The sequence below is a fragment of the Crotalus tigris genome, unplaced genomic scaffold (genome assembly GCF_016545835.1).
Source record: "Crotalus tigris isolate CLP2741 ecotype Arizona unplaced genomic scaffold, ASM1654583v1 scf7180000023592.113899, whole genome shotgun sequence".
Lineage (NCBI taxonomy): Eukaryota > Metazoa > Chordata > Lepidosauria > Squamata > Viperidae > Crotalus > Crotalus tigris.
The window spans coordinates 1-113899 of NW_024100064.1; the positions used below are offsets into that span (position 1 = coordinate 1).

The following is a 113899-nucleotide window of genomic DNA, read 5'->3' on the forward strand; positions in this document are numbered from 1 at the left end:
AGGGGCTGCCACAAAGAAGAGGGAATCAAGCTATTCTCCAAAGCACCTGAAGTCAGGACAAGAAGCAACGGGTGGAAACTAACCAAAGAGAGAAGCAACCTAGAACTAAGGAGAAACTTCCTGACAGTTAGAACAATTAACCAGTGGAACAACCTGCCTTCAGAAACAGTGAATGCTCCAACACTGGTTTCCTGCCTGATCAGGGGGTTGGACTAGATGACCTCCAAGGTCCCTTCCAACTTTATCATCATCATCATTATCATCATCATCATCATTATTCCCAAGAAGTAGGGTCTGTGTTTCCTGTGGAATAGCTATTTGGGTGAATATATTGCTGCTGGTGAGAAACCTTTCCATATTATAGCTATGATAGAGGAAAGTCAAATCAGATATTTTTTATCATTTATTCATTTGGTGGACAAATGAATCAATAAATGGTTGAACAGTATTAATTACATTTAAATGTTATCCTAATATTAATGAGTTATGGGACAAATCAAACTGAGTTTTGGGGAACAGGAATATATCAACCCTGTCAGGTTGGCCAGTTCTAGTCCATTAGAGACCTTACCACATGACAAAGATGGTTGTTCTTCACCCCTTTTTTTTCTCTATAATCCCAGAGATGGAAAAAAACAGGAGAAAAATAGAGGTATTTGTCAAGTTAAATATGTTTCCCTCAAATTCTCTCCCTTTTTAATCTAGCTACATTTTCTCATTTTATCAACTTTGGACACTTACTAATGCAAGCACATCCACATACATATTCATTAATCTAACTCCTATCCTATAAATTCATGGTAGATGTTACATTTGTCTTTTGCAGATGCAAACTACTGCATCAGATGTCCAGAAGATCAATATCAGAATAAGAACCGAGATCAATGTATCACCAAAAATGTCACCTTTTTGTCCCATCAGGAGAATTTGGGAATCATCCTTACTACCTTTGCTTTATTCCTAATCTTAACCACAATCTTTGTCTTTGGAATCTTCATTAAATTCCAGGAAACTCCCATAGTAAAAGCCAATAACCGGGACCTCTCCTATATCCTCCTGATCTCCCTTCTGCTTTCCTTCTTGACTTCCTTTCTCTTCATTGGCCAGCCAAGAAGAGCCACCTGCCTTCTCCAACAAACAATCTTCAACATCATCTTCTCCATTGCTGTATCTTCTGTCTTGGCCAAAACAATCATGGTGGTGCTTGCTTTCTTGGCCACAAAGCCAGGAAACAGAGCGAGGAAGTGGCTAGGCAAGAGTCTGGCCAACTCCCTCATCCTTTCTTGTTCCAGTGTCCAGGTTGTCATTTGTTTCACTTGGTTAGGAGTCTTTCCTTCATTCCCTGATTCTGACATGTATTCACAGCCAAGAGAGATTGTTTTGCAGTGCAATGTAGGCTCTGCTGCTATGTTTTATATCACCCTCAGCTACATGGGCTTCCTGGCTGTTATCTGTTTAACAGTGGCTTTCCTGGCCAGAAATCTCCCTGGGGCCTTCAACGAAGCCAAGTTGATCACCTTCAGCATGTTGGTCTTCTGCAGTGTCTGGCTGTCTTTTGTGCCTACCTATCTGAGCACTAAAGGGAAATACATGGTGGCTGTGCAGGTCTTCTCCATCTTGGCTTCCAGTGCTGGGCTGCTGGGTTGCATCTTCATCCCTAAGTGTTACATCATTGTGCTAAGACCAGACTTGAATACAAAGCAGCAACTGATGTAGAAAAGTGATTCTGATGGATGTTCTGGAGATATATTATATCTGGGGATATAATATTTTATTTGATCATTAGGTTCTTCTCATGGGAAAAGCCACTTTTTCTGACTGCTTTTTAAAGTGATCTCCTACTTAAGTCCACTTTCCATCTTCTTATCTTTCTATATCTGGCAGTATTACTTGGCATTTTGGGTTTCATTATCAGCTTATAATAAGGAAATATTAGTATTTTAGCATGACAATGTAGACCTTTTTTATACTTTAGGAAAGCACATTTTTCTTCTGAATCAAGGACACTTTTTTAATTTGTGAGAACTAACTTTTTCAGCCACTAAAATATAGAGAAAATATTCTGAAAGTTCTTGAATACAGTTGCAAGTTTTAAGTAAGATACCTACCCACCTGGTAGGTATGTTATCTGTAATCCATGTTTTCTATTGTTCAATTCTTACATGTAATCATCCTTTATTTTTGATTAGTTGCTTTCTGATATATCACATAAACTAAATGTATGTATCATTTCTTTTTGTACACTATCAAAAGACTTGACACCTCTCTCATCTTAATAAATACCTGTCAGAATCCAATTATATTTCATCTTTAATTATCAAACATAGAAACTCCCAATTCTGCCTTCTCTGGATTCTGCCATAAGAGGGAGAAAAGGGGGAGAGCAAAGGGGCTTTATGGCCCTCACTTCCTTCAGCACACTTCAAAGGACTGAATGTGTGTTTATTGTGGCCTCTAAGCGTTAACATATCAAAGAAGAGTAATTGCCTTTCATGTAGTTATCTGAAGTCTCCATCCAGACGGAAGAAGAAAGGGGATGGAATTGTGATACTTGAAACTATCACTGGAAGGGGGGTTGATTGGGTGGGACTACTGGGGAACCCCTTAAAACCTTGAATGGGAGAGCTTGAACCCCAAGTCCTGTCTAGCATGCCTGCAACCATTTTCTCTTAATAAAGGATTCCTGTTGGAAGAATTATTCCAAGAGTTCTGTCTTCTTAAGATGCAAAGTGGGGTGGGTCCTTACATTAGACAGGACTTGCAAAATTAATCCACCTGGAAGGAAGACCCTTGCCGGGGGATTTTGCAAAAATTTACCATGTCAGACAATGGAGCAAGAGAGGGGGAAAACTCCCTGGAAAGAGAGCCGCTGACCCAGTTGGAACCTTGCCAGATGTTGGGATCCGAGAGGCCAGATTCCTCAGGAGAAGAAGTGGTGGAGACACAGGACCACAAGCCTCGCTGGTCGATGGGCGTTGGAAAGAAAAGTGAGTGGGAAAGGAATCAAGAAAGGTGACCCTGAGACGGGGGACCAAGCAACCAGAATGGAAGCAGGAGATGGAGAAATCCCTGCACGCAAGTGAAGAGGGAGGAAGCTGGGCACCGTACTCAGACTGGATCCTAGAGAAAGCTATTGACCTGATGAAAAGAACTCTCAGCTCCCTAGGAGAGGAGAATACTGAACCCTACGGCCGCCCCAGTTCCTGGAGCCGCAAAGGGAGAGACACCGAGGGGGACGTGGAACCTGCAACCCCAGGGACATCTACTGATCCAGGAGCTCCCACCCCCTACCGGACCACAGATGGCAATCTGGACGGAAGGCACTACCACCCACAACAGAGGCACCGATCCATTCCAAGACGTCCACCGTTGGAAGTGAAATTCAAAGGGGAGCCAACACGCTTGGGGTTTTTCCTAACCCAAGTCCTCAGCTACATGGAGGAATATGGGCAGGATATTCCCAGCGACAAAGCCCGCATCCGGATCGTGCAATCTGCCCTGGATGGACCAGCTGCGGATTGGGTAGTGAACTTGCATGACTCCAATGCCCCAGAACTCAGTAACTTCAACCGTTTCATGTCCTCTTTGAGAAGACGATTTGAAGACCCCCTGGCTGATCGCAAAGCCCGTGAAAGAATAACAACGATGAGGCAGGGCAAACGCCCAGTGGCTGAGTATACACAAGAATTCCGAGCCATTGCCAGCAAACTGAATTGGCCAGAAGACATCCTCCTTGGCCGTTTCAAAGACGGACTAAACTATGATCTATATGATGCTTGCCTGCCCCGAGGGGACCCACATCGACTTGAGGAATGGTACGTCTTGGCAGAGGAAGCAGAGATCGACATATTGAAGAGGCACCGCCGAGGAAAACAATGGAGCCGCCCCCCGCCTGAGCTGACACACCAACCGGTGAAATCATCGGATACAGCCAAGAAGCAAATGAGATGTTTCAAGTGCGGAAGAGAAGGGCATCGAGCTGTAGAATGCCGCTCAAAGGGCCCCCAGCACAACCCAGACAGATCCCCAATCAACAAACCCGGAAAGTATTCAGCTAAGCCAAAAGAAACGGCCATGAGAATGATGGAAATTGCAGAAACCCCCACCACTGCTCACCAAGGGGAAAGAACTCCAGCCTACACCACAGGGCCGGTGGATGCCTCAGATGACAGCTCGGAGGGCGAACCCCTGGTAAGTGGATGCATCACACCCATCTTCAAAACAGTGACTATATTAATCCCCCCCATGCCCGAAGCTGTGAAGGTGAAAGCCTTAATAGACTCTGGCTGTACCCGCTGCCTCATTAGCCCAACACTAGTGGGGAATCTGGGCATCCCATCCAGGAGACTGGAACAACCAATCTCATTTGGCCAGCTAGATGGATCCATAGCAGGGGGGGTGCCAGCTACCCTAGCCACTTTGCCAATACACCTCTCCCTGGGCAACCATGAAGAGGACTTAACGTTTGTGGTGACCCCAGGTATGGAATGCCCAATGATTCTAGGGATGGAATGGTTGAAAAAATGGAACCCCTGGGTAAATTGGAGGACGACAGAAATCAAATTCCGAAGGGGGACCCTATGGACTTAAAACCCCAAGGGAGGCTACCAGAATCAAGAATAGAAAAAGCATCCATAGGAGAGGAAAAAAGATTAACAGAAATACCAGAGGAATATAGGGACCTTGCTGAAGTCTTCAGTGAGGAGAGGGCGAATGAGCTTCCCCCCCACCGACCCACAGACTGTACCATTGAATTCAAGCCTGGGGCAAAACTCCCGAAGCCCAGATTATACTCCATGAGCCCAAAGGAGAAGGAGGAAATGGAAAGATTTATAAAAAAAAACCTGGAGAGAGGTTTCATTGAGCCAGCCAAGCCTAAAGTGGCTGCCCCGGTCCTTTTTAGAGAGAAGAAGGATGGCTCTTTACGTTTATGCGTGGATTATAGGGCCCTGAATACAATCAGTGAAAGCAACCTATACCCGCTGCCCCTCATGAAAGACATGCTGTCACACCTATCGAAAGGGAAAATTTTTTCTAAACTAGACTTAAGGGAAGCTTACTATCGAGTAGAATCAAGGAAGGGGACGAATGGAAGACTGCATTTAACTGCCCCATGGGGTGCTATCAATTCAAAGTCTTGCCATTTGGATTACAAGGGGGCCCTGCAGTCTTTATGCAATTAATCAATGACGTTCTAAGGGAGCACCTGTTTAAGGGGGTCCTTGTTTACTTGGACGACATTCTTATCTTTACCGAAACAAAAGAAGAACACGTCAAACTTGTCAGAGCGGTTTTAAAGAAGCTGCGAGCCGCTCACCTATATGCCAAACTCTCAAAATGCGAATTCCACCAGGAAAGGATAGACTACCTAGGCTATCGCATATCCCCACAGGGCATTGAAATGGACCCAGAGAAGGTCAGAGCAGTATTAGAATGGGCACCACCCCGCACAAGAAAGCAACTACAAAGTTTCCTGGGCTTTGCAAATTTTTACCGCCAATTCATCCCCTCATTTGCACAGATAGCCTTGCCCCTCACTAACTTACTAAAAACGAAGGGAACACCCTCAGTAAAACCTAGCCAGCCACTAAAATGGACAATGGAGTGCCAAGCAGCGTTTGAGAGACTAAAGAGACTTTTTTCTGCCGAACCAGTACTAAGGCACCCAGACATGGACAAACCCTTCATAATACAGGCAGATGCAAGTGATGTGGCAGTGGGGGCTGTGCTATTACAAGAAAATGATGATGCAGTATTGCAACCCTGTGCATATACATCTAAGAAACTCACGGAAACAGAACAGCGCTGGCCCGTATGGGAGAAGGAGGCTTATGGGATACGTTGGGCATTACTCACGTGGCGACAGTTCCTGGAAGGCAACAAAATCCCCTTCCAGGTATGGACTGATCACAAAAATTTAGAAGCCCTGAAAACTTCCAGGAAACTCAATCCCAAACAAGCCCGCTGGTCCCAGCATTTTCACCAATTCCAATTTAAGCTCAAACATTTACCAGGAAGAAAGAACTTCCTGGCAGATGCACTATCTCGCATGCCCCAATATAACAGCGCACGAACCACAGACTCTAGACCAATAATGGCAGAGTCACAACTGGCAGCGCCAGTAACCACAAGAACCCAAGCCAAAATAAAACCACAACTGGACAGCCAAACTGGGATTGAATTCAGAAAAAGTTTGGAAACAGATGATTGGTTCCAGAAAAACAAACATGTGTGCACAATGAGAGACGGATTGCCTTGGGTAGGGGAAAAGTTATATATACCAACAACTCAAAGACTAACTTTCATGCAACTTTGCCATGACACAAAATCAGCAGGGCATTTTGGATTTGTAAAAACTTTACACTTAATTAAACGGCAATTTTGGTGGCCATCAATAAAAAAGGACATAGAAAGTTATGTTGCCAGCTGCCCAACCTGTGCATCAGCAAAGAGGTTGCAAGGGAAATCGCCAGGGCTGTTACAACCAGTGGCAAGTCCCTCAGCCCCCTGGAGGGAAATAGCCATGGATTTTATAGTGGAATTGCCTGAAAGCAATGGGAATACTGTTATCTGGACAGTCACGGACCTATTTTCCAAACAGGTGCACTTTATCCCTTGCCAAAAAATTCCCACTGCAAAGGCCTTAGCAAAACTTTTCATCCAGCACATTTACAGATTGCACGGGGCACCCCAACGCATCATCTCTGATAGGGGAGTGCAATTTACGTCTGCATTTTGGAAGGAATTTTTATCCCTCTTAGGGACCACTCAGGGATTGACATCTAGCCACCACCCTCAAGGAGATGGACAAGCGGAACGCTGCCAGTCGGTACTTGAGCAATATTTGAGATGTTTTTTTAAATTTCCAACAGAGTGATTGGACGGACTTACTTCCTTTTGCAGAAGTTGCCTACAATAATGCAGTCCACTCCAGCACAGGCTACACTCCTTTTCAAATAGCCAACGGCCAAAGTTTCAACCCTATGCCAGAGTTAACCCCAAAAGAACCAACGATCCCTTCACTGAAAGAATGGATGGAAAACCTACAAAACACCTGGCCAATAGTCAGAAAATCACTAGATGAAGCTAGGCGGGCATACAAAGCACAAGCCGATAAAAAAAGGGTTGAGCCTACACCATTCATTATAGGAGAAATGGTGTACTTATCTACAAAATACCTAAAGTCCCTACAGCCCTGTAAAAAACTTGGACCAAAATATATAGGACCTTTTCCAATTAAAAGGATCATAAATCCAGTAACAGTAGAATTAGAATTACCCAAAAACCTCAGGCAAATACACCCAATTTTTCATTGCAGCTTGCTGAAAAGAGAGCATCAGTCACCTCTACGGCCAAAAATCCCCCCCCCACCACCTCCAATCATGGTGGAGGGGGAACAACACTTCGAAATAAAAGAGATCCTTGACTCTAGGAGATATCGTGGAACAACTCAGTACCTAGTTGCCTGGAAACACCTCCCTGCCTCACAAAATGAGTGGGTCCATAAACGTCACGTCAGAGCCCCGAAGCTATTGAAGAAGTTTCACACAGAGTATCCTAACAAGCCTAACTAAATTTTTTACTTGTGTTTTCTTTCAGGTGGATCTCTCTTATTGTTAAGAGGGGCCGGATGTCAGAATCCAATTATATTTCATCTTTAATTATCAAACATAGAAACTCCCAATTCTGCCTTCTCTGGATTCTGCCATAAGAGGGAGAAAAGGGGGAGAGCAAAGGGGCTTTATGGCCCTCACTTCCTTCAGCACACTTCAAAGGACTGAATGTGTGTTTATTGTGGCCTCTAAGCGTTAACATATCAAAGAAGAGTAATTGCCTTTCATGTAGTTATCTGAAGTCTCCATCCAGACGGAAGAAGAAAGGGGATGGAATTGTGATACTTGAAACTATCACTGGAAGGGGGGTTGATTGGGTGGGACTACTGGGGAACCCCTTAAAACCTTGAATGGAGAGCTTGAACCCCAAGTCCTGTCTAGCATGCCTGCAACCATTTTCTCTTAATAAAGGATTCCTGTTGGAAGAATTATTCCAAGAGTTCTGTCTTCTTAAGATGCAAAGTGGGGTGGGTCCTTACAATACCTTTTTTTACTTTGTTGTGATTTGTATTGTTGATTGGGGTAAAAAGTGACTTTTGCAAAAACTAATAGTGTTTTTCTCTGTCAAATTCATTGTAATAGCTCTATGCCAAATTCTGGATGCCTGAATTTCAGGTAACAATAGGAGAAAAATGGCTACAATGCAAAAGAGGCAATTTTTTAAAAAATTCAAGGGTCATTTATTCACCAATAAATACTTTCTTGTTTAAAAGTTTGAATACACACATAATGTTGAGACATGTTAGTGGTGAGATTGGTGAGACACATGGAGAGACTGGATGAAAATTGTCCAGGATGCTGGGTCCAGTGATGGATTTTTGATGAGTGCTTCTTTAAAACAGGCTGGGAATATCCCTTTCATCAATAATGAATTTATCATCACTTGAACACATCACTTGCCACCTCCTTTATCATACAGGAGGGACATGGATCTCATTCACAGGTGGTGGCATTTATATTCCAGAGTATTTGTTCATTTGCAATGAACACACTGCAAAGACTCTATATTGTCCTGATTTAGGGTGTCATGTGAATACTACCCAAGAGTGAAGAAAAAAAACATACTCCTCATTGATTGATTGATCAATTTATATGATCCCTTATAGACCACACACTTCCATGGACCCATGGTGATTTCTCATAAAAAAATAGCAACCAAACAAATGCAATCAAGACCCCACTGGATATAATGTAGTTAACATAAGGTCATGTGTCATCAACCTCTTTAAGCCCTGCAGGAGAGTTGAGTTTTCAATGCTTGTCTTGAAATCTGGGAAGATGGGTGTATTCCTTGTCTCAGGAATAAAATTGTTCCAAAGTATAAGAGCAGCCACTAAGATGGTGCAATGCAAGAGGTCCTATGTGGCCGGGGGGGGGGGGCTTTGCATCCCATCTCTACATTGGGGGAGGTGGCAAATCTGTCAGAAAAAGATTCCTGAACTCCAGGCTATATATCATATTAAACAGTGGTTTGTTAAACCATGTTTGTTGAATAGGCCACAAACAGCCAAACTGAGATCTCCCATTTAGTCACAAGCTAAGGCTGAATTCAAATAATGCTTTCAACTGAAATCAATTTGCCCTTATTCAAATCATAGTGATTTACTTGTTATCTTGCTGCAAAAATCTCCAGAGGATTTTTCTGTACACTTTCAGAAGATTTGATAGGGAGATGTCAATAATATGTTTTCATCTCCATACCACGCACTAAAGCTTTGTTGATTGAGTTGATGGCATTGGAAAGACATGGTGCATAAATGGGTCTGGAGAAAGAGCTGGGGAAGGTCTTTTTGAGCACTCTGGAGCCGCATTTAATCCCCTCTCCTTGAGATGTGAAACACGGCAGGACTATGTTTGTGTAAAGAATGCTCCTAAAGGTTTCTGTCTCAGAAAAGGGTTGTTTTCTTCCATTTCTTCCTCTAGATTGTTGTTAAAGGCAAGCACAATGCAGGAAGCTCAATCAGGAACACTAATCATTGCTGCTTTTTCTCCTTGTGCTGCTCTTTTGGCCCCAGGGTGTCTGTGGGACACACAAAGTCAAATGCCTCCTAACTCAATATAGGGATGGGATGAACCCACCCAACCATTATAGGCCAGGAGAGCTTTTGATTGGTGGCATAATCTCTGCAACCAGGACTAAGTTTCAACCATTACGTTTCAACACAACTCCTTCAACTCAGCCATGCCAGTGAGTGTACCACTGCATTTCAGCTGCCTACTTTTCCTACGTTTTGTTCACATATCAATTTCCTTAACATCCTACAAACAGAACTAGATTATGGATGGAAAAAAAAGAAGGAGGTTGCTCCTTTCTGTACTGAAAATAGTTCTTTTTTCAGGACCCCAATTCACTGATAATATGAAGGAATTGCCCACAGGAATTTGTATACTTACTGAATTTCTATGTCTCTGAATCCCATTTTGAATTGATGGCAGGTATCATAATCTTGACAACCAGTTTTGGGTGGTGGTTAAGGCATCAACGAGAAACCAGGAGACAGTAATTCTAGTCCCAGCTTAGGCACAAAGCTAACTGAGAGACCTTGGGCAAGTCAGTTCCACTTAGCCTAATGAAAAAGATAAGGGGAAACCACTTCTGAAAAACTGGACACAATTGAACAGAAGAAAAATTATTATTATTATTATTATTATTAATAATAATAATAATAAAGTTGGAAGGGATCTTGGAGGTCATCTAGTCCAACCCCCTGCTCAGGCAGGAAACCCATTTCAGGCAAATGGCTATCCAGTCTCTTCTTAAAAACTTCCAGTGTTGGAGCATTCACCGCTTCTGGAGGCAGGTTGTTCCACTGGTTAATTGTTCTCACTGTCAGGAAGTTTCTCCTTAGTTCTAGGTTGCTTCTCTCCTTGATTAGTTTCCACCCGTTGTCCTGCCCTCAGGTGCTTTGGAAAATAGCTTGACTCCCTCTTCTTTGTGGCAGCCCCTGAGATACTGGAACACTGCTATCATGTCCCCTCTCATCCTTCTCTTTACTAAACTAGACATATCCAATTCCAGCAGCCGTTCCTTATATGCTTTAGCCTCCAGTCCCCTAATCATCTTTGTTGCTCTTCTTTGTACTCTTTCCAGAGTCTCAACATCTTTTTTACATCGTGGTGACCCTTATAATGATTTTAATGTAGGCTAAATCTGTATTCAGGAGACTTCAAAATCTAAACACAACAGACAGGGATAACGTAAAGGCTTTGTTAACAGCCCCAGATGTTTATTATACATTATATTTGTATATACAACATGTTAGTGAACTTGGTGATGTGAGTGGCCCTTTCCAACTTTATGATTTAATCATTTTGTCTTTAACATAGAAGAATAGGTCAAATCTCTAAATATTAAGAACTGCAGAAAGTAATTTTTGCTACAAACTGGAGCTGTCTATACCTTTGAAATTGATCTAAAATATTTACTGGTATAGATTATTGTTTTTGTTTTGTTTCATTTTAATATTTTTATGAATGTGACAATTCATTCAGAGGATCACTTGGGTTTACCTGGATTAGAAGTATTTTTATAAATAGAGGTTAAATAAAATATTATGTAAATTGATTGAATTCCAATATAATACATTTCTAGGAAAGCAAAGCCAGAATACTGGAAAGTGCTGTCATATCTTTTTGCCATCCAGGAGATCAACCAGGATTCCCGTCTCTTACCCAACATCACCCCAGGTTACAATGTCTATGAAAATTATTTCAATCCATGAATGACCTCAGAGGCTTTGCTGGATCTGCTTTCGGAGGGGGAGGCCAATGTTCCCAACTACAGCTGTGGAAGGCAAAGAAACACAGTGGCTGTTCTTGAAGGGGCTGAGACTGGCATCTCCATCCAGATATCTACCATGTTGGGCACCTACAAAATTCCACAGGTCTGACTTTGCCAGGGGAAAAAGTTGTAGTTATGCAATATTTCAAAGGTTCTTTCTTGTAAATGAAGACAAAGTTTTATCATGGACATGATAGCATTAAAAATGAAGGTTCAGGTTCTCTCCATTGGGAGAGAAGGATTAGACCACACATCCCAACATGGGTCCATCCCACCAAAGTCCTAGCCCACACTGGGGGAACTTCTAATTTTTGGAGTTTAGAAAATTCTCCACTAAAGAAGCAAATGGGGAGACAAACAGTGTGTGAAATGAGTCTTCATTTTAGACAATAGACAAAGCTACTATTATTATTTTTTTATACAAAATTTTATTTTTGATTTTTCATTACATTCATAAAAAATACTTCAGATAAAGAATAAAATAAATTTATACACACAACTTTCGGTATTGCTCGCCCATTTCCCCCAAAACCGCATCCACCCTCTAACCTCTTCTCTCACTTCCCTCTTCCTCCCTCTTCTTCCTTACTATTATTGCCACTATTATTATCTAAATTTTGAATGTTAGGGAAGTTAAATAAAGTGCCATTTTCTTTTTTTTTCCCTTTTTAGATCAGTTACAGTTTTGTTTCCCAGGTTCTGAAGGATAAAAGCCAGTTTCCTTTCTTCTATCCAATACTCCCTGTGGAAGGAGTCCAGTACCCAGGGATGGTCAAGCTGCTTCTCCATTTCAGGTGGACCTTGGTAGGTCTGATTGCTCCAGATACTGACCAGGGGCAGAAATTCATGAAGACGATGACCTCCATGCTGATAAGGAATGGCATCTGTCCAGTTTTATCAGAAACATTTTCCTGAGCTGGCAAGAAACTTTTCAGTCTTTCTGATGCATACAGCAATTGGAGACAAGTTAATGTCTTTCTTTATAGTGCAGACACGGATACAATAGGTTTTGGGATATTATCTATACACAAAGCTGTTGAATATTTTAAAAAACCTGTTACAGGCAAGGTCCTGATTATAACTATCCTGTGGGACTTACATATATATTTGATGGAGATTGCTACTCTCACTGAACTAAGTCAGGACAAGCCTGACAACATCCATAGCATTTTTTCATTTCTTGTGAAAACAAAGCAAACAGTAAACTATGCTGTATTGCGACATTTTTGCTCTGCAATGCAACACTTTTCAGAAAGATCCTTCACGTGTTCCTACACCAAGGATGCCTTTTCGGTGAAATTCTGGAGACGGTCCAGAGAAAGAAAAGAATTGGAGACTCTTCCCCAGGAGCTGGCTGTGGCACGGACTTTACATACAATCATTTTATTCAGATCTAAGAGGACAAAGAATAAAGATGGTAAGAACACAGAAACTCCAAGGCTGAAGGCTTGGCAGGGTTTTTTTTTTGTTGTTGTTATTTCTTTAGTGCATGTTTGCCTTGCAGATAAGAATCCATTTTATAATTTTTAGAGCTGAAAAGCTATTCTGAGAAGTTGGTTGATTCTTGATACAAAAGGTAAATTGAATTTAAACATTCTGTTCTTTTCCCCTTCGCATAACCATCACTCCTTCCCTTTAGCTGACAACTTGTTCTCTGTTTAAATTGCTTTATAAATAAAATATTTTAATATCTTTACTCTTGATTTTCTTTTAGTATAAGTTAGAGGGGAACAAAACTTGAAGAGGGTTGCAAGATTGCAGCTAGCCCCTTGAGGGAAGACAGACAAGAGTTGGCAGCGATTCCAGCAATGCTACTTTATAAGAACAGAATCTTTTTTTATATAACAATTTTTATTGGTTTTTTAACTTTTACAACAGAACACCATGGTGGTTAGGTGATCAATCATCCAAAAACAAAATCATATAATAGCTCAAGTAAATACATTAAATGTTCCCTCTCTATTTCCCTCAAATAATATAACCTATTTAACATAATCCATTTCTACATTACATATCTATAAATCCTAATCCTGTTTTGAACTTTATTAATTTACAGTTACCATAGTCCAATTTAATCTTAGATAAATGTATTATCACTTCGGGTATTCCTTCTAAAATACTAATCTAGATATATTCTAATTCATAATCTCATAAATCATTGATTTTATCACAAATCTCTCTTATTTCTTCAGATAGCATTTAAATCTCATTCAAATAATTATCATGTCTAAAAAAAAGAACACACCTGTTATTACACAAAACATCGTCTTACTAACTTAACACACTCAATTAGTTGAAGAACAGAATCTTGAAAACTTGACCAAGTGAGTCTCCCTATCTCAGTGTTTGTTCAGTTCATATACAATTACACTGGACATTACTAAATATTAGAATTTAAATGTTTATAGATTGTCTACAAATGACTTGATGAGAAATAGAATTTAGACTTACATATCACCCCATAGTGCAGTTTTCAATGTCAACATATCAGTCCCAACAATTTGGGTCCTCATTTTACCAATCTTGGCAAGATGGAATAACAGAACAGAATTCAGAATAACAAAGTTCAAAGCAGGAAACCCTATAACATTTCAGACACATGGTTGTCCAATCTCTTCTTAAAAGGAAGGCTGAGTCAACACTGAACCCCATCAGGATCAAACTCCAGGCTGTGAGCAGAGTTTGTGTACAATACTGCCTTCTAACCACTGTGCCACCATAACTCCTTCACAAATAAATCTAAAACTTTCACTTTGTATGTCAGTTCACCCAAAGCACAAACTAAGGCAGCGGTTCTCAACTTGTGGGTCGCATCCCCTTTTCGGGTTGAACGACCATTTCACAGGGGTCGCCTAAGGCCATTGGAAAACACATATTTCCGATGGTCTTAGGAACCGAGACACCGCTCCGCATCTGTCTCCGCATGGCCTCCTCTGCTATTTGCAGAGAGAGAGAGAGACAGAGAGGCACTTTTGCTTCCACTGGGAGAAGCGTAGCCAGAGCCTCGTGGCTTGGAGCCGCCTGGGGAAGCCCCGGGATCCCTGCTGGGAGCGGCCCACTGGAAGCTCCACTGAGTGGGCCAGCCCTCCCGCAAGCTGCGGCCCAAGGAAGACCAGCCCCTGCAATCCCCAGCCAGCCCAACCATTGGACCTGCTGACCAGGAAGGCGCACCGGAATCCAGGCTGCTGGGAAGGAAGAAGGAGATGCAGCAAAGGTAGGAGAGGAAATCCACCTCCTGGGGCCCAGTGCTGGCAGTGGCTTCCTTGCCCTCCCCTTCCTCCTCCCCTTCTTCCTCCTGCTGCCCCCAAAGTGGCTCGGGCGGATGCCGGGACAAGAGGGGTGCCTGCAGCTGGGCTGGACAAGGGGCTGGCAGGGGCCGCGCAGCACCAGCCCCCACTGTGGCTCCATTGGATGGGCGAAGGGTGAGGCCGGGCAGCGCGGAGTCCTGGCTAGGGCAACTGCTTCCTCGCTCTCCTCCTCTCCTTCCTCCTGCTGCTCGGGCAGCTGCTGCCTCCACCACGGCTCCATAGATGGGTGGAGGGCGAGGCCGGGCAGCGCAGAGTCCCAGCGGGGGTGGAGGCTGGGCCGGGGGCAGCAGGGACTCCAACGATGCTGACCTGTTGCTGCCGCTGCCATCGGAGCCACTGCCTCCCATCCTGCTCCCCCTCCCCACCCATTCGGCTTAGGACATGCAGAGGCCAAGGGCGGTGGGGACCCCCGACGATACTGCCATAAGAGAGAGAAAGAGAGAGAGGAAAGAGAGAGAAACAGAGGAAAAGAAAGAGAAAGAGAAAGAGAAAGAGAAAGAGAAAGAGAAAGAGGGAGGAAACAGAGGAAGAGGAAGAGGAAAGAGAGAAAGAGAGAGGAAAGAGACTGCCTTCCCAGTTGCTGAGAAAGGGGAAAAAAAGAGCTGTGAGCGAGATCAACTTCCAAATATCAAACAAGTTCGCTGTATTCCCAAGACTAATAGCTGCCTTTCTTATAAAGAAACTCTGGGCATCATCCTGGTTTCTATTGCCTTATTTATGTTTTTAATCACAGGCTTTGTTTTGGGAATCTTCATTAAATTCCTGGAAACTCTAATCATCAAAGCCAACAATCGGGACCTCTCCTACATACTCATCTCCCTCCTGCTTTCCTTTTTGACCTCCTTCCTCTTCATTGGTGGGCCAAACAAACAAACCTGCCTTCTCTGACAAACAGCCTTCAGTATCATCTTCTCAGTTGCCATTTCTTCAATCTTAGCTAAAACAATCACAGTAGTTTTAGCCTTCTTGGCCATTAAACCAGGGAATAATATTCAGAAATGGCTGGGGAAAAGCTTGGTCAATTCCATCATCTTTTCTTGCTCTGCTGTCCAAGTTGCCATCTGTAGCATCTGGTTGGGTACTTCTCCCCCATTCCCTGAGTCTGACATTCATTCCCAATATGGAGAGATTATTTTGCAGTGCAATGAAGGATCTGTCACCATGTTTTACTCTGCCCTTGGTTACATGGCTTTCTGGCTGCCATCTGCTTCACAGTGGCTTTCCTGGCTAGGAATCTCCCTGGGGCCTTCAACGAAGCCAACCTGATCACCTTCAGCATGCTGGTCTTTTGCAATGTCTGGGTGTCCTTCATGCCCACCTACCTGAGCACCAGGGGGAAGTACATGATGGCTGTGCAGGTCTTCTCCATCTTGGCCTCCATTACTGGGCTGTTGGGCTTCATCTTCATTCCCAAGTGCTACATTATTTTTTTAAGACCTGATCTGAATACCAAAGAACATATGATGTCAAAATAAAATAGAAATTAACTTTTGGTGTGTCTGTCCTCAAAGGTCAGGATTATTATTTGCTATTTGATGTTCCTTAAAAAGCACACATAAAAAAGTGTTACATCATTGTATGAGACCAGACCTCAGTACAAAGGAGTAACTGATGTTGAAAAGGGAAGTAGGAAAGTGATTGTGATAGATGCTTTGGGGTTATCCCAGGTTATCTGAGATGTTCACACCCAATATTTTAATTCATCATTAGGTACTTTTCAGGGTAAAACACTATTTATGCAGCAGCTTTTTGAAGTGGTCTCCTGCTTACGCCCAATTTCCATCTTTTTATGTTTCTATATCTGGTAGTATTTCTTGGCTTTTTAGACTTCATTCTTGGCTTGTAAATAAGGATATTTTAGCATGGCAGTGTAAGCCTCTTTTCCACCAATGGAAAAACCCTTCTGAGTTTTTCTTCTGAATCAAGGACATTTCTTTTTATATGTGAGAACTAACTTTTTCAGCAACTAAACCATAGAAAGAGTATTCTGAAACTTCTTGAATACACTTGCAAGTTTTAAGTAAGATTTCAGTAAGGCATTTGATAAAGTAGACTACAACCTACAACACAAGTTAAGATAGGCAAGAAAATGGTAAGAGACCACCTGTCCAGCCTAGACGAGTTCAAATTGCCAGGACCAGATGGATTACACCCCAAGGTTCTCAAGGAACTGGCAGATGTGATCTCAGAACCACTGAACTATATTTTTCAAAGATCCTGGAGCACTGGGGAACTACCAGAGGACTGAAAAAGAGCTGATGTAGTTCCCATCCTCAAAAAAGGAAAAAAAATGGATCCAGGAAATTACAGACCTATCAGCCTGACCTCAATACCTGGGAAGATCTTGGAAAAGATAATCAAACAACGAATCACCAAACACCTAGAGGCAAACAAAGTCATTACTAAAAGCCAACATGGGTTTGTCAAAAACAAATCATGCCAGACAAATATTATTGCATTCTTTGACCCAGTGACAAAATTGGTGGATCAAAGGAATGCTGTGGATATAATTTACTTGGACTTCAGTAAGGCATTTGATAAAGTAGATACTTTATTAAAGTACAAATATATTTTAGCCTTTCTCTGTAAAGTTACATCATATTACTCTTCTTTCTGTAATCCATCCTATCTAATTATCAAAACCATAAATCACAAGTTAATTTATTGTTATGCAAGTAATGAATAAGACGGTTCTAATCATCAGTACATGTAGATAATGTCCTTTCTCTAATCAAAGTTAATTTATCAGCTATATCTGTCAAATTCACCAGTTATTCCTTCTTAGTGGATAGTATAGAATCTTTCCATCTTTGTATGTACAGTAATCTCACTACTGAGATCTTGTACTGAACTAGTCTTCCATAGCTTTTTTTTCCCCAATGGTTTATCCATTAATACTAAAAGGAAAAGTTTTGAATGCAACCAAATATAGATCTTTTAGCTTTTCTGTTAACTATACCCTCTATATCAAAGTATATATATATAAGGGGCATCTTCTTCTATGCTGACAGATTCTTTTCTCTCCATTGGCATTATATACAATATTGGCTACTGAGGAGGCCAAATCAATAGCAGATAGCTTGCACATGTTTGCATCTCAACCACAACGTCTAGGTTTGAGAAGTGATCAGCTACCTTTTTAAATGCCTTACACTTTGCAATGCTATGGTGGCCCATCAACATCTGACATTTTGTCCCCTGACAAGAATTGCATTGAAAGAATGACACATTCCTCCTAGGGTTACTCCAAAGCTGAGATCATTCGGATATCATGCTGAGGCAAAGCCAATCCTTTAACTCGCCTCTGACTTAGAAAAATATAGAATAGCAATCAGGGGTCCCGGGGAAACACTTTCCGTACCAGAGTTGTCCATCCTGAACAACCCACTAATCCACCTTGTAATCAGGGGGCATTCACGTGGAGTTTTGAAAAGTTGATGATTGCAACCATGCTATTGATGGTCCACCCCTTTCATATGTCATTAGACAGACATACCAAGGTCTGAAAGTGTAAAACAATAACAAATGAATAAAACTTTTTTAACCAAAAAATGGGTCCAAGACAATCCCAAAGCAGAGGGAGGGACTAACAGAGGAGGAGTGAGACTGTTTAATAGACTGCACAGATCATTGGAATGAAGAGGACAGGATTGTATGGGAGATGGTGGTGTGGTGCTCCTGTTGTAAGGAGAAAAGTCAGAGGAAAGACATATAAGCAAAGCAATAGATTGACCATGAAACCCTGATTGGCAGGATATGAAATGATATTTGACTGAATGAAGAAAAAGTCGGTTAAGCAGTGAACACTCACACATTCTCTTTAAAATGAAATTGGAAAAGAGAATCCGTTGCACAAGGAAGGAAACTTTTAGAAATGTCCCAAATCTCTGGTATGCAAGACTCAATAAACACCCCAAGATAGATGGAGATAATAATAAAATATGTATTTATGACCATAAAGAGGTGCCCAGGAATATTTTCTACCTCAAGCACAACAGCTCATGTGAACAGTGTTTTGATACATTCTTGAAACAAGATACAAATAAAAACTCTGTAAGCTGCTAGAGTCATTGACTGAGATGGATGGCTATAGAAATTGAACAATAAATAAGATTTAGGATCGCAAGAAAAAAGTAAGTCAAAAGCAATCAAACTTCACTGAATTATTCCCTTAAACTGGAACTGTGCCTCTGAGTTAGGCTAAACTTTTTCCTCCATGCCATACCTATGTAGCAATACACATTCCCAATTCCCCTTCTAATTATTAAAATCATGGTGATTTATTTTATTTTGAACAAACTCTAAGGGTATGTCCATCACCAGCACCATCAGTTTTAAAGCAATCTGACAACAAAATGGGATCTACAATAACTGTATAACTGTAAACTACCTCCAGCACTAATCAGAAAAGAGGTAGAATCATGCAAGGGCTGTACTAGTCTGCCATTGCAGGTTTGTCTTCCAGATCTGGAGCCAGACTGGACTATCTTCACTGCAGTTATGTTTTGGGAGCTCTGAGCTCTTTCCCAGAGGGAGAACTACAGGAAGGATCTCCGTCAATATATGACAAAGGATGCTGCTGCAAAAGCAGCTCTTTCTGCTTGTTCTTCTGCCCCAATTTCCCTATGCCACAATGCAAACAAAATGTCCATTGAAGGTGACAATAGAAAAAGAGAAGGAGTTTAATTACTACAAACCAGGAGATTACTTGATTACTGGAATAACATCTAAAATATTTTCTCGAAGTTATCCTTATGTTCTTTCCAAGCCTCCAGCTCACAGGTTGAGAAGGTAATTTTTTCCCAATTTCTCACCTTGGAAAAAGCAGCTTCATATTGCTTCTCCCAATCTGCTTTTATGAAAGCCGAACTTGCAAAGTTCCTTTTAAGTTTTTTCATCAAGGGTCAGCCTCAACACTGGGCAGATTTAACAACACCCTTCCAAAGTGATTCTTGCCTGGTGGGATTCTGTTGTTCTTAAAATTATTACTTCGGTTCGGTGGAAAGTCAGCAAATATTTATTTTTATTTATTTACTTATAAGTTATAGTTACAGGTATTCCTCAACTTGCTACAATTCATTTGCTGACTATTCTAAGTTACACAAGAACTGACTTTTAACTGGTTTTCACATTTATGACCATTGCAGCATCCCCATGATCCTGTGATCAAAATTCAGATGCTTGGCAGCTGACTCATATTTATGACGGTTGCAGTGTCCTGGGCTTGGGTGATCACCTTTTGCCACCTTCTGACAATGGGGAAGCCAGACTCACTTAACAACTGTGTAACTAATTTATCATCTGCAATGATTCACTTAACAGTGTTGGCAAGAAAGGTCATAAAATGAGGCAAAATTCACTTAACATCTGTCTCAGTTAGCAACAGAAATTTTGGGCTCAGTTGTGGTGATACATCTAGGACTATGTGCATATAAAGATCAATCTGACAATCAGGTGATTCAATACTTTGGAGCAGAAGCTGATCTCTTGAGCTGGCTCCCCAAATCTCCTTTCATCCCCTATGCTGCACTCCTTCCTTCCTTCCTTCCTTCCTCCCTTCCTTCCTTCCTTCCTTCCTTCCTTCCTTCCTTCCTTCCTTCCTTCCTTCCTTCTTTCCTTCCTTCTTCCCTCCCTTCCCTTTCTTTCCAACCACTGCATTTTACTTTTTTGTATGTTTTTTTAGGCTTCCATGTTACTTTTCATTTAAATAAAAGAAATACCTTTTAAAAACCAAATTCAAAGAGAATAGCGACTTTCTGTGTCAAATTAATTGTTTAGCTGCAGAAGATCACATTAAAGATTTTTGAATATAGGGTAATCACTCCAAAGTCATCAACAGTTAGCAGCAAAATAATCTCTGGATCTATTGATGAATTTTGGAGGAGTGGACCATCTCCACCTGCTCAAGAGTGAATCTTGCACTGGAGTACAGCCATTTGTCACTACCTGGGTGGTCTAATAGAAAGAAATAATAAGATATAATTATAATGCATACTACATGTACATCTGTTAACACTCCATCTTTAGCACTATGATGAGCTGTGAATACGTGACTCTTCTCTCATGCATTGGGCTAGGATGGTGGGTTGAACTGTGAGGGTGATTGGTCTTGCACGTGGGGGAAAGAATATATTTTAATTATGTTTTTTGAATATTATTAAATTGTTGAATAGATATGCTGCTATTTTGCAGTTCTTTGACAATGTTCTGCCATATCCTGCCCTTCTTCTTTGCTGTTCATGAGATCAACCAGAGCCCAAGGCTCTTACCCAACATCTCCCTGGGCTACAACATCTATGAGAACTTCTTCAATGCAAAAATAACCTATGAGGCCATGATGGACTTCCTCTCTACAGGGCAGGAGAACGTCCCAAACTACAGATGTGGAAGGCAAAAGAAACTGCTGGCAGTTCTTGAAGAGACAGAATCTCAGCTCTTTGATCATGTTTCTACTTTCTTGGGCATCTACAAAATCCCACAGGTATAATGTCATATATTAATTATTGTTATTGAATATTTATATCCGTACAATAGTCTGCTTGCTAAAGCATGGAATTGTTACTGGGGGCAACCCCACTGTTGTACCTTCCCTTATCCCAATCCCATTCCCGAACCTTACCCTGAACCCCAATACCCATATTGACCCTATCCCTCCCCTACCCTTTTAAAACCTAATAAAATATTGTTTAAAAAAATCCCAGGTATAAAGCTAGAATGAATTTAATTCCATGCTGTAGTTACTTCCAAATAAATCTTCGCACAGAGATTAGATATTAACATATCTCAAATACTTTTCTTTTTATAAAGTATATTTATATTTCTTTTGTCTCCCTGCTAGAATATGCATTAGAAACCATGTCTTAGCTTTGGGATCTCTCCTTTTCTGTTGCTAAGGAGTGTTTCTTCAAAGAATCAAAACAACATATATAAGAACCTGGGTCTCTTATTATAAAGTTTATTAAAGTCGGGGACAGATGAAGTGTTAAGGCACAGAAATGTTTGGAGAAAGAGAACAGGTAGAATGTAGCCAATTGCAAGAATGAGTGTTTGTTGAAAAAAACCATGACGACTGTATATAATAATGTACTTCTGCCATTGGGAAATGAAAATGTGAGTTGAGTTTTTCTCAAATAATATTAAAAATATATTAACAGAGTTAATATAAAAATATATTTAATTTAGTTATAAAAATATAAAAGGGACTGTAGAAATCTTCTAATCCAACCCCCTGCTCAGAACAGGAATTCTCAAACCACTCCAGACAAATGGCTATCAACCTTTCCTTGAAAACCTGGAGTGATGGAACTCCAGAAAACAGAGCAGCTCAACAATCCTCATACTTATGAAATTCGGTGTTTTTTTTAAAAAGGTTTGGATCTGAAGCTCAAATTGCAAAAGAAAGATATGAAGGAAAAGTGAATGGGTCAAGGAAAGTCAGAGAAGAGCATGAAGAGCTTAAAGGTACTTCCAGACAACAGTTTTAATATGCTTCCTCTAGTCTGTATGACAGCACAAAGAATGTCATGATGAGTTTATTCTCTTCCATGATGAACTGATGCTTGCCACAATGCCAATTATCTTGTGTTCTTGGATTAAAGGTTATTAAATAGGTTTCTGAATTTCAGAGGTCTGAGTTTAATCATTGACAACCAATAAAACAGTTTATTAGCAAATATTTGAAATCAGTGACATAAGGACAATAATATAATCATCATGGTTTCGACAGATGAAACTCTTCAAAAGAACTTCAAGGCATTGTTTACCTTAAAGAATCTTTTATTTCAGAAACAAAGTATCGGCACCACATATGTAGTTGAAACCAAAAACTAAATTTTCCTCCCCTGGATACAAAGTAACAAAGTATAATTCCATACTTCAAAAAAAATCATAAATTACATTCCCCAATTAGCTTGAAGCACGGGCTTTCTCCCCAACTCTCCAATCCACCAAAACACTATCAGCTCTGGGCCCAATATCCTTGGGTTCCCACAGCTAAGTTATTATTGTTATGACTAGCTGGACTCTCATCCCTATTCCCCCTCTATAAAGCAGATAAGAGCAACAAACAGGATTAGGGGATTGCAGGGTAAAACATATGAAGAACTGTTGCAGGAACTGGGTATATCTGGTCTAATGAAGAAAAGGACTAGGGTGACATGATAGCAGTGTTGCAATATATATGGGGCTGTCATATTCAATGTATTCTACGAAGCACCAGAAGGAGGACAAGAAGTAATGGATGGAAATTTATCAAGGAGAGAGTCAACCTAAAACTAAGGAGAAACTTCCTGTCAGTGAGAACAATTAATCAGTGGAACAATTTGCCTTCAGAAGTTATAAGTGCTCCATCACTGGAGGTTTTTAAGAAGAGATTGGAGAACCATTTATTAATTAATTTATTTATTTATTTATTTATTTATTTATTTATTTATGAGACTTATATACCGCTTTAAGTGCAAGCACTCTCTAAGCGGTGTACACCAGTAAGCAATGTATATATATATTTACATTGCCCCCAACAATCTGGGTCCTCATTTTACCTACCCCGGAAGGATGGAAGGCTGAGTCAACCTTGAGCCGGTGAGATTTGAACCGCTGACCTGCTGAACACAGTCAGCTAAAGTGGCCTGCAGTACTGCACTCTAACTGCTGCGCCACCTCGGCTCTTCAGAATAGTATACGGTATCTTGCTTAAACAGGGAGTTGGACTAGAAGAACTCCAAGTACCTTCCTACTCTGTTTTGCTGTATTCTGCATTCTGCTCAAATGCCTGTTGCAAAAGCATCAACAGTGGGGAAAGATCCTTACGGTTAAACATGTGACTTTATCATAAAAAAACAAGCTACCACAATTTTGTCTTTCTTCTTAGATCAACTACGGTGTTATCAGCCACATTCCTGAGCAAAATAATTATTTTCCTTTTTTCTACCGGATGACCCCGAAACAAGATCCTCCTTACTCAGGAATTGTCAAGCTACTCCTGCATTTCCCATGGACCTGGATTGGGCTCCTTTCTCAGCACAATGAAAGAGGAGAAACCTTTAAAAGAAGCTTGGAAACTCTAGCTGTAAAAAGTGGGATTTGCATTGTCCTCTCAGAGACCATCTCAGCATCGAATATAGATACAAGGTTTGGACAAATGTCCAAGCAAGACGAAAAGAAAATAGTCCTTTTTTTAATCAATAATCAAGTGAAAATTATAGTTTGTCAACTGGATTTTCATGCCATCGCCATACTATTTGCATTAATACATATTCATGAAAAGAATAAAACCTTCATTGGGGGAAAAGTGTGGATTGCAACAACTTGGTCTGATTTCAGTATCAGACTCTTTTACCGTGTGCTTGATCTCCAAAGTAAACATGCTTTGTTTTCCTTCCTCACCAAGACAAAGAGAAAGACAGAGTCTTATTACTTTAATTTATATTCCTCTACTGACAAACAGTTTGTAAAGAAAGCATTCCAGTGTTCCTTTTCAAGGCCTGTGTTGTGTAAGAAAGTTTGGGAAAGGTGCACAGAAAAAGAGATCCAGGAGAACCCACCCCGTGCTATGGTTAAAAGATACCTGCTGAATGACGGCGCCAGTATTTCCGATGCAATCCAAGCTGTGGCCTGGATCCTCAGTGCTGCCTCTTCCTCCCAACTGAGTAAGGGGAGGGTGCAGGTTAGAGGCCATCAGTCACCTCATATTGTACAACCATGGCAGGTGAGATTTCTCCACAGATGCTCCCCTTTCAATTCCTCAATATTAAGTTAGACATAAGGAGAAGTGAGCTATTCCAAACAGCCCAGTTTGTAGCATGTAAGAGTGAGTATGAGAGAGATTATGAGGATAAATCTTCCATGTTACACTATCAGAACTGGTTTGGGATGCTACTAATGACAGAAACAGCTATATAGTAACAATTTCCAAATTAAATAAGCATCAGGATTCTCCAACAGTCCTCTCAATCCTCTCCTGTGAGTCCTATACTGGTTTTGCTTTGTTTTCAAGCCAAGGAGTTAGTCTTGGCCAATAAAGGTGAATATTTGTAGCTCAGGGTTGAAATGAGAGCTCTGTTGAGCTTGGTTGTTTTCCCACAGATGTTTCATTACCCGAACTAGGCAATATAATCTGTGCTCAGTATCAATGATTTTACCTAGTTTATGTATTGAAACATCGGCAAGAAAACAACCAAATTTAGTTAGTTTATGTTCTGGATTAAAAGTGGTTTTAGCTTCTTAGAAGATCCTGTGCACAGCAACAAGGTAAATTAATGTCTGTTCAAAGCATCTTCTGTGGTAATAAAAAGATCATCCACACATCTCCTGGAATAGTGGAGATACCTCAGTAGCTAATTTTTGAATTTCACTACACAACCTTTCTCCCATTCATAGCCCGAAGCAAAGCCTTTCTAACTTGATCTTCACCTGGCCTTGTTAAAAACTTCTTCTCCATTTTGGGGTTTTCCCAAAACTTGTGTTATAAAAGCAGTGAATCCTAATCACTTCTCTGCTCTTATTACATCTGCTGGTAGCTGATTATTGGCCCCGTTTTGAGTAACCAGGTCTTCCCTGAAAAAGAAGGAACAGGTAGAACCCTTGTAGGGTTGCTGTGAGAGATATTCTCAGCATCTGTCAGATAAAGTCACAACTTCACTCGGAGTTGGACTCTGGCTGGTTAGACCATCTGAAGATGATGGAGACATGTCTGAACTCAACCACTAGCAACTCAATCCCTTCTCTTGAGTATCATGTCAGCCTTCCTATTTTCTTCCAATGTCTATATTCTACAGCATGGGTGTCCAACTCAGCACATCACATGACATGTTGTGACATATCACAATGTTTTTTTTTTCATTGCCAGAGCTGTGGTGGGTGCAATCTCCATAGGGCCCGTAGGCCAGCAGTTTGACACCCCTGTTCTACAGCTTTCATATAATTGTTCTTTCTTCACATCCAGCTGCTGGTGTTATACTAGCAGCTGTGCTATCTGAAGGCCTGGGGAGAGCTGCAATGGGGTCCTTGCTGGATTAGATTCTCCAGACAGGAACTTTTTTACACAGCAGGAAACAGCGCTCATGTTGTCTGAGTAATAAACATACAAACACTCGGGATTTTTCTTTAAAAAAAAAAGACATAAGAAATTAAGAAAGTCTCATTCAGTATCACAAGGAAAAAATATATTTGAAATTTCAGCTTTATGTATTTTTATTTTTCAAAATTATGATGAAGAACATGGATTGATAGGGCAATATAATGATTCCTTCAAGAAAGTGGAAGATGTTCTTTAAATATTTGTCCTTATAGCCCCATTATTTCTTATTTACATTTTTCTTCCTTCATGTTCTACTTCTTACTAAGAATAATTCATATTATTATTATTATACATTATTATACATATACTTTTGACCTTTCCATATTTATTCTCCTCTATTATTTCTAGTCTCCAACCAGACATACACCTTGTTCCATACTATATAATACTCTGTGTCTTCCTTTTCTTTTATCTCTTTTGTTAATTTGTCCATCTCAGCACAGTCCAGGATTTTTCTTATCACTTCTTCCTCTGGTGGTATATTTCATTTTTCCAGCACTGTGCATATGCTATTCTTGCCGCCGTTATTATAAGTAAAATTAAGTACCATATTTCTTTACTATATTTTCTATTTAAAATACCCAACAAAAGATCTCTGGTTTCTAGTCTACAGGTTGGTCTATTATTTCTTGGATCCAATATGTTCCATGTACTTTTTTACATTTCCAGCATGTTGGCGAATTATTCTGGAACATCTTGGCAAGCTTTGCTGGTGGAAGATGCCATCTGTAAAACATTTTCAACTTTATTCAAGAAATATAAGAGGGAAATGTAAATATTAGATTACCATTACGTAATTACTGTAAAAAAAAAGGAGGAGTATATATTGTGTGTGTATGTGTGTTATGTTTTGCTTTGTTCTGTTTTGTCTTGTTGGTTAAAAATAAAAATTAAAAAAAGAAAAAAGAAAAAGAAAGTGGAAGATGTATCTGAAAAATATCTGCTGTTTCCTAGAGAAGGAGGGAGAGAAATTTCCCATAAAGTACTGAATCATCATCTGTCAGACAGAAGTACTGAGCTGAAGAGGATGAATTATTTAGAGCACTTCCACTCCAAAATAATAACCATAAAAAATAAAATAAAGGCTCAAATTGTAATGTCTAAGCTGCATGTATACTTTCCTGTATGTTTGCAGCTTCACTGGTTCATGAGAAACTTTCAGCTTCAAAATCTTTCCAGTGATGGAGTTTATTTGGATGAAAATGGGATTCCCTTTGCTGACTTTGATATCATGCACTGGAGAATGTTTCCCAACAAGTCTTCTGCTGGGTTGAAAGTTGGGAGTGCAGAAAGAGAAGCCATTTCCAAAGTCAAGGTCTTCATCAATCAGAGTGCCATCGTCTGGCCAAGATCATTTAACAAGGTAGCTGATATTTTTTTGGTTTTGCTCCTCCATTTACCTGCACTGTATAAGAATGTCCTGGTTGAGCTTCACAAAAGCCAGGAAACAGGAACGTTGAAACATCCAACAAGTTGAATTCACTGTGTTGAAACAAAGTTAGCACTGGAAGGAACCTCCTTCCAGTGCCTTAAATACAATAAACTACCATGCCCAGAGCACACACACCAATTACCACCCGTGATTATACTCCACCCGTGCCTCGCCCAATCCCAGCTAACACCCACGCCCTAGCAATACACTGATTACAAGTGCTGTGCTGTCCCAGTCCACACCCCAAACGTAGCGGCAACCTTAACAGAATTAGCAGCATTCCGCTCTACTGCCCAGTCCCCTGCCCCAGCGTCCATGCTTGTCAGACCCAGCAACCCTGTACAGTTAACTAGCCATAGCAGCAATGGAACAGCGTCTATTTCATTCGGCCCCTTTCGCTCCGTATTGTGACGGGGCAACCATCCGGGTGTTTCCTGATGACGTCGGATGGTCACGTGGGCTGCTCGGCTGCCGCTCCGGAATCCCAGCGTCCAACTCAGTAGCTGTAATGGTGGCGCAGCACACGGAGCCACCAGATCTATGGCTGGGAGTGCTTGGGTCATCTGCTGGTTCCCGGACTGGTAACAAGGCTATCGGAGGGTGGGCAGCACGCTGGGTCTGACACACTGATGCAAACTTTTCAGCTCAGAAATAATTCTCATTTTGACTTTGGATTTTGCTGATTAGATAAGATTGTTGTTATAGAAATGGCGGTACCTATTTATCTACTCATATTTGCATCCTTTCAAAATACTACGTTGGTAGGAGCTGAGGCGAGGACAGAGGAAAGAGAGCAATTGAAAAAAAGTCAGTCATAGGAGAGAAACATAGCGACCCTAGCAGCAACAAACAAAGCCAGGTTTTGGGCTTCCGGTTTTGCGCAGTAGTTCAAGTAGCTGAGGGATCACAGGGCTCCGCACCCTACGGCCTATTTATTTCTGTTTGGGGACCTTAAATGGGCCTAAAGTCACCCCAGAGAGGCGACAAAGAAGGAGGGAAGCCCTGCCAACTGTGAAGAGATGGCAGTCAATCTGGTCATTCAGGGAAAGCCCTCCAGAAACTAGCAGGAGAAAGGCTAGCTTAACTCCAGAGTCTAGCCCAAGCTACAAGCAGCCGAAACCCAAAAGCACTATTTTAAGCTGACTGTAAACAGTGTGATTGGAACTGGGCAAGAACGTTGATTTTCTCTCTTCTACTTGATAATTGATTTCCTGGAGGAAAAAAACCCCAAGAAGCAAAAGTGAAAGTGAGAAGGAGGAGGATTTTTGCCCCACCCTCCTACAGATGGAAGCGATGAATTAAACTTTTTATGGGGGATAGAAATATATTGAAATGAAATGAATATAAGATCTAAACCTAGATAAGTTTGAAATTGGTGGAATTTGTTAAGATTTTCTTTTTAAATCATGAAAACAGAAAAAAGCAATTATTTATTTTGAAAACTGAAAAACAAACTGGTGCTGACATCCAGTGGTGGATGAAAATATACAACAGTAGTTGGTCCAATATAGGAACTGGCAAAGCCCAGAAAAACATAACTTGGTTTGGTGACCTTCAATGTCTTAATAACAGAACAGCTGTGAAAAAAAGAAAGCATTTTGGGCTATCTACAAAGTGAGAATTATAAAGTTTAGGGGGAAAAAATGACCTTTCTGGATTATAAATACCTACTCAATTGTGACTCTAAAGCTGTTTGCAGAGAAAGGAAAATCCTGATTTTTGGCTATCATGGAAAATCAGAGATCTGCAGAAAGAATATACCAAGAAAAAACAAATACTTTCCAGGAGGAGATGTATTCTATGTTGCAAATAATTCAAACAATATTGATCTGAAACCACGAGGAAATTAAAAATAACTTTGAAAATATAATGAATACATCTCCAATTTAACTTTACAACAACAAAAAACTCTCAAAAAATAAAAATTGAGAATGAGCAGATAAAGCAGACAACTGAATATAAACTAGAGGAAAGAGATTTAAAGATGGAATCGAACAATAGAAGGAAGAATGACTTAACTCAGGTGGAAAAAACTTGCAGGAAATATTGGATATGGAAAAGATAACTCATACTATAGGATCACAAAATAAGTCTGAGGACAAGAAAAAAGATTAGACAAAATGCATTACAGAGCTGTCAGAAGAACCACAAGAACTTGACAGACAAAAAATGATAAGAGAAATTAAGAGAGAAAGAAAGGAAAAGATTTTCAATGAATATGGATAGGCAAAACCTTCCCATAAAAACATCTTATTTGATTTGCCTTTTGTACTTACAACATCTATAAGATTATGGGAAGAATCTTTGATTCAGTAGAGCATATTGATCAGGAAAGATGTTTGGCAGAAAAAAAAGGCTAAAGTGAGAATTAAGAAATTAGACAATGGGACCTATCAGAGGGAATATTTAAAAATTAAACATCTGTTGGAATATGGCTAAAAAAATAGAAAGATTTTGGATATAAATGAATTTTAGTTTAAGAAGGATGAGGCCCTCAAGTAACATAGTATTTTTTCTTTCTTTTTTCTTTTGTTTTTTGACGTGAGAAATATAAAAATGTTGGGATGGTTTATATAAAGGGAATGTCTTAGATACTTAATTGTAATTGATCTTGAGAAAACTTAAATAAATAAAAATGTTTTGAATAAATCTAAAAGGTTAGATAATTAGATATATTAAATGGAACATTTCAAGATTAAACATATGTTTGAATATGGTTAAAAAGAAAATATAATGTACATATAAATGTACATTAGCCTAAGAGGGACATGTATTTTAAGTAGTATATTATTTTCTTATTTCTTTTTCTTTTTTTCTTTTTTTTTTAAGATATGAGAAATGTAAAAGTGTTGGGATGGCCTATATGAGGAAAAAGACTTAAATACTTAAGTGTAATTATCTTTGAGAAAATCTCTACCAATAAGAATGCTTTGTATATTGTGAGGAAAACAAACTTAAACAAGATTTTTGTAAACAGGATCTATGACGAAGGATGATCAGTTAGAAAAGAAGCTTTATATTGATGTGGTTATTATTTGCAGAAATATTAGAAAAATGTGGAATATAAAATTATAGAAACTAATTGTTATTGATTTTTTAAAAATATAAACCCAGACAACATGCTGTTTACCAAATATTAATGTGATTGTGTTAAAAAATCAATAAAATATTGAAAGAAAGAAAGAAAGAAAGAAAGAAAGAAAGAAAGAAAGAAAGAAAGAAAGAAAGAAAGAAAGAAAGAAAGAAAGAGAAAGCAATAATATAAGATATAGCATTCCCATACATGCCCTAGGAAGAAACATCTATTGCAATGGAACCACTTTTCTTTTGAATGGGGAATAAAATCAAGAGAATGTTTCAGGATTGACATTAGAGTTTGATAAAGAGAATCATCTTTCATTTGCCACTCATGTGCAGAGTCCTTTTAGGTGGTATTTCCAGCAGTTAGAAAGGAAGGAAGATGGGGGGTCCCCATTAATAACTGCTTATAAAGACATTTTAGATAAAGAGGGAAAACTTAAGGACATGCAAACTTTACAACTACAAGGTATTGACTTGACATGCTGGTCCTACTTGTAAATTCAAACAAGATACAAAAAAGATATAAAATCGACAGGTTTTTACAAAGAACAGACCCCATTGGATAAAATTTTGTTAAAAACAGATGAGAATTTGATTAGAAAACTATAAATTTCTTTTAAACTGGAAGATGGAAGAAGAACAAGTGAAAGAAACAATGATAGTATGGGCAAAGATCTTTGGATATTCTATAGATTTGGAAGACTGGCAAAAACTTTGGGATAAAAATATTAAGCTTACAAAAGTGGTAGCATAGAAAGAAAACTTATATAAGATGTTTTATAGATGGCATATGACACCAGTTTGCTTAGCAAAAATGTTTAAAAATGTTTCGGATATTTGCTGGAAATGTAAGCAACAGCCAGGCACTTATTACCATGCCTGGTGGACATGCCCTATCGCTAAGAAATATTGGTCTAAGATCCATAGATGGTTGGAAAAGATGATGAAACTACAAATAGAATTTAAACCAGAATTGTTTTTGTTAGGAATATTAAGACCTAATTATGGCAACGAGAATGACTACTTGATACTGCATGTTTTAACTGCTGCAAGGATAGTATTTGCCCAATTTTGGAAAAATGAGAATTTACCATCTGACCAGATTATTATTATCAAAATTTTAGAGTGTGCAGAAATGGATAGACTAACATTAGAAATGAAAAAAAAAAGATGATTCAATTTATTTTAGAACTTGGGAAAAATTTTATCAATGGTTAGAGACACGTTAGAACTTGAAGGATTCAATATTTTAGAATAGATGACTGATTTTTAATCGAGTTCTAACTAACATTTTGATGATATGATTACTTTTCCTGATTTTCTGATTTTCATTTGTTACTTTTGATTGTTAGGATTATTTTTTTTAGATTTTATTAGTAGTGTTTACTTAATAGATCAACGTATTTGTTTACTAATTGTTTTTAATATGTTACAGTTTAAGCTTTGTTAAAAATGGTTGAATATGATATTTACTCATTATTATGATCCGGACGGTTGCTTGTTTGTTGAAATATGTGATTGTACCTATCCTTACTTTACCCTAATTCCTTATTTCCTTTCCCTCCCCCTTTCCTTTTACCCCTCCCTTTACCATACCTGTATTGTTCCTATTTTTCCTTACCTATATAAATTTAATAAAATTTTGTTAAAAAAAATAACTGCTATACCATTACTCCTTGGTTGTATTTACAATATTTAGTTCATTGAAATAAACTTTTCTAATTCATATATCACTCTAACTGATCTTTACGTTTATGCTTAGACAGTACCTTCATCTAGATGTACAGAAAGTTGTTCCCCAGGACATGTCAAGCTCATGAGAGAAGGAGCACCAGTTTGCTGTTACGACTGTTCTCTGTGTACGGAAGGAACATTCTCTGTGCAAAAAGGTAGGTGGCTCTGGATGCAATCAAAATTCACTCTTGTTTTTCTGTCAAACATTACTTACAGGTGTTTTCTTTCACACTATTAGACCTAATTCTAGCAGTTCTCTGCTAGTGCCATAACACAAATAAAACTGAAATTTTTGAAACTTTTCAAGGGTTGGGAACAATCACCAAATGATTGTTGGTGATTGTGTGGCCATTAAAATGAATAAAGTTGCTGACGTCTCTTGAATCTTGATATTCATGACTGGTTTCAGGAAAGGAAGCAAGTCCTGTGAGAGTTCATGACGGTATTGGTCATCAGCCTTTAAAAAAGTGGTTCTCCATCTCTCCCAATATCTTCTCTCACCCCATTACTTTCAAAAACATTTTATGTATTGTAGTATTAATAGATCTGAGCTGCATCTGTCATGATCCCACAGCTGTAGAAACAGATACATTATTTATTTATTTATGAGACTTATATACCGCTTTAAGTGCAAGCACTCTCTAAGCGGTGTACACCAGTAAGCAATGTATATATATATTTACATTGCCCCCAACAATCTGGGTCCTCATTTTACCTACCCCAGAAGGATGGAAGGCTGAGTCAACCTTGAGCCGGTGAGATTTGAACCTCTGACCTGCTGAACACAGTCAGCTAAAGTGGCCTGCAATACTGCATTCTAACTGCTGCGCCACCTCGGCTCATGCTAGCAAATGTTTTTCAGATGCAGCACATTGCAGCAGGTGTCCAGATGACCAGCATTCAAATAAACAGCGAGATCAGTGTGTCCCCAAAACTATAAGCTTCTTGTCTTACAAAGAAATTTTGGGACTCCTCCTGGCTTCCTTTGCTCTTGCATTGTCCCTAACCACTTCCTTTGTTCTGGGAATCTTCATTAAATACCAAGAGACTCCCATAGTCAAAGCCAACAACCGGGACCTCACCTACGTTCTCCTGGTTTCCCTCCTCCTTTCCTTCTTGACCTCTCTTCTATTCATTGGCCAGCCCAACAAATTGACCTGTTTTCTTCGACAAGTCACTTTCAGCATTGTTTTTTCTGTTGCTGTCTCTTCCTTGCTGGCCAAGACTGTCATGGTGGTGGTGGCTTTCCTGGCTAAAAAGCCAGGGAGTCGAATGAGGAAATGGCTTGGGAAGAATCTGGCCAATTCAATTGTTTTTTCTTGTTCTGGTGTTCAAGTGGGCATTTGCATCACGTGGCTGGGAAGCTCTCCCCCATTTCCTGACTCTGACCTGCATTCCCAACCAGGACAGATTCTTATGCAATGTAATGAAGGCTCCGTCATCATGTTCTACATCGCCCTTGGCTACATGGGCTTTCTGGCTGCCATCTGCTTCATGGTGGCTTTCTTGGCCCGAAAGCTGCCAGGGACCTTCAATGAAGCCAAGTGGATCACCTTCAGCATGCTGGTCTTCTGCAGTGTTTGGATCTCCTTTGTCCCCACCTACCTGAGCACTAAAGGGAAATACATGGTGGCTGTGCAAATTTTCTCCATCCTGGCTTCCAGCTTGGGCTTGCTGGGCTGCATCTTTATCCCCAAATGCTACATTATTATGCTGAGACCTGACATGAACACAAAGGAGCAACTAATGATGAAAATTAAGGAGGGCTACTAGTTTTATTCTTTACTTTCATAACTAGTTTATTTTAAATATGACAAAATAGCATGGAACTAAACTCTTATTTTGTGTTCTATGGAATTTTCCTTCCTTCCTTTTGAATTATGAATTATGCATGCCAATGAAGGATAAGCTCCAATGTAAGTCAATCCTTGCCCTCTGGGAAACCTGATTGACCCTATCTTTAGGTGGTTTTCCTGTCGAGGACAGGCTTCAGGGCCTTTGGCCAAGAAATGAAAGCATGGGGTTCTGCACTCTATCCTTCCTCCCTCCCTCTCTTCCCTTTCTTTCCAACCTATGCCTTTTACCTATTTTGTATGCTTTTTTAGGCTTCCATGTTACTTGTGGTTTAAATAAAAGGAATACCTTTTAAAAACCAAATTCAACGGGAATAGAGACCTTACATGGTAAATTAATGATTTACCTAAGAGGATCACATTAAAGATTTTTGAATATAGGGCAATCACTCCAGAGCATCAACAGTCTGCAGCAAAGCAATCTCTGGATATACGGATGGCTTTTTGAAAAGTGGACCATCTCCACCTGCTCAAGAATGAATCCTGCACTTGAGTACAGCCATTTGTCACTATCTGGGTGGTCTAATAAAAAGAAATAATATAATTATAATGCATACTTTAGGCACACCTGGTAATGCTCTATTTTTTACCATTCTTGACAACTGTGAATACGTGCATCTTCCCATATGCATTGATCTAGGGTGGGAGCATTGATCTGTTAGATGTTTGGTCTTGAACCTGGATGGGGGAAGAATATGTTTTTGACTATGTTTTTCTGGATGATTGTGGGCCACCTAGAATCACTGTAGAGATAGGCTGCTATTTTGCAGTGAGTTGACAATGTTCTGCCATATCCTGCCATTCTTCTCGGCTGTTCATGAGATCAAGATTCTTATCCAATAGCCTTGGTAAGGCCACACTTGGAATACTGCATCCAGTTTTGGTCACCACGATGTAAAAAAGATGTTGAGATTCTAGAAAGAGTACAGAGAAGAGCAACAACGATGATTAGGGGACTGGAGGCTAAAACATATAAGGAACGGTTGCTAGAATTGGGTATGTCTAGTTTAACGAAGAGAAGGACAAGGGGGGACATGATAGCAGTATTCCAATATCTCAGGGGCTGCCATAAAGAAGAGGGAATTAAGCTATTTTCCAAAGCAACTGAAGGCAGGACAAGAAGCAACGGGTGGAAACTAATCAAGGAGAGAAGCAACTAGAACTAAGGAGAAACTTCCTGACAGTGAGAACAATTAATCAGTGGAACAGCTTGCCTCCAGAAGCAGTAAGTGCTCCAACACTGGAAGTTTTTAAGAAGAGACTGGACAGCCATTTGTCCGAAATGGTGTAGGGTTTCCTGCCCGAGCAGGGGGTTGGACTAGATGACCTCCAAGGTCCCTTCCAACTTTACTACTATTATTATTATATTATAATGCAAGAATAACCTATGAGGCCATGATGGACTTCCTGTCTATAGGGCAGAAGAACATCCCAAACTACAGATGTGGAAGGCAAAAGAACTTGTTGGCAGGAAGAGACAGAATCTGAACTCTTTGATCATATTTCTACTTTTGGGGGCATCTACAAAATTCCACAGGTATGAAGTTAAAATGAACTTAATTCCATGCTGTAAATACCTCCAAAGAAATCTGGACAAAGAAATTATATATTAAAAGATCTCAAACACTTTTCTTCCCATAAAGTACAGTAAGGGAAAAACTTTCTGATCCCCTGCTGATTTTGTATGTCTGCTCACTGATAAAGAAATGATCAGTCTATAATTTTAATAATAGGTTTATTTTAACCGTGAGAGACAGTAAAACGCATTTCAAAAAAGTTATAAATTGATTTGCATTCTAATGAGTGAAATAAGTATTTGACCCCTTTGCAAAACACGACATAGTACTTGGTGGCAAAACCCTTGTTGCAGTCATAGAGGTCAGACATTTCTTATAGTTGACCACCAGGTTTGCATACATCTCAAGAGGGATTTTGTCCCACTTCTCTTTGCAGATCCTCTCCAAGTCATTAAGGTTTCAAGACTGATGTTTGGCAGCTCGAACCTTCAGCTCCCTCCATAGATTTTCTATGGGATTAAGGTCTGGAGACTGGCTAGGGCTAGGCCAATCCAGGACCTTAATGTGCTTCTTCTTGAGCCACTCCTTTGTTGCCTTGACCATGTGTTTTGGGTCATTGTCATGCTGACTATCCATCCACGACCCAGTTTCAATGCCCTGGCTGAGGGAAGAAGGTTCTCACCCAAGATTTGATGGTATATGGCCCCATCCATCGTACCTTCGACGTGCTGAAGTTGTCCTGTCTCCTTAGCAGAAAAACACCAAAAAGCATAATATTTCCACCTCCATGTTTGATGGTGGAGATGGTGTTTTTGGGGTCATAAGCAGTAGTCTTCCTCCTTCAAACATGGCAAGTTGAGTTGATGCCAAAGAGCTTCATTTTGGTCTCATCTGACTTTTAGTTCACTGAAAAATTAAAATTTTCTAAAAATTAAATATTTTCCCTGTTGTGAAGTGTCAGTTTACAAGAGCTTACAAAAGTTCTTGGCCCTTTATTAAGGTGACCAACCATCCTCCTTTCGGGAGGACAGTCCCCCTTTTGTGAGTTCTGTCCTCCTCAGAAAGTGTCCTCCTTCATGTCCTCCTTTTCGATATTTGAAATCTAATCTGCAAGGCTTTTTTTTCCTCATAGAACACTCAGAACGGCGTTCCGGCACCTTTTTTTGATGGGTTTTGTTTTCAACTTTTGCATGAACTGTGCTACCCCACTACTGGCTTTCGAAAGCCAATAGGAATTGCTGCTCAACACACCAAAACACCCAGCTGGCAAACTTTGCACATGCAAGTTGTCTGTATTATTGTTGCGATGAATAAAATGTTTTCTTTTATTTACAATATTTTTTTCTTCTTTATTTGTGTCCTCCTTTTCATTGTAAAAAAGTTGGTCACCTTACCTTTATTCTGTGCCTTGAAAATTCATCATTATCTTCCCTGTTTTGAAGTGTCAGTCTTTTTTTCTGTGATTTTTCCCTCTTAGATCGTTAAGAATTTAAAAATGTCTAAAGAATTAAAATAAATATTTTTTCAAATTTTTTAAACTGAAAAAAGAAATTGAAAAATTGAAAAAAACATTTAAAATTGAAAAAAATTGAAAACTTGAAAAAAGAAATTGAAAACATTGAAAAAAGAATTTTAAAACATTGAAAAAAGAATATAAAAATTAGAAAAAGAAATTGAAAATTTTAAAAATAAAAAGTAAAAATTTGAAAATATTTTTTTTAAAATTCAGAGATTTTAAAAATGAAAAAAAAAATACAAAATTTATTGGCCCTTTATGAAGTGACATGCACTTCTTTTTGCTGGAAATCTCTGACTGTTTTTTAGGAGATTCTTTGCTCTTAATCCTCCACTCCCTGCCTTGAAAGTTTATCTCTTTCCTCCTTGCCCAGAAGTGTTTTGTACTCAGGGCTTTTTTTTTTTTTTGTCATAGAACGCCCAGAACGGAGTTCCGGCACCTTTTTTGGATGGAACCTTGTAGGGTAGGCAAGGCGGGTTGTATGACATGTGTGAGTTCCAGCACTTTTTTTTTTTTTTACAAAAAAAGCACTGTTTGTACTTATCCTTTTCCTCCCTGCCTTCTTGACCTTTAATTACCTGCAGAGGTTTTCAGGTATGATGTGCTGATATGTCAGTGTCAGTTTTCTGCTTCTTCATCAGCTCTCATCTACAAATTTATATTTCTAGAACAGATGGAAAATAACAAACTTCACCTCAGGTAGAAAGAATTTTAAAATCACTTCTAATTTATGACTAATATATAATATACAGTGGGGCAAAAAAGTATTTAGTCAGCCACCAATTGTGCAAGTTCTCCCACTTAAAAAGATGAGAGAGGCCTGTAATTGTCATCATAGGTAGACCTCAACTATGAGAGACAAAATGAGAAAACAAATCCAGACAATCACATTGTCTGATTTGGAAAGAATTTATTTGCGAATTATGGCGGAAAATAAGTATGAGGTCACCTACAAACAAGCAAGATTTCTGGCTCTCACAGACCTGTAACTTCTTCTTTAAGAGACTCCTCTGTCCTCCACTCATTACCTGTATTAATGGCACCTGTTTGAACTTGTTATCAGTATAAAAGACACCTGTCCACAACCTCAAACAGTCACACTCCAAACTCCACTATGGTGAAGACCAAAGAGCTGTTGAAGGACACCAGAAACAAAATTGTAGACCTGCACCAGCCTGGGAAGACTGAATCTGCAATAGGCAAGCAGCTTGGTGTGAAGAAATCAAGTGTGGGAGCAATAATTTGAAAATGGAAGACATACAAGACCACTGATAATCTCCCTCGATCTGGGGCTCCACGCAAGATCTCACCTCATGGGGTCAACATGATCACAATAATGGTGAGCAAAAATCCCAGAACCATATGGGGGGACCTAGTGAATGACCTGCAGAGAGCTGAGACCAATGTAACAAAGACAACCATCAGTAACACACTACGCCACCAGGGACTCAGATCCTGCAGTGCCAGACGTGTCCCCCTGCTTAAGCCAGTACATGTCCGGGCCCGTCTGAAGTTTGCTAGAGAGCATTTGGATGATCCAGAAGAGGATTGGGAGAATGTCATATGGTCAGATGAAACCATGGTAGAACTGTTTGGTAGAAACACAACTCGTCGTGTTTTGAGGAGAGAGAATGCTGAGTTGCATCCAAAGAACACCATACCTACTGTGAAGCATGGGGGTGGCAACATCATGCTTTGGGGCTATTTCTCTGCAAAGGGACCAGGACGACTGATCCATGTACAGGAAAGAATGAATGGGGCCATGTATCATGAGATTTTGAGTGCAAACCTCCTTCCATCAGTAAGAGCATTGAAGATGAAACATGGCTGGGTCTTTCAACATGACAATGATCCCAAGCACACTGCCAGAGCAATGAAGGAGTGGCTTCGTAAGAAGCATTTCAAGGTCCTGGAATGGTCTAGCCAGTCTCCAGATCTCAACCCCATAGAAAACCTTTGGAGGGAGTTGAAAGTCCGTGTTGCCCAGCGACAGCCCCAAAACATCACTGCTCTAGAGGAGATCTGCATGGAGGAATGGGCCAACATACCAGCAACAGTGTGTGCCAACCTTGTGAAGACTTACAGAAAACGTTTGACCTCTGTCATTGCCAACAAAGGATATATAACAAAGTCCAAAGAAAAAGAAATGAAAGAAAGCAAAATGGCTGTCTGAGGAAGCTTTGCAAATAGCTAAGGAAAGAAGGGAAGTGAAAGGCAAAGGAGAAAGAGAAAGATACACCCAATTGAATGCAGAATTCCAGAGAATAGCTAGAAGAGATAAGAATGCCATCTTAAATGAACAGTGCAAAGACATAGAAGAAAACAACAGAATAGGGAGGACCAGAGATCTCTTCAAGAAAATTGGAGATATGAAGGGAATGTTTCATGCAAAGATGGGCATGATAAAGGACCAAAATGGCAGGGACCTAACAGAGGCAGAAGAGATTAAGATGAGATGGCAAAACTACACAGAAGAACTATACAAGAATGTGTTTAATGTCCCAGATAACCACAATGAGATGGTCACTGACCTTGAACCAGACATCCTAGAATGTGAAGTGAAATGGGCCTTAGAAAATCTGAGCAACAACAAAGCTAGTGGAGGTGACAGTATTCCAGCTGAGCTATTCAAAATCTTAAAAGACAATGCAGTAAAAGTGCTACACTCAATTTGCCAGCAAATTTGGAAAACTCAACAGTGGCCAAAGGATTGGAAAAGGTCAGTTTACATTCCAATTCCAAAGAAAGGCAATGCCAAAGAATGTTCAAATGTGCACCATTGCACTCATTTCACATGCTAGTAAAGTTATGCTTAAAATCCTACAAGCTAGACTCCAGCAGTATGTGGATCGAGAACTACCAGAAGTACAGGCAGGATTTCGAAGAGGCAGAGGAACTAGAGATCAAATTGCCAACATACGCTGGACCATGGAGAAAGCTAGAGAGTTCCAGAAAAACATCTACTTCTGCTTCATTGACTATGCTAAAGCATTTGATTGTGTGGATCACAACAAATTGTGGCAAGTTCTTAAAGAGATGGGAATACCAGACCATCTTATTTGTCTCTTGATAAACCTATATGTGGGTCAAGAAGCAACAGTGAGAAATGGACAAGGAACCACTGATTGGTTCAAAATTGGAAAAGCCAAGAAATTAAAACACACTTGCTCCTGGGGAGGAAAGCTATGGCAAATCTAGACAGCATACTAAAAAGCAGAGACATCACCCTGCCAACAAAAGTGCGTATAGTCCGGGCCATGGTTTTCCCAGTTGCAATGTATGGCTGTGAAAGTTGGACCATAAGAAAGGCTGAGCGCAAAAGAATTGAGGCCTTTGAACTATGGTGCTGGAGACGACTCCTGCGAGTCCCTTGGACTGCAAGGCGTTCAAACCGGTCAGTCCTAGAAGAGATCAACCCCGACTGCTCTTTAGAAGGCCAGATCCTGAAGTTGAAACTCAAATACTTTGGCCACCTAATGAGAAGGAAGGACTCACTGGAGAAGGGCCTAATGCTGAGAAAGATTGAGGGCAATAGAAGAAGGGGACAACAGAGAATGAGATGGCTGGATGGAGTCACTGAAGCAGTAGGTGTGAACTTAAATGGACTCCAGAAAATGGTAGAGGACAGGAAGACCTGGAGGAACGTTGTCCATGGGGTCGTGATGGGTCGGACACGACTTCGCAATTAACAACAACAACAACAATTGAGATGAACTTTTGATATTGACCAAATACTTATTTTCCACCATAATTTGCAAATAAATTCTTTCCAAATCAGACAATGTGATTGTCTGGATTTGTTTTCTCATTTTGTTTCTCATAGTTCAGGTCTACCTATGATGACAATTACAGGCCTCTCTCATCTTTTTAAGTGGGAGAACTTGCACAATTGGTGGCTGACTAAATACTTTTTTGCCCCACTGTATAGAGATCTCATAGAAAAGAAAATTCGAGGGAGGACCTACTCTTACTATTAGGCAGGGTTCAAGGGTGATTCTTTGGTATTAAGAAGACAAGGAGCACTAGAGCACCACTACACTGGAACAAAACTCCATAGCTCCAGGTGTTCTTCCCCAGCAGTTTCTGGAGACAATGTACCACAATGGAAGATTTCAGAAGTCAGTTCCCTGGATATTGAAGTATCTTCCTCCAGCATCACTTTCTGGACATGTCCTGACATGAATGATGACAACCATTGTAGAAGAGGTTCCCCAGGGATGTATCTGCGACATGCTTTGCTCCAGCTGCCCCCTCTATACATGGAGACCTGGAAGAGATTCAAAAGCCCCAGAGCACAAATTATCACTTACAGTAATTATCACGATCCCAGACTTTGAGATACCTACTGAAACTTCTCCAGTGACTGCCTTTGTTATAGGCAGAAGCAACATGGAATGGATCTTGCATCAAAGAGAAAGATAAAAGCTTCTACTCATGCTGAATGGTTTACACAACATTTAGGACACAGGCAAGGACTGTGCTGCTGAAGGCACAGTCTCTCCTTTCCACATGAAGCTCAGCTTGTCTCTGTTTGGAAGAGGAAAGCCACTGGCTATTCCATTTTGTGAGAGTGCATTGAATTCATCTAACTCATCTTTGAAAACAGGGGATTGATTCAGCCCCATGAATTATGGACCCCCTGTTTCTGCTACTGCTGGTGCTGCTGCTGCTGATGTCCCAGCCAGCCTCTGGAAAGCTTAGAATGAAGTGCCCATTGAATTTGGAGCACCTGGATGAAAAAAGACCATGGAGTTACTATAGGCCAGGAGACCATCTCATTAGTATAGTCACCAGTGCATTTACTATGGGGCATAAAATTTTGAATTTCAACATGGCTCCTTACAGTGAGTCTTACTTGTAAGTCTTTCAGTGTGATAGAGTTGTATTCCCTCCACCTGCATTTCTAACACCCTTTTTATTCTACTTGCTCCTATATTGCAGGAACTGACTAATTTCTTGAATCTGATTTTGATGGGTTCCCTCTTCTGTCATTTTTTGAAATATAACAGAAATATACTGTAACAGAATGGAAGGATGACATTTTGAGTGTGGTTGGTCAGCCAGTTATGAATCCATCTGGTGGTGATGCTGTCTAACCCATATTTTCTGCCTTCTCAAGTAGTAGGTTGTGGTCTTCTTTATCAAATGCTAACTGAAGCCCAAGTAAATTATGTCCACAGCATTTCACAACACTTCAAGGAAGAGACACAAATGCAAAGACAGGACATAAAAAATACCTGGAAGAAATCCACGTTATTTTCCTTTCTCCAACAAATTAAGGAATTCATGATTTAAAGGGGCAATTGTTGTAGTTTCCCTTGACCAGCTCATTTCCATATTTTTATAACCACTCATTGATATTTAATTCAATAGCTGATTTTTATAGGAATAGAGAATGACTTGAATTTAGAATGATTTTTTTGGTCAGTTATGAAATATCCATTTCCTTATGATACTGCTAGAAATGATGGACTATTTGTGATTCTTAGCCTTAGTGGAGGACTATCTCCCTTCCAATTTCTCAATATTCACAAATATTTAATGTTGGTGGGTCATTTGCCTCTGGGTTTGGGTGAGTATTTGCTTCAGACTCAATAGTCATATGTTGGCAAAGGGGATGAAGTTGAAAAAAAAGATATTTGATGATTGACATTGATTATGCTGATACTAACTGGAACACTTTTTTTTTTTTTACAATAGAGTACCTTATGATAACAGGGAAAAAGAATGCTTTATTTTCACCACTCAAGTGGTCAACCAGAAACTCCAGCTCCTGAATAATCTCACATTTGGGTACAACATACATGAGAACTATTTGAACCCACTTGGCACTTCAGATGCCTTGCTGGACATGCTCTCTACTGGAACAGCCAATGTTCCTAACTACAGCTGTGGAAGGAAGGACAACCTTTTGGCTCTTATTGATGCAGCTGACAGGGAGATCTCCATCCAGATGTCTACATTAGTAGGCACCTATAAAGTCCCACAGGTGTGTTGGTTTTTGTACCTGGTAAAGTCAGTTGGGTGGTAATGGGTGCATGATAGATCCAGCCACATCTTTCTCTGGAATTCAAGAGCTGTTTTTTATTATGGCCATTGTAGGTATCATGGCTGGATATTTGAGATAACATTAGGATGGGAGCATGGTTCAAAACAGACATATGTTCTCATGACACCATCCCTATTGCTTTGAGGACTTCTGTTGCACACTTGTAAAGATGAGGAAAGGCTCTCTGTTCAATCAAAAAACCATTCTGTACAATAGGAAGATAAAGCGCTGGTGAAAAGCTCATATTTTGTACATAATCTTAGAGGGAAAAAATGATATTTTTCAATGCTGAACAAGTCCCATACTTATGAAAAGATTCTCAGTCTTACTTATAATTGATAAAACATAAATATGTCTTAAAGACTAAGAGTGATCGCTGTCAGTAATTAACCACTTTATTTAAAAAGTTACAAGGCTATCAGCCAACAACCTTTTATTCTAATGTACTCATAATCAAATGAAAGGCTTGAAGAACAATAAAGCCCCTGGAGATAACTTTCAATGAACTATTCAATGAATAGTTGAACTATTCAATGAATAGCTGAACTATTCAATGAATATTCCAGGTTGTGAGTCCCACTATTGGCAGGTAGATTTACACCCCTATAGTTTTGGGGAATAATATTTTCTATTTTAAAAAGGGTATAACAAGCATCCTAGTGATTATTGTCCCATTGGTCAAATAGATATTGTGCCTAAAATAAATGCTCAGATCCTCTTGAGTAGAGTTGATAGTAGGTAGATGAACAAAGAATTTGTAACTGAAGAACAAGCAGGCTTTATTTATTTATTTATTTATTTATTTATTTATTTATTTATTTATTAAATTTGTTTGCCACCCATCTCACTGTGAGATGACTCTGGGCAACTTACAATATTAAAAGTGATAAACCTATACAAAAACAGATATGTAATAACAACTAAAAATGCAATAAAATTAAAAGATTACCAACTATAACTATAAGATGGGAAAGAGAGGGAGGGGAATGTGGAATCTGCTATTGATCCATTATTGCCCATTATTAACCCATTGGGGCACCAAACCAACTGGCAGAACTAGGTCTTTATGCTCTTGCAGGAATGGTATAAGGCAGTGGTGGTGAACCTATGGCACGCGTGCCAGAGGCAGCACTCAGAGCCCTCTCTGTGGGCACGCACACCATGCCCCAGAGATGGCAACGTCCCTCTTCAACCAGCCGTCGACTAACTCGCCGAGGTCCCACGTGGCCGGATACATCCCGGCATGGCTGGTTTCTCTCACCCTGTCCCATCCCTCCTGGCCTTGCATGCTCTCCTTTTCCTGGGCATGACCCACTTCCTCAGGAGCAACAGAGTCAAACTATTCCCAGATAACAGGGCAAGAACCTCATCATTAAAGGAGCTAATTTAGAGCAAGGACATGAGTGAATCTGCTGTTTAAATTAAAAATTCATAGTTATTCAGCTTTCAATTATTAGAGGTTATAAGGCCCAGGTTACCTCCATGTTCTTACACTGAGCTTGTGTTTGGGGCTTTAAACAAACTCAAAGACAGCATTTGAGAAGTATCTTGGGAATCAGTCCCAAGGACTTCAGCTGTTCCCATAAGAGATGAATTTGGAATTTACACAATTTTTTTAAAATCAAGGCATATAATTATTGTTTTAAAGTTAAATTTATAGAAACCCAAAATTGTGTCTGTTAAAACAGACAGAATTTCAATTAAAGACCTCTTGGATTATACAACTGACAAATTATATGAAGAGCTGTGCTCTCCCTGTCTCTTGTACAACTGGAGAAGAAGGTTTAAAAAAAATGCTGCCCAAAGAATCTTGGATATAAAAGTGAAGAAAGATGTAGCAGATCTTCAGACGTTAAATATAACATTGCCCTTTATTGGAACAATATACTTAAGTTAACATCTCCATATTTGAGTCTATTTGTGGTAAATTGTAGGGGTAATGGAGAAATATGATTTGCATTTTTATTATTATTCTAATACATTTAGTTTATTTCTTGTATTCCATTTTTATATACAGTTTTGTTAATATTCTGTGTTTAATATTTTACGCAATAACTAATCAACAAACTATTCAAATATGTTCGTCAAAACAAACTTCAGCATTTTTCATTACTTTTTCAGATCAGGGATAAAATTGCTTCAGAAATTCTGAGTGATAAAAGAGAATTCCCTTTTTTTCACCGGATGCTCCCCAAAGAAGGGTTTCAGTACCCAGCAATTGTCCAACTGCTCCTCCATTTCAGATGGACCTTGATTGGTCTCCTTGCTCCAGAAACAGAAAAGGGAGAGAATTTCCTAAGGAGTTTTCCTCCTTTGCTTGTCAGGAATGGAATTTGTGTTGTTATATCACAACAAATTCCCATGACTCTTTATCAAGCACCCCTGGGGGGTTCCAGCTCTAAGTGGAAACAAGTCAATGTCTTTGTTCACTTCACAGAATATGTTATCGTTTCAAGCACATTTCGTACTTTTCATTTAACACTTAAAGATTTATCAAAACCCATTGAAGGGAAAGTCTGGATCACCACAACTTTGGGAAAATATTTGATGTATCATCATGACTATCTTGAATACCTCCATAGTATCTGGAGCTTTGATTTTCTGCAAAAATATAGTCCAAAATATGGTGCTTTTGAACCCTATTTCTCTCTAGATCCACAGTTTGTACAGCAATCATTTCACTGTTCTTTTTCAAAACATATATTTTCTGTCAAAGCCAGGAAAAGATGCAGTCAAAAAGCAATAATGGAGACTCAAGAGAAAAGGGGCAGCATCCAGATTGAAAACAATGACTCTGATCACATTATATTTATGACTCTGGCCCATGCTTTGAAGGCTGCATATTTATCCAGATTCTGGAGGAGAAGGAAGAAGGTCCAAGACACATTGGAGGCTCCAAGGCTGCAGCCATGGCAGGTATGGGGTCCCAACAAGGATCCAGCAAACTAAATTCCTATGGAGAAAGAACCCACAGGATAAGGAGGGGAGCCATCTCATCCTCCTTGTGCTACAAAAGGTCAACAGATTTGCCCAATCTATTCCTTGGGTAATAACTTATTAAGGAGTCAGCATCAGATATATTTTGATATTAAAGACTATAAATGTAAAAGGATGTTTGCATTTTCAAAAATATTCCTATATGTATGGTTTGTGAGTAGCACTGTAGAATTTTAATTTGTGAATTTGAAGGATTCTCTGAGAATATCTGATGGTTCTTTTTTTCTGGTGTGGTTTATTTATTTATTCATGAGACTTATATACCGCTTTAAGTGCAAGCACTCTCTAAGCGATGTACACCAGTAAGCAATGTATTCCAAGTGTGGCCTTACCAAGGATTGTAGAGTGGTATTAATACTTCGTGTGATCTTGATTCTATCCCTCTGTTAATGCAGCCTAGCACTGTGTTGGCTTTTTTGGCAGCTGCAGCACATTGCTGGCTCATATTTAAATGATTGTCCACTAGGACTCCAAGATCCCTCTCACAGTTACTACTATTGAGCAAGGTACCCCCTATACTATACTTATACATTTGTTTTTTCTTGCCTAAATGTAGAACCTTACTTTTTTCACCATTGACTTTCATTTTGTTAGATAGCACCCAGTGTTCAGGTCTGTCCAGATCTTCCTGTATCCTAAGCCTGTCTTCTGGAGTGTTGGCTATTGCTGCCAGCTAGGTGTTGTCTGCAAATTTGATGAGTTCCCCATCTATCCCCTCGTCCAAATCATTGATGAAGATGTTGAAGAGCACTGGGCCCATAACAGAGCCCTGGGGCACCCCACTACATACCTCCCTCCATGTAGATGTGGTTCCATTGAGGACCACACCCTGAGTACGGCCAGTCAGCCAGCTACAGATCCATCTGGTGGTGATGCTGTCTAACCCGCATTTTTCTATCTTATCAAGTAATAGGTTGTGATCTACTTTGTCAAATGCTTACTGAAGTCCAAGTAAATTATATCCACAGCATTCCTCTGGTCCACTAATTTTGTCACTTGGTCAAAGAATGAAATAATATTTGTCTGGCATGATCGGTTTTTGACAAACCTGTGTTGGCTTTTAGTAATGACTTTGTTTGCCTGTAGGTGTTCGCTGATTCATTGTTTGATTATCTTTTCCAGAATCTTCCCAGGTATTGAGGTCAGGCTGATAGGTCTGTAATTTCCTGGATCCCTTTTTTTCCCCGCTTTTGAAGATGGGAACTACATCAGCTTTTTTCCAGTCCTCTGGTAGTTCCCCAGTGCTTCAGGATCTTTGAAAAATATAGTTCAGTGGTTCTGAGATCACATCTGCCAGTTCCTTGAGAACCTTGGGATGTAATCCATCTGGTCCAGGTGATTTGAACTCGTCTAGGCTGGACAGGTGCTCACTTACCATTTTCTTGTCTATCTTAACTTGTATTTCTATTCTGTTATTTATGGCACTATTTTTGATAAGTTGGTCTGCTTTTTCCCTTTGTGTAAAGACAGGTGCAAAAAACAAGTTAAATAGTTCTGCTTTCTCCCTGTTGCTTGTCACCTTCTTGCCACTTTCACCTACTTCTTGTTTACATGTTGAAAGAAGCTTTTTTGTTATTTTTGACTTTGGTCGCAAGCCTTAGTTCATTTTGAGCCTTATCTTTCCTCACTTCATCTTTGCAGGCTCGGGCTATTTGCTGATATTCTGGCTTAGTTATGTGTCTCTCTTTCCACTTTCTATACTTGTCCTTTTTATCTTTCAATTTATCAGACAGTTCTTTGTGCAGCCATGCTGGTTTCTTTTGAGAGCTGTTATTTTTCCTCTTTGTTGGTATTGTGCTAGACTGGGCTTTTATTAACTCACTTTTCAAAATTTCCCAAGCATCTTGAATTGTTTTCCCCTGGAGGATTCTCATCCATGGAATCCTTCCCAAACCCTCTATAAGTTTATTGAAATTAGCTCTCTTGAAGTCCAAAACTCTAGTTTGATTGTGTTCTAGTGCTTGTGCTTCCATAATGTTGAATTCCAATATTGCATGATCACTTCCTCCCAAGGTTCCTATGGCTTCAATCTGTGGCTTCTATCATTTCATCTCTGTTACTGAGAATTAGATCCAAAATGGCTAATCTAGTTCCCTTCTCTACTTTTTGGAAGACAAAGGTGTCTGCTAGGTTTGTCAGGAATCTGTTTGATCTTCCACTTGGTGCAGAGTTTGTCTCCCAGTTGATGTCAGGGTAGTTAATGTCCCCCATAACTATTATGATGTGCTTCCTACATACCTTAGTTAGCTGAATAGCAAAAAGTTCACCTATTTCCTCTGTTTGGTTTGGTGGCCTATAGTACACACCTATGGCAATGTCATTTTTCTCCCTTTTATATTGACCCAAATGCATTCAAGACAGTTTTCATCATTGTTGTACTCTATTTATGTAGAGATGTAGTTATTTCTTATATAGAGAGCAACTCCACCTCCTCTTTTATTTGGTCTGTTTCTTTTAAATAATTTAAATCCCTCTAGCTGTATGTTCCATTTGCGGGTTTCATCCCACCATGTTTCCATAATGGCAACACGTGATCTTGATTCTATCCCTCTGTTAATGCAGCCTAGCACTGTGTTGGCCTTTTTGGCAGCTGCTTGTTACTTTGTAGCAGGGGGAAGGGAACTTTAGTCTTGGTTTCAACTATGTAAGTGCTGATACTTTGTTTCCTGAATAAAATGTTCTTTGAGGAATAAATATTTGCCTTGAAGTTCTTTTAAATGGTTTCATCTATCAGAACCATGACACCCAATGCACTGAAGAAGCCTGTAGATGTAATCTCAGAACCACTGGACCATATCTTTGAAAGTTCCTGGAGCAGTGGGGAACTACCAGATGATTGGGAAAGGGGCCAATGTAGTTCCCATCTTTAAAAAAGAGGGGGGGATCTATGGCTTCTGGTGGGCCATAGTGGTTTTGAGGCTTAAAGGAAGCTTCCTTACATTCCCTTCTGATGTGTCTCTCTCTTCCACACTTAAAACAATCTGAACAGTTCTTATTAAAACGTTCCCCCTTCTTTGCTTTGGAAGCACCATAGCTGTCAGTCTGGTAGCCAGGGTGCCTTTGATCGTTCTGTAGGGTAGCAAAACATTTTTAAGTCCTCCCTCCTTCCTGTCCTTCTCTTTATTTCCCTCTCTTTTTCTTTCTCTTCCTCCTTTCTCTATCTTCCTTCTTCAATTTTTCCCTTTGATTTAACATAAAGCTGGCAATTTTGTGCAACTCCGGGATCTCCAAAGTAGACCAGTTAGATACAGTCTGGTGGAAATGGCCCCTTATTGTCACTGCCGGACTGGTCTACAAAGGCAGAGGCCAAGATTCGTTCATCTTTGGGGTTGTTCATATCTCAATGGGCAGAGGCAACCCTTGCTTCCAGGAGGCGAACCCAGAAGGCATCTGGTATTTCTCCTTCCCTTTTTGCATTATTTACTGGAACACAGACCAGTTTAACGGCTTGTGCCCAATTTCTTGAAAAGTCTCCAACAAATTCCCTTATGTTCATCCCAGTGGGTTGCAATTTTATAATCCCAGTCAGGACGAATCAGTGGCCAGGCGACTCTCACTGGGACAACATCCTCAGCGATTATTATGACTGTCCACCTGGCAATTTCCTCCGTCTTTTCAAACAGCTTCAGGATCTCAACCTTTGTGAGGAAGATATGTAGCAATTGCATCATATCAGCCCATGATGGAGCGTGGATTCCATTTAGGGTCCGTTTCTTTCACCAGATGGGAGAAGAGCAACATGCTGCTGTTTGGAAAAGAGGTTCCATTTATTTTCTCAGTAACAACAACAGCGACTGTGGGCAACTAGCAAAAAAAAGGGTGGAGACTTATTGAGTTTTTATATGCTTTGTGTCCTTTGTTCCAAAGTGTTTGGGTATAGGTGTGAAGATGGGCTCTTTCCATGTTTTTGGAACTCTGGGGAAGTATTTCTCATCTTTATTATAAGTTTTCCTTTTAATGGTGTAAAGTGTTGTAGCTGATCCTTGAGAACAAAGGGAAGTGTGCAAATGGGTACCTTTGATTTTCTAATTTAGTCTTAGCCTGGCTGATCAGTTTCTGTCTCTTATTTGGTCACCTCATCCCTTTCGGAGAGCGCTTCACTATTTAGTATTTTGTGAATGGTTTTTCTGAATGGGTAACATTGTATCTTCTGAATAAAACATAATTTCCCTAAGTTTAGACCTGCGACTGTTTTAGTGGAGAAAAGATGAGAAGCTTCCTGCTTACCGTATATGCCACCGTATAAGGCGACTTCCGCAAGCATTAAAATCAGTGCCAAAGATTGGGGTCATCTTATACACCGAGTCATCTTATACGCCGGAAATACTGGTAGTTTCCGGCGTATAAGATGACGTTCTAGGAATGCGACTCGGTGACAAAGATGGGGGTCGTCTTATATGCCGGGTCGCCTTGTACGCCGGCATATACGGTAATTCTTATGGGGATTCTTTGGAATGGTAAGACAGGAGGGAATATTTGGTTTCTGGGGAGGAAAACCTTTTCAAACCTTTTCAATTCAATACCTATTTGCAGCAAGGTTATTAGTAGGCTCGTATTGGAAGAAGGACTCGTTGCCTACTTTAGAAGAATGGATATTTAAAGTTTCTAACTTTGCAGAAATGGCAAAAATTTCTGCTTATTTGAAGGATCATACACAAGAAAGATATATTATTGTATGGAGAAGATGGATAGATTATATTCAGAAAAAATATGGTACTATAAAGTTTCATTTATTTTATGAGTAAATTTTATAGTAATTGTTGTAGAGATTTGTTTATATGTCTTAATTTAAGGGGAGTTAAAGATTAAGTATGATGTTTTTTTTTCTTTTTTCTTTCTTTTTTTCCCTTTTTTATTATTGTTAACCTTCTTATTAATAACCCTGTATTCTGCTCTGGGAAATGAGGGGGGGAGGGTTGAGGGTGGGTGGGTGGGTGAGTGGGTGAGTGGGTAATGATAATATAGTTATGGCAAATGCTTGGGCGTTTCCCCTATGCTGCGTTCATGTGTGTGAGAGGGATGAGAGGGGAGGAAGGAGTAGGGAGGAAGTAGGATGGTTAGAGGAGATGGGGAGGGGAAGAGAGTAGGAGGGGAGGAGAGAAAGAGGAGGGAAGTAGGGAAGGTTTAGAGAGGGTGGACACAGCCTGGGGGGAATGGGCAGGCGGTACCAATGGTTAATTGTATTTTGTATGAATACATGGAAAATAAAAACTTTTTTAATAAAAAAAATACCTATTTTGTCAATGTATGATTGACAAATTTTTTTGAACCATTTTCGTTCACTTGTGAACTTAGTGGTAACTAAGATTCATACATAAAAATATCTGGTGGTGTCAGAAACATAGGTGTCTACTTTAAAAATTCCTGGATGTTTCCATTCTAGTTCCATCCCTTTCTGGAGAAGAATGAATTCTACAATCTTTCTCATTGGAAGCTCCACCTGGACCAAAATGGAGAAGTAACCGCAGATATGGACATCCAGTGCTTGGTGGTTTTGCCCAATAGATTGATGAAAAGGAAACTGGGAAGTATTGAAAGACAGAGAGTTATTATAAACCCAAGGGCTCTTTCATTGCTAAAGTTGCTCAACAGGGTAGGTAAAATATTGTGGTGTTCTCTGTTTCTTCTAAAAATTAGGACCCATTTCAAGTGGGTTAATTCTAGACACATTGGTGGATGATCTTCAATGGGAGTTGAATGTATAAGGAGAAAATATACAGTTTTCTTAGAGTGCTTGAGGTGGGGAAGGGCTTCACTAGTATTCACAAAGGTGTCTCTCAGATGCTATGATATGGAATACTCTTTTAAACTGATTCAGCCATGTTCAACAACAGATGCTTTGTTTGGCCTAATTCTTTAGGTTATAAACCATGGCTCTTTTTCTCTCTTCTGTGAGTCAGAATATCCTTCAGACTGGTGAGAAACCCTCACGTGCTGGCATTGGTGTTGCTAATAGCCTCAAAGTCATTTAACCAGTGTCTGCATTGGTTTAGACTGAATGAGATGTATATAATCATGACTGGTTGGAGGTCCTATTGGTCCATGTGGGAAATAAGATGAAGATCTGAAAGACTAAGTTTACTCTTTGGAAGACAGCAAAATTCGCATTCTGGACAGAGAGGACCACTGGTTTGAAAGAGGGGTCAAAGAGACCATCTATGTTAAAATTGAACAGCCCTCTCTCAACAGAGGGGGAAGGATACAATATCACCTATCTATTCACCACACACTCCTTTCAGCAGTCCCAAGAAGGTTCCACATCCATTTGCACTTTGATTCAGATGACTCTGAGGGTACAGATAACCCATCCCCCCCCAAGCAGTAGTGGGATTCAAATATGTGAACAACCAGTTCTCTGCGTGGATGCCGCTTCCGGAAGTCCATTCTGGGCCTGGGCAACAAAAAATTAGCGACCGGTTCTGCTGAACTGGTGCAAACTGGTTGAATCCCACCACTGCCCCAAGTGGCCTCAAACACTCTCAGAGAGTTAATGACCAGATGACTGCAAAGAATAGAAATATTTCCATTCCCCACCATTCAGTCAGGATTGAAAAAGCTTCTTGGATGAGAAGCAAAACATTTTCAGAGGGAAAAAAATTAAAAAGTCAATTTGCCTTTTGGGAAAGCACCTTTGGGACAAAATATGCCTGACTTACCTTGTTTGAGGGACATGTTCTCATGACCTGACCTCCATCTCATCTCACTCCAGTTCTAGAAACTAGGCAGTCAAATTTAGTCTTAGTTCTCCAGCATGGAAGCCATATCAAATAAAGAAATAAATGTATAAAGAAAGAAAGAAAGAAAGAAAGAAAGAACATCTCCTTTAAGGTTGACAGCTCTAATTGATAAGGATTTTTTCCTTTATACCTTAATTGAAGGATAGTTTTGAACTACTATCAAAGGAGATTGGCTTTGCAGTGTTTTATATACTCCAGAAGAAACCTTTCTAGATTCAACTAGTCAGAAATATCTTTCTTCATCAGAGATTTGTTGTATTTTAACAAAAATCTAATAGGATAGAAATGTGTTATAATATTGTTTTCTAAAATTTAATATAAGTTCATCATACTTTATAATCATGAATATGTGAAGAATGGAAGAATGCATGTTAATGCAGCTATAAAGAGGAACCCACTACTTGTTATTTAATTCTAAACTCTTTTCTCAGTTCCTTACTTCTACACTTTATTAAGTAGAAAAGTCCTTTATTGCCATGAGATATGCCAGAAGTAAAAGGGAAGAACAAAATGAAGAATCTTTCAGTGGTTGTATCTCCTGCAACCATTTGGAGCTAATTAGAGAATTCGTATTTCTTCAAGTGAAGCCCAGAGGGATGACTCAGCTAAATTTCATATCTACCTCCATTTTCCATGGATGCTTAGTCCAGACACCTTTTCTTTGGCATTCCTTATTTTTCTCCTTAGCCTTTGCCTCAGTCCAGATGTGTAGAAAGTTGTCATCCTGGATTTGTTAAGCAGAAGCGAGAAGGAGAGCCAGCTTGCTGCTATGACTGTGTTCCTTGTCCAGAAGGGACCATCTCCATGCAGGAAGGTGGGTGACACAATAGGATAAGATAGGATAGGATAGGATAGGATAGGATAGGATAGGATAGGATAGGATAGGATAGGATAGGATAGGATAGAACTGGAAGGGACCTTGGAGTCTTCTAGTCCAGCTCCCTGCTCAAGCAGGAGAACCTACACCATCTCAGACAGGTGAATGTTTAGTCTCTTCTTAAAAATCTCCAGTGATGGAGTGCCTACGATTCTTAGATCCATCCATTAGAAGGATCTTTGCAATTTATTCTACATAGGTCTCCCCTTGAGCATCACTAGAAGGAATTGCTGGTCCAAAATGAAATGATAAGTACAGTTATGGGTGCACCTCCTTATATGAATGTTATCATTCCAGATTATTTGCAGAACTAGTTTTTGCTATTTTCCTATTTTTTAAAAAATACACATATATTCTTATCTTGTTTCTCTGGAGAACTTCAGAGATGCATTTTAGAAAATCCTCCTGGTATCAATTGTTTTCCAAAGAAGTTATTTCTTGAAAAATGATAGAATATTAAAGAAATGTTTCTTTTGCGGTTTTGTAGATACAGAAAAATGCACCAAATGTCCAGATGATAAATATCCAAATAAGGATCGTATACAATGTATCCCCAAAGTTATATCCTTCCTGTCTTATGAAGAAAATCTGGGCATCATTCTGATCTCTTTTGCTCTGCTCTTGTTCCTAACCACAATGTTTGTGTTAATCATATTCATTAAATACCGAGAAACTCCCATTGTCAAAGCCAACAACCGGGACCTCTCTTATATCCTTCTGATCGCCCTCCTGCTTTGCTTCTTGTCTTCTTTTCTCTTCATTGGTCAACCAAGAAAAGCCACCTGCCTTCTCCGACAAATAATTTTCAGCATCATCTTCTCCGTTGCCATTTCTTCTCTCTTGGCCAAAACAATCACAGTGGTGCTGGCTTTCTTGACCACAAAACCAGGAAACCAAATGAAAAGATGGTTGGGGAAGAGCTTGGCCAATTCCATCATCCTTTCTTGTTCTGCTGTCCAAGTTATCATCTGCTCCATCTGGCTGGGAGTGTCTCTCCCATTTCCTGACTCTGACTTCCACTCTCAGCCTGGAGTGATCATCCTGCAATGCAATGAAGGCTCTGTTATGTTCTACATCACCCTCAGCTACATGGGCTTCTTAGCTGCCATTTGCTTCACGGTGGCCTTCCTAGGCAGGAATCTTCCTGGGGCCTTCAATGAAGCCAAGCTGATCACCTTCAGCATGATGGTCTTCTGCAGTGTCTGGGTGACCTTTGTGCCTACATACCTGAGCACCAAAGGGAAATACATGGTGGCTGTTCAGGTCTTCTCCATTTTGGCCTCCAGTGCTGGTCTTCTGGGCTGCATCTTCATCCCCAAGTGTTACATAATCATTCTGAGGCCAGACCTAAATAAAAAGGAGCAGCTTACAACCAGAAGAAATGTAGAATTATAGAGACAGGGGAATGTCAACTCTCAACATGTTTCAAGAGGCCAAACCTAGAAAATGGTTCAAGCTCTTCTCCATGGAGACTAGGCCAACTTTTTTTTTGCTTCACATCACTAAAGGGCAACTGGCAGATAGGATTGTGAGGAAAGTTAGTTCTTGGAGTAGTGAGAGAGTATTAAGAAGCTGGAAATACAGAAGGATTGCATGTGGCAACTATGAGATCCTTGTTTCTCAGTACATTTTACTACAACTGCTACAGCAATGCAACTGATACATTTCTTTTTATTTAGACAATCACTCTTTCTTGAAGATAGTAACGTTAGATTGGTGGGAAAACAATCTGAGGCTTGCTAATTATGAATATTCATGCTTACATCGTGGATTAAATATGCACATGTAGTATTATCATTTTGTCCTCCTTTCCTGAAATGTATCAATATTGAGTGCATCCTTTTGACTGTAGGATTTCCTGCCACTGTTTTCTGTAGGGAAATTCCCCCAGTGTCGACTGAATAAAGAATAAATGCAGCAAGCCTTGATTATTGGGGTTTTTTTTGGGGGGGGGGGTCTTGTGTTTCTTTCTACATAAACTGGTGTCAGCAATGAGATTCAAAATCTTCCTGCTGCCCCCAGGGACAATAGGTGGTGTGTCCTGTAGGATGGGTACTTTGAGACTGATCCCATGTTTCTTTCCACTTCCAAATATAAGAAACCTTTATGGCCTGTGTAAGGCAACAGTCTGTCTAAAAATCAATTTAGTGAGATTTGTTGAATGTATGAGGTCTCATGCTCACATCCCATCAGAGCAATGACTGGAGGTGTTCAGAAATATTTTCCACACCAACATCTCCTATTTATTCACTTCCCCTCATCCCTGCCCCCCAATTCCCTACCCCTATTGTGTATGGCAGGTTGGCAACTTGCAAGGCAAGTCTGGTGCAGCAGTGGGGCAGTCGTGACAAGGAGGCATCCCCTTCACTAAATAAAAACACCAAAAGAGCAAAAAGTGATTATTTTACACAATTACTTGATGTTTTCACAATCTGTTGTCAAAGAGAATAATGAATGATGTAAATTTTCTGAAACCAGTACAAATGAATTGTCACCAGCGCAACTTTACTTCAACTAATATTTTGGTGAGGTGAAAGACTTGGTAGGGATAAATAATGTTTCTGCTGGAGTTTGGTTATGATTGTGAGCTGAACAGTTTTCCCTTCAGCTGGACGTCTATTTTTCAATTGATGGTGATGTATAGGAGCAAATTTGGGCTTGCTGCCTGTGCCTTGGAAAAGCAGCAGCTACATGGCAGAAACTCTCCCCCTCCCTCCCCCAGTTCCTTAAGAATCTTACATTCATTCAAAACATTACTCACGGAATCTAAGCTGGTGTTGTCTGTACTAAGTGAGTCAGAACCATGGCACTTTCTAGAATGGGAAGGCATCCAGAGGCAGCTTTCCAACCCAGACATTCAGAAAAAAATATTCAGAATTCAGTATTCAGAAGCTACAAAGAGCAGCATACACTGGTTAGAGTTCCTGATGAAGTAATCAGAAAAAAGTTCATACGAAAAACATATTCATGTTAGGATATATCTGTCAAGCTATGAAGATTCTTGTCATTAGGACTGCCATGCTGCTTCTAGCTTGCCTACAGTTGTGAGAGGGGAGGGGAAGGTTTGGGATCCACAGGTGTTTCTTATCAGTGTGAGAGCCGAGGTCACCAAAGAAATGTTTTGGGAAGAGAGACTTTCTTCTCAAAACACATACTTGAAGACTCATTGGACAACATGACCTGAGGTGTCAGAGAAGGGAGGGAAAGTTTTATGTTAATTATCTTTTTCACTCCATATTGCCAGAGCTGGCTTTCTTTTTACTGTACTGGTATGCTATGCCTAATAACAGTTTACATTAGAGATCGCCATGTCTCTGTGTATTTACTTCATTGGGCTTTTCAACCAGAATCTGGACAATATCATTATCTGGAGGTAGCCATTCTGGAGTATCTGACCTTTACTGAGGAAGATGGCCTTGACCACACCAAGAATAGAATAGAATAGAATAGAATAGAATAGAATAGAATAGAATAGAATAGAATAGAATAGAATAGAATAGAATAGAATAATAGGGATGAAATAGGAATAGAATAGAATAGAATAGAATAGAATAGAATAGAATAGAATAGAATAGAATAGAATAGAAATAAGAAGAAATAGAATCGAATAGAAATAAGAAGAAATAGAATAGAATAGAATTAAGAAGAAATGAATAGAATAAAATTAAGAAGAAAGAATAGAATAGAATAGAATAGAATAGAATAGAATAGAATAGAATAGAATAATAGGGATGAAATAGGAATAGAATAGAATAGAATAGAATAGAATAGAATAGAATAGAATAGAATAGAATAGAATAGAATAGAATAGAATAGAATAGAATAGAATAATAGGGATGAAATAGGAATAGAATAGAATAGAATAGAATAGAATAGAATAGAATAGAATAGAATAGAATAGAATAGTTATTATCATTTTAAATGTACACTAATTAGCATACATTAAAATGAGATTTTGTTGCATACAGCTCTCAGTAAGAAGGAATTCTATTGTCCCCACTGGATAGTGAAAACGTGTTGAACTGTTTTACCACATGACAGTCTTTAGGAGCTCAAGAAAAAGTTTCTAGAGTAAAAACCAGTTTTGTTCCCTTCCTGACTCTTAAATTAGGACAATGTCCCTGAGTTATGAAAAACTCTATTCTCCATTTGCATGCCTCTGTGGCAACATTCCTTCCCAATTCCCCTTCTAATTACTACAGTCGTGGTTATTTATTCTGTTTTGAACAAAGTTGATGCTATTTTCACCATCACAATTAGTTTAAAGCAACATGACAGCTCAACATAAAGGGATATACCATAAATGAATATCTGACCTGTAAACTATCTTCAGCACTACTGAGAGAAGAGGTAGAATCATGCAAGGGCTATGCTAGTCTGCTATTGCAGGTTTGTCTTCCAGCTCTGGAGCCAAACTGGACTATCTTCACTGCAGTTGTGTTTGGGAGCTCTGAGCTCTTTCCCAGAGGGAGAACTAGAGGAAGGATCTCCATCAATATACGACAAAGCTCTTTCTGTTTCTGATTCTGTCCCAATTTTCTTGTGCCACAATGCAAACAAAATGCCCGCTGAAGGTGACAATAGAAGAAGAGAAGGAGTTTAATTACTATAAGCCAGGAGAATACCTCATTACTGGTATAACATCTAAAATATTTTCTGGAAGTTACACCTATGTTCTTTCCAAGCCATCAACCCACAGATTAGAAAGGTAATTGTTGTTCTATACAACATTCTGGTGACTGGTTTTACTTGCTCCAATGTCTTTTTCCAGGATTTTTTTCTTTCTTTCCAATTCCTCACCTTGAGAAAAGCAGGTCATAACTTATTTATCAAATTTATATGCTGCTCATCTCATGGTGTGAGGTGACACTGAGAGGCTTACAATATACATTCATCTCATAACTCTCCTGCCTTCTTTCTTGACCTCATTCCTATTCATTTGACCACCATGGAAAGCCACTTGCCTTCTCCAAAAAACAGAAATAACATCTCCTCAGTTGCCATTTCTATTGTCTTGACTAAAACAAATCTTATTGCATTCTTTGACCAAGTGACAAAATTAGTAGATCAGAGGAATGCTGTAGACATAATTTACTTGGACTTCAGTAAGGCATTTGATAAAGTAGATCACAACCGACTACTTGATAAGATAGAAAAATGTGGGGTAGACAGAATCACCACCAGATGGATCCGTAGCCGGCTGACCGGCCGTATTCAGCGTGTGGTTCTCAATGGAACTGCATCTATATGGAGGGAAGTGTGTAGTGGGGTGCCCCAGGGCTCTGTTCTGGGCCCAGTGCTCTTCAACATCTTCATCAGCGATTTGGACGAAGGGATAGATGGGGAACTCATCAAATTTGCAGACGACACCAAGCTGGCAGGAATAGCCAACACTCCAGAAGACAGGCTTAAGATACAGAAGGATCTGGACAGACTTGAACACTGGGCACTAACTAACAAAATGAAATTCAATGGTGAAACAAGCAAGGTTCTACATTTAGGCAAGAAAAACCAAATGCACAAGTACAGCATAGGTGGCACCATGCTCAATAGTAGTAACTGTGAGAGGGACCTCGGAGTCCTAGTGGACAATCACCTAAATATGAGCCAGCAGTGTGCTGCAGGCCAACACAGTGCTAGGCTGCATTAACAGAGGGATAGAATCAAGATCACATGAAGTATTAATACCACTCTACAATGCCTTGGTAAGGACAAACCTGGAATACTGCATCCAGTTTTGGTCACCATGATGTAAAAAAGATGTTGAGACTCTAGAAAGAGTACAGAGAAGAGCAACAAAGATGATTAAGGGACTGGAGGCTAAAACATATAAGGAACGGTTGCTGGAATTGGGTATGTCTAGTTTAACGAAGAGAAGGACAAGGGGGGACATAATAGCAGTATTCCAATATCTCAGGGGCTGCCATAAAGAAGAGGGAATCAAGTTATTTTCCAAAGCACCTGAAGGCAGGACAAGAAGGAAAGGATGGAAGCTAATCAAGGAGAGAAGCAACCTAGAACTAAGGAGAAACTTCCTGATAGTGAGAACAATTAATCAGTGGAACAACTTGCCTCCAGAAGCAGTAAATGCTCCAACACTGGAAGTTTTTAAGAAGAAACTGAACAGCCATCTGTCTGAAATGGTATAGGGTTTCCTGCCTGAGCAGGGGGTTGGACTCGATGACCTCCAAGGTCCCTTCCAACTTTATTATTATTGATCATCGCACAGTCAGCCAGATGTTCAGACTGGATTTGGCATTTTGTCTACCTATCGAGTCCTTACCCAGGACCTGGGATAGGCAGATGTGGATGTTTGATGGTACTACAGGTATCGTCGCAGGATGGAAGCAGTTCTTAGTAAGGCCGCCTTTTGCAATTGACTCATAGCGAATTTGTCAATGCCAATGGTGTTCAAGTGGTGCTCCAGTTGTTTTGGGATTGCACCAAGGAGCCTATGACTATTGGTACTACCCTTGCTTGCTTTTGCCACAGTCTTTCTATTTCTATTTGTAGGTCTTTGTATTTTGTTATTTTCTCCAGTTCTTTCTCTTCTATTCTGCTATCTCCAGGCACTGCCACGTCCACTATCCAGACTTTTTTGTCTTTCTTTTCGACAATTGTTAAGTCTGGGGTGTTATGTTGCAGGTGCTTGTCTGTTTGAATTCTGAAGTCCCAGAGCAGTTTAATTTTATCATTTTCTATGACTTTCTCTATTTTATGATCCCACCAGTTTTTGCTTACAGGCAAATGATATTTTTTGCAGATCTTCCAATGCACCATGGTTGCTACTTTGTCATGCCGATGCATGTAGTCAGTCTGTGCAATCTTCTTGCAGCAGCTTACCAAGTGGTCCACTGTTTCTTCAGCTTCTTTGCATAGGCGGCACTTACTGTCTGTTGCTGTCTTCTCAATTTTGACTTTATATGCATTTGTCCTTAAGGCTTGGTCTGTGCAGCCAGAATTAGTCCCTCGGTCTCTTTCTTCAATTTTCCTGCTCTTAGCCATTGCCAGGTCTTGTTAATATCTGCTTTCCCAGCTATTTTTTTCATGTATTGGCCATGTAGTGCTTTGTCTTCCCATGCCTCTATTCTGTTCTTCATTTGGTCTTTCTTGTAGGCCAGTTTGGTCTCTCCAGTAGTTAGTAAGCCTTCCTGATATACTAATTTCAGTGCATCTTCATCATTGTTCTTCAGATATTCTTCCAAAGCCATTTTTTCTTCTTCAACCATCTGATGTACTTGTAGCATTCCACGCCCACCTATTTGCCTTGGTAGATAAAGTCTATCAATGTCACTGCGTGGATGAAGGGCGTGATTCATTGTCATTATTTTTCTGGTCTGCCTATCCATTGCTTTTAGTTCTGCTTGAGTCCAGTCCACTATTCCAGCTGTGTACCTAATGACTGGGATTGCCCAAGTGTTGATTGCCTTTATGGTATTTCCTCCATTGAGTTTGGATTTTAAGATTTTCTTCACTCTCTTGATGTATTCACTTCTAATCTTTTTCTTGACTTCAGTGTGCTTGATGTTGTCAGCTTGAAGGATACCCAAGTATTTGTAGTATTCTTCCTCATCCAGACTCTTAATGTTATTTTCGTGGGGCATCTTGATTCCTTCAGTTTTCACTACTTTTCCTTGTTTGATAGTTAAGTGTGGCACATTTGTCCAAGCCAAACTCCATTACAATATCTTGGCTATATATACGGACAGTGTTGAGCAGCGATTCTATTTCAGATGATGTTTTTCCATACAGCTTCAGATCATTACTATTATTATTATTATTATTATTATTATTATTATTATTATTATTATTATTATTATTATTATTATTATTATTATTATTATTATTATCCCACTATCATGGCCTTGCTAAAAGTTTTCCTTGATTCTGGATTTTCTAAAAAAATTATCCAGTCTCTCTCACTTCAGAGTTTGGAGTGGCATCTGTAAGTTCCTCCTTTGGGCACCGGCCTCATTCAGTGTTCAGTGAGATGAAGGCTTTCTTCCTTGCCATTATCCAAATCATAGTCATTTATTTACTTATTTTATATTAACTTCCTAAAGATTTCTGAAAACTTTCAGAAAACATGTCAGAAAATGTTTTGATGTCAATATCAGACTAAAAGTCAATGTTGGGCGGAGTCTGATTCAGAAATTCTGGATTCATAAATGGCTCTAGAGACAGAATGTGAATTTGTGGGTTGTTTTAAGACAAACAGAAGTCCTGTTTCTGTCCCACAGGTGGACATGTCTGCACCTGAAACTATTATCTTGGAAGAGGTTTTGGTTTCTTATACCTCTTAATCTAATTCTTTGTTCAAAAGCAGATGCCATAGAGGAAGTTCAATCAGGAGCCCAAGTCATGTTGCTGAGGCTTCTATTTGTGCTGCTTTTGTGGCTATCCTATTCCAGCCCACAGTGGTGAGGACAGCAGGGATGTTTATGGTGGTAGGAGCAGAGGACCATGGCGGGGGAGGAGTAGCATAGCAACATCAGTCCTCAATAACAGTCTCAGTTTCTCATATGGCCCCTTGGGAAAATTAATTGCCCACCCCTGCACTAAGGCATGAGTAAAAGGCTGATGTTGTTTGTTTAACAGATCCATATAGAGATCCAACACTTGACCTCCCTCCCTCCCTCCCTTCCCTTGACCTTCCCTCCCTCCCTCCCTTCCTTCCCTCGACCTTCCCTCCCTCCATTTTTCTTTGAAAAGGAAATTTGAGGAGAAATGACTTTTTTTTTGTTTTTAGGTAGGTAAAACTGACAGGAAAAAGACTAAAACCTTGGCATATTTTTTTCTGTAGCCCTCAAGAGAGATGCCCAAACATACAGAGCATTGGTACTTGTTTTTCTGGCATGGACAGAAGGAAGAAGAAACAGAGGTACCCAGCAGCCAGGGGAATTCCTGCCAAGATAGAAGACCTGGCCATTTCCTTGGTGAAAATGGAAGGAAGCATTGAAATTTGCAAAGGAGAATTTAATAAAAGTTTCCTTAAAAGCCAGTTTTCAAATGAACACCATTAATTGAGCTTATTGGAGAAATATATTCTTTGTTGCTCTTCTCTGTACTCTTTCTAGAGTCTCAGCATCTTTTTTACATCGTGGTGACAAAAACTGGATGCAGTATTCCAAGTGTGGCCTTACCAAGGCATTGTAGAGTGGTATTAATACTTCACATGATCTTAATAATAATAATAATAGTAGTAAAGTTGGAAGGGACCTTGGAGGTCATCTAGTCCAACCCCCTGCTCGGGCAGGAAACCCTACACCATTTCGGACAAATGGCTGTCCAGTCTCTTCTTAAAAACTTCCAGTGTTGGAGCATTTACTGCTTCTGGAGGCAAGCTGTTCCACTGATTAATTGTTCTAACTGTCAGGAAGTTTCTCCTTAGTTCTAGGTTGCTTCTCTCCTTGATTAGTTTCCACCCGTTGCTTCTTGTCCTGCCTTCAGGTGCTTTGGAAAATAGCTTATTCCCTCTTCTTTATGGCAGCCCCTGAGATATTGGAATACTGCTATCATGTCCCCCCTTGTCCTTCTCTTCGTTAAACTAGACATACCCAATTCTAGCAACCGTTCCTTATATGTTTTAGCCTCCAGTCCCCTAATCATCTTTGTTGCTCTTCTCTGTACTCTTTCTAGAGTCTCAACATCTTTTTTACATCGTGGTGACCAAAACTGGATGCAGTATTCCAAGTGTGGGCCTTACCAAGGCATTAAAGAGTGGTATTAATACTTCACGTGATCTTGATTCTATCCCTCTGTTAATGCAGCCTAGCACTGTGTTGGCCTTTTTGGCAGCTGCAGCACACTGCTGGCTCATATTTAAGTGATTGTCTACTAGGACTCCGAGGTCCCTCTTGATTCTATCCCTCTTGCAGATATTTCATTACCCAAACTAGGTAATGTCATCAGTGCTGAGCACCGAACATGAGCACTGATATTACCTACAGTAGTTTGAGTAATGAAATGTCTGCAAGAAAACAACCAAGTTCAAGGAACAGCAAGAACCCCTTATTTTAACCCTGAGTTAAAAATATTCTTCTAGTTTGATTGACACGCTCAGTAAATTTTTACATTTCCCCATACATGTAACATTTCTGAGTTTTTTTAAATTAATAATACAAATAAATAAACAAGGGAAACAAATAGAAAATCAAATATTATAAATACATAGTATAGTACCATAGAGGAATATGCAGCATACTTTGCATGACTCTGTAAAGAGAGACTATTAATTGCCAATATCTCCCAACCCTCTCAAACATATAGGTCTGACTTTGTCTCAACACGGTCTGTAAACCAATTTGCTCTTCAAGGTAATTTGATCTCTGATTCAAGTGTACCTAGGGCAAAATTCTCCTACGCTCACCTAAAGAAATCACCGATGTTGCACAATTTTCTCTATTCTCAAATAGCAAACAAAAAAAGGAAAACAAAAAACAGAATGTATATTTTTCAAATAACTAATTTGAGAGAAAAACCTACCAAAGTCACTTTATATTCTATTTTGGCAGTAAATATTGTTTTGTATTCAGGTCTGATCTTAGGAAAATAATGTAGCATTTGGGAATGAAAAGGAATCCCAAGAGGCTAGCACTGGAAGCCAAAATGGAGAAGACCTGCACTGCCACCATGTACTTCCCCTTCGTGCTCAGGTAGGTGGGCAGGAAAGACACCCAAACGCTGCAGAAAACCAGCATGCTGAAAGTGATCAGTTTGGCTTCATTGAAGGCTGCAGGCAGATTCCTGGCCAGGAAAGCCACTGTGAAGCAAATGGCAGCCAGGAAGCCCATGTAGCCCAAGGCAATGTAAAACATGATGACACTACCTTCATTGCATTGAAGAATAATCTCTCCAGACTGTGTGTGCATATCGGAGTCAGGGAATGGGGGAAAAGTCCCCAACCAGATGCTACAGAGGATAATTTGAACACCAGAGCAAGAAAGGATGATAGAATTGGCCAGGCTTTTCCCTAGCCATCTCTGTACTTTATTCCCTGGTTTTGTGGCCAAGAAGGCTAACACCACCATGAAAGTTTTGGCCAGGACAGTAGAAATGGCAACTGAGAAAATGATGCTGAAGGCTGTTTGTCGGAGAAGGCAAGTGATTCTTAGTGGCTGGCCAATGAATAAGAAGGAAGTCAAGAAGGAGAGCAGGAGGGAGATGAGGAGGATGTAGGAGAGATCCCGATTGTTGGCTTTGACTATGGGAGTTTCTTGGAATTTAATGAAGATTCCTGAGACAAAGCCTGTTACTAAAGACAGGAATAAGGCAAGGGAAGCTAGGATGATCCCCAAATTTTCTTGATAGGATAAGAAAGTTTCAGCCTTCGGTATACAGTCATCACGGTTGATGTTAGGATGCTGGTCTGCTGAACATTTGACGCATTTTTCAGCATCTAAAAAGAGCAAGATTAACATAAGCATAATCCTTGTTGGTCTATAAGATGTCTGATTATAGTCAAACTAGTGATGGTCTGGAACTTTTCTGGAGAAAGGTACCATGAAGCAATGACTAGGAATTTTAATCAAAGGGCGAGTTCTAAAGGAAAATGTGAATTTCTGCAACAAATTCATTGGACAGTTTTATAGGTTGCATTATATGCATCCCTGAATCCAGAAACCATGTTTTAGGGATGAAATCCAAATGACTCTTCAGCTCCCCCATTAATGACCAATGGAGAGATGGTCTTTGTAACTCCCTGTTCTGGATTAATTCAAACAGAGGAAGGAGTAGAAGGTTGGATTGAAGGATTCAGTGGCTCCCTCTACATAGTTCTGAGTCTTGACAGAAGAAAGATGTACACTAGCTGCTGCTCTTCATATGTAAAGTGGCTTTTAGGGAAAGTCATTTGCAATATCTATGCCTCCTCTCAATCTGGACCAAGAAAATGATGAAGTCTCTTTCTGGACAGACATTTCCAAACAGGATCTCCCTGTTTTTAATCTTCCCATCCATGCCATGAAAACAAGCACCAAGCGTTTTCATTTCCTTGGGTATCTCTATTTTATTTATTGTATGGTACATTCACACCATATTTCAGTAAAAAGTATCATAGGAGTAAAAAGCAAAACATAGGATATAAAATCTGTAATCTTAGCAGGAAGATAACAAATGTATATCAAAGTGGCAAATCTATTTTTTTTTAACTTCATTTCTCACAGATCAGCTGTCAAAGATGCTAACATTGGATGTTCTTGCTCTGACAAAATATGCAGAGCTATGTGGTATTTTTAGAGTTAACTCAGAAGATGCTGGGAGGGGAGAAGGAAAAAAGTATGAGTTGCAAACAGAAGAGAACCTTTGCCCTTCAAACTAATTGGAGAACGTAAATCATAACAGCCAAATAAGGAGGGAAAATGCTAGCAAAAAAAAACTGCTTGGAGGGGTGGAGATTTCAGATCTTAGCATCCCTTCTTCATGCCATGCCGACATTTTGTCACATGAATAAAAAGTCAGTTTAAGATAAACAATGCCTGGAAGTTTTTTGAAGTATTTCATTAGTCGGAACCTTGACATCAGCATTATAAAATCTGTAAACTTAGCAGGAAAATAACAAATGTATATCAAAGTGGCAAATCTAATTTTTTTTTACTTCATTTCTCACAGATCAGCATTATAGATTGTTTTGCACCCTGTCATTGTGTGCTAGATAGGTTTTTTTGGCCTCACAATCACAATTCGGTGATATTTTGCCCCACGTACAGAGGGCATCTGCACATCTACCATGACCAGAGCAAATTCAGTTCAATGTTGTCCATATCTCATAGTGCTGGTCAAATAGAGATATTTTTTCCAAAATGCAGGGATAGCTTCAACATGTGGAGGACAATTTTCTGTCCAGAGTTGTTTCCACATGTTGTGAATGTCTAAATAATCTTTAACAATTGCTTTAGCAGTTTATATGTCTGGATGCCTAGATCTCACTGTCAATTTTACAATGAAACTGGCTGCAGCCATTTCCTTCATTCAAAGTTGCCACAGAATTGGGAGGTGGATAGAGGATTTCTACTAGTCTAAACATTTTATTGTCCCATGGGAACCAAGGTCATTTCTGTCAGTTAGATAGAAGCTGGATCATTTAGTTAGAAAACCCGCCAAACTCTTCTATTGGGGAACGTAGCTAATTGCATAGCTTTGGGATGGGAAGTTTAACTTTGTAATATTGTTGCTTTCTGAAGGGAACTTCAGACTTGGTTTCACTTTTGACTGTGCTGATACTATGTAAGCAATAAACATGTTCTTTGAAGAAGTTTCAAGCCTCAGAGTTCTGATTTCTTTGCTCTTGCTTATCAGAACCTTGACACTCAGACTGTCTCACTCCAAATGAATTTGGGCATCTCTTTTGAGGATGTATGAAATAAGCCAGCCTCAGTTTTGCAGTTCTTTTTGTGATTCCAACTAGAAGGAGAAACTCCTCTCAGTTTCACCCTCTTAATTAAAAAAGAAAGAAAATCCCTCATTTTTCATCAGGGAACATGTTAAGAAAGAAGAAAGGAAGGAAGGAATACTACAGTGCTGCTGCATTACCTGTTAAACAAATAACTCCAGACATTTACTCATACTGTAATTATATCAAAGGAAGGAAAAGGAAGTAAAGGGAAGAAATCAAGGAAACAAGAGAGAGTATTCATCAGATAAGAAGAAGAGCAAAATATTCCATCTGTTTTCTAATGCCATTGATTCTGTGTTTGATATCCTGTTTCCCATTTAAACTCCAAAATTATTATCACTCTTTTGAAATAAATTAAACATATTAACAGATATTATTTTTTTTAAGCAAAGCTTAGAAATTTCTATCAAAACACAGTTTTATTAAAAATGTCAGGGTCTGCACTATCCCTTTTCTCTGGTGTCACCCACCTTCCATGGTGGAGATGGTTCCTTCTGCACAAGGAAGACAGTCATAGCAACAGATGAGCTGCTCTTTCTGAACCACCTTCATGAATCCAGGATGGCAGCTTTCCACACACCTGGAAGGAGGCAGGGGCTGAAGAGAGGGAGGACAAATGTCTAGAAAATGAACTTGTTTTTAGAAAAATGGCAAAAGAAGAAGGATTTTGTGAATTCCATTTCAGGATTTAGCTTTGAGTGATAAGAAACCAATAAAAAAATTGAGGTTCATCAAGCAGATTGAACTGCTTATCACTTCTCTCTTTCTGTTTTGGCTTATGTTTAATATACAGGATGAAAGGTTTAGACTTTCATTTTAAATTTAGATATTAAATGTATTGGTAATTTAATTATAATTTTAGCCATTCTCTAACCACTGTAGGATGAAGGCCTCTTCCATGTATTTCCAACCCATACAGGGAGAACTAGAAGCAATAGTACACAAGGGAGAGTATGACATAGTTGGCATTACAGAAACATGGTGGGGTGAAACCAATGAATGGAATGGACTGATGGACGGATACAAATTGTTCAAAAGAAACAGAAGTACAAAAAGAGGAGAGGGAGTTGCACTATATGTAAGACAGCACTAAGAATCTACAGAAATGCACATGATCAAAGATAAAATCTCTCCAGAATGCATATAGGTCAACACAAAAGAAAAAAAAACTGACATTACCATAAGTGTACATTACAGATCATCCAACCAATCAGAAGAAATAGATGAACTCTTTGCCAACCAGTTAACAAATGTATATAGGAAGCATACCACAATGGCAATGGGTGACTTCAACTATCCAGATATCAACTCAGAGGCAAACTCTGCAGTGACTGGGAGATCAAATAAATTCCTAAGAAACCTAGCTGACAACTTTGTCATCCAAAAGGTGGAGAAGGGGATTAGATGTAAAGCCATACTGGACTTAATTCTTACTAATAGAGGAGAAGTGATAGAGTGAGTTGAAGTTACTAGAATCTTGGGCAAAAGGGACCACGTCATACTGGAATTTAATATAATGCAAACACTAGTAACAGAAAACAATCCAACCAGGGTCTTAAACTTCAAAAGAGCTGACTTTAACAAACTCAGACAGAACCTAGGAAAGATCCTATGGATGAAAATCATAAAGGGGAAAACAACCCAGGAAGCATGGGAAATCCTGAAAAATGTGATCATAAAAGCCCAGTCCACCATAATACCACAGAAAAAGAAAAACAACAAATTCAAGAAGAAACCAGCATGGCTGCACAAAGATCTCTCTGACAAACTGAAAGACAAAAGGGACAAGTACAAAAAATGGAAAGAGGGACACATAACTAAGGCTGATTATCAGCAGACAGCCAGAACATGCAAAGATGAAGTCAGGAAAGCAAAGGCTCAAACGAACAAAAACTTGCAACAGAAACCAAGGATAATAAAAGAAAAGTTTCTTTCAATATACTAACAACAAGAAAAAAGTCAAGGAAACTGTAGGCCCACTAAAGAGAAAAGATGGCAAGGAAATAACAGGCAACAGGGAGAAAGCAGAACTACTTAACTCATACTTTGCATCCGTCTCCACACAAAAAAGAAAACATAGACCAATATACCAGAAAAAAAAAACCATTGAAAAAGACAAACTAGAAACAAAAATTAAAATAACCAAGAAAATGGTAAGAGAGCACCTTTCTGACCTCCACGAATATAAATCACCAGAACCCGACAGATTACATTCCAGAGTTCTGAAGGAGCAGGCAAATGTTATCGCAGAACCATTGCATCATATCTTTCAAAAATCCTGGAGCACCAGGGAAGTACCTGAGGATTGGAAAAGGGCCAATGTGGTTCCCATCTTCAAGAAAAAGGGGAAAAAAACAGACCCAGGAAACTACAGACCAATCAGTTTAACATCAATACCTGGGAAGATCCTGGAAAAGATAATCAAAAAACAGATCTGCGAACAAGTAGAAGCAAATAAAGTTATAACTGGTAGCCAGCATACCTTTGTTAAGAACAGATCATGCCAAATCAATCTTATTTCATTCTTTGATAAAGTGACCAAATTAGACATAGTATATTTAGATTTCAGTAAGGCATTCGCCAAAAGTAGACTACAATGTACTGCTTCGTAAGCTAGAAAAAGGTGGAATAGACAACTCAACGAGTAGCCCTCAATGGTACTACATCAACATGGAGAGAAGTAAGCAGTGGGGTACCACAAGGTTCTGTTTTAGGCCCAGTATCTCTTTAATATCTTTATCAATGACTTAGATGAGAGAATAGAAGGGGAACTCATCAAATTTTCAGATTACACCAAATTGGCAGGAATAGCCAACACCCCAGAAGACAAACTCAGGATTCAAAAAGATCTTGACAAACTTGAACAATGGGCCCTATCCAACAAAATGAGTTTTGATGTGGAGAAAAGCAAAGTTTTACATTTAGGCAGGAAAAATCAAAGATATAAGCACAGATTAGGTGAGACTTTGCTCAAAAAAAGCAACTGTGAGAGGGACCTTGGAATCCTAATGGATGATCACTTGACTATGAGCCAGCAATGGGCAGCAGCATCCAAAACAGCTAATACAATCCTGGGCTGTATAAACAGAGGCATAGAATCAAGATCACGTGAAGTATTAGTATCGCATTATAAAACACTAGTGAGACCAACCTGGAATACTGCAACCAATTTTGGTCACCTCACTACAAAAAAAGATGTTGAGACCTTGGAAAAAGTTCAGAGAAGAGCAACTAAAATGATCCAAGGGCTGGAGATTAAACATATGAAGAATGGCTGTAGGACTTGCGTTTGGCTAGTCTAAAGAAAAGAAGAAATAGGGGTGACATGATAGCAGTATTCCAGTATTTGAGAGGCTGCAACAAAGACGAGGGGGTCATGCTATTCTCCAAAGCACCAGAGGGCAGAACAAGAAACAATCATTGGAAACTTAACAAAGAGAGAAGCAAGCTAGAATTAAGGAGAAACTTCCTGACAGTGAGGACAATTAACCAGTGGAACAGCTTGCCTCCAGAAATCAGGGGCGCTGCATCACTGGAGATTTTTAAGAAGAGGCTAGACAATCACTTGTCTGAGATGGTATAGGTTCTCCTGCTTAAGTGGGGGGGGGTGGACTAGAAGACCTCCAAGGTCCCTTCCAGTTCTATTCTCTTCTATTCTGTTCTGTTCTGTCCTGTCCTGTCCTATCCTATCCTATCCTATCCTATCCTATCCTATCCTATCCTATTCTATTCTATTTCATACAGTCCAGAGCTTTCTTTTGCCAATTGGACCCGCAATGCTTGCTGATGTCATCGATCCATCTTGTTTTAGGTCTCTTTCATGGACAAGTGGGATCCACTCTATGATTGCCTTGGTCCACCTACCATCAGTTCTTCTAATTTAATTTAATATTAATTCAATTTAATATAGAATTTATTTAAATATTTAAATTTATCAGGGAAATGTTGGATGGGTTCTTTGCTTTGACTAAGTAAGCCATATTATTTTCATGATTGACTCAGCCTACCACCCTTTACATTGACTCAGTGAATAGTTTCTATGAAAATTGAAGACAATATTTTTCTTATTCACCAGAATAAGAAATGAAGGAGAAGATTATACTCTCAAGAGCCCAGTCTGCTGATATGAAACCTTGAAGGCATTGAAAGCAAACCTCCACCCACCCCCCTCCTTTTGGCACTTTCAGTGGAATAAAATAAATATTACACTACCTTAGTCAGCATTTCCACCTCTCTGATACTCTTCTGGTCAATGGTAACTTTAAAATCTTGGGATGTCAGCTTTTCTAGACTGCCAGATTTCACTCTCTTGAAAGATTTGTTGAGGAAAAGAACCCAGTTGACAATATTCAGGTCAGCTGTCAGATCTCCTTTCCCATCCAAATATACTCCTTCTATGGAGTTATTGTGAAACTGAGAAGTTTGAAGGAAGGAGTGAAGCTGGAAAGGAAAAGAAAAGAGGAGATTAGAAAGAACATCAAACACTATTTGAAAAGACCACATTGATTATGCTGGGAGGGATCTGAACATTTCTCTCTCTGTTTAAAAAAAAACAGATTTTATTTTGCATTTCCAACTTGCTTAGGAAAATATCAGCAAACATAGCAATAGTAACAACTGTAGATCAGAATAATAATTATAAAGAATTTTGAACAGCTGGTCATGTACCTGTATATCACTCTCTGTATATCACAGATGTACAAACAACTAGAAGCAAATAAAGTTATAACTGGTAGCCAGCATACCTTTGTTAAAAACAGATCATGCCAAATCAATATTATTTCATTCTTTGATAATGTGACCAAATTAGTAGACCAGCGAAATGCTGTGGACATAGTAGACTTAGATTTCAGTAAGGCATTTGACAAAGTAGACTACAATCTACTTCTTGGTAAGCTAGAAAAAGGTGGAACAGACAACATCACCACCAGATGGATTTGTAGCTGGCTGACAAACCGTACTCAACGAATAGCCCTCAATGGTACTACACCCACATGGAGAGAAGTAGGCAGTGGGGTACCACAAGGCTCTGTCTTAGGCCCAGTATCTCTTCAATATCTTCATCAATGACTTAGATGAGGGAATAGAAGGGGAACTCATCAAATTTGCAGATGACACCAAACTGGCAGGAATAGCCAACACCACAGAAGACAAGCTCAGGATTTAAAAAGATCTTGACAAAGTTTAACAATGGGCCCTATCCAACAAAATGAGTTTTAATGTGGAGAAAAGCAAGTTGTACATTCAGGTAGAAAAAACCCAAAGGCACAAATACAGAGTGGGTGAAACCTGGCTTAAAAACAGTAACTGAGAGAAGGACCTTGGAGTCCTAGTAGATGATCATTACTGCAACCAATTTTGGTCACCACACTACAGAAAAGATGTTGAGATCTTGGAAAAAGTTCAGAGAAAAGCAACTAAGATGATCCAAGTCCTGGAGACTAAACACATGAAGAACGGGTGTAGGACTTGAGTTTGGCTAGTCTAAAGAAAAGAAGAAATAGGGGTGATATGATAGCAGTAGTCCAGTATTTGGGAGGCTGCCACAAAGAAGAGGGGGTCAAGTTATCCTCCAAAGCACCAGAGGCCAGGACAAGAAACTAATCAAACAAAGAAGCAACCTGGAATTAAGGAGAAAGTTCATCACAGTGAATGGAATGGCTTGACAGCCACTTAAATAATAAATTTAATAAACCACCTAGTAGGGCTGTATTACTATTATCCTTCTCATCTTTCCTATTAACTATTTCCTTAGCTTCTTATGACTATAACTTTGTTGTTTCTATCTTATTTTTTATGTTGATTGCTTTTATTTAGTATCCTATTATGATTTATGTCACACTATCCTGTAACTGTCACTGAGTGTTTTATCTTATGATGTATGATGACTGTATTTTACGATTATGATAATGATTATTTATCACTTGTTGTTTGTATGTAAACTTTGAGCTTACACACCGGAGAAGGTTCCTTGTTTTTCCAGTCACACTTGGCCAATAAAGAATTCTATTCTATTCTGTTCTGTTCTGTTCTGTTCTATTCCATTCTACTCTACTCTACTGTACTCTACTCTACTCTACTCTACTCTACTCTACTCTACTATGTTCTGTTCTGTTCTGTTCCTTCCATTCTATTTTATTCTGGCATACCATGTCAGGCAAATTTACACATTCTAGACACAATGCAGTCCCAATAACCTACATTAATAGTTCATTCTGTTCAGCACTTGTGTGTCTATAGTTAGTGCATAGCAAGGCGTGAACTAGCTTACACCAGCTGACTAGTGACACTTGGGTTCATTGAAATATATGAACCTTATTTCCTTTTAAAAAAATAAAAACAGAAAATGTTGCAAAAACAAGGAACAAAAGAAGGGGAATGAAAAGGAAAGGAATGGAATTAGGTTAGATTTGAGTTCCAGAAATGATTTAATTTTTTCAGAAGAAGTAACCAAGGCATCAGCTTCCAAACTGATTCTAATTGGCAGTGGCAATATGTCACGATATGTCTGATGGAAAAGAAATACCTGCCAAGCCTTCAGTCTTGGAGCTTTCACCTTCACGCCCCTGTTCCTCAATGATCTCTTGGATGTGGACATGTAAGGTGAATTTAAGGCCCTTGCAACAGCTGAGATAGTGCTGTAAATGATATAGCTGTCCAGAGCCAGGCTCCGATCAATCTCCTCTTCCCTCAGAGCCACCAGTTCTTCTCTCTGTCTGCACCGTCTCCAGACTTTCACTGAAATGTCATCCTTGGGGGATGAACAAGTAAAGGTGTTCTTTACAAAAGTATGTAGGGATATATAAAAGAGGTCAAATGCATCATAGTTTGCCCATTTCCTTTTCTGTATCAGAAATGAAAAAATGGCACCAATGTATTTAAACGAAACAATGCTATACAAGAACTCCAGACTGAGATCCCATTGAGCTGTGGTGATCCAGACTTTTTCTACAATAGGTCCCTGAATATGTTGGAGTAGGTCTTGTACAAATTTGATTCCAATCTGGAATGAACTAGTCTCTGACCCATAAACACAGACGTTGATTTTTCTCCACTTGGAATTTACTTTGAATTCTGAAACCATGATATATGAGTTTAGTGGAAAACGTGGATATTCAATTGCACAAATGCCATTCCTTAACATCAAAGAAGACATTGTCCTCATGAACCTCTCCCCCTGGTCAGTTTCTGGAGCAATAAGACCAACCAAGGTCCACCTGAAATGGAGGAGCAGCTTGACCATTCCTGGATACTGGACTCCTTCAGCAGGGAGCATCGGGTAGAAGAAAGGAAACAGAGTTTTATTCCTAAGAATCTTGGAAGCAAAACTGTAACTGATCTGAAAAGAATGGAAGATGGCGGTAGTTTAAATTTAAGAAGCAAAATGCAACTGCTCTCATTTCCACAATCAAACTTTGCTTTTTATTTGCAGAAGACAACTTCTCCTTGAAAGCTACATGACTGAAAATTGTCTCCTCAAGAAAGAGACACACCTGTGGGATTTTGTAGGTGCCCAGCATAGTTGAAATCTGGATGGAGATGCCAGTCTCAGCCTCTTCCAGAACAGCCACTGTGTTTCTCTGCCTTCCACAACTGTAATTGGGGACATTGGCTTCTCCGTCTGAAAGGAGATCCAACAAAGCCTGTGAAGTCATTTCTATCTTGAAGAAGTTTTCATAGATATTATAACCCAAGGTGATATTAGGTAAGAGATGGCCCTTTTTGTTGAAGTCATCAATGGTAAAAACGAAGGGCAAAAATTTCCAGTAAAGTTTAGATGTTTTTCTGTAGATACAAACATATCAACAAGTATGTTTATTTATTTTCCACAATAATTCTTTTAACCAACTCAATGACAGTTCTTCAAAAAAAATTGCAATATGCCCAAATATTACCATAAAAAGAGAAATAAAACAATAGAAAAGTTTGGCTTGTTCACATTTTAAAAGGCATTCTCCCAGTTGGTTACACTAAGACAGCTTCTGTTTCATGCCTTAGACTTGAAACATTTTATCTTAGCTCTGCTGGACTCTTTCCTTTGTCTTAATTATGGTGGGCGACTTATCCAGACAGCTAAATATTAAACTATTTATTATTAGAGCTTGTTTATTCTAGATGTGCAAAGTAGAATCAGAAAGTAAGTTAGGAAAAGAAGCAGATCAAGGAAAAAGTTCCTTGTTTTCTCAGAAGGCTGGAACTGTAGACATTCATTGGAAGTGAAGAGACTCTAATGCAGTACAGGAAGATTGACTTACTTGGTGAATTTTGTTGAAGGACTTCTATCAAAGCTCAATGGTTCCCAACTTGCCTTCATTGCAGAGGCTATGCCACTAATGGAATAATCTCCTGGCTTGTAATGAATCTGTAGGTCTACTTCACCTTGTTCCAGAGTAAGGAGGCATTTGGCTTTGAGCATCCCACAGACTCGCTGTGGCCACAAAAGCAGCACAAATAGAAGCCTCAGCAACATGACTTGTGCTCCTGATTGAACCTCCTCTGTGTCATCTGCTTTTGAATGGAGAATTAAATGAAGAGATATAAGAAACCAAAACCTCTTCCAAGATACTAGTTTCAGGTCCAGACATGTCTAGTTGTGGGACAGAAACACAGCCACTGTTTAAAATTCACTTTCTGTCTTTAGAGACATTTAGGAATCTATAATTTCTGAATCAGACTCCACCCCGCATTGACTTTGATTCTGAAATTGAAATCAAAATATTTTCTGACATGTTTTCTGAAAGTTTTCAGAAACGTGTCTAGGGAGTTAACATAAAATGAGCAAATAAATGACTATGATTTGGATAATGGCAAGGAAGAGAAGCTTCACCTCAGTGAACACTGAATGTATCAAGAGCCAGGTCTCCAAAGGGGAACTTACAGATGCCACTCCAAACTTTGAAGGTGGGCCAGTGAGGGAGACTGGAGAATTTAGCCCCAAATCTTTGCAATATTTTTTTTTTTTTAGAAAATCCAGAATCAAGAGTAACTTTTAGAAAGACCATGAATAGTAGTGTACAGTATTTAAGATATATTTTGTTGACTTTTTTAGAGGAAAAACCTGATAGGTTTTTAGGTAGATTTCTGACCAGGAAAGTCACAATGAAACAAAGGACAGCCAGGAAGCCCATGTAGACAAGAGCAATGTAGAAGATAATAATAATAGTAGTAAAGTTGGAAGGGACCAAGTCCCTTTCCTGCTCAGGCAGGAAACCCTACACCATTTCGGACAAATGGCTGTCCAGTCTCTTCTTAAAAACTTCCAGTGTTGGAGCATTTACTGCTTCTGGAGGCAGGCTGTTTCACTGATTAATTGTTCTCACTGTCAGGAAGTTTCTCCTTAGTTCTAGGTTGCTTCTCTCCTTGATTAGTTTCCATCCTTTGCTTCTTGTCCTGCCTTCAGGTGCTTTGGAAAATAGCTTGATTCCCTCTTCTTTTTGGCAACCCCTGAGCTATTGGAATACTGCTATCATGTCCCCCCTTGTCCTTCTCTTCGTTAAACTAGACATACCCAATTCTAGCAACCGTTCCTTATATGTTTTAGCCTCCAGTCCCCTAATCATCTTTGTTGCTCTTCTCTGTAATCTTTCTAGAGTCTCAACATCTTTTTTACATCGTGGTGACCAAAACTGGATGCAGTATTCCAAGTGTGGCCTTACCAAGGCATTGAAGAGTGGTATTAATACTTCACGTGATCTTGATTCTATCCCTCTGTTAATGCAGCCTAGCACTGTGTTGGCTTTTTTGGCAGCTGCAGCACACTGCTGGCTCATATTTAGATGATTGTCCACTAGGACTCCGAGGTCCCTCTCACAGTTACTACTATAGAGCAAGGTACCCCCTATTCTATACCTATACATTTGGTTTTCTTGCCTAAATGTAGAACCTTACTTTTTCACCACTGAATTTCATTTTGTTAGATAGCGCCCAGTGTTCAAGTCTGTCCAGATCCTCCTGTATCCTAAGCCTGTCTTCTGGAGTGTTGGCTAGTCCTGCCAGCTTGGTGTCATCTGCAAATTTGATGAGTTCCCATCTATCCCCTTCATCATTGATGAAGATGTTGAAGAGCACTGGGCCCAGAACAGAGCCCTGGGGCACCCCACTACACACTTCCCTCCATATAGATGCAGTTCCATTGAGGACCACTCGTTGAGTACGGCCGGTCAGCCAGCTACGGATCCATCTGGTGGTGGTTCTGTCTACCCCACATTTTTCTATCTTGTCAAGTAGTAGGTTGTGATCTACTTTATCAAATGCCTTACTGAAGTCCAAGTAAATTATGTCCACAGCATTCCTCTGATCCACTAATTTTGTCACTTGGTCAAAGAATGCAATAAGATTTGTCTGGCATGATCTATTTTTGACAAACCCGTGTTGGCTTTTAGTAATGACTTTGTTTGCTTCTAGGTGTTCGTTGATTCGTTGTTTGATTATCTTTTCCAGGATCTTCCCAGGTATTGAGGTCAGGCTGATAGGTCTGTAATTTCCTGGATCCATTTTTTTTCTTTTTTTGAGGATGGGAACTACATCAGCTCTTTTCCAGTCCTCTGGTAGTTCCCCTGTGTTCCAGGATCATTGAAAAATATAGTTCAGTGGTTCCGATATCACATCTGCTAGTTCCTTGAGAACCTTGGGGTGTAATCCATATGGTCCTGGCAATTTGAACTCATCTAGGCTGGACAGGTGCTCCCTAACCATTTTCTTGCCTATCTTAACTTGTGTTTCTATTTTATTTTTTATGGCACTATTTTTGATAGGTTGGTCTGTTTTTTCCCTTTGTGTAAAGACAGATGCAAAAAACGAGTTAAATAGTTCTGCTTTCTCCCTGTTGCTTGTCACCTTCTCGCCACTTCTACCCACTAATGGACCAATCATTTCCTTCACTTTTTTCTTGTTTTTTACATGTTGAAAGAAGCATTTTTTGTTATTTTTGACTTTGGTCGCAAGCCTTACTTCATTTTGAGCCTTGGCTTTCTTCACTTCATCTTTGCAGGCTCAGGCTATTTGCTGATATTCTGACTTAGTTATGTTCCCCTCTTTCCACTTTCTATACTTGTCCTTTTTATCTTTCAATTTGTCATAGATTTCTTTATGCAGATATGCTGGTTTCTTTTGAGAGCTGTTGTTTTTCCTCTTTGTTGATATTGTGCTAGACTGTGCTTTTATTATCTCACTTTTCAAAATTTCCCAAGCATCTTGAATTGTTTTCCCCTGGAGGATTCTCATCCATGGAATCCTTCCCAAACTCTCTCTAAGTTTATTGAAATTAGCTCTCTTGAAGTCCAAGACTCTAGTTTGACTGTGTTCTATTAGTTGTGCTTCTATAATGTTGAATTCTAATATTGCATGATCACTTCCTCCCAGGGTTCCTATGGCTTCAACACCTTCTATCATTTCATCTCTGTTAGTGAGAATTAGATCCAGAATGGCTAATCTCCTAGTTCCCTTCTCTACTTTTTGGGAGACAAAGTTGTCTGCTAGGTTTGCCAGGAACCTGTTTCATCTTCCACTTGGTGCGGAGTTTGTCTCCCAGTTGATGTCAGGATAGTTAAAATCCCCCATTACTATTGTGATGTTCTTCCTACATACCTTAGTTAGCTGACTAGCAAAAAGGTCATCTATTTCCTCTGTTTGGTTGGGTGGTCTTTAGTATACACCTATGGCAATGTCATTTTTTTCTCCTTTTATATTGACCCAAATGCATTCAAGACAGTTTTTATCATTGTTGTGCTCTATTTCTGTAGAGATGTAGTTATTTCTTATACAGAGAGCAACTCCACCTCCTCTTTTATTTGGTCTGTTTCTTTTAAGTAATTTAAATCCCTCTAGCTGTGTGTTCCATGTATGGGTTTCATCCCACCATGTTTCCGTAATGGCAACAATATCGTATCTGCCCTCATTAACCTGAATTTCTAGTTCACCCTGTTTGCTGTTCATACTCTGTTCATTGGTGTATAAACATTTGAGTCCTTTGTGAGTGGCCCAGTGTTTCCTTTCTACATAACCTGTGCGGTGCCTGAGTTCCCCTATTGTCTTACCACCTACTTGGTTAGTGCACTTTGTGTGGCACTCGCTATTAGAGGCTTCATTTTGCTTGATAGCAAGGTTGGTATTCTTGTCCACACACACCTCTATGCTACATGCACTGATAGCCCTATAATTTTTAAATTGCCGGGGACAGGGTTGTTTCGTATCAATTAACTCCCTGTCCCCACTGTTTAGTTTAAATTTCCCTCCAGAAAATCTGTGAATTTATAGTCGAGTAACTCAGTCCCTTTTTTTGATGGATGCAAACCATCTCTTTTGAACATCTTTTGATTGGACCAGCTACCGACATCGTAACTAATATATCCAAAGCCTTCCCCTTTACACCACTCTTTTAGCCACATATTGAATTGTGCTATGCGCTGGCCTTTTCCATTTTGCTCCTTATACACTGGTAAAACCTCTGAGAAAGTAAGCCTACAGCCTATTCTGCTAAGTTCCTTCCCCAAGCTCTGGAAATCGTTCTGCACAGAGAGTACATCTTTTTGGGACAGATCGTTAGTGCCAAGATGTACAATAGCCTCCACATCACAGTCCTTGCTGCCATTCTTGATTATTTTAGAAATATGATTCTTGTCCCTACTGGCAGTAGCACCTGGAAGACACCTGACCTCTTTCGAAGCCTCTGTGTCCTCTTCTAAATTTACATCCCTTATAATTGAATCATCTACCAGAAAGTAACTTCTCTTTTGGGGTGCCTTTCTGTTCTTGCATGACTGATGTGCAATACCTGATTCACACTTCTCCCTGTCGAAATCTAATTCTTCATCTCAGACCACAATCCCTTGCTTATTTGAGTTATCTTCACAAATACTTTTACCTGTCTCCTTAATGTCCCTATTAAGGCCAGCAAAGACACTGTAACTGTTGTGCAGGGACATAGCAAAAGCTTGGTGTTTATGGTTCACAGCTCTCACCCTGCCAGAACCCACGGTTGTTCACACTGCCCTTCTCCTGCAGGATCTTTGTGGTAAAGGGGGCTGATAGCACGGAGGCTTACTAAAGTAGAGGGGTTGAACTGGACGCCTCATTTCTGCCAAAGAGCATGGATTACAAACCCTAGGTAAATGATCTGTCCTTGTAGACTAGTGATTTGTTTACAGCTAGGACAGTTTCCAAGTTTGAAAAGGGTACTGCGAAAGACAGCTGCAAAACAAGTGTTGCACTGAACTAAGCCAGACATTCTTAGATACAGGGGATCTCAGACACACTTGCCCTAAATATACTGCTGCTGTTCATGATTTTTAGTTATATAATTTTTAGTTATATAAAGTAGCGGGCTGCTACTTTCCTGGTGGATTCTCCCAAAACCTACAGCTCTGACAGCAGTTGATGCAATATAGCAAGTCCCAGCAGCTCCGGCAGGAATTGAAATGGAGTTTAAATACAGTATAATACACTATAAATATAATGGAGATCCAGTCAGGGCCTAGCTACTTTCCTGGTGGATTCTCCCAAAACTTACAGCTCTAGCAGCAATTGATAAGATAAGATAACCTTTATTGTCATTTTTTTACTGTGGGCACAATGGTACACATCAAAAATGAAATTTAGTTGCCCGCTCTCAAAGTGAAACACATACATGACACAAACCTAAACATACTATGAATAACATATGTATAGACCCACACCCCTACATATATGTAGCAAATAAATATTAAATACTGTCTATCTTGAATATATAACGGAAGGAGGAAGCTTGATAGCTCGCAAGGTTAATGCTGTATGGAATGAAACTATAGCTGAATATGGATGTTCTTCTACAGATACCACGAACCCTCCTCCCAAAAGGTAACATGGAAAACAGGTCATGAAGAGGATGTGTAGTGTCCCAGATAATCTTACGGACCCTGCTCAAGCAACACTTCTGTGCTATGTCCTGGATGGAAGGGAGGGAACTGCCAATGATCTTTTCGGCCATCCTCACCACTCTCTGCACTGCCTTCCTATCTGAAGCAATGATGCTTCCAAACCAGACTATGATGCTGTATGACAGGATGCTCTCGATCGTCTCCCTATAGAAAGTGGTCAGGACAGGAAAAGGAAGATGTGCTTTTTTCATACAATGCAAAAATGCAGGCGCTGCTGTGCCCACTTTATTTTATTTTATTTTATTTTTAAAATTTATAAGCCGCCCCACTCCCGGAGGACTCTGGGCGGCTAACAATAAAAACACCGTAAAACATAACAAAACAAACAGTATAAGAACAGTCATCCAGGGGTCAGATTTTATAAACCCCAGGCCTACCGGAAAAGCCAGTTTATCACTGTTGAGTGACCAAGTCAGCCTACTCGTTAGTTGCATACCCAGAAATTTGATGCTGGTAACCATCTCCACAGGTGAATCATTAATGCACAGAGAAGTGTGGCTGTCCTGCATGCAAACATGTGATTAGAGCCTTCATCATATTCTAGCATGATATATCCAGATTGTGAGTACATGTTTGACTCAGGGAATGGGGAGAAGTCCCTAACTAGATGTTGTAGAGGAGAACTTGGGGAACAGAACAAGAAAGAATGAAAGAATTGGTCATGCTCTTCCCTAGATATCCTTGGGGGGACCACATGGGAAATTGGGACTGTTATTAAGGGCTGATGTCTTCCCCACCACTGCTATTGGCCACTCCCACCACTGCCATCCCCACTACCACTGTCACCATGGGCTGGAGAAGGACAGCCAAAAGGATCAAATGTAGCCTGTGGACTATAAAAAGCCCAGGTCTGCATTAGTGGTTCAAGCAAAGGCCATGCTAAGCCTATCAAAACACCCTTTCATGGAAAATGTCAAGGTATATTACCCACCTTCCATCCACAGTGAAGATATTTCCTTCTGCATAAAGAAGATAGCCACAGCAGCATATGGGCTTCCCCTCCTGAGCCGCCTTCCCAAATCCTGGACAACAGCTTTCCCCACACTGGGAAGGAGGCAGGGTCTGAGCAGATGGAGGAAAAATGAACTTATTGTCAGAAAATTCTATTTATTTATTTATTTTATATCCAGCCTTTATTATTTTTATAAATTCAAAGCAGTGTTCATATCAAATGCACCTACTTCCACCTGTTTTGCCAAAATAACAAGCCTGTGAGTTGGATTAGGCTGAGTGAGATTGACTGGCCCAATATCAAACAGCTGGATTTCATGGCTAAGTCCAGACATGAAACCACAATCTTCTAGTTTCTAACCTGGTGCCTTAACTACTACACCAAACTGTCTCTCTGTTAAATACAATTTAACATGCAATAATTTTATAATATTTAATTCTATTTGCAAAGTCTCTGGGCCTTCCTCTCCCCCTGGAAGAAATTTCAGTAAAGGAAGTATCTATTTTATCCTTCCATTCAATCATGTTCCATTCTTGGAGACTGCCTGGCAAACTCTCTGTAGTTTTCTTAGCAAGGTTTCTGAGAAGTTGTTTCCTGCTTTATAGAACTGAGAGAAAGAGACTGGTTGAAAATCAGCAACTTGGCGTTCTGCCCAAGTCTGGACTAGAATTTATGGTCTCCACATTTCTGGCATGATGCCTTAATCACTAGACCAATCTGGCTCTACAGCTCTTTATAGTGTCTGACAAATAAGCTGAGTCCCAACCAGGCATCATAGATGGATCAAGGAATCTGTATATATAGCCCTAGTTAAGATATTACCAGGACTTCCTCTGCAGGCTTCTCTTTGCTATCATGCTCAGATAACTGTCTTCATCTTCCTCACAAGTTTAGGTATAAGTTGGTCTCACCCTATAAACCAATCTGCTTTTCAATTTGGTTTGATTCAAATATAATGGTGGCAAAACTCTCTTACACTCACAGAAAGAAATCACCCATATTGCACACTTTTCTCTATTCTCAAATAGCAAACAAAAAAGGGGAGATAAAAACAGGATGTGTACTTCTGTAATAGTTAAATGGAATCTGAGAGAAACATTAAGCAAAATTTACTTTATATTTTATTTTGATAACAAATGTTCTTTTGTATTCAGGTCTGACCTTAGGAAAATAATGTAGCATTTGGGGAAGAAAAGGAATCCCAAGAGGCTAGCACTGGAAGCCAAAATGGAGAAGACCTGCACGGCCACCATATACATCCCCTTGGTGCTCAAGTAGGTGGGCACAAAGGACATCCAAACGCTACAGAAAACCAGCATGCTGACGGTGATCAGTTTGGCTTCATTGAAGGCTCCAGGGAGATTCCTAGCCAGGAAAGCCACTGTGAAGCAGATGACAGCCAGGAAGCCCATGTAGCCCAAGGCAATGTAAAACATGATGACACTACCTTCATTACATTGAAGAATAATCTCTCCAGACTGTGTGTGCATATCGGAGTCAGGGAATGGGGGAAAAGTCCCCAACCAGATGCTACAGAGGATAATTTGAACACCAGAGCAAGAAAGGATGATAGAATTGGCCAGGCTTTTCCATAGCCATCTCTGTACTTTATTCCCTGGTTTTGTGGCCAAGAACGCTAACACCACCATGAAAGTTTTGGCCAGGACAGTAGAAATGGCAAATGAGAAAATGATGCTGAAGGCTGTTTGTCGGAGAAGGCAAGTGATTCTTAGTGGCTGGCCAATGAATAGGAAGGAAGTCAAGAAGGAGAGCAGGAGGGAGATGAGGAGGATGTAGGAGAGATCCCGATTGTTGGCTTTGACTATGGGAGTTTCTTGGAATTTAATGAAGAGTCCTGAGACAAACCCTGTTACTAAAGACAGGAATAAGGCAAGGGAAGCTAGGATGATCCCCAAATTTTCTTGATAGGATAAGAAAGTTTCAGCCTTCGGTATACAGTCATCACGGTTGATGTTAGGATGCTGGTCTGCTGAACATTTGATGCATTTTTCAGCATCTAAAAAGAGCAAGATTAACATAAGCATAATCCTTGTTGGTCTATAAGATGTCTGATTATAGTCAAACTAGTGATGGTCTGGAACTTTTCTGGAGAAAGGTACCATGAAGCAATGACTAGGAATTTTAATCAAAGGGAGAGTTCTAAAGGAAAATGTGAATTTCTGCAACAAATTCACTGGACAGCTTTATAGGTTGCATTATATGCATCCCTGAATCCAGAAACCATGTTTTAGAGATGAAATCCAAATGACTCTGCAGCTCCCCCTTTAATGACCAATGGAGAGATAGTCTTTGTAACTCCCTATTCTGGATTAGTTCAAGCAGAGGAAGGAGTAGAAGGTTGGATTGAAGGACTCAGTGGCTCCCTCTACATAGTTCTGAGTCTTGACAGAAGAAAGATGTACACTAGCTGCTGGTCTTCATATATAAACTGGCTTTTAGGGAAAGTCATTTGCAATATCAATGCCTCCTCTCAATCTGGACCAAGAATGAGGTCTCTTTCTGGACAGACATTTCCAAAAAGGATTTCCCAGTTTGTAATCTTCCCATCCATGCCATGAAAACAAGCACCAAGTGTTTTCATTTCCTTGGGTATCTCTATTTTATTTATTGTATGGTACATTCACACCATATTTCAGTAAAAAGGATCACACAAATAAAAAGAAAAACATAGGATATAAAATCTGTAATCTTAGCAGGAAAATAACAAATGTATATCAAAGTGGCAAATCTATTTTTTTTTACTTCATTTCTCACAGATCAGCATTATAGATTGTTTTGCACTCTATCATTGTGTGCTAGATAGGTTTTTTTGGCCTCACAATCACAATTCGGTGATATTTTGCCCCACTTACAGAGGGCATCTGCACATCTACTATGACCAGAGCAAATTCAGTTCAATGTTGTCCATATCTCACAGTGCTGGTCAAATAGAGATATTTTTTCCAAAATGCAGGGATAGCTTCAACATGTGGGGGACCATTTTCTGTCCAGAGTTGTTTCCACATGTTGTGAATGTCTAAATAATCTTTAACAATTGCTTTATCAGTTAATATGGCTGGATGCCTAGATCTCACTGTCAATTCTACAAAGAAACTGGCTGCAGCCATTTCCTTTATTCAAAGTTTCCACAGAATTGGGAGGTGGATAGAGGATTTCTACTAGTCTGAACATTTTATTGCCCCATGGGAACCAAGGTCATTTCTGTCAGTTAGATAGAAGCTGGATCATTTAGTTAGAAAACCCGCCAAACTCTTCTATTGGGGAACGTAGCTAATTGCATAGCTTTGGGATGGGAAGTTTAACTTTGTAATAGTGTTGCTTTCTGAAGGGAACTTAAGATTTGGTTTTACTTTTGACTCAGACTTCTGATTTCTTTGGTCTTGCTTATCAGAACCTTGACACTCAGACTGTTTAACTCCAAATGAATTTGGGCATCTCTTTTGAGGATGTATGAAATAAGCCAGCCTCAGTTTTACAGTTCTTTTTGTGATTCCAACTGTTTTATTAAAAATGTCAAGATCTGCACTATCCCTGTTCTCTGGTGTCACCCACCTTCCATGGTGGAGATGGTTCCTTCTGCACAAGGAAGACAGTCATAGCAACAGATGAGCTGCTCTTTCTGAACCACCTTCATGAATCCAGGATGGCAGCTTTCCACACACCTGGAAGGAGGCAGGGGCTGAAGAGAGGGAGGACAAATGTCTAGAAAATGAACTTGTTTTTAGAAAAATGGCAAAAGAAGAAGGATTTTGTGAATTCCATTTCAGGATTTAGCTTTGAGTGATAAGAAACCAATAAAAAATTTGAGGTTCATCAAGCAGATTGAACTGCTTATCACTTATCTCTTTCTGTTTTAGCTTATGTTTAATACACAGGATGAAAGGTTTAGACTTTCATTTTAAATTTAGATATTAAATGTATTGGTAATTTAATTATAATTTTAGCCATTCTCTAACCACTGCAGGATGAAGGCCTCTTCCGTGTATTTCCAACTCACACAGGGCGAACTAGAAGCAATAGTACACAAGGGAGAGTATGACATAGTTGGCATTACAGAAACATGGTGGGGTGAAACCCATGAATGGAATGGACTGATGGATGGGTACAAATTGTTCAAAAGAAACAGAAGTACAAAAAGAGGAGAGGGAGTTGAACTATATATAAGAGAGCACTATGAATCCACAGAAATGCACATGATCAAAGATAAAATCTCTCCAGAATGCATATAGGTCAACACAAAAGAGAAAAAAACTGACATTACCATAAGTGTACATTACAGAACACCCAACCAATCAGAAGAAATAGATGAACTCTTTGCCAACCAGTTAACAAATGTATATAGGAAGCATACCACAATGGTAATGGGTGACTTCAACTATCCAGATATCAACCCGGAGGCAAACTCTGCAGCACTGGGAGATCAAACAAATTCCTCACCAACCTAGCTGACAACTTTGTCATCCAAAAGGTGGAGGAGGGGATTAGACGTAAAGCCACACTGGACTTAATTCTTACTAATAGAGGAGAAGTGATAGAGTGAGTTGAAGTTACTAGAACCTAGTAACAGAAAACAATCCAACCAGGGTCTTAAACTTCAAAAGAGCTGACTTTAACAAACTCAGACAGAACCTAGGAAAGATCCTATGGATGAAAATCATAAGGGGGAAAACAACCCAGGAAGCATGGGAAATCCTGAAAAATGTGATCATAAAAGCCCAGTCCACCATAATACCACAGAAAAAGAAAAACAACAAATTCAAAAAGAAACCAGCATGGCTGCACAAAGATCTCTCTGACAAACTGAAAGACAAAAAGGACAAGTACAAAAAATGGAAAGAGGGGCACATAACTAAGGCTGATTATCAGCAGACAGCCAGAACATGCAAAGATGAAGTCAGGAAAGTAAAGGCTCAGAACGAACAAAAACTTGCAACAGAAATCAAGGATAATACAAGAAAAGTTTCTTTCAATATACTAACAACAAGAAAAAAGTCAAGGAAACTGTAGGCCCACTACACAGAAAAGATGGCAAGGAAATAACAGGCAACAGGGAGAAAGCAGAACTACTTAACTCATACTTTGCATCAGTCTCCACACAAAAAAGAAACCATAGACCAATATACCCCCAAAAAAAACCATTGAAAAAGACAAACTAGAAACAAAAATTAAAATAACCAAGAAAATGGTAAGAGAACACCTTTCTGACCTCCACGAATATAAATCACCAGAACCCGACAGATTACATTCCAGAGTTCTGAAGGAGCAGGCAAATGTTATCGCAGAACCATTGCATCATATCTTTCAAAAATCCTGGAGCACCAGGGAAGTACCTGAGGATTGGAAAAGGGCCAATGTGGTTCCCATCTTCAAGAAAAAGGGGAAAAAACAGACCCAAGAAACTACAGACCAATCAGTTTAACATCAATACCTGGGAAGATCCTGAAAAAGATAATCAAAAAACAAATCTGCGAACAAGTAGAAGCAAATAAAGTTATAACTGGTAGCCAGCATACCTTTGTTAAGAACAGATCATGCCAAATCAATCTTATTTCATTCTTTGATAAAGTGACCAAATTAGACATAGTATATTTAGATTTCAGTAAGGCATTCGCCAAAAGTAGACTACAATGTACTGCTTCGTAAGCTAGAAAAAGGTGGAATAGACAACTCAACGAGTAGCCCTCAATGGTACTACATCAACATGGAGAGAAGTAAGCAGTGGGGTACCACAAGGTTCTGTTTTAGGCCCAGTATCTCTTTAATATCTTTATCAATGACTTAGATGAGAGAATAGAAGGGGAACTCATCAAATTTTCAGATTACACCAAATTGGCAGGAATAGCCAACACCCCAGAAGACAAACTCAGGATTCAAAAAGATCTTGACAAACTTGAACCATGGGCCCTATCCAACAAAATGAGTTTTAATGTGGAGAAAAGCAAAATTTCACATTTAGGCAGGAAAAATCAAAGATATAAGTACAGATTAGGTGAGACCTGGCTCAAAAACAGTAACTGTGAGAGGGACCTTGGAGTCCTAGTGGATGGTCACTTGACTATGAGCCAGCAATGTGCAGCAGCAGCCAAAACAGCTAATACAATCCTGGGCTTTATAAACAGAGGCATAGAATCAAGATCACGTGAAGTATTAGTATCGCATTACAAAACCCTAGTGAGACCACACCTGGAATACTGCAACCAATTTTGGTCACCTCACTACAAAAAAAGATGTTGAGACCTTGGAAAAAGTTCAGAGAAGAGCAACTAAGATGATCCAAGGCCTGGAGACTAAACATATGAAGAATGGCTGTAGGACTTGGGTTTGGCTAGTCTAAAGAAAAGAAGAAATAGGGGTGATATGATAGCAGTATTCCAGTATTTGAGAAGCTGCCACAAAGACGAGGAGGTCATGCTATTCTCCAAAGCACCAGAGGGCAGGACAAGAAACAATGTTTGGAAACTGAACAAAGAGAGAAGAATTAAGGAGAAACTTCCTGAGAGTGAGGACAATTAACCAGTGGAACAGCTTCTCTCCAGAAATCATGGGTGCTGTATCACTGGAGATTTTAAGAAGAGGCTAGATAGTCACTTGTCTGAGATGGTATAGGTTCTCCTGCTTAAGTGGGGGGCTGGACTAGAAGATCCCCAAAATCCCTTCCAGATCTATTCTATTCTATTCTATTCTATTCTATTCTATTCTATTCTATTCTATTCTATTCTATTCTATTCTATTCTATTCTATTCAGTCCAGAGCTTTCTTTTGCCAATTGGACCCACAATGCTTGTTGGTGTCATCGATCCATCTTGTTTTAGCTCTCTTTCATGGACGCTATTTAACAAGTGGGATCCATTCTATGACTGCCTTGGTCCACCTGCCATCAGTTCTTCTAATTTAATTTAATATTAATTCAATTTAATATAGAATTTATTTAAATATTTAAATTTATCAGGGAAATGTTGGATGGGTTCTTTGCTTTGACTAAGTAAGCCATATTATTTTCATGATTGACTCAGCCTACCTCCCTTTACATTGACTCAGTGAATAGTTTCTATGAAAATTCAAGACAATATTTTTCTTATTCACCAGAATAAGAAATGAAGGAGAAGTTTATACTCACAAGAGCCCAGTCTGCTGATATGAAACCTTGAAGGCATTGAAAGTAATCCTCCACCCACCCCCCTCCTTTTGGCACTTTCAGTGGAATAAAATAAATATTACTCTACCTTAGTCAGCATTTCCACCTCTCTGATACTCTTCTGGTCAATGGTAACTTTAAAATCTTGGGATGTCAGCTTTTCTAGACTGCCAGATTTCACTCTCTTGAAAGATTTGTTGAGGAAAAGAACCCAGTTGACAATATTCAGGTCAGCTGTCAGATCTCCTTTCCCATCCAAATATACTCCTTCTATGGAGTTATTGTGAAACTGAGAAGTTTGAAGGAAGGAGTGAAGCTGGAAAGGAAAAGAAAAGAGGAGTTTAGAAAGAACATCAAACATTATTTGAAAAGACCACATGGATTATGCTGGGAGGGATCTGAACATTTCTCTCTGTGTTTAAAAAAACAGATTTTATTTTGCATTTCCAACTTGCTTAGGAAAATATCAGCAAACATAGCAATAGTAACAACTGTAGATCAGAACAATAATTATAAAGAATTTTGAACAGCTGGTCATGTACCTGTATATCACTCTCTGTATATTACAGATGTACAAACTAGAAGCAAATAAAGTTATAACTGGTAGCCAGCATACCTTTGTTAAAAACAGTTCATGCCAAATCAATGTTATTTCATTCTTTGATAATGTGACCAAATTAGCAAACCAGCGAAATACTGTGGACATAGTAGACTTAGATTTCAGTAAGGCATTTGACAAAGTAGATTACAATCTACTGCTTGGTAATCTAGAAAAAGGTGGAACAGACATCACCACCAGATGGATTTGTATCTGGCTGACAATCCGTACTCAACGAATAGCCCTCAATGGTATTTCATCCACATGGAGAGAAGTAAGCAGTGGGGTACCACAAGGCTCTGTCTTAGGCCCAGTATCTCTTCAATATCTTCATCAATGACTTAGATGAGGGAATAGAAGGGGAACTCATCAAATTTGCAGAAGACACCAAACTGGCAGGAATAGCCAACACCCCAGAAGACAAGCTCAGGATTCAAAAAGATCTTGACAAACTTGAACAATGGGCCCTATCCAACAAAATGAGTTTTAATGTGGAGAAAAGCAAAGTTGTATATTCAGATAGAAAAAAACCAAAGGCACAAATACAGAGCGGGTGAAACCTGGCTTAAAAACAGTAACTGAGAGAGGGACCTTGGAGTCCTAGTAGACGACCATTACTGCAACCAATTTCGGTCACCACACTACAAAAAAGATGTTGAGACCTTGGAAAAAGTTCAGAGAAAAGCAACTAAGATGATCCAAGGCCTGGAGACTAATCACATGAAGAATGGGTGTAGGACTTGGGTTTGGCTAGTCTAAAGAAAGGAAGAAATAGGGGTGACGTGATAGCAGTATTTGAGAGCTGCCACAAAGAAGAGGGGGTCAAATTATCCTCCAAAGCACCAGAGGCCAGGACAAGAAAAAATGGTTGGAAACTAATCAAACAGAGAAGCAACCTGGAATTAAGGAGAAAGTTCCTCACAGGGAGGACAATTGACCAGTGGAATGGCTTGCCTTCAGAAATTGTGGGCACTCCATCACTGGAGGCTTTTAAGAAGAGACTGGTCACTTGTCAGAGATGGCATAGGTTCTTCAGCTTGAGCAGGGGGCTGGACTAGAAGACCTCCAAGGTCCCTTCCAGCTCTATCGTATTGTATTGTATTGTATTGTATTGTATTGTATTCTATTCTATTCTATTCTATTCTATTCTATTCTATTCTATTCTATTCTATTCTATTCTATTCTATCAATGCAATTCAACTCCTCTAAAGGCAAACAACTTTTTTTTCCTCATGGATGTTTTGTTAACCAATATAAACAAACACCATCCTTTTACATTTTCCTTTCACTCTTTGTTGTAACAAACAGTACCCAAGAGTTACCCAATTGATATAAGAAGCTCCATGCTTCTTATTTTCCTGTGTTGTTCTCCTGGATGACTTAGTGACTTAGCACAGGAAGTATCACTGATGCTACAAAAATACTGATTTACAACATCTCTCTTTTTCTTAACAGTCATTCCTTTATTTCATTGAGTGGATTACTTGGTTGTGTCTCTCAGTCTAATGCGTAACCTCAAATTGGCTCCTTATAAGCACAACCTTAACACTCTGCTCAAGTCAAGATATTAATGCTAATATTAGAGAAAAAGTCTCTTCTATGGTCATGCCAACACCCTAAAATATAAAAGTATGTTATGCATATTTTGTATTGTGTAGGAATGTTGCTTTTGGGGAATTTCTCTCCCTGTTTGATTTCATAGGAAGACTATTTTTATGGGGACCCAAGTCATAGTTTTTTATCTTCTTTTCTTTTTTCTACAAGGGAATAATGTATCAAGTGAATTAAGTCATCAAACTGTCCTTATTTCTCTGATTGCCTTACCTTTTTCCTGTGCAATTGAGAAAACAGATTAAATTCTCATAGACAATGAAGACATTTCTTTTTTAAACATTCTTTAAACTGTATTGCCTCCAAAATGCCAGCTACTCACTATTTGATCACTAGGTTTATTGTTAGCATCCAATTTAAATTAGCAAACAAGCTTCAACCTACTTACATCCCCAGTTAGGAAAAGGTTGGCCATGTGCTGCTACTGGTAGTTGTAAAAACTCGGTCTCTCCCACTCTACTGAGATATGAGAATTTTGGCAAAACAATAAAGTGTGTAGTAACCAAGAAATGGAGAGAGGCCCTGGGCAAAGGGAGGCCTTGAGCAGATGGGTAGATCATTAGGGGAGTAAAGGTGGGATTAGTGGACTTAGACTTCCACATTGTATCAGAAGGGGAAGAATGGAGTTCTCTGGGCACAGTAGTATTTTTGCTTGCAAAGAAAAAGGTCAAAGAAGGTGACATGTACACAGTATAATATCTTGCCAAGAAAAAAGTTATTGGAAGATATTTGAACGAACGAGGTAAAGGAATGGGTGAACACTTATTTATTTATTCAGCTTATTTAATTTGCTAAATAATAAATTTAATAAATTTATTTAAATACACTTAAATACAAATAATTTTATTTCTTTATTTATTTAGCTGTCAAACTACCTGGTAGGGCTGTGTTACTATTATACTTTTCATCTTTCCTATTAATTATTTCCTTAGCTTCTTATGATTATAACTTTGTTGTTTCTATCTTATTATTTATGTTGATTGCTTATATTTAGTATCCTATTATGATTTATGTCACAGTATCCTGTAACTGTCACTGAGTGTTTTATCTTATGATGTATGATGACTGTATTTTACGATTATGATAATGATTATTTATCACTTGTTGTTTGTATGTAAACAAGTTCCTTGTTTTTCCAATCACACTTGGCCAATAAAGAATTCTATTCTATTCTGTTCTGTTCTGTTATGTTCTATTCCATTCTACTCTACTCTACTGTACTCTACTGTACTCTACTCAACTCTACTCTACTCTACTCTACTCAACTCTACTCTACTCTACTCTATTCTATTCTACTCTACTCAACTCTACTCTACTCTCTTCTGTTCTGTTCTATTCAAAAGAAGGGGAATGAAAAGGAAAGGAATGGAATTAGGTTAGATCTTATTTCCAGAAATGATTTAATTTTTCAGAAGTAACCAAGTCATCAGCTTCCAAACTGATTCTAGTTGGCAGTGCCAATATGTACCGATATGTCTGATGGAAATGAAATACCTGCCAAGCCTTCAGTCTTGGAGCTTCAACCTTCACGCCCCTGTTCCTCACTGATCTCTTGGATGTGGACATGTAAGGTGAATTTAAGGCCCTTGCAATAGCTGAGATAGTGCTGTAAATGATATAGCTGTCCAGAGCCAGGCTCCGATCAATCTCCTCTTCCCTCAGAGCCACCAGTTCTTCTCTCTGTCTGCATCGTCTCCAGACTTTCACTGAAATGTCATCCTTGGGGGATGAACAAGTAAAGGTGTTCTTTACAAAAGTATGTAGAGATATATAAAAGAGGTCAAATGCATCATAGTTTGCCCATTTCCTTTTCTGTATCAGAAATGAAAAAATGGCACCAATATATTTAAACGAAACAATACTATAAAAAAACTCCAGACTGAGATCCCATTGAGCTGTGGTGATCCAGACTTTTCCTACAATAGGTCCCTGAATATGTTGGAGTAGTACTTGTACAAACTTGATTCCAATCTGGAATGAACTAGTCTCTGAACCGTAAACACAGACATTGATTTTTCTCCACTTGGAATTTACTTTCAATTTTGAAACTATGAGATCTGAGTTTAGTGGAAAGCGTGGATATTCAATTGCACAAATGCCATTCCTTAACATCAAAGAAGACATTGTCCTCATGAATCTCTCCCCCTGGTCAGTTTCTGGAGCAATAAGACCAACCAAGGTCCACCTGAAATGGAGGAGAAGCTTGACCATTCCTGGATACTGGACTCCTTCAGCAGGGAGCATCGGGTAGAAGAAAGGAAACAGAGTTTTATTCCTAAGAATCTTGGAAGCAAAACTGTAACTGATCTGAAAAGAATGGAAGATGGCGGTAGTTTAAATTTAAGAAGCAAAATGCAACTGCTCTCATTTCCACAATCAAACTTTGCTTTTTATTTGCAGAAGACAACATCTCCTTGAAAGTTACATGACTGAAAATTGTCTCCTCGGGAAAGGGACTACCTGTGGGATTTTGTAGGTGCCCAGCATAGTTGAAATCTGGATGGAGATGCCAGTCTCAGCCTCTTCCAGAACAGCCACTGTGTTTCTCTGCCTTCCACAACTGTAATTGGGGACATTGGCTTCTCCGTCTGAAATCAGGTCTAGCAAAGGATCAGAAGTCATTTCTGCCTTGAAGAAATTTTCATAGATATTATAACCCAAGGTGATATTAGGTAAGAGATGGCCCTTTTTATTGAAGTCATCAATGGTAAAAACGAAGGGCAAAAATTTCCAGTAAAGTTTAGATGTTTTTCTGTAGGTACAAACATATCAATAACTATATTTATTTATTTTCCACAATAATTCTTTTAACCAACTCAATGACAGTTCTTCAAAAAAAAATGCAATATGCCCAAATATTACCATAAAAAGAGAAATAAAACAACAGAAAAGTTCGGCTTGTTCACATTTTAAAAGACATTCTTCCAGTTGGTTACACTAAGACAGCTTCTTTTTCATGCCTTAGACTTGAAACATTTTATCTTAGCTCTACTGGACTCTTTCCTTTGTCTTAATTATGGTGGGCAACTTATCCAGACAGCTAAATATTAAACTATTTATTATTAGAGCTTGTTTATTCTAGATATGCAATAGGGACCCCAAAGAAGAATCAGAAAGTAAGTTAGGACAAGAAGCAGATCAAGGGAAAAGTTCCTTGTTTTCTCAGAAGGCTGGAACTGTAGACATTCATTGGAAGTGAAGTGACTCTAATGCAGTACAGGAAGATTGACTTACTTGGTGAAATTTGTTGAAGGACTTCTATCAAAGCTCAATGGTTCCCACCTTGCCTTCATTGCAGAGGCTATGCCACTAATGGAATAATCTCCTGGCTTGTAATGAATCTGTGGGTCTACTTCACCTTGTTCCAAAGTAAGGAGGCATTTGGCTTTGAGCATCCCACAGACTCGCTGTGGCCACAAAAGCAGCACAAATAGAAGCCTCAGCAACATGACTTGTGCTCCTGATTGAACCTCCTCTGTGTCATCTGCTTTTGAATGAAGAATTAGATGAAGCTCTTCCAAGATAGTAGTTTCAGGTCCAGACATGTCTAGTTGTGGGACAGAAACACAGCCACTGTTTAAAATTCACTTTCTGTCTCTAGAGACATTTATGAATCCATAATTTCTGAATCAGACTCCACCCCGCATGGACTTTGACTCTGATATTGAAATCAAAACATTTTCTGACATGTTTTCTGAAAGTTTTCAGAAACGTGTCTAGAGAGTTAACATAAAATGAGCAAATAAATGACTATGATTTGGATAATGACAAGGAAAAGAACCATCACCTCACTGAACACTGAATGTATCAAGAGGCAGGTCTCCAAAGGGGAACTTACAGATGCCACTCCAAACTTTGAAGGTGGGCCAGTGAGGGAGACTGGAGAATTTAGCTCCAAATCTTTGCAATATTTTTTTTAAAAAAAATCCAGAATCAAAAGTAACTTTTAGAAATATCATGAATAGTAGTGTACAGTATTTAAGATATATTTTGCTGACTTTTTTCGAGGAAAAACCTGATAGGTTTTTAGGTAGGTTTCTGACCAGGAAAGTCACAATGAAGCAAAGGAGAGCCAGGAAGCCCATGTAGACAAGAGCAATGTAGAAGAAACGATAAGATAACCTTTATTGTCATTTTTTTTACTATGGGCACAATGGTACACATCAAAAATGAAATTTAGTTGCCCGCTCTCAAAGTGAAACACACACATGACACAAACCTAAACATACTATGAACAACATATGTATAGACCCACACCCCTACATATACGTAGCAAATAAATATTAAATACTGTCCACCTTGAATATATAACGAAAGGAGGAAGCTTGATCGCTCGCAAGGTTAATGCTGTATAGAATGAAACTATAGCTGAATATAGATGTTCTGCTATGGATACCACGAAGCCTCCTCCCAGAAGGTAACATGGAAAACAGGTCATGAAGAGGATGTATAGTGTCCCAGATAATCTTACGGACCCTGCTCAAGCAATGCTTCTGTGCTATGTACTGGATGGGAGGGAGGGAACTGCCAATGATCTTTTCAGCCATCCTCACCACTTTCTGCACTGCCTTCCTACCTGAAGCAATGATGCTTCCAAACCAGACTATGATGCTGTACGACAGGATACTCTCGATCTTCTCCCTGTAGAAAGTGGTCAGGACCGGGAAAGGAAGATGTGCTTTTTTCATGCAACGCAGAAAATGCAGGCGCTGCTGTGCCCGCTTCACCAGTTTCTCACTGTTGAGTGACCAAGTCAGTCAGAAATTTGATGCTGGTAACCATCTCCACAGGTGAATCATTAATGCACAGAGAAGTGTGGCTGTGCCTGCATGCGAACATGCGATTAGAGCCTTCATCATATTCTAGCATGATACGTCCAGATTGTGAGTATATGCCTGACTCAGGGAATGGGGAGAAGTCCCTAACTAGATGTTGTAGAGGAGAACTTGGGCAACAGAACAAGAAAGAATGACAGCATTGGCCATGCTCTTCGCTAGCTATCCTTGTATTTTATTCCCTGGATTTTTGGTCAACAATGCTAAAACACCATAACTGTTATACCTAGGGCAGTAGTAATAGCTACTGAGAAGATGTTGGTGAATATTGTTTGTTTCAGAAGGCACATGGCTTTCCATTGTGGTCCAATAAGTAGGAATGAGGTCAAGAAGGAAAGTAGAAGAGTTATTAGGAGGATATATGTTTTAAGGCAAACAAGATCAGCCTTTTATTAATGCATTAATGCAGAGGTGGGAAATTTATTTTCTGACGGGACCACATGGGAAAGTGGGACTGTTATTGAGGGCTGATGCCTTCCCCACCACTGCTATTGGCCACTCCCACCACTGCCATCCCCACTCCCACTGCCACCATGGATTGGAGCAGGACAGCCAAAAGGATCAGATGTAGCCTGTGGACTATAAAATGCCCAGATCTGCATTAGTGGTTCAAGCAAAGGCCATGCTAAGCCTATCAAAACACCCTTTCACAGAAAATGTCAAGGTATATTACCCACCCTCCATCCACAGTGAAGATATTTCCTTCTGCATAAAGAAGATAGCCACAGCAGTACATGAGCTTCCCCTCCTGAGCCACCTTCCCAAATCCTGGACAACAGCTTTCCACACACTGGGAAGGAGGCCGGGTCTGAGCAGATGGAGGAAAAATGAACTTATTGTCAGAAAATTCTATTTATTTATTTTATATCCAGTTATTTATTTTATTTTATTATTTGTATAAATTCAAAGCAGTGATCATATCAAATGCACCTACTTCCACCTGTTTTGCCCAAAATAACAAGCCTGTGAGCTGGATTAGGCTGAGTGAGATTGACTGGCCCAATATCAAACAGCTGGATTTCATGGCTAAGTCCAGACGTGAAACCACAATCTTCTGGTTTCTAACCTGGTGCCTTAACTACTACACCAAACTGGCTCTCTGTTAAATACAATTTAACATGCAATAATTTTATAATATTTAATTCTATTTGCAAAATCTCTGGGCGTTCCTTTCCCCTGGAAGAAATTTCAGTAAAGGAAGTATCTATTTTATCCTTCCATTCAATCATGTTCCATTCTTGGAGACTGCCTGGAAAACTCTCTGTAGTTTTCTTAGCAAGGTTTCTCAGAAGTTGTTTCCCGTTTCCTGCTTTATAGAACGGAGAGAAAGGGACTGGTTGAAAATCAGCAACTTGGCTTTCTGCCCAAGTCTGGACTAGAATTCATGGTCTCCACATTTCTGGCATCATGCCTTAATCACTAGACCAATCTGGCTCTACAGCTCTTTATAGTGTCTGACAAATAAGCTGAGTCCCAACCAGGCATCATAGATGGATCAAGGAATCTGTATATATAGCCCTAGTTAAGATATTACCAGGACTTCCTCTGCAGGCTTCTCTTTGCTATCATGCTCAGATAACTGTCTTAATCTTCCTCACAAGTTTAGGTATAAGTTTGTCTCACTCTATAAACCAATTTGCTTTTCAATGTCATTTGGCTTGATTCAAATATAATGGTGGCAAAATTTTCTTACACTCACAGAAAGAAATCACCCATATTGCACACTTTTCTCTATTCTCAAATAACAAACAAAAAATGGAGTTCAAAACAGGATGTGTACTTCTATAATAGTTAAATGGAATCTGAGAGAAACATTAAGCAAAATTTACTTTATATTTTATTTTGATAACAAATGTTCTTTTGTATTCAGGTCTGACCTTAGGAAAATAATGTAACATTTGGGGAAGAAAAGGAATCCCAAGAGGCTAGCACTGGAAGCCAAAATGGAGAAGACCTGCACGGCCACCATATACATCCCCTTGGTGCTCAAGTAGGTGGGCATAAAGGACATCCAAACGCTACAGAAAACCAGCATGCTGAAGGTGATCAGTTTGGCTTCATTGAAGGCTCCAGGGAGATTCCTAGCTAGGAAAGCCACTGTGAAGCAGATGACAGCCAGGAAGCCCATGTAGCCCAAGGCAATGTAAAACATGATGACACTACCTTCATTACATTGAAGAATAATCTCTCCAGACTGTGTATGCATATCAGAGTCAGGGAATGGGGGAAAAGTCCCCAACCAGATGCTACAGAGGATAATTTGAACACCAGAGCAAGAAAGGATGATAGAATTGGCCTGGCCATCTCTGTACTTTATTCCCTGGTTTTGTGGCCAAGAACGCTAACACCACCATGAAAGTTTTGGCCAGGACAGTAGAAATGGCAACTGAGAAAATGATGCTAAAGGCTGTTTGTCGGAGAAGGCAAGTGATTCTTAGTGGCTGGCCAATGAATAGGAAGGAAGTCAAGAAGGAGAGCAGGAGGGAGATGAGGAGGATGTAGGAGAGATCCCGATTGTTGGCTTTGACTATGGGAGTTTCTTGGAATTTAATGAAGATTCCTGAGACAAAGCCTGTTACTAAAGACAGGAATAAGGCAAGGGAAGCAAGGATGATCCCCAAATTTTCTTGATAGGATAAGAAAGTTTCATCCTTCGGTATACAGTCATCACGGTTGATGTTAGGATGCTGGTAGGCTGAACATTTGATGCATTTTTCAGCATCTGAAAAGAGCAAGATTAACATAAGCATAATCTTTTTTGGCCTATAAAAAGTCTGATTATAGTCAAACTAGTGATGGTCTGGAACTTTTCTGGAGAAAGGTACCATGAAGCAATGACTAGGAATTTTAATCAAAGGGAGAGTTCTAAAGGAAAATGTGAATTTCTGCAACAAATTCACTGGACAGCTTTATAGGTTGCATTATATGCATCCCTGAATCCAGAAACCATGTTTTAGGGATGAAATCCAAATGACTCTTCAGCTCCCCCATTAATGACCAATGGAGAGATGGTCTTTGTAACTCCCTGTTCTGGATTAGTTCAAGCAGAGGAAGGAGTAGAAGGTTGGATTGAAGGACTCAGTGGCTCCCTCTACATAGTTCTGAGTCTTGACAGAAGGAAGATGTACACTAGTTGCTGGTCTTCATATGTAAACTGGCTTTTAGGGAAAGACATTTGCAATATCAATGCCTCCTCTCAATCTGGACCAAGAAAATGATGAGGTCTCTTTTTGGACAGACATTTCCAAACAGGATTTCCCTGTTTTTAATCTTCCCATCCATGCCATGAAAACCAGCACCAAGTGTTTTCATTTCCTTGGGTATCTCTATTTTATTTATTGTATGGTACATTCACACCATATTTCAGTAAAAAGGATCACACAAATAAAAAGAAAAACATAGGAGGGAATTAAGCTATTTTCCAAAGCACCTGAAGGCAGGACAAGGAGCAACGGGTGGAAACTAATCAAGGAGAGAAGCAACCTAGAACTAAGGAGAAACTTCCTGACAGTGAGAACAATTAGTTTACTGCCTTCAGAAGCAGTAAATGCTCCAACACTGGAAGTTTTTAAGAAGAGACTGGACAGCCACTTGTCTGAAATGGTGTAGGGTTTCCTGCCCGAGCAGGGGGTTGGACTAGATGACCTCCAAGGTCCCTTCCAACTTTACTACTATTAAGGATATAAAATCTGTAAATTTAGCAGGAAAATAACAAATGTATATCAAAGTGGCAAATCTAATTTTTTTTACTTCATTTCTCACAGATCAGCAGTATACACTGTTTTGCACCCTGTCATTGTGTGCTAGATAGGTTTGTTTGGCCTCACAATCACAATTCGGTGATATTTTGCCCCACTTACAGAGGGCATCTGCACATCTACCATGACCAGAGCAAATTCAGTTCAATGTTGTCCATATCTCACAGTGCTGGTCAAATAGAGATATTTTTTCCAAAATGCAGGGATAGCTTCAACATGTGGAGGACAATTTTCTGTCCAGAGTTGTTTCCAGAGTTGTTGTGAATGTCTAAATAATCTTTAACAATTGCTTTAGCAGTTAATATGGCTGGATGCCTAGATCTCACTGTCAATTCTACAATGAAACTGGCTGCAGCCATTTCCTTCATTCAAAGTTTCCACAGAATTGGGAGGTGGATAGAGGATTTCTACTAGTCTAAATATTTTATTGTCCCATGGGAACCAAGGTCATTTCTGTCAGTTAGATAGAAGCTGGATCATTTAGTTAGAAAACCCGCCAAACTCTTCTATTGGGGAACGTAGCTAATTGCATAGCTTTGGGATGGGAAGTTTAACTTTGTAATATTAGTAATAGTAGTAAAGTTGGAAGCGACCTTGGAGGTCATCTAGTCCAACCCCCTGCTCGGGCAGGAAACCCTACACCATTTCGGACAAATGGCTGTCCAGTCTCTTCTTAAAAACTTCCAGTGTTGGAGCATTTACTGCTTCTGGAGGGAGGCTGTTCCACTGATTAATTGTTCTCACTGTCAGGAAGTTCTCCTTAGTTCTAGGTTGCTTCTCTCCTTGATTAGTTTCCACCCGTTGCTTCTTGTCCTGCCTTCAGGTGCTTTGGAAAATAACTTGATTCCCTATTCTTTATGGCAGCCCCTGAGATATTGGAATACTGCTATCATGTCCCCCCTTGTCCTTCTCTTCGTTAAACTAGACATACCCAATTCTCGCAACCGTTCCTTATATGTTTTAGCCGCCAGTCCCCTAATCATCTTTGTTGCTCTTCTCTGTACTCTTTCTAGAGTCTCAACATCTTTTTTACATCGTGGTGACCAAAACTGGATGCAGTATTCCAAGTGTGGCCTTACCAAGGCATTGAAGAGTGGTATTAATACTTCGCGTGATCTTGATTCTTTCCCTCTGTTAATGCAGCCTAGCACTGTGTTGGCCTTTTTGGCAGCTGCCGCACACTGCTGGCTCATATTTAAGTGATTGTCTACTAGGACTCCGAGGTCCCTCTCACAGTTACTACTATTGAGCATGGTGCCACCTATGCTGTACTTGTGCATTTGGTTTTTCTTGCCTAAATGTAGAACCTTGCTTTTTTTCACCATTGAATTTCATTTTGTTAGTTAGTGCCCAGTGTTCAAGTCTGTCCAGATCCTTCTGTATCTGAATCCTGTCTTCTGGAGTGTTGGCTATTCCTGCCAGCTTGGTGTCGTCTGCAAATTTGATGAGTTCCCAATCTATCCCTTCATCCAAGTCATTGATGAAGATGTTGAAGAGTACTGGGCCCAGAACAGAGCCCTGGGGCACCCCACTACACACTTCCCTCCATATAGATGCAGTTCCATTGAGGACCACTCGCTGAGTACGGCCGGTCAACCAGCTACGGATCCATTGGTGGTGGTTCTGTCTACCCCACATTTTTCTCTCTTGTCAAGTAGTAGGTTGTGATCTACTTTATCAAATGCCTTACTGAAGTCCAAGTAAATTATGTCAACAGCATTCCTCTGATCCACTAATTTTGTCACTTGGTCAAAGAATGCAATAAGATTTGTCTGGCATGATCTATTTTTGACAAACCCATGTTGGCTTTTAGTAATGACTTTGTTTGCCTCTAGGTGTTCGTTGATTCGTTGTTTGATTATCTTTTCCAGGATCTTCCCAGGTATTGAGGTCAGGCTGATAGGTCTGTAATTCCCTGGATCCATTTTTTTCCTTTTTTGAGGATGGGAACTACATCAGCTCTTTTCCAGTCCTCTGGTAGTTCCCCTGTGTTCCAGGATATTTGAAAAATATAGTTCAGTGGCTCCGATATCACATCTGCCAGTTCCTTGAGAACTCTGGGGTGTAATCCGTCTGGTCCTGGCGATTTGAAATCATCTAGGCTGGACAGGTGCTCACTAACGATTTTCTTGCCTATCTTAACTTGTGTTTCTGTTTTGTTTTTTGTGGCACTATTTTTGATAGGTTGGTCTGTTTTTTCCCTTTGTGTAAAGACAGATGCAAAAAATGAGTTAAATAGTTCTGCTTTCTCCCTGTTGCTTGTCACATTCTTGCCACTTCCACCCACTAATGGACCAATCATTTCCTTCACTTTTTTCTTGTTTTTTACATGTTGAAAGAAGCGTTTTTTGTTATTTTTGACTTTGGTCGCAAGCCTTAGTTCATTTTGAGCCTTGGCTTTCTTCACTTCATCTTTGCAGGCTCAGGCTATTTGCTGATATTCTGACTTAGTTATGTTCCCCTCTTTCCACTTTCTATATTTGTCCTTTTTATCTTTCAATTTGTCAGAGAGTTCTTTATGCAGCCATGCTGGTTTCTTTTGAGAGCTGTTATTTTTCCTCTTTGTTGGTATTGTGATAGACTGTGCTTTTATTATCTCATTTTTCAAAATTTCCCAAGCTTCTTGAGTTGTTTTCCCCTTGAGGATTCTCATCCATGGAATCCTTCCCAAGCCCTCTCTAAGTTTATTGAAATTAGCTCTCTTGAAGTCCAAGACTCTAGTTTGACTGTGTTCTATTGGTTGTGCTTCTATAATGTTGAATTCTAATATTGCATGATCACTTCCTCCCAGTGTTCCTATGGCTTCAACACCGTCTATCATTTCATCTCTGTTAGTGAGAATTAGATCCAAAATGGCTAATCCCCCAGTTCCATTCTCTACTTTTTGGGAGACAAAGTTGTCTGCTAGGTTTGCCAGGAACCTGTTTGATCTTCCACTTGGTGCGGAGTTTGTCTCCCAGTTGATGTCAGGGTAGTTAAAGTCCCCCATTACTTTTGTGATGTGCTTCCTACATACCTTAGTTAGCTGACTAGCAAAAAGTTCATCTATTTCCTCTGTTTGGTTGGGTGGTCTGTAGTATACACCTATGGCAATGTCATTTCCCCACCCTTTTATATTGACCCAAATGCATTCAAGACAGTTTTTATCATTGTTGTACTCTATTTCTGTGGAGATGTAGTTATTTCTTATATAGAGAGCAACTCCACCTCCTCTTTTATTTGGTCTGTTTCTTTTAAATAATTTAAATCCCTCTAGCTGTGAGTTTCATCCCACCATGTTTCCGTATTGGCAACAATATCGTATCTGCCCTCATTAAGCTGAATTTCTAGATCACCCTGTTTGCTGTTCATACTCTGTGCATTGGTATATAAACATTTGAGTCCTTTGTGGGTGGCCCTGTGTTTCCTTTCTACATAACCTGTGTGGTGCCTGAGTTCCCCTATTGTCTTACCACCTATTTGATTAGTGCACTTTATTGTTGCTTTCTGAAGGGAACTTCAGGCTTGGTTTCACTTTTGACTGTGCTGATACTATGTAAGCAATAAACATGTTCTTTGAGGAAGTTTCAAGCCTCAGACTTCTGATTTCTTTGGTCTTGCTTATCAGAACCTTGACACTCAGACTGTTTCACTCCAAATGAATTTGGGCATCTCTTTTGAGGATATCTGAAATAAGCCAGCCTCAGTTTTACAGTTCTTTTTGTGATTCCAACTAGAAGGAGAAACTCCTCTCAGTTTCACCCACTTAATTAAAAAAGAAAGTCCCTCATTTTTTATCAGGAAACATGGAAGGAAGGAAGGAAGGAAGGAAGGAAGGAAGGAAGGAAGGAAGGAAGGAAGGAAGGAATACTCCAGTACTGTAATATATCAAAGGAAGGAAAAGGAAGTAAAGGGAAGAAATCAAGGAAACAAGAGAGAGTATTCATCAGATAAGAAGAGCAAAATATTCCATCTGTTTTCTAATGCCATTGATTCTCTGTTTTGATATCCTGCTCCCCATTTAAACTCCAAAGTTATTATCACTCTTTTGAAATAAATTAAACATATTAACAGATATTGTTTTTAAGCAAAGCTTAAAGTTTCCTATCAAAAGACAGTTTTATTAAAAATGTCAGGGTCTGCACTATCCCTTTTCTCTGGTGTCACTCACCTTCCATGGTGGAGATGGTTCCTTCTGCACAGGGAAGACAGTCATAGCAACAGATCAGCTGCTCTTTCTGAACAACCTTCATGAATCCAGGATGGCAGCTTTCCACACACCTGGAAGGAGGCAGGGGCTGAAGAGAGGGAGGACAAATGTCTAGAAAATGAACTTGTTTTTAGAAAAATGGCAAAAGAAGAAGGATTTTGTGAATTCCATTTCAGGATTTAGCTTTGAGTGATAAGAAACCAATAAAAAAATTGAGGTTCATCAAGCAGATTGAACTGCTTATCACTTCTCTCTTTCTGTTTTGGCTTATGTTTAATATACAGGATGAAAGGTTTAGACTTTCATTTTAAATTTAGATATTAAATGTATTGGTAATTTAATTATAATTTTAGCCATTCTCTAACCACTGTAGGATGAAGGCCTCTTCCATGTATTTCCAACCCACACAGGGCGAACTAGAAGCAATAGTACACAAGGGAGAGTATGACATAGTTGGCATTACAGAAACATGGTGGGGCGAAACCCATGAATGGAATGAACTGATGGACGGATACAAATTGTTCAAAAGAAACAGAAGTACAAAAAGAGGAGAGGGAATTGCACTATATGTAAGAGAGCACTAAGAATCCATAGAAATGCACATGATCAAAGATAAAATCTCTCCAGAATGCATATAAGTGTACATTACAGATCACCCAACCAATCAAAAGAAATAGATGAACTCTTTGCCAACCAGTTAACAAATGTATATAGGAAGCATACCACAATGGTAATGGGTGACTTCAACTATCCAGATATCAACTCAGAGGCAAACTCTGCAGTGACTGGGAGATCAAACAAATTCCTAACCAACCTAGCTGACAACTTTGTCATCCAAAAGGTGGAGGAGGGGATTAGATGTAAAGCCATACTGGACTTAATTCTTACTAATAGAGGAGAAGTGATAGAGTGAGTTGAAGTTACTAGAACCTTGGGCAAAAGTGGCCACGTCATACTGGAATTTAGTATAACGCAAACACTAGTAACAGAAAACAATCCAACCAGGGTCTTAAACTTCAAAAGAGCTGACTTTAACAAACTCAGACAGAACCTAGGAAAGATCCTATGGATGAAAATCATAAAGGGGAAAACAACCCAGGAAGCATGGGAAATCCTGAAAAATGTGATCATAAAAGCCCAGTCCAGCATAATAGCACAGAAAAAGAAAAACATCAAATTCAAAAAGAAACCAGCATGGCTGCACAAAGATCTCTCTGACAAACTGAAAGACAAAAAGGACAAGTACAAAAAATGGAAAGAGGGGCACATAACTAAGGCTGATTATCAGCAGACAGCCAGAACATGCAAAGATGAAGTCAGGAAAGCAAAGGCTCAAACGAACAAAAATTTGCAATAGAAACCAAGGATAATAAAAGAAAAGTTTCTTTCAATATACTAACAACAAGAAAAAAGTCAAAGAAACTGTAGGCCCACTAAAGAGAAAAGATGGCAAGGAAATAACAGGCAACAGGGAGAAAGCAGAACTACTTAACTCATACTTTGCATCCGTCTCCACACAAAAAAGAAAACATAGACCACTATACCCCCCCCCAAAAAAAAAATCATTGAAAAAGACAAACTAGAAACAAAAATTAAAATAACCAAGAAAATGGTAAGAGAACACCTTTCTGACCTCCACGAATATAAATCACCAGGACCCGACAGATTACATGCCATAGTTCTGAAGGAGCTAGCAAATGTTATCGCAGAACCATTGCACCATATCTTTCAAAAATCCTGGAGCACCAGGGAAGTACCTGAGGATTGGAAAAGGGCCAATGTGGTTCCCATCTTCAAGAAAGAGGGGAAAAAACAGACCCAGGAAACTACAGACTAATCAGTTTAACGTCAATACCTGGGAATATCCTGGAAAAGATAATCAAAAAACAGATCTGCGAAAATCTAGAAGCAAATAAAGTTATAACTGGTAGCCAGCATACCTTTGTTAAAAACAGATCATGCCAAATCAATCTTATTTCAATCTTTGATAAAGTGACCAAATTATTAGACCAGGAAACGCTGTGGACATTGTATACCTAGATTTCAGTAAGGCATTCGCCAAAAGTAGACTGCAATGTACTGCTTGGTAAGCTAGAAAAAGGTGGAATGGGACAACTCAATGAGTAGCCCTCAATGGTACTACATCCACATGGAGAGAAGTAAGCAGTGGAGTACCACAAGGCTCTGTTTTTGGCCCTGTATCTCTTCAATATCTTTATCAATGACTTTGATGAGTTCCCCTTCTATTCCCTCATTCCCTCAGGAATAGCCAACACCCCAGAAGACAAGCTCAGAATTCAAAAAGATCTTGACAAACTTGAACAATGGACCCTATCCAACAAAATGAGTTTTAATGTGGAGAAAAGCAAAGTTTCATATTTAGGCAGGAAAAATCAACGATATAAGAACAGATTAGGTGAGACCTGGCTCAAAAACAATAACTGTGAGAGGGACCTTGGAGTCCTAGTGGATGATCAATTGACTATAAGCCAGCAATGTACAGCAGCAGTCAAAACAGCTAATACAATCCTGGGCTGTATAAAAAGAGGCATAGAATCAAGATCACGTGAAGTATTAGTATCGCATTATGAAACACTAGTGAGACTACACCTGGAATACTGCTACCAATTTTGGTCACCTCACTACAAAAAGAGATGTTGAGACCTTGGAAAAAGTTCAGAGAAGAGCAATTAAGATGATCCAAGGCCTGGAGACTAAACATATGAAAACTGGCTGTAGGACTTGGGTTTGGCTATTCTAAAGAAAAGAAGAAATATGGGTGACATGATAGCAGTATTCCAGATTGGCTCCTTGTTAGCACAACCTTAACACTCTGCTCAAGTCAGGATATTAATGCTAATATCAGAGAAAAGGTCTCTTCTAAGGTCTCTTCTAAGAGAGGTGGACTCAAGGTACCGAATTTGAAATTGTATTATGATGCTGTGGTTTTAATATTAATTAGTGATTGGGTTAATTTAACAAATGTAGAAGTACTCCTCTTGGAGGGTTGGGATTTACTTTTTGGATGGCATGCCTATTTTTTAACAAAAAGGTCGATAGGGTCTTCAAATCTCATATTATAAGGATTTCTTTACTTCGGGTTTGGAGGAAATACTATAGAAGTGATTTTAAAATTCCACTATGGGCTATACCATGGCATGCGATAGAAGGGATAAGGAGAGGAGTTAAGATGGATAGTGTTTCTTATGTACAATTACTTAGATGGTATGGTAAAAATTGGCAGTCAAAATCTTTGGAAGATTTAATACAAGAAAATATTATTTATTTATGGTTTCAGTATAGACAAATAGTGGATAGGTGAAAGATAGATCGTAATGTGGGTTTGCTTAGAGAAGATGAGAATTTGGTAAAACAAATAAAAGATCAAAGACGAACTCATATTAAGAGAATTTATGGGGTGTTAGTAGAATTGGATTCAGAAACAGAATTAGTTAAAGAATGTATGGTTAAATGGGCACAAAATTTTGATGAACCGGTTCTATTAGATACCTGGGAAATTATTTGGGTGAGGAATGTCAAATTTACACAAGCCCAAAATTTAAGGGAGAATTTTTACAAAATGTTTTATAGATGGCCCCTTGATCCACAAAAAATGTCTCGTATGTATCCTGACTTACAGCCTAAATGTTGGAGATGTGGATGTTTGGATGCTACTTACTATCATATCTGGTGGTCATGTAAAAATATAAAAGCTTTTTGGATTAAGATATGGTGGAATATTCAAAGAATTTTTAGAAGGAGGGTAAAATTTACCCCACAATTGTTTTTGTTAGGTAGTGTTTCTGATTGTGATACTAAAGAGACTATATTGATGTTAAATTTAATTACAGTGGCAAGGTTGTTAGTAGAGCAATGTTGGAAGAAGGAATCTTTGCCTACTTTGCAAGAGTGGTTTTTTAAAGTTTCTTATTTGGTGGAAATGGCAAATATTTCGGCTTTCTTGAAAGACCAATCGCAAGAGAAGTATTTTTTGGTATGGAAAAAATGGATAGACTTTATACAATATAAGTTGGATATAAAAAAATATTATTTAGCTTTTCAATAACTTATATTTAAAATTTAAAATATTTTATAGACCTTATTTTTTTTTCTTTATCTCTTTCCTTTTTCTTTCTTCCTATTTTTTTAGTATTTTCTTGTATTTTTGTTTTTTTATATATATATTATTGTTAATTATCTTACAATTTGTTTAATTAATGTATTTAGATTTATTTATGGTTTATATCTTTTTTAAGACTTTTTGAAAAAAATTTCAATTAAGCCTATATTCAGCTCTGGGAAGGTCGGGGGAGGGTATGGGAGGGTTGGGGAGGGTTGGGGAAGGGTTGTATTGTTTTGTAAAATTTAAAAATTTTCAATAAAAAAAAAGAAATAATGTTTGGAAACTGAACAAAGAGAGAAGCAACCCAGAATTAAGGACAAACTTCCTGAGAGTGAGGACAATTAACAAGTGGAACAGCTTTTCTCCAGAAATCATGGGTGCTGCATCACTGGAGAATTTAAGAAGAGGCTAGATAGTCATTTGTCTGAGATGGTATAGGTTCTCCTGCTTAAGTGGGGGGCTGGACTAGAAGATCTCCAAGATCCCTTCCAGATCTATTCTGTTCTATTCTATTCTATTCTATTCTATTCTATTCTATTCTATTCTATTCTATACAGTCCAGAGCTTTCTTTTGCCAATTGGACCCGCAATGCTTGTTGATGTCATCGATCCATCTTGTTTTAGCTCTCTTTCATGGATGCTTTTTAACAAGTGGGATCCACTCTATGACTGCCTTGGTCCATCTGCCGTCAATTCTTCTAATTTAATTTGATATTAATTCAATTTAATATAGAATTTATTTAAATATTTAAATTTATCAGGGAAACGTTGGATGGGTTCTTTGCTTTGACTAAGTAAGCCCTATGATTTTCATGATTGACTTAGCCTACCTCCCTTTACATTGATTCAGTGAATAGTTTCTCTGAAAATTGAAGACAATATTTTTCTTATTCACCAGAATAAGAAATGAAGGAGAAGTTTATACTCTCAAGAGCCCAGTCTGCTGGTATGAAACCTTGAAGGCATTGAAAGCAAACCTCCACCCACCCCCCTCCTTTTGGCACTTTCAGTGGAATAAAATAAATTTTACTCTACCTTAGTCAGCATTTCCACCTCTGTTATACTCTTCTGGTCAATGGTAACTTTAAAATCTTGGGATGTCAGCTTTTCTAGACTGCCAGATTTCACTCTCTTGAAAGATTTGTTGAGGAAAAGAACCCAGTTGACAATATTCAGGTCAGCTGTCAGATCTCCTTTCCCATCCAAATATACTCCTTCTATGGAGTTATTGTGAAACTGAGAAGTTTGAAGGAAGGAGTGAAGCTGGAAAGGAAAAGAAAAGAGGAGTTTAGAAAGAACATCAGACATTCTTTGAAAAGACCACATGGATTATGCTGGTCATGTACCTGTATATCACTCTCTGTATATCACAGATCTGCGAACAACTAGAAGCAAACAAAATTATAACTGGTAGTCAGCATACCTTTGTTAAAAATAGATCATGCCAAATCAATGTTATTTCATTCTTTGATAAAGTGACCAAATTAGTAGACCAGCGAAATGCTGTGGACATAGTAGATTTAGATTTCAGTAAGGCATTTGACAAAGTAGATTACAATCTATTGCTTGGCAAGCTAGAAAAAGGTGGAACAGACAACATCACCACCAGATGGATTTGTAGCTGGCTGACAAACTGTACTCAATGAATAGCCCTCAATGGTAAACACATGAAGACCGGGTGTAGGATTTGGGTTTGGCTAGTCTAAAGAAAGGAAGAAATAGGGCTGACATGATAGCAGTATTCCAGTATTTGAGAGGCTGCCACAAAGAAGAGGAGGTCAAATTATCCTCCAAAGCACCAGAGGTCAGGACAAGAAACAATGCTTGGAAACTAATCAAACAGAGAAGCAACCTGGAATTAAGGAAAAAGTTCCTCACAGGGAGGACAATTAACCAGTGGAATGGCTTGCCTTCAGAAATTGTGGGCGCTCCATCACTGGAGGCTTTTAAGAAGAGACTGGTCACTTGTCAGAGATGGCATAGGTTCTTCAGCTTGAGCAGGGGGCTGGACTAGAAGACCTCCAAGGTCCCTTCCAGCTCTATTGTATTGTATTGTATTGTATTATATTGTGTTGTATTCTATTCTATTCTATTCTATTCTATTCTACTCTACTCTACTCTACTCTACTCTACTCTACTCTACTCTACTCTACTCTACTCTACTCTACTCTACTCTAGCAATGCAATACAACTCCTCTAAAGGAAAATAACTTTTTTCCCCATTAATGTTTTGTTAACCAATATAAACAAACACCATGCTTTTACCTTTTCCTTTCACTCTTTGTTGTATCAAATAGTACCCAAGAGTTACCCAATTGATATAAGAAACTCCATGCTTCCTATTTTCCTGTGTTGTTCTCCTGGATGACTAGTGACTTAGCACAGGAGGTATCACTGATGCTACAAAAATACTGATTTACAACATCTCTCTTTTTCTTAACAATCATTCGTTTGTTTCACTGAGTAGATTACTTGGTTGTGTCCCTCAGTCTAATATGTAACCTCAGATTGGCTCCTTGTTAGCACAACCTTAACACTCTGCTCAAGTCAGGATATTAATGCTAATATCAGAGAAAAGGTCTCTTCTAAGGTCATGCCAACACCCTAAAACATAAAAGTATGTTATGCATATGTTGTATTGTGTAGGAATATTGCTTTTGGGAAATTTCTCTCCCTCTTTCTTTCATAGGAATGCTCCAAAGTTTTGACTATTTTTGTGAGGGCCCAAGTCACGGTTCTTTATCTTCCTTTCTTTTTTCTACAAGGGAATAATCTATCAAGTGAATTAATTCATCAAACAGTCCTTATTTCTCTCATCTCATTGCCTTTTTCCTGTGCAACGGAGAAACAGATTAAATTCTCATAGACAATGAAGACATTTCTTTTTTAAATTATTCTTTAAGCTGTACTGCCCCCAAACTGCCAGTTACTCAGTATTTGATCACTAGGTTTATTGTTAGAATCCAATTTAAATTAGCAAACAAGCTTCAACCTACTTACATCCCAAGTTAGGAAAAGGTTGGCCATGTGCTGCTACTGGTAGTTGTAAAAACACGATCTCTCCCACTCTACTGAGATATGAGAATTTTGGCAAAACAATAAAGCGTGTGGTAACCAAGAAATGGAGAAAGGCCCTGAGCAAAGGGAGGCCTTGAGCAGATGGGTAGATCATTACGGGAGTAAAGGTGGGATTAGTGGACTTAGACTTCCACATTGTATCAGAAGGGGAAGAATGGAGTTCTCTGGGCACAGTAGTATTTTTGCTTGCAAAGAAAAAGGTCAAAGAAGGTGACATGTACACAGTATAATATCTTGCCAAGAAAAAAGTTATTGGAAGATATTTGAACGAACGAGGTAAAGGAATGGGTGAACACTTATTTATTTATTCAGCTTATTTAATTTGCTAAATAATAAATTTAATAAATTTATTGAAATACACTTAATAAATGTATTTCTTTATTTATTTAGCTGTCAAACCACCTAGTAGGGCTGTATTACTATTATACTTCTCATCTTTCCTATTAATTATTTCCTTAGCTTCTTATGACTATAACTTTGTTGTTTCTATCTTATTATTTATGTTGATTGCTTTTATTTAGTATCCTATTATGATTTATGTCACAGTATCCTGTAACGGTCACTGAGTGTTTTATCTTATGATGTATGATGACTGTATTTTACAATTATGATAATGATTTGTCACTTGTTGTTTGCATATAAACTGTGAGCTTAGGCACCGGAGAAGGTTCCTTGTTTTTCCAGTCAAACTTGGCCAATAAAGAATTCTATTCTATTTTATTCTATTCTATTCTATTCTATTCTATTCTATTCTATTCTATTCTATTCTGTTCTGTTCTGTTCTGTTTGTTTCTGTTCTGTTCTGTTCTGTTCTACTCTACTCTACTCTGCTCTACTCTGTTCTGTTCTGTTCCATTCTATTTTATTCTGGCATACCATGTCAGGGAAATTTACACATTCTAGACACAATGCTGTCCCAATTAATAGTTCATTCTGTTCAGCACTTGTGTGTCTATAATTAGTGCATAGAAAGGGGTGAACTAGCTTATGCCAGCTGACTAGTGACACTTGGGTTCATTGAAATATATGAACCTTATTTGCTTTTAAAAAAATAAAAACAGAAAATGTTGCAAAACCAAGGAACAAAAGAAGGCGGATGAAAAGGAAAGGAATGGAATTATGTTAGATTTGAGTTCCAGGATGATTTAATTTTTCAGAAGAAGTAATCAAGGCATCAGCTTCCAAACCGATTCTAATTGGCAGTGGCAATATGTCACAATATGTCTGATGGAAAAGAAATACCTGCCAAGCCTTCAGTCTTGGAGTTTCAACCTTCATACCCCTGTTCCTCACTGATCTCTTGGACATGTAAAGTGAATTTAAGGCCCTTGCAACAGCTGAGATAGTGCTGTAAATGATATAGCTGTCCAGAGCCAGGCTCCGATCAATCTCCTCTTCCCTCAGAGCCACCAGTTCTTCTCTCTGTCTGCACCGTCTCCAGACTTTTACTGAAATGTCATCCTTGGGGGATGAACAAGTAAAGGTGTTCTTTACAAAAGTATGTAGGGATATATAAAAGAGGTCAAATGCATCATAGTTTACCCATTTCCTTTTCTGTATCAGAAATGAAAAAATGGCAGCAATGTATTTAAACGAAACAATGCTATACAAGAACTCCAGACTGAGATCCCATTGAGCTGTGGTGATCCAGACTTTTCCTACAATAGGTCCCTGAATATGTTGGAGTAGTACTTGTACAAACTTGATTCCAAACTGGAACGAACTAGTCTCTGACCCGTAAATATAGACATTGATTTTTCTCCACTTGGAATTTACTTTGAATTCTGAAATGAAGATATTTGAGTTTAGTGGAAAGCATGGATATTCAATTGCACAAATGCCATTCCTTAACATCAAAGAAGACATTGTCCTCATGAACCTCTCCCCCTGGTCTGTTTCTGGAGCAATAAGACCAACCAAGGTCCACCTGAAATGGAGGAGCAGCTTGACCATTCCTGGATACTGGACTCCTTCAGCAGGGAGCATCGGGTAGAAGAAAGGAAACAGAGTTTTATTCCTAAGAATCTTGGAAGCAAAACTGTAACTGATCTGAAAAGAATGGAAGATGGTGGTAGTTTAAATTTAAGAAGCAAAATGCAACTGCTCTCATTTCCACAATCAAACTTTGCTTTTTATTTGCAGAAGACAACTTCTCCTTGAAAGCTACATGACTGAAAATTGTCTCCTCAAGAAAGGGACACACCTGTGGGATTTTGTAGGTGCCCAGCATAGTTGAAATCTGGATGGAGATGCCAGTCTCAGCCTCTTCCAGAACAGCCACTGTGTTTCTCTGCCTTCCACAACTGTAATTGGGGACATTGGCTTCTCCGTCTGAAATCAGGTCTAGCAAAGGATCAGAAGTCATTTCTGCCTTGAAGAAATTTTCATAGATATTATAACCCAAGGTGATATTAGGTAAGAGATGGCCCTTTTTATTGAAGTCATCAATGGTAAAAACGAAGGGCAAAAATTTCCAGTATAGTTTAGATGTTTTTCTGTAGGTACAAACATATCAATAACTATATTTATTTATTTTCCACAATAATTCTTTTAACCAACTCAATGACAGTTCTTAAAAAAAAAATGCAATATGCCCAAATATTACCATAAAAAGAGAAATAAAACAACAGAAAAGTTTGGCTTGTTCACATTTTAAAAGGCATTCTTCCAGTTGGTTACACTAAGACAGCTTCTTTTTCATGCCTTAGACTTGAAACATTT

The 113899-nt window shown here is 39.3% G+C and overlaps 1 protein-coding gene across 1 annotated transcript; it reads left to right on the forward strand.

Annotated features, from left to right (window-relative positions):
- Window positions 1–19335: 19335 nt before the first annotated feature.
- LOC120297151 (vomeronasal type-2 receptor 26-like) lies at window positions 19336–65078 on the forward strand. Its single transcript, XM_039319444.1, has 11 exons — window positions 19336–19493; window positions 20895–21183; window positions 23572–24408; window positions 26915–27142; window positions 32055–32181; window positions 32985–33619; window positions 35297–35416; window positions 41854–41930; window positions 42613–42901; window positions 64120–64227; window positions 65019–65078. Exons 1-11 carry the CDS (start codon window positions 19336–19338, stop codon window positions 65076–65078), a joined length of 2928 nt encoding a protein of 975 aa, XP_039175378.1.
- Window positions 65079–113899: the final 48821 nt, after the last annotated feature.

What these genes read in the sequence shown, in the direction of transcription:
- LOC120297151 (XM_039319444.1), top strand. Translation starts at nt 19,336, where the DNA reads ATGCAAACAAAATGTCCATTGAAGGTGACAATAGAAAAAGAGAAGGAG. An exon ending in GCAGTGTTTGGATCTCCTTT is followed by an intron (nt 33,620 to 35,296) that starts GTCCCCACCTAC and finishes TCCTGTCTATAG; the next exon opens with GGCAGAAGAACATCCCAAAC. An exon ending in AAATATAACAGAAATATACT is followed by an intron (nt 41,931 to 42,612) that starts GTAACAGAATGG and finishes TTTTTACAATAG; the next exon opens with AGTACCTTATGATAACAGGG.